Below are 144,179 nucleotides of genomic sequence, written 5' to 3'. Positions count from 1 at the left end.
AACCAGCCCTCAACAACTTAACCGGAGGACAAAGATATTTTTGAAAAAATCCCTATGCCCCGGGGTCACAATTTCATCAAAAATCTGACGTTCTCCAATTCACTCAAAAATGGTGCCAAATACTCCGCTGAGAGGTTTGGCGATCGTAACAGAAAACGTTTTTTTTAAAAAAAATAATCCCTAAGCCCCGGGGTCACAAATTCATCAAAAATCTGACTTTCAGCAATTCACTCACAAATGGTGCCAAACGGTTGCAAATGCTCCCCTGAAAGGTTTGGGGGTCGAAAAAGGAGGCTTTTTATCACAGGAAAAGAAATCAGCCCTCGACAACTTAACCGGCAGAAAAAGATTTTTTTGAAAAAATCCCTAAGCCCCAGGGTCACAACTTCATCAAAAATCTGACTTTTGGCAATTCACTCAAAAATGGTGACAAACAATTGCAAATGCTCCCCTGAAATGTTTGGCGGTCGAAACAGAAGGCTTTTTATCACAGGACAAGAAATCAGCCCTCGACAACTTAACTGGAAGAAAAAGATTTTTTTTAAAAAAATCCCTAACCCCCGGGGTCACAATTTCACAAAAAACCTGAGGTTCTCCAATTCACTCAAAAATGGTGCCAAACAGTTGCAAATGCTCCTCTGAGAGGTTTGGCGGTCAAAACAGAAGGCTTTTTATCACAGGAAAAGAAATCAGCCCTCAACAACTTAACCGGAGGACAAAGATATTTTTGAAAAAATCCCTAAGCCCCGGGGTCACAATTTCATCAAAAATCTGAGGTTCTCCAATTCACTCAAAAATGGTGCCAAACGGTTGCAAATGCTCCCCTGAAATGTTTGGCGGTCGTAACAGAAGCCATTTTATCACAGGACAGTAAATCAGCCCTCGACAACTTAACCAGAAGAAAAAGTTTTTTTAAAAAAATCCCTAAGCCCCGGGGTCACAATTTCATAAAAAATCTGACATTCTCCAATTCACTCAAAAATGGTGCCAAATGCTCCGCTGAGAGGTTTGGCGATCGTAACAGAAGCCATTTTATCACAGGATAGTAAATCAGCCCTCGACAATTTAACCAGCAGAAAACGTTTTTTTTTAAAAAAAATAATCCCTAAGCCCCGGGGTCACAATTTCATAAAAAATCTGACTTTCGGCGATTCACTCAAAAATGGTGCCAAACGGTTGCAAATGCTCCGCTGAAAGGTTTGGTGGAAAAAACAGATGTTTTTTTATCACAGGACAAGAAATCAGCCCTCGACAACTTAAACAGCAGGAAAAGTTTTTTTTGAAAAAATCCCTAAGCCCCGGGGGTCACAATTTCACAAAAAACCTGAGGTTCTCCAATTCACTCAAAAATGGTGCCAAACGGTTGCAAATGCTCCCCTGAGAGGTTTGGCGGTCAAAACAGAAGCCATTTTATCACAGGACAGTAAATCTGCCCTCGACAACTTAACCAGAAGAAAAAGGTTTTTTTGAAAAAATCCCTAAGCCCTGGGGTCACAATCTCAACAAAAATCTGACTTTCAGAAATTAACTCAAAAATGTTACCAAATGGTTGCAAATGCTCCCCGGAAAGGTTGGGGGGTCGAAACAGGAGGCTTTTTATCACAGGACAAGAAATCAGGCCTCGACAACTTAACCGGCAGAAAATGTTTTTTTAAAAAAATCCCTAAGCCCCGGGGTCACAATTTCATCAAAAATCTGACATTCTCCAATTCACTCAAAAATGGTGCCTAATGCTCCGCTGAGAGGTTTGGCGATCGTAACAGAAGCCATTTTATCACAGGACAGTAAATCAGCCCTCAACAATTTAACCAGCAGAAAACGTTTTTTTTTTGAAAAAATCCCTAAGCCCCGGGGTCACAAATTCATCAAAAATCTGACTTTCGGCGATTCACTCAAAAATGGTGCCAAACGGCAGCAAATGCTCCGCTGAAAGGTTTGGAGGAAAAAAAAGATTTTTTTTATCACAGGAAAAAATCTGACTTTTGGCAATTCACTCAAAAAATATGCCAAATGTTTGAAAATGCTCCCCTGAGAGGTTTGGCTGTCGAAACAGAAGGCTTTTTATCACAGGACAAGAAATCAGCCCTCGACAACTTAACCATCTGAAAAAAATATGTTTTGAAAAAAACCCTAAGCCCGGGGTCAAAATTTCATCAAAAATCTGACTTTTGGCAATTCACTCAAAAATGGTGCCAAACGCTCCCCTGAAAGGTTTGTGGGTCGAAACAGAAGCCATTTTATCACAGGACAAGAAACCAGCCCTCAACAACTTAACCGGAGGACAAAGATATTTTTGAAAAAATCCCTATGCCCCGGGGTCACAATTTCATCAAAAATCTGACGTTCTCCAATTCACTCAAAAATGGTGCCAAATACTCCGCTGAGAGGTTTGGCGATCGTAACAGAAAACGTTTTTTTTAAAAAAAATAATCCCTAAGCCCCGGGGTCACAAATTCATCAAAAATCTGACTTTCAGCAATTCACTCACAAATGGTGCCAAACGGTTGCAAATGCTCCCCTGAAAGGTTTGGGGGTCGAAAAAGGAGGCTTTTTATCACAGGAAAAGAAATCAGCCCTCGACAACTTAACCGGCAGAAAAAGATTTTTTTGAAAAAATCCCTAAGCCCCAGGGTCACAACTTCATCAAAAATCTGACTTTTGGCAATTCACTCAAAAATGGTGACAAACAATTGCAAATGCTCCCCTGAAATGTTTGGCGGTCGAAACAGAAGGCTTTTTATCACAGGACAAGAAATCAGCCCTCGACAACTTAACTGGAAGAAAAAGATTTTTTTTAAAAAAATCCCTAACCCCCGGGGTCACAATTTCACAAAAAACCTGAGGTTCTCCAATTCACTCAAAAATGGTGCCAAACAGTTGCAAATGCTCCTCTGAGAGGTTTGGCGGTCAAAACAGAAGGCTTTTTATCACAGGAAAAGAAATCAGCCCTCAACAACTTAACCGGAGGACAAAGATATTTTTGAAAAAATCCCTAAGCCCCGGGGTCACAATTTCATCAAAAATCTGAGGTTCTCCAATTCACTCAAAAATGGTGCCAAACGGTTGCAAATGCTCCCCTGAAATGTTTGGCGGTCGTAACAGAAGCCATTTTATCACAGGACAGTAAATCAGCCCTCGACAACTTAACCAGAAGAAAAAGTTTTTTTAAAAAAATCCCTAAGCCCCGTGGTCACAATTTCATAAAAAATCTGACATTCTCCAATTCACTCAAAAATGGTGCCAAATGCTCCGCTGAGAGGTTTGGCGATCGTAACAGAAGCCATTTTATCACAGGACAGTAAATCAGCCCTCGACAATTTAACCAGCAGAAAACGTTTTTTTTTATTTATTTATTTATTAAGGATTTTCTTGTTTTACAGAAGGGTAGTGCCTCGTATTTTTTTTCCTTCTTCTTCTTCCATGTAACGTTTTTACAAATCCGTTTCATTTGTTGAGGCATTAGGGGGAGAAGAAAACAGAAATAAAAAAGAAAGGGGGGGTGGGGAGAGGGGGGGATGGATGGGGGTGGGGTCGGGTGGCGGTGTTTCTATTATGTTTAATGTATGTAGAGTTTGGTGTCAGCGTTGCTTGTGTTGTTCACTTGTGTTCCTTTGGTGGTGAGAGAGGTTGGGGTTGGCTTAGGGTGTGATTGTTTGCTTGTGATTGGCTGTGGTGATCTTTGTTTTCGTGTGTGAGTGAGGTGGGTGGGTGTTTTGGATCAGGTTAGCCATATTGATTTGTATGCTGTTGGTGGATTATTGTCATTGTCCTGTTGGGCTGTGTATGTGATAAAGGGGAGCCATACCGGGGTGAAGGCGTCTTCTTCTGTTTGTCCCCGTGTCAGTTTCAGTTTATTAGTTAATTTTTCTAGTAGGGCTGTTTCCCATACTATTTGGTACCATTGGTCCATGCTTACTCCTGACAGGTCTCTCCAGTGTCTGGTTATGATGCTTCTGGCTGCTGAGAGCAGGTGGGTTATGAGTTCTTTGTGGTGTAAATGGGCATTGTTGTCTTGGAAGATGTTTAGTAGGGCCAATTCTGGGGTGATGTCTATTACTTGCTTAGTTATTTTACATATTTCTCGTATGGCTGTTGTCCAGAATAGTTGAATTTTGGGACACTCCCACCACATGTGGAGGTATGTGCCTGAGGAGGTGCACCCTCTCCAGCATTTTGGTGAGGTTCCTGGGTGTATTAGCGCTAGTTTCCTTGGTGTTAGGTACCACCTGTAGGTGAGTTTCAGTGTGAGTTCTTTTCTTTTTGTTGATATGGATTTAAAGGGGGGTTTAGACCACATTCTGGTCCATTGAGTGGGGTTAATCTCATAGCCTATGTCATTCTCCCATTGTTTTTTGATTGTGTCTAGGGGATTTGCGGGATTTTGGAGTAGTATTTTGTATATTGCGGATACCGTCCCTTTACCGTTTCCCTTTGTTGTTAGGAGGAGGTTTTCGAAGGCTGTCAGGGGCCTAGTTGCTGCTGATTTAACTGTTGGTTTGGTTAAGAAGGCATGTAGTTGGTGTTGTGTTAACCAGGTCATTTGGGTGTCTTCTAGTTTGTCTTGTATTTCTTGTGTTGACAAGGGTTTGTTATTTTTATAAAAGTCTATTAGGCGATATAAGCCTTTGGTTCGCCAGGTTTTTATCTGGAGGTTTTGTGCTGCATGGTGGAATAATGGGTGGTACGCCAGGGGGATTAGTGGGGATGGGGTTGGGGAGAGTTTGCCTATTTGTGTTTTCCATGCTTTGAGCATGGTCTGTGTGTACCTGTTAAGTGTTGTGGGAATTTTCTTTAGTTTGTTTGGGAGGAGTGGGTATGTTGTGGTGCAGGTGTTTTCAATTGTGTCCCTCTCTAGGTGTACCCATTGTTTTGTCTCATCTTCTAGTATATATGGGATTATATGGCGTATTTGGTTGGCATTGTAATATGCTTCTTTGTTGGGGATTCCCCATCCTCCTTCTGAGGTGGGGAGGTGCAGGTATTTGGGGCTTATTCTTGGTTTTTTATGTGAGAAGATGAAGGAGTGTAGTTTTCTCTGCCAACTGCGAAGTTGTGTTGAGGGGATCCAGATTGGGAGGGTTTGGAATAGGTAAGTTAGTTTTGGGAGTGTGATCATTTTGATCATGGCTATTTTGTCTGAGAGAGTGAAATTCGTGTTATTCCATCTCTTTAGGTCTTTGTTAATTTGTCGCCACAGGGGCTTGTAGTTGTGGAGGTACAGTTTATTGAGGTTTCTGGTTATTTGTACCCCTAGGTATCTGAACTTGGTGTGGCAAAGTTTTATTTTGGTGACCTTCGTGAGTTCTTTTTGGGTGTGAGGAGGGGTGTTGAAGCACATAGCTTCTGACTTTGTAAAATTTACCTGTAGGCCCGACACCATTGCAAATGTGTTGAGTTCTCTGATTAGGGAGGTTGCTGTGCTTATGGGGTCTGGTGTTGTGACCATTAGGTCATCTGCAAAGAGCCCTAATTTATAGGTTCTGCCTTTTATTTCCACTCCCTTGATGTCTGTGGCTGCTCGGATGCGGATTGCTAAGGGTTCCAGAGCCAGGATAAATAAGAAGGGAGACAGTGGGCATCCTTGTTTTGTGCCTCTTTGGATAGCTATAGTATTAGAATCCATATTGTTAGTTCTGCATTTTGCTGAGGCTTGGGAGTATATTTGTTTGAGGATTTGTAGGAAGTTGGGGCCAAATTTCATGTTAGTTAGTACTGCTAATATGTATTTCCACTCCAAGCAATCAAAGGCTTTGAGGATGTCTAGGGACATGATTGTCAATGGGAGTTTCGTTGCCTTGCTGTGTTCGATCAGGTTCAGTAGTTTCCTGATGGGGTCTGTTATATTGCGGCCAGGGACAAAGCCAGTCTGGTCTGGGGCTATTAACTTGTGTAGGAAGATTTTTAGGCGGTTGGCCAAGATTGATGTGAATATCTTGTAGTCTTGGTTTATTAATGAGATTGGGCGGTATGATTCTACTTTGAGGCTGTCTTTTAGTGGTTTTGGGATGGAGACTATTTTGGAGTGGGTCCAGGTTTTGGGGATGGGGGCCCCTTTTATGATGTCGTTGAATAGGCGGGTCATGTAGGGCATCAAGGGTTCTTTGAATTTCCTATAGAATTCTGCTGTGAAGCCATCTGGGCCTGGGGCTTTGTGTGGTTTCAGGTTTTTGAGGACCGCATCTATTTCCTCTGGGGTGATAGGGCTGTCCATGAATTCCTGTTCCTCATCAGTTAGGGTAGGCATGGTCAGTCCTGCTAGAAATGTTCTGATTTCCTTCTCTGGTGGGTTATGGGAGGTGTATAGGTTGGCGTAGAATTCTGCAAATTCTGAGGTTATTTCTTCGGGGGAGAATGTTATGTTGCCGTCTTTTTTGGTGATGCAGTGTATTCTTGTTTTGAGTGCTTTTTTCCTACATCTATTTGCTAGTAATCTGGAGTTTTTCCCTCCATATTCGTAGAAACGTTGTTTAGAGTATAGAATGTTGATCATTGTTTTGTTAATTTCTAGGGAGTCTAGTTCTCTCCTTTTTTGTTCTATAAGTTTGAGGAGTTTTTTAGATCCTGTTTGTTTGTAGCGTGATGAGAGGGCTGTGATGTCTTGTTCTATTTTGCTAATTTTTGAGGAGGTTTGTTTTTTAAGGAATGTTTTCTCTTTTATGCAAGCTCCTCTGGTGACCGCTTTCATTGCGTCCCATAGGAGGGGGGTTGTTATATTGTTTACATCATTTTCCTTGAAGTAGTTTTGGAGGGTTTTTGTGAGACTCTCTCTAATTTGTTTGTTTGTAGTTAGGATGGGACTGAAGGACCATGATGGGGTGGTTTGTGTTCCTTCTCCTATTTTAACGATGACTTCTACTGGGGCGTGATCTGTGATTTTAATGTTACCTATGTTTGTTGATTCCACTGAGGGGATCAGACCCTGTGTGAGTAAAATGCTGTCCAGTCTGGACACTGTATCATGGCGTCCTGATTGGAATGTATGGCTGATGTCTCCCGGGTTTTGCTCACCCCAAATGTCGTAGAGACCCCTGTTTTTTAGCATTTTTAGTAACTTGTAAGAGTTCCTAGTTGTTGGGGGTTTCCTTCGGAGGAAGGTTGCCCATGGGGTTGTGGGGTGGATATCTTTCAGGGATAAACCTTTCATATTTAGATTGAGGTCCCCTCCTAGGATTGCTTCCCCTTCAGAGAAGGAGAGGAATTTGTTTAGTGTCTTCTGGAAGAATTCTAATTGTTTGGTGTTTGGGGCATATATGGAGCCGATTGTCAGTTTGATTTTGCCATCTAGTGTCCCTTTAGCGAAAATGAATCTGCCTTTTTTGTCCTTGAGGACTGTTGTGGCAGTGAAGTTCAGGTCTCTACTGAGTATTATGGCTACACCACGAGCTTTCCCTGAGCCTTGTGCGACCCACTGTTGACTGAAGCGGGGGTCGCTCAGGAGTTTGCTGCCTTTGGGTGGGTTGTGTATTTCTTGTAGGAAGGTGATGTGTGGTTTCATGGTGTTTATGTATGAGGTGATGCGTTTTCTTTTGATGGGGTTTCCCAGCCCCCTCACATTTAATGTAATTGCTTTTAGGTTAGCCATCTTGCTTATCTTTTATGTGGGGCGATTCCCTGCCAACCCGTTCGGGTTGTCTTGTGTCTCTCTCTTCATGTTGTTTAAAGAACCAGTGGGGTTGCGCTGACCTAGGGTGTGGTGGGTGGGGGGCTAGTGGGAGTAGAGTGAGATTTGGGTTAAAGAGTAGGGGGTAAGTTGTAGGGAGTTTCCTATATATAGTCATATAGGTGTTTGTTTGGGGTATTTTGGGCCATCTGGCATTTAGCCGGTTGGTCCTAGGTCTCAGCTGGTGTGGAAGGCCATGTTCAAGGACAGGCCATCTCCCCTGTTGTCTGCGATAGGGGGTGATCAGCGAGACAGTGTGAAGTGACTTTGTAACGTCGCTGTCAGGTATAAGGTTCGTAAGCAATGTTGCCAATGTTATAAGCAACATTGTTGGTGTGTTGGGGTGGGGATGTGGGTGCTGGTACGCTCTGGTGCCACCATATTGCTGGTTGGGTATCAGATTTTAGCCTGATTGTGGGTTGTGTTATTAAGGTTGGAGTTGTTTTTCCTTAGTATGGAGTATGAGGATGTTGAAGGTGTGGGTGATGGGGAATGTGGTTGAGGTCGTCTGGACTGGTGTTGGGGTGGGGGTTTCTGTGGGGGTGTGGGGCTGGGGGGAATGTTGATGGTGTTAACTAAATCTATGTTTTGGGGGGGGGAGAGGGGGAAAAGGGGGGGGGAGAAATCACCAGTCCTTCGGTTTGTGGGGTTTTTTCCTGGTTGCTTCATTGAGCTGCAGTTGTTGTTGTTGTTGTTGTAGGGTTGTCCATCTGCGATGAATTGGTTTGGTTAGTCTTGGTCTGGTTTCTTGTGTCGTATGGCCGGCGGGACGGTTCTGAGCGTTGTGCTTGTCTGTATTGGTTTGCGTTGTTCTGCCGCTTCTGTTGTTTCTTTTTGCTCTGTACCGTCGTCCAGTTGCTTGCTGTTGTTTCCTCGTGGTTGGGGCTGTCACTTGGTGGATTTGTCGGTTGCCATTCCGGTGGGAGGTCGAGTTCAAGGTTCTTTAGTAGTTGCAGGGCCTCAGGTATGCTGGTAACCATGTGTTGTGTTGTATTGGTTGTTACAATGAGACGGAAGGGGAAGCCCCATCGGTATTTGATCCCTGCTTGTTGGAGACGCTGGGTGCATGGGCGCAGGCTTTTCCTCCGGTTTAGAGTATCCTGAGATAGGTCCTGTAGGGCCAGAATGGGGGTTTCTCCATATCGAAGGTTGGTTGAGTTTCTGAGGTTGTTCCATACCTCTTCCTTCTTTTTGTAGCGCGTGAAGCATACAATGATGTCTCTTGGGGGGGCGCTGGGTTTTGGCATAGGTTTTAGGGCTCTGTGAGCCCTCTCCAAGTCATCTGCCTCAAGTTTCAGGCCTGGGATTGTGTTTTTCAGCCAGCGTATAATTAGGTCTGTTGGGCTTTTCTCCTCTGCTTTTTCAGGAAAGTTGCGGAAGCGGATGTTACAGCGTCTATTGCGATCTTCAAGGTCGGCTTGCTTAATTTTCATCTCTCTGTGTTCTGTTTCCATTTGGTTTACCAGTTCGTCCAGTTTCTTGTTCACACGTGCGTTCTCCTCCCGGTATTGCTCTATTATTTTTTCTTGCATTTGGTTTTTGTTCTCTAGAGCTTCCACTTTGGAGGTTAGATTGTTGATTAGTACCTGCATGGGAGCCATTGTGGCCTTCAGTGTTTCTTCTAATCTTGCTTCCATTTCCCTCAGATCTCGTTTCGTTATTGGGTGGTCATCATCTTGAAGGGGAGTTACCATCTTAGCATTGTTTGCCATCTCCCTGGTTGGTGTAATCTCAGTCTCCCTGATAGTTTTGGTTTGAGGTTGGCTTGGCGTCCACTTGGGGTAGGGCGTGTGGTGGTTAGGAGTTGTGCTTGTGGTGATTCCTGGGTATTGTTGGGTTGTTGAGCTGATCAGGCTTTGTTGGCTGGTGGCTTTTCCAGAGCGTTTGGATTAGGCGGTCATTTGTGTCACTTCTAGCCTGTGTTTTAAGAACTTCTCTTGGGTTTTCTGTAGTTGCCTCAGCGGTGCCGCCGAGGCTGGGGGGGAGGGCAGGTAAGCAGAGGTGGGTAGACTAACGGACAGACAGTTCATATAAAGGGAGGGGGGTTAGCAGGTAGAGATGCAAGAGATTAGAGGGGTGGGGCCAGGGGAAATATGTCTTTAGGAGGGGGTTGTATATACCCAAAGGGGTACTGGGGTCCAGTTAAGGTGGAAATTGGGGTTGGGAGTGCGCTTAGAAACAGAGACAGACAAATAGGCTATATGTAAAGGGTGGAGGGAGAAAAGGGAAGAAGAAGAAGAAGAAAGAGAGAAGAAGGGGGAGGTGGGGGGGAGAAGGGAGACTGGAGTAAGAGAGAAGAGAGAGAGAGAGACAAAAAGAGTTGAGAGGAGAGATAGTACAGTAATATCAGAGGTATTAGATTGCAGCAGTAGTTTTAGCTATAGTATGAGGGGGCAAATTATGATAGGGTGATATGAATGTGTGTATGTGTTTCCTTTAGGGGAAGGGGGGGATGGAGAGGGAGGAGGGAGAGAGAATGAGGGGAGGAGGGGGAAGGGTGGGGGAGGGAAGGAGAAGAAAAGAGAGGGGGAGAGGGGAGGAGGGAGGGAGGGTGAGCTGCTGCAATGGTATGGGGGAAAGTCTTATTTCAAAAGAGGGGGTGGGGGGGAAAGGGCTCCCCTCTCAAAAACAAACTGACGGACAGGCTAAAAAAGGGGGGGTTGATTTTAAAAAATAAAAGGGATAGAAAAAAAAATTGGGGGTGGAAAATGAAAGGTGGGATAAGGGGAAAAAATGAGGAGGGGTGAAGAGAGAGAGGGGAGAGCAAAAAGGGAGAGAAAAATAAAAGGGGGGAGTTGAGGGAGAGAGTATCAGTAACAATAGCAGTGATATAGAGGAAATTTTTGTTTTAAAAGAGAGTGGTGGTCGTAGCTGGGGGCGAAAGATTCCCCCCTCAAGAACAAGCCAACAAATAGACAAGAACGGGCTTTAAAAAGAGAGAGGGGAAAAAATGTGTGGTGTTTTTTTTAAAAAAAATAAAATAAAATAATAATAATAATAATAATATTTTCCCCTAATTATTGTTGTTATTTTTTATTTGTAAAAAAGTAATTAAAAATGTACAGGTAAAAGATAAAAATGAGAATTAAAGGTAAAAAAAAAAAGGGGGGGTTGTCTTTAGATAGATAGATAGAGCTTTTTATTTAAAAATGAAAATAAAAATGAGTAAAGTATAGGTAAAAGAGGATAGGTAAAAGAGAGTGGAAAGTCTGGGGCGAAGTGGCAGTCCCAGGAAATGGCCTGTGATGGTTCAGGGCTGTTTTCTGGGTACTGCCATTTTAATTCTTAAGAGGGGGGTTTGAGGTGAAAATAAAATGAGGTTTAAATTGAGGGTGTGTGTGTGTGGAAAAGTGTGTCTTTAAATAGTGTGTAGAAAAGATAGAAATAAAAATAGAGATTCAAATAAAGGGTGGCTGCAGCAGCAGTGGCCCCTCTCTTAAAAAGAAAAATGATAAAAGTAGGTATATGGGGGGGGGAATAAAAAAGAATTTCTTTTTTAAGAAGGGGGGAGAGGGGTAGGAAGGAGTTAAAAAAAGGGATTTTGTTTGTTGGCTGTTGTTTTTTATAGAAAAAAGGAGAGAAGAAGGGGGTAGTTTCTTCCTTTCTGTGATCTCCTTTGTCATGCGGCTTTGCATGGAGGGGTAGGCTCCGGTCGGCTCAGCCACGTGTTGTTTTTTTTCCGCAGCGTCCTTTGCCTTCCCGTGTTCACCTACCTCCCCTCTTCCTTGTCGGCAAAGCTAGGGCTCCTCTTTCTTTCTTTCTTTCTTTCTTTCTTTCTTTCTTTCTTTCTTTTTCCCTTCTTCCTTCCTCCTTCTCTTTTTCTCCCTCTCTGCGTTAGCTCCACTGTCTTCCTGGATTTGGAGCTCCTCTCGGCTGTTGGGGGGGGGTCGGGTGCCTTTCCGGCTCAATCAAGGTCGTGGGGGGGTGTTTTGGCTCCCTTGAAAGACGCCCCGGGCACCCCCGATTCCTCTCCGTTGGCAGTGCTGGCAGCAGCAGATCTGGGAGCCCGGGAATCGGCCAGACAGAGCCTTTCACTCTGGCTGGCTTCAGGAGCTCTTTTCTGCTGCTGCAGCCGCCATGCTGCCTCCGGAAGTTCCCAAAACGTTTTTTTTTTTTTTTTTTTTTTTTTAAATAATCCCTAAGTCCCGGGGTCACAAATTCATCAAAAATCTGACTTTCAGCAATTCACTCACAAATGGTGCCAAACGGTTGCAAATGCTCCCCTGAAAGGTTTGGGGGTCGAAAAAGGAGGCTTTTTATCACAGGAAAAGAAATCAGCCCTCGACAACTTAACCGGCAGAAAAAGATTTTTTTGAAAAAATCCCTAAGCCCCAGGGTCACAACTTCATCAAAAATCTGACTTTTGGCAATTCACTCAAAAAATATGCCAAACGTTTGAAAATGCTCCCCTGAGAGGTTTGGCTGTCGAAACAGAAGGCTTTTTATCACAGGACAAGAAATCAGCCCTCGACAACTTAACCATCAGAAAAAAATAAGTTTTGAAAAAAACCCTAAGCCCGGGGTCAAAATTTCATCAAAAATCTGACTTTCGGCTATTCACTCAAACATGGTGCCGAACGGTTGCAAATGCTCTCCTGAAGGATTTGGCGGACGAAACGAAAGGCTTTTTATCACAGGACAAGAAATCAGCCCTCGACAACTTAACCAGAAGGAAAAGTTTTTTTTGAAAAAATCCCTAAGCCCCGGGGTCACAATCTCAACAAAAATCTGACTTTCAGTAATTCACTCAAAAATGGTGCCAAACGCTCCCCTGAAAGGTTTGTGGGTCAAAACAGAAGCCATTTTATCACAGGACAAGAAATCAGCCCTCGACAACTTAACCGGCAGAAAATGTTTTTTTAAAAAAATCCCTAAGCCCCGGGGTCACAATTTCATCAAAAATCTGACTTTCGGCTATTCACTCAAACATGGTGCCGAACGGTTGCAAATGCTCTCCTGAAGGATTTGGCGGACGAAACGAAAGGCTTTTTATCACAGGACAAGAAATCAGCCCTCGACAACTTAACCAGAAGGAAAAGTTTTTTTTGAAAAAATCCCTAAGCCCCGGGGTCACAATCTCAACAAAAATCTGACTTTCAGTAATTCACTCAAAAATGGTGCCAAACGCTCCCCTGAAAGGTTTGTGGGTCAAAACAGAAGCCATTTTATCACAGGACAAGAAATCAGCCCTCGACAACTTAACCGGCAGAAAATGTTTTTTTAAAAAAATCCCTAAGCCCCGGGGTCACAATTTCATAAAAAATCTGACGTTCTCCAATTCACTCAAAAATGGTGCCAAATACTCCGCTGAGAGGTTTGGCGATCGTAACAGAAGCCATTTTATCACAGGACAGTAAATCAGCCCTCGACAACTTAAACAGCAGAAAAAGTTTTTTTTGAAAAAATCCCTAAGCCCCAGGGTCACAATTTCATCAAAAATCTGACTTTCGGCTATTCACTCAAAAATGGTGCCAAAAGGTTGCAAATGCTCTCCTGAAGGATTTGGCGGACGAAACGAAAGGCTTTTTATCACAGGACAAGAAATCAGCCCTCGACAACTTAACCAGAAGGAAAAGTTTTTTTTGAAAAAATCCCTAAGCCCCGGGGTCACAATCTCAACAAAAATCTGACTTTCGGCAATTCACTCAAAAAATATGCCAAACGTTTGAAAATGCTCCCCTGAGAGGTTTGGCTGTCGAAACAGAAGGCTTTTTATCACAGGACAAGGAATCAGCCCTCGACAACTTAACCATCAGAAAAAAATATGTTTTGAAAAAATCCCTAAGCCCCGGGGTCACAATTTCATCAAAAATCTGACTTTTGGAAATTAACTCAAAAATGGTGACAAACAATTGCAAATGCTCCCCTGAAATGTTTGGCAGTCGAAACAGAAGGCTTTTTATCACAGGACAAGAAATCAGCCCTCGACAACTTAACCGGAAGAAAAAAAATATTTAAAAAAATCCCTAAGCCCCGGAGTCACAATTTCATAAAAAATCTGACGTTCTCCAATTCATTCAAAAATGGTGCCAAACGGTTGCAAATGCTCCGCTGAGAGGTTTGGTGATCGTAACAGAAGCCATTTTATCACAGGACAGTAAATCAGCCCTCGACAACTTAAACAGCAGAAAAATTTTTTTTAAAAAAAATCCCTAAGCCCCGGGGTCACAAATTCATCAAAAATCTGACTTTCAGAAATGAACTCAAAAATGGTGCCAAATGGTTGTAAATGCTCCCCTGAAAGGTTGGGGGTCGAAACAGGAGGCTTTTTATCACAGGACAAGAAATCAGCCCTCGACAACTTAACCGGCAGAAAAAGATTTTTTTGAAAAAATCCCTAAGTCCCGGGGTCACAATTTCATCAAAAATCTGACGTTCTCCAATTCACTCAAAAATGATGCCAAACGTTTGCAAATGCTCCGCTGAAAGGTTTGGCGGACGAAACAGAAGGCTTTTTATCACAGGAAAAGAAATCAGCCCTCGAAAACCTATCCGGCAGAAAAAGATTTTTTTGCCAAAATCCCTAAGCCCCGGGGGTCACAATTTCACCAAAAATCTGAGGTTCTCCAATTCACTCAAAAATGTTGCCAAACGGTTGCAAATGCTCCCCTGAGAGGTTTGGCTGTTGAAACAGAAGGCTTTTTATCACACGACAAGAAATCAGCCCTAGACTACTTAACTATCAGAAAAAAATATGTTTTGAAAAAAACCCTAAGCCCGGGGTCAAAATTTCATCAAAAATCTGACTTTCAGTAATTCACTCAAAAATGGTGCCAAACGCTCCCCTGAAAGGTTTGTGGGTTAAAACAGAAGCCATTTTATCACAGGACAAGAAATCAGCCCTCGACAACTTAACCGGCAGAAAATGTTTTTTTAAAAAAATCCCTAAGCCCCGGGGTCACAATTTCATAAAAAATCTGACGTTCTCCAATTCACTTAAAAATGGTGCCAAATACTCCGCTGAGAGGTTTGGCGATCGTAACAGAAGCCATTTTATCACAGGACAGTAAATCAGCCCTCGACAACTTAAACAGCAGAAAAAGTTTTTTTTAAAAAAATCCCTAAGCCCCGGGGTCACAATTTCATCAAAAATCTGACTTTCGGCTATTCACTCAAAAATGGTGCCAAACGGTTGCAAATGCTCTCCTGAAGGATTTGGCGGACGAAACGAAAGGCTTTTTATCACAGGACAAGAAATCAGCCCTCGACAACTTAACCAGAAGGAAAAGGTTTTTTTGAAAAAATCCCTAAGCCCCGGGGTCACAATCTCAACAAAAATCTGACTTTCAGAAATTAACTCAAAAATGGTGCCAAACGGTTGCAAATGCTCCCCTGAGAGGTTTGGCGATCGTAACAGAAGCCATTTTATCACAGGACAGTAAATCAGCCCTCAACAACTTAACCAGAAGAAAAAGTTTTTTTAAAAAATCCTTAAGCCCCGGGGTCACAATTTCATAAAAAATCTGACATTCTCCAATTCACTCAAAAATGGTGCCAAATGCTCCGCTGAGAGGTTTGGCGATCGTAACAGAAGCCATTTTATCACAGGACAGTAAATCAGCCCTCGACAATTTAACCAGCAGAAAAAAATTTTTTTGAAAAAATCCCTAAGCCCCGGGGTCACAAATTCATCAAAAATCTGACATTCTGAAATTCACTCAAAAATGGTGCCAAACGGTTGCAAATGCTCTCCTGAAGGATTTGGCGGACGAAACAGAAGCCTTTTTATCACAAGACAAGAAATCAGCCTTCAACAACTTAGCGGGCAGAAAAAGATTTTCTTCAAAAAATCCCTAAGCCCAGATTTTTAGAAAAAATCTGAGGTTCTCCAATTCACTTAAAAATGGTGCCAAATACTCCGCTGAGAGGTTTGGCGATCGTAACAGAAGCCATTTTATCACAGGACAGTAAATCAGCCCTCGACAACTTAAACAGCAGAAAAAGTTTTTTTTAAAAAAATCCCTAAGCCCCGGGGTCACAATTTCATCAAAAATCTGACTTTCGGCTATTCACTCAAAAATGGTGCCAAACGGTTGCAAATGCTCTCCTGAAGGATTTGGCGGACGAAACGAAAGGCTTTTTATCACAGGACAAGAAATCAGCCCTCGACAACTTAACCAGAAGGAAAAGGTTTTTTTGAAAAAATCCCTAAGCCCCGGGGTCACAATCTCAACAAAAATCTGACTTTCAGAAATTAACTCAAAAATGGTGCCAAACGGTTGCAAATGCTCCCCTGAGAGGTTTGGCGATCGTAACAGAAGCCATTTTATCACAGGACAGTAAATCAGCCCTCAACAACTTAACCAGAAGAAAAAGTTTTTTAAAAAAATCCTTAAGCCCCGGGGTCACAATTTCATAAAAAATCTGACATTCTCCAATTCACTCAAAAATGGTGCCAAATGCTCCGCTGAGAGGTTTGGCGATCGTAACAGAAGCCATTTTATCACAGGACAGTAAATCAGCCCTCGACAATTTAACCAGCAGAAAAAATTTTTTTTGAAAAAATCCCTAAGCCCCGGGGTCACAAATTCATCAAAAATCTGACATTCTGAAATTCACTCAAAAATGGTGCCAAACGGTTGCAAATGCTCTCCTGAAGGATTTGGCGGACGAAACAGAAGCCTTTTTATCACAAGACAAGAAATCAGCCTTCAACAACTTAGCGGGCAGAAAAAGATTTTCTTCAAAAAATCCCTAAGCCCAGATTTTTAGAAAAAATCTGAGGTTCTCCAATTTACTCAAATATGGCGCCAAACAGTTGCAAATGCTCCCCTGAAAGGTTTGTTGGTCGAAACAGAAGGCTTTTTATCACAGGACAAGAAATTAGCCCTCGACAACTTAACCAGCAGAAAAAGATTTTTTTGGAAGAATCCCTAAGCCGCTGGGTCAGAATCTCAGCAAAAATCTGATGTTCTGCAATTCACTCAAAAATGGTGCCAAACCGTTGCAAAATCTCCCTTGAAAGTTTTTTCTGCAAGTTCAGATGTTGAGGGTTAATTGTTTGTCCGATGATAAAAACCCTTCTGTTTCAGAGGAGCATTTGCAACAGTTTGGCACCATTTGACCAGTTTGACCAAAATTCCTGTAGCAGCAAGATCTATTTCGGGACAGTTAATAAGGGTTGGGGGAAGTTCATTCTCTCTGAGCGAAGAAGCCCCCCAGGGTGGCTCAGGCCACCGAGTCAGAGGGCCGGGGTATATCATTCAATGTATCCCAGTGTGCCATGGCACATCAGTTGAATACCACTGCTGTAAAGGTTCTGGCATGTCTTCACACTGGGTCAACCCAGTGGTGGAGCAAGCCGATCGGGCACCTGGCGCAGTGGATATACCCTGCACCCAGCAGCCAGGCCAGCCACCTGTGGGGGCAGGGCCACCCGGGGCAGGATGTTCCAAGGGGCCTCCAAGGAGTCTGCCTGCCTACTCCCCCTCAGCCGCCTTACAGCTGAGGGGAAGGCAGAGGGCGGACCATTTGGGCAGCGCGGAGCCTGTGGGCACCCAAGGCACTGTGTTTCTCCCAGGAGACATGTGGCTCTGATGTGTTGCAGGCCCCGCGGTGAATGCTGCCCAGCATTTTGTCCGTCCCCCCCCAGTGGTGAATCCCAGGGCGGACCTCTCCCACCACACCCCCCTTCCTCCACCCCTGGGTCAATCCACAGTAGGGAGATTTCAGACACTGACCTCCCTCACCCCTCAGCAAAGTATTTGGAAAGGACTGTAAGTCAGTGGTCAAACACGCAGGAGGTCTGAGATGCAATTCCCAGCATCTCCAGGTAGGGATCATAAAATCATAGACTTGTACAGTTGGAAGGGACCCCAAGGGTCATCTAATCCAACCCCCTGCAATGCAGGAATCTTTTGGCCCAACATGGTGCTCGAACCCACAACCCTGAGATGAAGTCTCATGCTCTACCAACTGAGGTATCACAGAAGGCAATGCCCCTTGCTTGAAACCCTGAGGAGCTGCTACTAAGACAGTACAGTGGTCCCGCGGTTCTCAAACTTAATCCGTTCCAGAAGTCCGTTCCAAAACCAAAGCGTTCCAAAACCAAGGTGTGCTTTCCCATAGAAAGTAATGCAAAAGGATTAATTCATTCCAGATTTTAAAAAACAACCCCTAAGAAAAGCAATTTAACATGAATTTTACTATCTCAAGAGACCATTGATCCATAAGATGAGAGCAATAAACAATGTACCGCAGTGACACAATCAATCAATCAGTAGCTGAACTGGGTTCCACACAGTCACAAAAACAAAACAAAAAAGAGCCGCAAAAACAAACACGCAAAATCAATAACAAAAATAGACACTCAAAATGGAAGTGTGGCACTCAAATTGGATGCATAACACTGGTCAACAACAAATTTGTTGTCTGCGTTTTTTCAGTTGATTTATGACGAATCTGATGCGCTGAATCCAAAAATCACATTGCTCAATCAGGTCAGGTTTTTGAGCTATGGCCACATGTCGGTTTTTTACTTTTCTGTTCACATGTACGCTTGTGTGGAGCATTTTAGAAGAAGTTGGTGGGGGTAAAATGCCATGTCAAATAATTGTTTTGATTGGAAATGATTATTTTAATGACAAGAAGTATTCAGGTCCGATAGTTCTGGGTGATTATGTTGAAAAGGGATCAGTTTGAAGTCATAAAACCTCGAAATCTTCCATAAATTGGTGCGGCAAAGCATAAAGTGGGGGGATCAAAACTAAGTTAATCCTGATCTTCAATCAGCACGTTGTCCTGTAGCTCATTGTGATGAAATTCCAGTGCCTATCTTCGGAGAACTTCCTGACATTAGTGACGAAGATGCCTCCAGTGTTGAAGGACATGAAGAAGAAGTGGTTCTTGAATATGATGCTCCACATCCATTTTCCCAAAAAGAGTTGAATGATCTAGTTAGCAACCTCAGCTTGTCAAAGGACTCTGCCGAACTGTTGGCATCCAGATTGAAGGAAAAAAACCTCCTCTCTGACAGTGCTCGCATCAGCTTCTTCTGCAACAGGCATCAAGAGTACCTCCGTTTTTTCTCGGAAGAGAAGGACTTGGTGTACTGTGCAGATATTGCGCAGCTTCTGCTCAAGCTTGGAGTGCCACAGTACGAACCCAAAGATTGGAGACTGTTCATTGACAGCAGCAAGAGATCACTGAAATGTGTTCTGCTACACAATGGCAACCAGTTTGCCTCTATACCCCTGGCTCACCCGAGTACACTAAAGGAGAACTATGAAGCGGTGAAGTATGTGCTGGAGAAAATTGGTTATGATCAGCATAAGTGGTTTATTTGTGTTGACCTGAAGATGGTGAACTTTTTGTTGGGACAACAGTCTGGCTTCACCAAGTACCCATGTTTTCTGTGCATGTGGGATAGTAGGGACCGTCCTCAGCATTACACGAAGAAGGACTGGCCTGTGCAGGAGGAATTGGTGCCTTGTAAAGAAAGGAACGTCATCAATGACCCTCTGGTGGACAGAGACAGAATACTCTTCCCACCGCTGCACATCAAGCTTGGCTTAATTAAGCAGTTCACCAAGGCTCTGGACAAGGATGGTGACTGCTTCACTTACTTGTGCCAGGCTTTTCCAGGATTGACCATAGAGAAGTTGAAAGCTGGCATCTTTGACGGTCCTCAGATCCGTCAGCTCATCAGAGATCCAGAGTTCGGAGACTCAATGAACAAAGTGGAACTGGAAGCATGGAAGGCATTTGTTCTGGTAGTGAAGAACTTTCTTGGCCACAATAAGGCCAGAAACTACGCAGAACTTGTCAACAACATGCTGACTGCTTTCAGAAACCTGGGCTGCAACATGAGCATCAAGATGCACTACCTATTTTCACATCTGGACAGGTTCCTGAGAACCTGGGTTCAATGAGTGACGAGCAGGGGGAGAGATTCCATCAGGACATGAAAGAGATGGAGACCAGGTATCAGGGTCGCTGGGACGCAGTCATGATGGCTGACTACTGTTGGACTCTGAAGAGAGACCTCCCTGCCGCTGAGCATTCCAGGAGTTCCAAGAAACAACTTGGAACCCGAGTTCAAGCCCTGAAGTTTGAAAAATGGTGAAGCAACATGCAATTTATGTGTACTTACCTTTATCAATGCCTACCATTCAGTTTACAGTAATCGATGTTTCTATCAGGTAATCAATATATGTTATTGGAAAAACATTTTTTTCTCTTAAAAACACATTTAGGATGATATGTGTTGACAAAAATCAGCTGATAATGCCACAAAAATGTAATCGATTTTGTCACAAGATCTGATTTTTTTTCAAATCAACATAGCACAAAAACCTGACCTGATGGAGAGAAACAGATGCCATTTTCTGATTCAGCAGTGCAAAAATACCCTAAATCAATTGTAGAAATCTAGACAACATTCAAAAAGTAAAAAATTGTTGCCCAGTGTAACACTCAAAACAGAGCATGTTTGGCTTCCGAAAAAAGTTCACAGACAGGAACATTTACTTCTGGGTTTGCAGTGTTTGGGTTCCAAGTTGTTTGAGTACCAAGGCATTTGAAAACCAAGGCACCACTGTATTGAGGAGGATGGACTCAGGATTGTTCTGACTCCCTATAAGGCAGCTTTCAAAATTCCTAATTCTATTGACTGAGAATATACCCTTTCTTGGTTAACTTTTCACTGTTATGCAACTGAACACGATGATATGTTCCCTGAAGTTTCCACATTACTTTATGAAGTGCAAGATAAGCAACCCAAATTCTTCTCTGTTAAATTAAATTAATATTCTGCTAGGCATTGAACTTTTCCACGAATATTTCCAGAAAGTTTCTGAAGCTTCAAAGAAAAAAAGTTCATGGCTTTGCAGAACATCTACATTCCTAATTCTTGACCACAGCTTCTGTTGGATGACTTAATGAGGAAAAATAGTTTCTTAAGGTTTTTTTAAAGCATTTTTACTAGTCAAAGATTGACATTTCAACCCAGATTATTACCCTCATGATTTATAACACAGCCAGTGTTATATGTTTGAGCAATGCTTTTTCCCAAGAGAAATAGGTGCCAGAACTCAACTCAAGGCAACCCTGAACAGATGGCAGTTTGACAACAGTTGCATTCAGCGACGACAGAGGTGCCAAAAACCATGGCAAGCTGTCTCCCTAGATGGTTTTGGGGTTGCCCCTGGTTCTGATGCAGATCAAATATACTGTATGTTCCCCCACCTCCCTCGTTCCTGTATCAAGTTGTCCACCCTTCTTGCCATGTAGCATCACACACGCCCATCATGTTGGGCACCCCCTCTCACCTCCACAGCATGGGTTGCCATTGACAGAGGCAGGAAAGCAGGGAAGGCATTGACCTCATAAAATGCAGTACAGTGGAACCTCGGTTCTCAAACCTCTCCATTCCCGAATGTTTCGGCTCCCGAACATCGAAAACCTGAAAGTAAGTGTTCTGGTTTCCTAACATTCCTCAGAACCTGAACATCCAATACGGCTTCCGATCTGCAAAAGCTGTCAGGCAATCAGAAGCCACGCCTCAGAATTCAAATGTTTCAGAAGTCGAATGTTCTTTCGGAATGGATTATATTCGACTTTTGAGGTTGCACTGGAGTATAAAAATGTAAAGGGACCCCTGACAGTTAAGTCCAGTCACAAGCAACTCTGGGGTTGCGGCGCTCATCTTGCTTTACAGGCCGAGGGAGCCGGTGTTTGTCCGCAGACAGCTTCCGGGTCATGTGGCCAGCATGACTAAACCGCTTCTGGCAAAACCAGAGCAGCGCACGGAAACGCCGTTTACCTTCCTGTTATGTACTGAGTTGAATAGGATCCAAAATGCAGCAGTCTGATTGGTCCTAGAACAATAGGATTCAGAAGGAAGCAGTCTGATTGGTCCTAGAACAATAGGATCCAGAATGCAGCAGTCTGATTGGTCCGCAGGAACCACCCAATCCAACTCTGGGTGGAAATGAATCCGCAGCTTGATGCGCCTACAGGAGAATCCCAGAATTAGCCAATCACGTGGGGCCCATTGTGTAAATAATGTATATAAAGCAGACATTTCAGGGGAACTGCCATTCCTCACTACTCTGAGCTGAATAAAGAGCATGAAATCCACACTCGACTCCGAGTATATTTCACTTCCCGTCAGAGCGGTGCCTATTTATCTGCTTGCACTTTTGGGGCGTGCTTTTGAACTGCTAGGTTGGCAGGAGCTGGGACCGAGCAAGGGATTAGAACTGCCAACCTTCCGCTCGGCAAGCCCAAGAGGCACAGTGGTTTAAACCACAGCGCCACCCACGTCCCTACACCCTATACTGGACTATACTCAAGTGAGATAGCCACAACAGCAACTACAGTTTAATCAATGAAATGTAGAAGCACGTAGATCATGAAAAAGCACAAAATATCATATAACAATTATGCAACTGCAAATGAACCTTACTTGCAACTACATTATATCAATAAGTGTGAACTTCCTTTACCTTCAAATGGCTGTCGTAATTCCTCACGTGCTTATTTCAAGCCAAAATAATTTTTTCTTCTGATGATACAATATCAGAAGCCTGTGGCTGCATACTTATTTAAAACACTTTGATGATCTTAGGAACTAGTTGACAGATATAACACAAGATCCATCTCCTTGCTATACATTTGCTGCTTCTATTTTCACAAGGACCATTTTACATTTAAACAACATCTCAGCCACCTCTCATTTAACCTCCCACCAACACAATCCAATTGACATGTAATTGTTCTTTGTAGTTCCTTTGTAGACATTTGACATTCTTGCTGAATGCTCTCAGGCTAGTCTATTAAAAATAATATATGTACTTCCAGAAGGCATTTTCTTGATTTCCATCAGATCTAGGCAGGTGGGCGCTCTGGCCCCATGCATCTCAGGACCATTAATTACTACTTATTTCTTTACACCACCACTGGGATAATGTTTCAGTGGAAGAATGATGCATCAGGCTAATCCCTGCGCACCATTCTGGTTGTTAATAAGTTTTGTTCTGCATTACAATACCCCTAGATGCCTTCTAATTTAGAATTCATTTATTTGTCCTGCAGAGAAGATTTTTATTATCCAAAATCAAACCGATTGAATGAATGGCCCGGGCTAAAAGGCTATGCTAATTTGACCTTTCCATCTCAAAGTTTCTACATTGTATATAAGGCACCCTGGACATGTATACTTTATGCTAAACATTAACAATAGGAGTGATTTAGCAATTGAAATGCTAAGTCAAAGAAGTAACATTGGCAGAAGAGACATGGAAAGACAATGGTTACTCAGAAGTGATTGGAAAGAGACCTTATTCGCACATGGCTTCTTATTTTGAAAATTGCTTAGTATTAAATACATATAATTAGTGGATAATAATTTAAACTGTAAAAATATGAAGGGTCTTCGGTAGATCCGTTTTACTCAGCCTTGAAATCTTTGGGTGTGTGTATGAAAAATCAGCAAATCTGCACACTACAACTTGTGCTGTGATCTGAAGGGTGAGGTCTTAAAACTCCATAATAGGGAAAAAAAAGTTCTGAAATGAAGCATATCAAAGTTGTAAATACTGATACTGGACAGAGGAATGTAGCCTTATTAATTTTTGGAGGAATATAACCTTGCATTAGCAGTGGCTAAATGTAAGTTGTGATTAATTAACTCAAGGGGACATTGCTCTCAATTAGAAATAGCCACAACTTTACTGATTACAGATATAGGTCTATTTTTTATAATTTTTTTGCTTGGGCATTGGGTGTATATCTGTTCCAGCACCCCCAAACAATTTTTTTTTTTTAAAAAAAGGTAAGGGAACTCAGTTCCTCCTAGTTCCTGCTAAAAATAACCCCACCCTGCCAATGAATATAATGGTTGTGAATAACTTTCAATTTCTCTCCTCATGGCGCAAACAGGTTCCAAACACACATATTTTTCACTTGATCATTATAGCATCAAAACAGGAACTTGCATGTGTGAAAAGACTAGAACTATGACAGAGCAAATATCACACAGGCTCCTTTCGATGCCCCTCCCTTCATTTTGTTGTTGTTTAGTTGTTTAGTCGTGTCCGACTCTATGGACCAGAGCACGCCAGGCACTCCTGTCTTCCACTGCCTCCCACAGTTTGGTCAAACTCATGCTGGTAGCTTCAAGAACACTGTCCAACCATCTCATCCTCTGTCATCCCCTTCTCCTTGTGCCCTCCATCTTTCCCAACATCAGGGTCTTTCCCAGGGAGTCTTCGCATTAGGTGGCCAAAGTATTGGAGCCTCAGCTTCAGGATCTGTCCTTCCAGTGAGCACCCAGGGCTGATTTCCTTCGGAATGGATAGGTTTGATCTTCTTGCAGTCCATGGGACTCTCAAGAGTCTCCTCCAGCACCATAATTCAAAAGCATCAATTCTTCGGCAATCAGCCTTCTTTATGGTCCAGCTCTCACTTCCATACATCACTACTGGGAAAACCATAGCTTTAACTATACAGACCCTTCATTTTAAACACCTCAAATAAGGAGAAATTAAGTAGATGTAAGTATATTGTCCAAAGAGTTTTCAGAGCTATATACGTTGCCTGATGCCATAAGGATGTCGATGCCATGGAACAAGAATCCTCTTTGTCTTGGAAATCAGGGATTCAGCCACATTAGTGTTTTAAATGCATTATAACACTGTGACACCAGATGGCATTGTAGAGTTTGATCCTTCAGCAATGTGATTTCCCATTATGAGCTTTACAACGCGTTTTCCTGAAACTTTTTTGTGTCTGTGTCTAGACCCAGCCCAGGTGTTCAAAGAGCCAGTCACATGCCCTTGCCTGGTATATAACTTCAAGGCCAGCGGCACTGCAACAATCTGGTCAGTTTGTTGCCATGCCACCTTCCATCCTATTCTGGAGCAGCCCCCAGTTCTCAGGCTGGTTTTCATTGGTTGCTGGTGGCTGCAGAGGGGACAGGAAATTGGCAGAAAGAAAAAAGGAAAAGCTCCCTCCTCTTCCATTAGCCAATGTTTCTGCTGGATCTAAAGCGCTTCCATGAGCACAAGGGCATGAGATGGATTTCATTCTTAGAATACAATTAACACAGTGAGATTGTCAGAAAATAGCTAATGTCAGCTTATTAAAACCAAATTTGTAAAGATTTCCCCTCCAAACCGAAAGTAACAAATACTGATTTTATTCAGGTAATTGTCTCTTCAGAAATACGTTTGAATCTCAGGGGATGGAAACTATTTGCCCCATTACTTAGCTAAAAGACAGCTATGGGAACTATATTACTATAAATTTATCTTGCTTTTCTATCCTCTCACAAGCCTCTTTTGCTGCGTCAACTTCTAAGGTAGGCACAACATGTGAAACGAAATGTGAAAAGGACTATGAATTGAAAGTGGAGAGGCTATACAGTACTTTTCTTTCTTTATTTATTTATTTGCTTGTTTGCTACACAAGAAAAGCTTTAATAATTTTTTTTTAATAAAAAAAAAACAACTTCTAAAGCTTCTGTTTGGCAAAGAGCACTGGTGGGAAAGTTGGAAGCTTGGTAGAGGATGAGAAAAGGAGGCTAAATTACTTCTTATATCCAATTCAAAATTTCCAGTGTTTAGTAACTTCAAGGCATGTTATGAATAGCATTTTTCAGGAGGTGACATCCATGTTTGTGAGTCATTGAAAATGGAAAAGGAGCTCTAACACAGCGTTTGGCTGTATTAACGGTAATTGCACCACATCAGAAATTTCACCCAAGACTCAGATTGAAAAAAAATCATCTAGAAACTGGCAACTCTTAGCTTACTTTAATCCTCTGACATATCAGTCTTCAACCTTATCCAACTCAGGAACCACCTTTAACCCAAACATGCATTTGGGGACCCATTTCTTCATATTTTGCCATTATTTCTTTCTTAGTAGTGCTGCTCTTGAGACTCTTCTTCTTCTTCTTCTTTGGTGATCACTCATAGCCAAGTAAGATTGTCTTCCATAAACATGGTTTTAACAGTGAGTCCGTAAGTGACTGTGGAGGCCAATTCTGGATCCACACGTCCTTCCACAGTGGGTACATAGGTTTCCGGGTGGGAGATGATCACAGTGAGGGTTTGCCAAGCGTACCTTCTTCTCAGCACGTTTCTCCCTTTCATCTTGCTTTCATGTGTCTTCACAGCCCATGACATCTTTGGACCAACTGGAGCACTCGCAGGCAAGCGTTTCCCAGTTGTCGGTGTTTATACTCACCTTAGATCACCTTAGTTCAGGCTGCAACTTGGTAGTGGGCTCCAACACCACCTCCAGTTCACAATTCACCACCCTTCCTATTGTCTCCTGGTGGCATACTATATAAGCACCTATATAATGCATCTCTCTCTAAATATCTTTGGCAAGAGGCTTTGGCTTCTTTCACCCGACATCATGTTTCTTTGTACTTTTGATGCCTCGTTCTGACCCTCCCAACAGTAGAAGCAAGAGTAGAAAGCAGCTTGTGTAAATGATACCATTTTTTAAATTAAAACAACAACAACAAGGGATCTGGGAAATTATGAACCGTTAAGCTTAGTGTTATGTACCGAAGTTCTCACCCTGGGCCAGCAGGAGGATACTGTAGACAGTTTTCACTCAGGTCCACATATGTAAATTGGGGATTGAAAGTGACGTTCAGTGATTGGATAGTTACCTGGGTCTGACAGAGTTTCCAAGCGCCCAACTTATTTAAAGGACTATGCTGTTGGACATGTAACACTGTCGGTCTAATAGAAGTGTGGGAAATGTAACCGATATGCTTTTGTGCCTAACTGAACCATTACGTGTAGTGCTGTATATAAGGAAACCATTATGATTGTAACTAACGCCTTATCTCGGTGGGGAGGGGTGTTATATACTGAAGTTCTCACCCTGGGCCAGGAGGGGGATACTGTAGATAGTTTTCACTCAGGTCCACATATGCAAATAAGGGATTGAAAGTGATGTTCAGTGATTGGATAGTTACAGAAAGTGTTACAATTGCGTTGTAGTGGAGCTCTATATAAGCAGGCTGGCTAAACCCTTCAGTTCAGTTCTGTTCTGGCCTGTAAATAAACAAGAGCTGTTTGAAGAATCGCTGTCTCGTCTGATATGTTCACCCACAACTTAACATGTAGTGTCTGTTCTGATAAAACCAATGCAAAACAAGTATGGCTGCATATACTTTGCCAATCATTCCTCCAAAGGAAGGGATGAGAAAGTGTTATCACTTTGTTTAGGGTCATTATGAAACTTGTTTCCCATGCACAGAAGAGCTGGCCATATTCATTTCAAGAGATATCAGGAAAGAGTTTAATTACATCTAACAGCAATATTTACACTTATGCGATTCTTCAGATCAGATTCTATGAAGGAATAACATTGGTTATGATTACTTTGGCCAAACGAAGGCGTGCCAGAGCAGTGACGTCCACATCTAATGTGCAAATGGACTTTAACTTAAGTTGTTTATCCTTGCTTTCCTAAGTTATCTCTAAACAAGGTAAGTTCATCTAAGTTCATGGTTCTGTTCATTGTATTTTTTGGCAAGGTCCGCTCTGTGCAATCTAATGCATGCGGTAATTTATATCCAGAGCACGTTGAACTCTTATTATTCAGCATTAAGCTAAAATAATTTCCTGAAATATCCAAGTACGCCAAGTGAGGCTGATTTCCTTATCTTGTGTTTAAATTGGCATCACTTAAGAAGACATAAAGGACTGTGCAAACCTGCTCCTTGCCTCTCCTTCCTCTACAGTTCCACTTTAATTTCCTTTATTCGGCATATGGTCTGAAAAGCAGTGGAATGAACTAATCTCATTCCGGTACTTACTGATCTCCCAGCCCTTGGGCAATGGGCAATGGGCAATTTCAATTTCTTTAGGAGCAATGCCAAGAGGAAATTTCCTAAGCTCTTCGTTCAGTGCTTGTGCAGTAAAGTGGACATGGAGGAAATGTGGGGAGGAGGGCACCTTTAAAAGAAGCCAAGCGTCTTCCTTCTGTAACCTGTCATGTGAAGCTCTCTTGCTATGGAATACCGGGAGTATAAAATATATGGGAGGAGCACAGAGAGAAGAAGACGCCTTCATCTGCCCCAGCTGCGACAAAACATGTCTCTCCCATATCGGTCTCTACAGCCACAATAAGCGCTGCAACCTTCTGACAGTTTGACTTCCCCCCTAAAGGCGCACTCCTCCATGGTTTCCCTTGATGGAAAGCAGTGTTATTATTATTATTAAAGATTTTCTTGTTTTACAGAAGTATGTGTAACGTTTCTCGTATTTTTTCCATGTAACATTTTTACAAATCAGTTTCATTTGTTGAGACATTAGGAAGAAAAGGGGTGGAGGGGGGGAAGATGGGTGAGGTCGGGTGGGGATGTTTCTATTTTGCATAATGTATGTAGGGTTTGGTGTTGGCGTTGCTTGTGCTGTTCACTTGTGTTCCTTTGGTGGTGAGAGAGGTTGGGGTTGGCCTAGGGTGTGGTTGTTTGTTTGTGATTGGCTGTGGTGATCAATATGGCTACCCTGATCCAAAACACCCACCCACCCACCCACCCCACTCACACACAAAACAAGGATGCCAGCAGTATTCTACCGTGTGTTGCAGACAGGCAGATAGCTGGCATGTAATTTTTATTATTATTCCATTTATACCTCACTTTTCCTCCAAGGAACTCAAGACAGCATGCTTGACCTCATTGTTTCATCCTCATAGCAACCCTGTGAGGTAGGTTAGGCTGAGAGACAGTGGCAGAAGCCAGGTCACCCACTGGGCTTCATGTCTGAGCGGATTTTTGAACCTACTTCTCGCAGATCCTCATCTAACGTTCTAATCCCTACAGAACACTGACTCTCCATGAGACAGAGTCCCTCAGTAAGGGATATTTGGATAATACAGTGTGTGTGTGTGTGTGTGTGTGTGTGTGTGTGTGTTTTAAAGGCATGCTCTTCCTCAAAAAACCAAGACCACCCCCAGATACATCATACCTACATCACAGAAAAAGCGGTCTACAACAGAAATCTGAGTGCGTTGTTTATCTCCTGTCTGGCAAGTTACCTGATTGCATTATCTGGGTTTTGGCCACTCTTTTGTTATTATAACTACTTAATTCCTGAATCTAGGTCACAGGTCACAGGCTCACACCCTGTTCATGTCTTGAATGTGCCCTTAAGACAGGATTTGTGAGGAAAGGATTTATGAGGAAAGAGACAATGGGGAGGTTCCCCACTTTGACCTTGTAGAGAAATATTTGAGGTCTATTTGTTCAGGACCTAATCTGTGGGGTTTCAGACATGTGGTTTATATATACAGTTATGAACATTTAATTTTTTTATATGTGACCTTAAAATTCTTATAACACAGAGGATATAGGCCACTGTACCTGCTCATCTCATTGCTAAATTGCCACAATCTTCAGCAATGACTGTGCAACCAAAGCAGATGCTTAAAAGGTCACTGAGATTATATTGCAAGATATAAATGACTGCTTGGTTTATTGGGCATCAGCCTTAGAAGGACTTCATGCACTAATGCATATCCAGCACAAGTGACTGTTTATTCCAGTTAGTAACAAACATCTATGTATTTTGCAACAGTCTGACATCATCCTATGAGCTGCTGGAAGCTGTTGCTGAACATCTGCGTGAGACACAGTTCCCATAACTTCGGCCGCCAATGCTATCTGAATAAATTAAAATAACTTTCCAGTTTTTAGTTTGAGAGTACAGTTTGCATTCATCTAAATAAAAATATATTGAAGAACAAAAGCATGGACCTGGAGACAACCTATTGATTTGAGGGGTACAAACTGAGTGGAATGGAGGTTTCAGAACAGGGTTTCCTCAACTTGGGTCTCCAGTTGCTTTTGGACTACGATTCCCATCATCCCTGGCCACTGGTCCTGCTCACTAGGGATGATGGGAATTGTAGTCCAAAAACAGCTGGAGACCCAAGTTGGGGAAAACCTTGCTTTAAAATAAGGCTAGGGAACCTGTGACCATCTAGATATCAATGGACTCCAATTTCCATCAGCCCCAGAAAGCATGGCAAGCAATCAGGGGTGAGGGGATGATATGAGTTGGAATACATCAACATCTGGCAGGTCATGGCTTCGTCATCCTTCCTTTACAATCACACAGTGTTGGTTTCTTCCATGTGAGACCAAGGAAACTGCAACTCTTGAACAATTGATAGACAGATCAATCTAGTAGTGGTTTTGGGTAGTGGCATGCTATTATTAATACTAGGAAATATTTAAAGCACTACTTTAAAAAAAAACAAAAACCATTACCCACATTTCACTGTGTAAGCCATACCTACACAACCAAGTATTTTGACAGATGTTGATAACCCTGTTTTCTTACAAGACTGATGCACCAAGCCACCAAGCTTTTATTTAGGATGCAGTTCTTGATCTGACACAGGATCTCTTTCTGTCCCTCAAAGCCACTTCAGGAGAGCAAATATTTTGACATGAAGAGTAGAAAAGATAAGCATGAGTATGTCCTGGGATTCTGAGGACAAAGAAACTTGCAATATCAGCATTTTAAGTGTAAGGTGTAGTTTGGCCATTAGGAAGCTGAATTCCCCAACCACATGATGGGTGTGTTTTCATGTGTTGAAGCTGCAAAAGATCACCACATATATACAGTCTAGTGAGAAGCATTCCACCAACTGATATCAAGAGAAAATCAGTCAAAATATTACTGCATGCCACTGCACATAGTAATGTGTGTTAGGTCCAAGTTTAGAAGAAATACTGTTCCACCACAAAAAACAAGTATGTTTGGAATACTGTCTCTGTTTTTATGTAGTAGGGAAAGAATCTGGTCACCTTATTCCTATAAAAGGAACCACACTGTTTATTACAAGTTCCTCATACACAGTTTATACACTAGTGATTTGAAGCAAAAGGGAAAAACATTTCATGATAACCTTCTGCCTTTGACATAGCGCTGTTTCCCCCAGTCGTGACAATGGAGCAGAGGCCTCTCCTATATCTTTGGGGGCATTTATTGGCTGGCCAGCTGTATTGTTTTCTAATAATAGCCAGAGAGATTTATCTGAGGAAGAAGGACTGAACCCACATTTACCCGTGGTTAGAGCCTGAGAACCATGACCTGAAGTTATATATAACTCTAACCATACGTCATAGATAACTACTTTGATTACAAGTTTAGAACACACAATGCATTGGTAAAGTTGGGGCCAAGAGCTTAGATTGCTGAAAATTAAGACTATCTCGTGGCTTTTCTTGATAAGGAACCCTAAAATAGTTATTTTCTTGAGATGCCTTTAATGTGTTTTCAGAACAAGGTAATTTTAAGTTAATCCTCCTAATATTGAGGACTTTGCAGTAGCCGGCTAAAATATATTGTTGCAGTTGGACAAAAGAGCAACTTGAAAGCCATTTTTTTGAAATAGTAGCTCATTAACTACCATATAAAATTAATGTTAACTTGTATATCTGTCTGTCTGTCTGTCTACCTTGGGCAGGCATAGGCAAACTCGGCCCTCCAGATGTTTTGGGACTACAACTCCCATCATCCCTGAACACTGGTCCTGTTAGCTAGGGATGATGGGAGTTGTAGTCCCAAAACATCTGGAGGGCCAAGTTTGCCTATACCTGACCTTAGGGGTCTTAAATTTCCTTAAAATGTATGGTGTCAGGGTGCTGTCAGAGGCTCCTGGCTGGTTGCCCAGGAAAGTATAAAGACAAGGAAAAGTTTATTACAGTCCTTTTTTATTTCAAACTGCATAGAGAGAGGCCATAGAACCCAGCCTCTTGGATAATGGCGTTGTCCCAAGTGAATCTCCACACACACCCCTTCTCTCCCACTTCCTCATTCATCATCATCTCCTCTACAGGTACTGCTAAGTACCCTCTGCCTTCAAGCTCTTTGCTCTCCTACTTTTAAGGCTCGCCGGGTTCTGGGAGATGGTGCTTCTGGAATGCTTTCTAGTGACAACGTGTCAGCCAGCTGCTGCTCCAGTTCTGCCTGCTCCTCCTCTCCCATTATTTCCCAACTTTCCCCCTCATCTGCCTCTGAGCTGTGACCTCCCGCAAACCACTATTGTAAATCTGTACGGTCTTCGTCTTCCTCCTCCCTGGAAGGTCATGGTGGGGAGGTGGTCTTCACCACTCCTCCTCCTCTGCCCAGCACCTGATAAAATGTAGCCTGCATCTCAACTCCCTGTTTCAGTAGACATTGGGTCTCATCAGTCACACGAGCATCACAAGGGCAGCCAAGGCCTTGTACCCATCAATGGGCGGATCAGATTCCTTCTTTCCCTGCCCAACTGCTAGCAACCATGAGTGGAAACTGGTCCCGGCTATGTAACCAGTTGTGAGCTTCCCCACAGTGTATTGCCATCAACTCTGGATTTTCGTAACAGTTCTGAATGTAAAAGGAATAAATAAAAGCATGCATAAACAGAAAAACATAAAGGAAATACAATGCCCAGGGTTTGCCATTACAAACCTTTATTGTTTTATTTTCACAAGGTGCATATGCCAATTTATATGTAGAGATGTAAATTTAGAAATATTTGTTGTTGTCATTTAGTTGTGTCCGACTCTTCGTGACCCCCATGGACCAGAGCACACCAGGTACTCCTGTCTTCCACTGCCTCCTGCAGTTTGGTCAAACTCATGCTCGTAGCTTCGAGAACACTATCCAACCATCTCATCCTCTGTCATCCCCTTCTCCTTGTGCCCTCCATCTTTCCCAACATCAGGGTCGTTTCCAGGGAGTCTTCTCTTCTCATGAGATGGCCAAAGTATTGGAGCATCAGCTTCAGGATCTGTCCTTCCAGTGAGCACCCAGGGCTGATTTCCTTCAGAAGGGATAGGTTTGATCTTCTTGCAGTCCATGGGACTCTCAAGAGTCTCCTCCAGCACCACAATTCAAAAGCATCAATTCTTCGGCGATCAGCCTTCTTTATGGTCCAGCTCTCACTTCCGTACATCACTACTGGGGAAACCATAGTTTTAACTATATGGACCTTTGTTGGCAAGGTGATGTCTCTGCTTTTTAAGATGCTGTCTAGGTTTGTCATTGCTTTTCTCCCAAGAAGCAGGCGTCTTTCAGAAATAATTACTATAAATTAAAAAGAGATACATCTCACTGTAGTGGGGGAAACTGTGATCAGTTGAACTGCATGCCTGCTCAGTCTGCTGGTCAGATGTTAAGGGTTGAGGGGCAATTTCAAGGCCCCTGCCTTCCCCTTATTATGGTTATTTATCTTGGAACAAGACTCGGACCAAGCACTCCTTCCAATAGAGGGCTCCTCCAAGGAGAGAACTGTAAAACAAGAGGCTAGATAAATAAGATTTTCCATGAGGCTTCACTGACCTGCAATAGTCACCATGTCCTTCCTTTCGGCTAGCAGAACAAAAACAAATTATGCAAATGAGGAAAAATGTAGAACAAATCATTCAAATTAAGAGGAACCGTGCCCATTAGCTGAAGTTTCATAACAAGATATAGATCATGTGATTTACAGATCACTGAATTTCCCTTCCTCTGGAAGTCAGCCTGCATTGCTTTAGTGAAGAATTTTACTCTCTCTCTCTCTTTCCATTGGAGAGTACATACAGCCTTGGCTATGAATCCCAGCACTTAACAGAAAAAAGCAATGATTTTAAAAGACAGAAATGGTAACAGGGAAGAATTCCTGGGCAGCATTCTAGGGCACTGGGGACCCTCTTACAACAGTTATATGCCAATACTGCTGCGAAAAATTGATTGTACTTCTCTCTTTAGAATGAGTCTGTGGCTGTTTCCATTGCCACTTTCAAGCTTTTCCTCATTCTGTAAATGGTTATTATAAGAACTCAGATTAATGCACCTGCCTTTTAAATTGTTCTCAATATAAACAAAGCGGACTGTAAAGGGTTCAATGTTTTCCAGCATAAAGACTCCATTTGCCATTTGCTGACATAACAGGAAAACTTTACGGGCTATATTCCTTTTTTATGTGTCTGATCTAATGGTTCGCTTGTTTATATTAGATGTAGGGGGGTTTCCCTTCAGAGAACCATACATATGAATTAAAAACATATAATAGCTTATCTCAAAGAGATTTCGAAATAAATGACACACCCTTAGCTGGCCACTGGAAGATACACAAATTATGCCAAGGTGGAAAAAAGGAAAAGGAAACCAAATTTTCAGAAACTTCTCTGCTTAGTACAGTGGTACCTCGGGTTAAGTACCTAATTTGTTCCGGAGGTCCGTTCTTAAGCTGAAATTGTTCTTAACCTGAAGCACCACTTTAGCTAATGGGGCCTCTTGCTGCTGCTGTGCTGCTGGAGCATGATTTCTGTTTTCATCCTGAAGCAAAGTTCTTAACCCGAGGTACTATTTCTGGGTTAGCGGAGTCTGTAACCTGAAGCGTATGTAACCCGAGGTACCACTGTAATCAGTTCTTGTCTGCAATACTTTTCTTTCCATTTCTTTTTACACAGCAGGCCTGATCCAGAGCTCATCTACATGACAGTTTACCATCTGCATGCAGCTCTAAAGCATATGCACCAAACACCTACAGTACGTTAGCAATTTACTGTATTTTTTGCTCTATAAGACTCAAGAGCGAAAAATACGGTATGCTCTATAAGAGCGAAAAATACGGTATGCCTTGGAATAATTTACAATTTGTGACCTCTGCACCACCAGCCCCTGACCATTTGCTGGATCCTTGTGGTTACTTAAAGGCATTTTTGACATACAAATTATAACTAAATCATAAAAATGCATCATGGGGAACATTCATGTGAAATGTACCATTGCTTCTCTTTCACAAATCCAACATGCAAGAGAAAGCGGTCCTTTAAAATATATTTCACCCCTTCTGTAGCCCCTGCCCAAATACTTTTTTTTTGCTGATACCAGCACTACACATGTATAATAAATTTATTTTTGCCTGTGTGTTTGTAAAGAGTACTTTGCCTTCAGATAAACGTCTCAGATGGTTTTTGGATTCTTGTATGGAAAATTGACATCACAGTGGGAAACACTTGTTTGGCCTGGGACACCTGCAGCCTGCCCATAATGACTGTTCAAAACATCACATTGTTTCTTCAAGGATGCAGAGTTGGTGGGACTCAAAACACAGCATGCTTCATTACAAGTAAACTCAAGCATGCCACAATCTTAGCAGATCCTTTTGGATCAGTGCCTGGCTTGGAATTCCAAATGAGCCAGGGAATCGGTGGTTTTCCTCAAACAAGTCAGCTCTCCAAAGAAAGCATAACAGACAGCCTCTTTTAAAGTTTTCTTGGCGGGGGGCGGGGGGGAATACACCAAGCAAATTGCTTCTGATTACCAACCTATCTGTGTATCTGAACCCAAATGGGGTACTAAACACCAGTGAATTTCGTCCCAGTTGCAGATGCCACATTAAAGAGAGCTGAACGCCTCAACAGAGCCTCTTTTATGCAGTGTTTTTCTGCGGAATAACTATGTTAACAGTTTCCTTCCTGGACATGTGACATGGTATGTTTGCCGTTTATGATGGAAGGCACCAATGATTTTGTTTGTTTGTTTGTTTGTTTGTTTGTTTGTTTGTTTGTTTATTATTAACGTTGCAATCCATATATGAAATTTTTACATAATGATGCATAAACATTATATTCGCAAATTCACATTTTCACATTTAATTATGTACCAACATTTATACATTTCTTATTTCCTGCCCTGTGTCTTCCCTCCACCCGCGCGTGACTTCCTTGTTATTATTTTATAACTTTATTATTGAGATTGCATTCTTGTATCTTAATTATTAAACATTCAGTCTTATATATCTGCTTAGCTTAACTTAACTTTGTGAAATCAGTCTATACATATCAATAAATTCTTGTCGGAGCTTGTTTTGGTCATGTGTTCTTCTACACATTTCCATTCCTGTTTGAGATTTTGATTAGATTGCATTCTAATTGTTGCCATCATTTTTGCTAATTCAGTCATTTCAAAAAAATTATATTGCCAATTTTTCCATGTTGGTACTTTTTTTGATTTCCAATTTTTTGCAATCAATAACCTTGCGGCTGTTGCATATAAAAAGATTCTCCTCATGTCTTTGGACACCAATGATTATGTGATTGACACCAGTGGGTGCTTTTCCCCATTGATAATGGCAGCTTGGGAGGGTAATTTAAGTTGAGTTCACCCTATCTTACCCCATGGAGGCAAGTTTTTAGAGCAGGTTTTTTTTTCCAGCTGGAGCACGTTCTGACACCTCTCAGGTGGGAGCCATTGCAGGCTCCTCCCACCTGCTTCTTGCTTTTACGTACTTCTGAGAAGTCAAAACTGGATGATGGCCAGTGTGTGCAAGTCTACACTTTTTTAAATATCTAGGACTCCACCTAGCTCCTAGCCTGTCCTAGCTGCAATTGGTCAAGCTACGGGGCAGGGCCAATTCGTATTTCCTTTACTTCAGTCCATCTCCTGTGTAGCAGATGTGGGCTTAAAGCTTTCTAGCCAAGCCTCTACCATTACACACACACACACACACACACACACACACATACCCAAGCTTGCATGAGGCCCCTTCTGAGCTGCCCTAGCCATCCGCCTGAATCTAAGAGAATGAGGGAGGTATATTTTATTGATCTGCACCAGCATCTGTTCAGGGCTGTCTTGAGTCACCCCACAACTTGCTGTGACAACTTCATGGTACGTTCCGACACCTATTATTCTTGAGGGGAAAAAACACTGTTTAAACCTGTCTTACCCCATGGAGGGGGACACGGGTGGCGCTGTGGGTTAAACCACAGAGCCTAGGACTTGCCGATCAGAAGGTCAGCGGTTAGAATCCCTGTGACAGGGTGAGCTCCTGTTGCTCGGTCCCTGCTCCTGCCAACCTAGCAGTTCGAAAGCACACCAGTGCAAGTAGATAAATAGGTACCACTCCGGCGGGAAGGTAAACGGCGTTTCTGTGCCCTGCTCTGGTTTGCCAGAAGCAGCTTAGTCATGCTGGCCACATGACCCAGAAGCTGTACGCCGGCTCCCTCGGCCAGTAAAGCAAGATGAGCGCCGCAACCCCAGAGTCAGTCACAACTGGACCTAATGGTCAGGGGTCCCTTTACCTTTACCCCATAGAGGCAAGTCTTCTGAGCAAGGGAGACACTGCCCCATCAAGTTCAGTCTGTCCTCAGCCAGCCCCCATCCGCTTACTTCGTTACAACCAGTCCATGGGGAGTGCCACTGACTGTCAGCCTCCTCCTTGTCATCTTAGTGTTGCCCTTATAGAGACCCCTGCCTGAAATCTTGAATGCTGCTGCCAGTCAATGTACACTGAGCTAGATGGATTGACATAAGGTTGCCTCCTATCGTCCTATGATGGATTGACAGCCAAAGATACCGGTAATAAGGCAGCATGCTCTGTCTTCCAGCACCTTGCCAGTGTGGTACACCTCATATTATGGAACAAAGCTAGCAAGTATTATAAGATAATGAACATTTTATTGTGATTTAATACAAGAGAGCTCTATCTTGGTTAACCTTAGTTCCAGTTACAGATAGGTAGCTGTGTTGGTCTGCCATAGTCAAAACAAAATAAAAAAATTCCTTCCAGTAGCACCTTAAAGACCAACTAAGTTAGTTCTTGGTATGAGCTTTCATGTGCATGTGTGTATCTGAAGAAGTGTGTATCTGAAGAAGTGTGCATGCACACGAAAGCTCATACCAAGAACTAACTTAGTTGGTCTTTAAGGTGCTACTGGAAGGATTTTTTTTATTTTGTTTTGGTTAACCTTGGTAGCTTGTTCTGCTTCACTTCCTCTCTGTAGCAGGCTACATCCTTTAATCCCTCACGTCTTTCATTCCATCTCATAAAATAACTTTCCCCTCACAGCTGCCACTCTCCATCCCCAAACACTTGCCACCTGAGGTGGTTGGCTGCCTCACTTTGCCTAGTGATAGGGCTGGCCCTGGAATCAGGTATACTTCCTGGTGAGAATTTGAGGTCAGCACTGCCTTTTCCTCTTTGAAAGTGTAAAAATTAGTCACTTAAAAAAAGAATAGAAATTTAAAATGATAGCTGAACATTCAGGAAGGTGGCCTGGAAGGACTGGTTAGGGCCACAACCAATGATGTCAATAAACATTTATCGACAACCTAGAGATTGATTCTGTCCCCACTCCTTTCCATAAGACTGGAAGGGGGGAAAGTAGGCAAGGGGCGGAAGGAAACAATTGCTTGATTTATCTTCACTGTTCAAATGACTAAGCTTCAAACTCTTTGAGCAGAAAACACTTCCTGGATTTTAGGAGACATGCTGTGTTGCAAAATTCAATGTCTTTCATGCTGTCATAGCAATTCGTTGCAAATTAATGGTCATCACAGGAGACTTCCCCTTCCGAAATTAAACAGTTACTCACTACAAATCATACAAATGTGTTACTTTGATCCCAAACACACAAGTCATTCTCATGCTCCCCACCCCCAGAGTTGGTCCTCTATGTTTTTCAACTTGAATATATATCTTGATTTTACCAGCAACCATGTTACCAACCATACCAACAGGATAATTAACTCAGTTTAGAGCCATAAACATGTTCCCTGAATTTCACATAGCTATGTCATATGGCCATGACACCACACAACTGTCTTTTTGCTAGGCCCCTGGACAACCATTTTTAAGTGGGGAGCAGACAATGAAATCATAGCCGAAGCTGGCTTTCAGATCTTGCACTAACCATGGTTTCTCATTACACCCAAACCCATTGTCTTACAAAAGTACCACGCAAAAGTGATTAGAAAACAAAACCAACATAAGGCAGGCAAAACAAGCCACAGTTCCTTTGCAAGGCTTACCCTGGTTTGTTTAGCAAGTTAAGGGTAAAGCAAACCATAGATAAACATTAAGGGCAAACACAGCCACAGTGAAGTTTATTTGGGTCTTAGCTTTCAAGAAGCATTTCACTACTGCCGTTTTTTTCTTAGGAATGCAGGTTTCAGGCTATTCATACCTCTTTCTCACCGGTTTTCTGAGGATGCTATTTGATAGCCCTTTGCTAGATTCTCAACACACCGGAGAGAAAAAGCCTGATGAAAGTTTGTTTACCTTTTCTCACCACAGGCTATGGGGAAGGTTTTAAAGGAAGCAGCTGTACAAGCTTAGATAATAACATAGCATGGCCCATCTCTCCCTACGAAGTGCTTTAATCCTCTGTATTTACTCAGCAAGGAAAACAGTACTTTCTACAATGGAGTTTCGTTCCTCACCTTTGACAGAGGAAATGAACTACCTCAACTGCAGAACGTTTCCCCTGCTATTGGCTTCATTTCAGTTGTGTCCCTTCTCTAAGTCCCTGGGAAAGTCAGCAACAGCTGACCAACCTAGTGACTTCAAGGAATTTTGTCCCACAGTCTTTTGTGTGTCTTCTGCTTAAGGGAAGCTACTAACAAGAACAACTTTTAGATGTTTCAAGAATAGCGGTTTGGGCAGGGGAGCATTAATAGATCTAGGAGTACTGCTGCAGGCTGCCTTCCTTGTCTTGATAAAGTTGCCATATATCTCCATTGTCATGGAAATTAAAGGTAATTGGCCCACAATGGTGAAGAACAGGGGCCCTTCTTCATTCTGCAGCCAGGGATGTCCTTTCTAGATACCTTTGAAGGACAGAAGGCAGTTTTGAGTTGAAGAGAGGCTAAATACATAGGGCTTGTCCACATTGGAGTTTATTGCGTATTGACAGCTGTTTGTATTAGGGCTGCCATTCGTCCGGAATTTCCCAGAAATAGCCAGGATTCATCCATTGGAAGCTGGTTAAAATGTCCAGGAAAACTGGGGTGTAGGGTAGCCCATATCAAAAGTGTTGGATTTTTTGCAGTTTTCTGGAACAAATAACTTTAACATTCATCTCACTTTCAGGCTGAGGGATCCAGCGTTTGTTCACAGACAGCTTTCCGGGTCATGTGGCCAGCATGACTGAAACGTTTCTGGTGCAACGGTACACCGTGACAGAAACCAGAGCGCAGAGAAATGCCGTTTACCTTCCCGCTGCAGCCGTACCTATTTATCTACTTGCACTGGTATGCTTTCGAACTGCTAGGTTGACAGAAGCTGGGACAGAGCAATGGGAGCTCGCCCTGTCACAGGGATTCTAACCGCCGACCTTCTGATTGGCAAGCCCAAGAGGCACAGTGGTTTAGACCATTTGCCAAGTGGTAAATTGCAATAATGTGTGTGCAACCACTTGGTAAGCTAGTCCTCTGTAATGTTCTGCCAACTGGTGAGAAGGTTACTAACACGCCACTGACACACTGGTTCAGGCATGAGCTAACAGGCCCCTCTCTGCTTAGCAGGATGTCAGCTGCGGACACATCACTTTGCCATTGGTCATCTGCATTTTTCCTGAAATGGTTGTTAAGATGCACATAACTGTGAGTCTGGCTCAAACCAACCTAACTGGAAGGACCACAAAATAGCAACTGAATAAACCCCACTCTTTATAGCTGAGATAAACTGAGTACAATGAACAGACTTTGACATCGTTGACCCTACATTGGCGAAAGTGGATTAGACAACTGTGTGTAGCTTACTGGACTCCTAACAAAGAGGCAGCTTCATTCCCTGTGAAATTATTAGATGGTTGCTTAAGGGTAAATTCTCCCATCACATGATATACAGTGTCCCCTGTCTATTGACAAAGATTTTGTCTCTCCCGAGTCCAGTAGTATAACATTGAGCCATGAATGATAGTTTTCTGATTCTCCTCACCACTACAGGCTGTGTACACACCAGGCATTTCGATCACATTTGAGGTATATGGCTTCCCCCAGAGCATCCTGGGAACTTGCATATCTTCCAACATTTCTCCGATGAAACTAATGCTATCCTATTCTTCTACTACTACTAATATTTTACCCCACCCATCGGACCGGGTTGCCCCAGCCGCTCTGGGCAGCTTCCAAAATATATAAAAACATAGTAAAACAGTCTTTTAAAAGAAAACTTCCCTATACAGGGCTGCCTTCAGATGTCTTCTAAAGGTTGTGTAGTTACAAATCTCCTTGGCTAGGGGGTTGCTCACTCCATACCCTCCAATAGTAATAGTAATAGTAATAGTAATAGTAATAGTAATAGTAATAGTAATAGTAATAGTAATAGTAATTTATTATTTGTACCCCGCCCATCTGGCTGGGTTTCCCCAGCCACTCTGGGCGGCTTCCAACAAAGATTAAAAATACATTAAAATGTCACACATTAAAAACTTCCCTGAACATTCCCTCCAACATTTCTCCAGTGAAAATGGGGATGTCCTAAGGAAGACCGAGACATTCCTGGTTCAAATGAGAAACCAGGATGGTTTCTGTTAATCCAGAACTGTCCCTGGGAAATAAGGACACTTGGAGGGTCTGAACTTAACTTTGTTAAGGGTGCTGCAAATTGCAGATCCCAGTAGGCAACAGTGACCCACCTGGTGGGATGCTAGATTAGCATCCCTTCCCCACTTTGTACCACATATACTGTGGTCCTACAGTAGTTCCAGAAGACAAATGTAAACACCAACTTTATGGAGCATCATATCTGACCAGAGCCAAATTTAGGGTTGTGCAGGCAGTTCCCCCTCACAGGATGTCAAGCTGAGGGAACGCAAAATTGTTGTTGTTGTTAGAATAAGAAGTATTTAGGGGGAAACACCAAATTTTGTCCTCGCTCAGGTGCCATATTACCAAAGTCCACCTCTGTATCTGACAGTTGAAACTGGCATAAATGCATAAGAACAGCCCTGCCCTGCTGAATCAAACCAAAGATTCATCTAACCAAAGTTCCCAAACTGTTTTCCCCACAGACCACTTGAATATTACTGAGAGTCTTGGCAGACCACTTAATGATTTCTCTGCCTGTTTCAGCGATGTGCTGTTGTGCTAGGTGGTGTGTGATTTTTAACTGTGTTTTTATCGATTCTCTGATGTCTCAGAGTCAATTTTATGGTATTACAATTTGAATTCCGCAGAATGCAATATGAAATTTAGGAATAATAAAATGCAACATAAGGAATCAAAGAAGCAATAGAACACATGTAAAAATCAGTGTAGCTATTCAATGCACGGCGACCGCCAATCACAGCTGTTTCTCCCAGACACACAGAGACACATTGCGGACCACGTGAATAAAGCTTGCAGAGCAATGATGGTCTGTGGACCACAATCTGGGATTCCTCATCTAGTCCATTATCCTGTTCTCACAGTAGCCAGTCAGATGCCTGCAGGAAATCCGCAAGCAGGGAGCATTGCAGTTGCAATTCCCAACAGCTTGTATTCAGATGCATATTGCCTCCGATACTGGAGAGAGCATATAACCATCATGACTAAGTAGCCTTTGATAGCCTTATTCTCCATGAACTTCTCCAATCCTCTTTTAAAGACATCCAAGTTGGTGTTTAACCAGACAACTTAGGAATAAGTACTTCGTTTTGCCTATTTTGAATCAACTTCAGTGGACTCTAGTATTATGAGAGAGGGAGCAAAGCTTCTCTGTGTCCACTTTCTCCACACCATGACAAGACAGTGTTCAGGAACCCATCTTAAAACTCCCATTCCATGTTGATTGGATGCGGGTGGCGCTGTGGGTTAAACCACTGAGCCTAGGACTTGCCGATCAGAAAGTCGGTGGTTCGAATCCCCACAATGGGGTGAGCTCCCGTTGCTCGGTCCCTGCTCCTGCCAACCTAGCAGTTCAAAAGCACATCAAAGTGCAAGTAGATAAATAGGTACCACTCTGGCGGGAAGGTAAACGGCGTTTCCGTGCGCTGCTCTGGTTTGCCAGAAGTGGCTTAGTCATGCTGGCCACATGACCCGGAAGCTGGACGCAGGCTCCTTCGGCCAATAAAGCGAGATGAGCGCCACAACCCCAGAGTCGGCCACGACTGGACCTAATGGTCAGGGGTCCCTTTACCTTTATTCCTAGGATCTCTTTCCTTTACAGGCACACCATTCTTCAACAACAGCCTTTATGTTTTCATTCTGACAGTCCAGTTTTTCACAGAGGTCGCCACAATGTCATCACAAAACTTCTGTGGTTTATCCCCAAGTGAGCAAAACCATTTTGCATTCTGTTTTATTTGACAGGATTTTCTTGGCACACTCTCTTGTAGTATTAAATATTCTCAACAGCAAGGAAGGAAGGAAGGAAGGAAGGAAGGAAGGAAGGAAGGAAGGAAGGAAGGAAGGAAGGAGTTTACAATATTGTTGCTTTGCTGGCATTGGTATTTTAACAGGCAAGATAGGACAAGAGAGTAACATGTGAAGCAGGCCAAATTCTAACTCTCAGTGTAGGAGAAAATGCCCAAGCTCTGATTTCAGCATGAGATCATTGTAATAATTTGAGTTATTTAGTAGGGTTGCAAGCTTTAATCTGCTCAAATTAGTAGATACAACTAAAGCTGTGCAGCCATCACCTTTACTCATGAGTCTAATCTTTGCATCAATTTCTATTTCATAGAATCACCTCCATTATCTAGCTCAGGGGTCCCCAAAATATGAGTCACCAGTGGTCCCTGATCTTTATTCAGATAGTCTGTGGTGTGTCTATGGATTTGAGGTTGAAGATGGTGCATCCATTGCATTAAATATTCATATATATTTATTTATTATAAATTTATCGCTTCTTTAATTTATTATATTGTGTTTGATTGTGCTACAATTTGAATTCCACGCAATTCAAACTGTGATACAACAAAATACAATATGTATGGAATTCAAACTGCAATATAGGGAGAGTGTGCCAGTGTGTTCCCACTATCAAACAGTATATACCATCAGAAAGTCTTTCCTGATGTTTATTCCTGATGTAACCCTGTTTATTATAATTTGAACCTATTGATTAAGATCCTACGCTTTGGTGCAACAGAAAACAAACTTGCTCCATCATCTATGTAACATCTCTTCAAATATTTTGAAATGGTCATCATATCACCTCTTAAATGTCTACACATTCTCTGCAACACTGCAAAGCAACTAGCGCTAAACCTACTTAGATCACAGAATACAGCTTTTTGTAGAACAAAAGGCGGCATCCAATGTTAGTCATATTCAGAGCAGACCCACTCAATTTAACAGACATTACTAACTCAGGTCCATTAATTCCAATGGGTCAACGGTGAGTATAACTTGGCTGGATGCCACCAAAACTGTCTCAGGTCAGTCTGTGATGGGCTCAGAAATATCCCTGGGAGAAAAGTAGATTCCTCTTCCCAGAATATTCTTGCAGTCAAGGTCTCAGCGTCTGAGAAGGAAGCTGGGAAGATGGTCTCTGATCATGTCCCCAAAATTATTACACTATAGTTTTGAGTGAGAACTGGAGTCAAGGAAACTGGAGTTGGCGAAATTTTCTCCAACATTCAAGATTGTGTTTGAATAGAGACTTCAGCAGCTGCATCCAGTCTGGGTTCTTGACAGACTTTTGACCTCATAAATCACGAAGTTGGGCCCTCCACGCTGTGGATCAATCGCTGAACTTTGTCTCACGACCCCCAATCTCCGAACAGCCAGGCCTCTTGTCCTCCTGCTGAACAAGGAGTAAAATTGGACTTTGTTCAGAGAACAGTAAGCAATTAAACATCTCAGTCATAGGATGTGATGCTGGGGGAGGATAGGATCAGAGTTGTCAAGCCTTCTTTTTTATTAATTTTGAAGGCAACTCTGTACCGAAACAGAACAAAGAAGAACTTTTATAAAGGAGTGTGCATTGTCCAAAATATTGAGAGCACTTTCAGCAGCACATCAGTGTAAAGCATATAAAGCATAAGGTTTTGGTTCAAAAGCACTATTGGTAGTTAGAACAAGGAAACATCACCTCCAAGTTCATATCATTGGAGGGTGTTCTGAATGTGGTGCTAAAGTTTTGACCTGTAATGACAGGAAAGGTATTTTTCAGCATGTGTGTACTAATGTCATCCAAAACACATTCAATTCCTTTTAGGACCATCTTGGTTGTGAGTCCTGGAAGTCCTGTTCCCTGCTTTGCAGGTTCCCCCCCCCCCCCTGGCCTGGGAAGAGGGACCTGGACTGACTCCAGCTACAAAAGACTGCTGAAAAGACTCTTGGGTAGTGGCGTTGTTTAGAGGGTTAATACAGAGTTTACCAACAAGCCAGTGAACAGCAAGTCTTGTAATACAACAATCGGTGGCCAACTGTGTTTATAATTCAGTGCCAGCTTACCCATTCCCCAAGAAATGGGGAAATCAGAGGCTGCCAATCCAGTCACCATCACACAATAAGCTTGTACACATAGGCAAGCACATGAAATGATTTATGGGACTCATCACATTTCTGGAAAGGTAACATGAGACTCACTCCTAAATCCCAGAGATTCAGACATTTAGGGGATTAGTCTGCTTTCCCTCTCAGCAAAATCTATTATACAATCATCTAATTACATGGGTTTAACATACTTAATTTATTGTAGCAGTTTGGCACTCTAAACTGCAGGAGTTCAGTCTGGCAGAAGACAGAATGTGGGTTTCCAACCCCCACCTTCACCCATCCCTGGGTATTCCTTCTAAATAACAAAATTAGTTTTTTGTGTTGCAGCCAAATCGGCCGTCGGTGGCTCAGATGGGGTAGATAATGCTGGTTCTTTGTGTGTTTATGCAGCAGTGTGCATAAGATGGGTTCTGTGGCGTTGTGGCATTGTTGGAGAGACATTCATCTACGTGAAAAGTCCTGATCAATGGGTGGCAGCAGGGTTGTTGGCCATGCTGAGAGCATGCCTGTCAGTGTCACGACACTATTTCTTGTTTCTACTGGTTGTTGGCATCCATGTGTGTCTTGACAGCCTTCTCCCCACTTGTGATCCTTGGCAAGGGGTATTCAGAGGCAAACTGTCGTCGACACAGGCAGGGTAATGGCCATCATGACAAGCAGACACTGGTGGTCTCATCTTCCATGAAAGGTGATGCAAAACTTTGGTATGGGGCAATTGATCCTTCACATACCCCCCATCATTCCTCAGATGAAAATAGTGAAATTTCTCACTCTCCCACAACTGAGAAACACCATGTCAGGAGTGCTCTGATGGTGTTTCCTGCTTGGCAGGGGGTTGGACTCGATGGCCCTTGTGGTCTCTTCCAACTCTATGATTCTATGACCCTCCTCAATGCCCTCCTTTTTTTGTCCTCCCACAGCCTGCAGAGCATTTTCTATCAGAAGAAGGGTGAGTGCCACACACCAGTAAATTTTAGAAATATTTTAGAAATATTTTAGAAATATTTTAGAAATATTTTAGAAATATTTTAGAAATATTTTAGAAATGGGCAAGATTAGACACACAAAGCATTTAAAATATATATCAAGACTCCTGGCGCTTCGCTCCCCCTTTCTTCCTGCCCAGGGCAGTCCTGCCCTCTGCCTGACCTTCATAAGCCAACACATTACATGTGGCTGGGCCTCCTTGTCGCCTGCCCACCCACCCTCCAGCAGCTGCCCAAGGGAGGAGGACGGTAGCAGCGGTCATGGAGAAGCAACAGAATGCTCCCTCGCCACCATCATTACTCAGGGCAAGCGCTAGCTCATCCTTTTTTTAAAAAAAAATAATAATATTTATTATTTTTAAAACTTACAAAAAAGGAAAAGAAGAAAGAAGACAAAAGAAAAAAAGAACAAAAAAGAGAGAAAACAATACAATACAATATATAAACTATACAAAACACAACCTTAACACATTAAACTAAACACAATGAACTAAACAAAACAATACAAAAACAATTTAAAAGCATACATCATACCTTTTCCATATTCTATCTTTCATTCCCTTGTTTCATCCACCTCCTCTCACCTCCCTTTTTGTATTCTACTTCTATTAGTTGTCTCAGCAATTCCTTTCCCTCTTTCTCTATTTTCTGTCATATAAATGTCTTAACATATTTTAAATCTTATTTTCCATTAAAACTAGTTGTCAGGGAACTGCCATCGGAGAGACAGGTGGTGGACAGGCTACAGGAGAATAGGAGAGAATCTGCAGTAGAAGAGGGAACCAGCAGGGGGAGTACAGGAGTCACAGCGGAGGGGAGGCTCTGGGATGCTTCCAGTGAGAGTAGTGGAGAGGTAACGGGACCCCCGTTGGGAACGCCCACCCTTCGCCGGAAACTGTCACGCAGAGAGTCTCGAAAGCGCATGTCTGTCAAAGAGCTTTTATGTTGGCGTAAATTCCGTAGACGCCCACTGTCAGATTCTACCAGCGACTGATGGAGTCATGCTTTGGGGGCTCCGTTAGTGCATCGGTTTGGATGACCAGCCAAACCCCAGAGGGATCAAGCTTTTACGCACAAGCAGCTCACTATCCCATCACACTAGTATACTTATTTAAGCTTAACTCCTTAAACATTTCCACTAAGGCCATAAAATTTCATTCCAACATTTTTCTATCAGTCATTAATTTTACAATATTTCTATATATAAACTTTAAATTTTCCAATCTTCTTCCACCATCTCCTCTCCCCCGTCTCGGACTCTGCCAGTCACTTCCGTCAACTCCATACAGTCCATCAACCTGGAGATCTTATGTCCAAGGCTCTTAACTCTTTTCCACGTCCCTTCTGCAGGTCTTCTTCATATTCTTTGATGCTAAAGAGCAGATCTCGGGGAAACTCCGACCTAACAATGCTTTTATTATATATTACATATTATATAAGCGCTAGCTCATCCTTGTCCCTGAGCTCGGTGGCGGGATCAAATCAGAAGCTGGGATGGCTACCATCATTCCAGGACTGTCCCTGGAAAATTGGTAGACTTGGAGGGTATGCCTTCATGACTGATGGGTTGATGGGTTCCCTCACTACGAGACTTGAAGCTACAGGGAACCTGGCAGAGGGTCTTCTCGGTAGTGGCACCCACCCTGTGGAACACCCTCCTATCAGTTGTCCAACAGATAAACAACTATTTGACTTTTAGAAGACATCTGAAGGCAGCCTTGTTCAGGTTTTTATTGTTTGATGTTTCGCTGTGTTTTTAATATTTTGTTGGGAGCCGGCCAGAGTGGCTGGGGCAACCCATTCAGATAGGAGACATATAAATAATAAAATTATGGTGATGATGACGTTAAGGATGATGATGATGATGGGTTCTGTTAGTGTGCCTATACAACCCCAGCTTCACTGATACCCAGACCCAGCCAGGACCAGTGCTGCAGCAACTCGGGTGTCAAGAGGACAGCCTCTATTCCATGCATGTGTGAAATAGCCAAAATTGTCCTCCACAGGCAGTTTCCACAGTGTGCTATCTTTTCAGGAAGCTCTCTTCCAGAGGCCACAGCTTCGCTATAGCAAGCGTATTTATCTTTGGTTTCCACATAAACGGCTCTGCAAAGCACGGGATTAAGCTAAAGCACACATCTGCCTTAAACTTTTCCATACCAATGAAGTAATATAAACAGAGTAATGTAAAGCAAAAAACCCAGACAATGGCCTTTGCCTCGCAGACTGAAAAGCAGCCACAGAACTACCCCTATTTGGTTATGGAATTGGTTCTCTCTCAGTGCACGAACCCAAACTACTGCAATGCTAATCTTCTGCTTGGCAAGACTCTGCTAAAAATGGAGAATTTCAGTCTGACATTCAAAGGTACATAAAGGGTCAGCTTCTAGCAATTCGGGAGGGGGGGAACTACCTTGTATAGTAGTTTGCCCAGTGTGATTACCATAAGCAATGGGGGAAATCACATTCCTGTGCATCACAGGCCATAGCGGCTGTGTCTGTACTTTGCAGGTTTGTGTATTGTCGTGTAGTATGAATAGGAAGAATAAGAGGCAGACATCTGTGCCATCTTGTCTGCTTGGATTTCATGGTCTGTCAGACTCAAAGAACTTAATTGTATATCATTTGTTCCCCGTGCCTGCCAGCCCCAGGGTTTGAGATCAGAGTGTACGATTTATTTCATATACTTTCAAAATAAGTAAACGTTAATGTTGTCCCAGGTGCTTTAGAGATTTTGCTTTATTCTTTTCTGGCAAATTAGGATCAGGTCCCTTTTACCCATCACTGCAGTCCTTCAAAAGCAAACAGAGTTTGCTGCATATAACATACAACATTTCCAATATTTGTTATGGTCTTCGATTCCTGAATAGATGTCTTGTGTGTATGTTTTTCAATAGGCAAAGCAGATATTTGCTTTCTAACTGCATAGAAAGTCAAGTGTGACTGATGGAGGGTGAAATAAAGGACTTGATTGTGACTTGTCGTATCATGGCTGAACCAATTTGGGGAATACCAACCAGGGCATGTTGGACGATCATTGGACATGTCACAACCTTTCATAGAACAAACTAGATGTGCCAGAGTGAAATGAAAGTGAACTCTTGTTGAAAGCATCATGTTATGCTGGTGTAAATCACCTCTCAGTGTTTGCTGGCAGAAGCCTCAGGTTTCAAGGTTTGAGGTCTTTTCAGGAGTTACCTAGAGTAGACATTTTCTAACAGGGATTGTAACGGCACTGCAAGCTCACAGGTCTGCCACCTTTAGTCATGAAAGTCATAGCCTTGTGAATGTTATATGCTTATAATCTTTTGCAAAACAACTATACTGTAGAATGGAAACATTAACAGATAATCAATATATTCAGGTGAAACACTTCAGAATAAGTGGTTTGTTTGGATGATTATCCACATCAAAAATCCTTGTGCTTGTACCCTCCAATTCTAACATTTATCAATGAGGGTCCTTTGCTGTGCAGTAGTCAACTCACCTTTTGGACTGCGACCTTTAATAGTTCTTGCCTTTTTGGAAAAAAATACTTAATCTGCTTCAGGATCTTCTTTTGCTCTATAACCTGGAATTGTTCATAACCTGAGGTACCACTTTAGCCAATGGGGCCTCCCACTGCTGCTGCCATGCGATTTCTGTTCTCATCCTGAAGCAAAATTCTTAACCTAAGGTACTATTTCTGGGTTAGCAGAGTTTGTAACCTGAAGCATCTGTAACCCGAGGTACCACTGTACTGCACTCTGCTAAATGTTACATTATTTCTAATTGCATTTAATCAGTTCTTTGAGCTCTTAGGTTGTATCTTATTGTGTTACAATTTGCATTCCATTGTATTCTAATCAAAAATGATAAAATACAAGAAACGAAAGCAATAAAATACAGTATAAAGGCATTATGTATATAAATTATAATAATGATTTGTAATAATAATAATTTATTATTTGTGTGCATTCCATTGTATTCAAATCATAAAATCATAGAAAACAATGTAAGAAATAAAAGAAATAAAATGAAGTTTAAAATTCATTAGGTATATAATTTATTTTAAAAATGTTATTATTTATCTGGCTGACATGTGGAGCATCTGAATAAAGCATGTGGACTACTGGTGGTCCACAGACCACAATTTGAGAACACCTGCTTTATAGAACTGCTTTATATAGCTCCCAACAAAGTATTAACTGTTGTTAATACTCCGTTGGAAGCCGCCCAGAGTGGCTGGGGCAACCCAGTCAGATGGGCAACATACAAATACAATAATAATGATGCTGATGTTGTTGCAGTTGTCTCTCTCTCTCTCTCTCTCTCTCTCACACACACACACACACACACTTGAGAACTTGGATGAGTTCAGATTCTCAAATAAGCTGAGGAATGTTTCTCAGAATGTTTTTGATTAATAATTGGGAGAGGTTTCCTAAGAAGTTCAAACACATCATATATTTGTTCTGAAGAAACCCAAAAGATTTTACCCTGGCGCTCTCAACAGAAGACGTCATTGCTCCTGCACTGGGGGGGAAAGTCATAGAGCTGTGTTGCCCTGCAGTTCACCTCCACTAAAGTGTGGGTGCCACAAAATACTCTGGTACTCATCAGTTCCATTGCGAAAGGGAGATTGAAGCATTCTGGTCAATGCCAACTAGTAACTGCTACAACTGTGGTCCTCGGGACCAGGGAGGAGGCCAAGCACATGATAGCTGAGCGTTGAGAAGGAGGGCAGTTGCCACCTAGGTGACTTCTTTTCTACCCTAAGAAGTCCAAAAGTCCCTGCTGCAGCGTCTTGAATTCCAGCTGCAGGACTATCAAGAAACAACGGGCAATTGTTGGCTTCTTTTCTTAGAGTCGCCCCAGAATTCAGAGCTACCACGCAGAACAAGTAACCTTCAGTTCCAGAGGGTCAGGAGGAGGTAACTAACTAATTGATGGAACCATTCATTTGACAAGTGCTGACTGCACCGTATTGGTCCTGGGGTGAAATAAAGCTTTCCTGTGTTGTCTCTCTCTATGGCCCCAATTGTGTTCAGAAGGCATTGCCCTGCTTTGGGGTTGGATGATATAGAGCTTTACTATCATATCAGTTCTGCCTGAGGGCTGCTTCGTGCCTCTTTCTTGCTCCCCCAACCACATCTTCTTGGGTCATAAGGGGGAAGCTTCTGTCTTTCCTGCTACGCACCAAGGGTTTTGAGTGTATCAGAATGACAGTTTCAGCAATCAACTTACAGCATCCTTGAAGACCTCTCTGGTAGGCCTTGGTAGGCCAAGCAGCAGACTTGGGGAATCACACAGATCCAGTGTCGATGAAGGAACCCATGTGATAAAAGCATAAATATGCCTAACATAAAGGAGCATCTCTTTTCCAACCTGTGCCCAGGGCTAGCCAATGTGGCACCCTCCAGATATTATGGACTACAATTCCTATTAGCCTTGACCATTGCTGGCTCAGGATGATAGGAACTGTAGTCCTAAACGTCACCATGTTGCTTAGGTCAAAATTTGTTGGATTCAGCAGCCTTAAACACACAAGACAAGAATGCCCCAAATATCTCAAACCTGATACACTCTTTACAAGATGTGCTTGGTTATCCCTGTGGATACACTCTGGAAGTATCCAGATCGGTGATTTGCAGGTGTTTGTTTTCTGTCTCTCCACAGACCACCTGAAAATTGCTGGGGGTATTTGTGGACCACTTTTTTTAAAAAAAAAAAAAGTTATACAAATCAAAGAAAATGAGGGCAAAAAGACATTTTGCTTTCAGTGAAAATAAACCGCTGACTCTGGAGATTTGCCTAGCACAAGGGATGGTTTTACATCATCATCTGTGCCACCTGCATACAACTCCTGTTTTGGCATGTGTGCCGCAGGGGCTCACTCTGGTTAGTATGGAGAAGAGAGGCTCTAAACTGATTAGAGTTAAACTTTTGTAAACACCAGGTTTCGCTGGGATTACTTCCTCAAAGAGTTGCAGGCTCAGACTCATTCACAGATCTTGAATGCGGTTCAGAACTCCAATTTCATGCTCACATCTGCCATCCATCATTTCCTATCGCTGATTCATTGAGGGGCTGTCAAGGCCCCCCAAACCCACTCCGATCATTCATCTATAATGTGTTCCTTGCGGCAACCCAGCACAGGAGCACCAAAATAAATGCAGGTACTAGGTAAAAGGTAAAGGACCCCTGACAGTTAAGTCTAGTCACGAAAGACTCTGGGGTTGTGGCACTCATCTCGCTTTACGGGTCGAGGGCACTGAAGTTTGTCCACAGACAGTTTTTCCGGGTCATGTGGCCAGCATGACTAAGCCGTTTCTGGCGAAACCAGAGCAGCACACAGAAACGCTGTTTACCTTCCCACCGGAGTGGTACCTATTTATCTACTTGCACTTTGATGTGCCTTTGAACTGCTAGGTTAGCAGGAGCAAGTACTAAGAGGGCCTTCAGATTAGCTGATCTTAGCCATAGTCACATACCCTTCAACATTTCTCCGATGCAAATAGGGGCGTGTTTAATTGTTGTTGTTGTTGTTGTTGTTGTTGTTGTTGTTAATATTATTGTTGTTATTATATTTATACCCCACCCATCTGACTGGGTTGTCTCAGCCTCTTGGGGGGGCTTCCAACATTTATTAAAATATAATAAAACATTTAACATTTTTAAACTTCCCTATGCAGGGCAGTCTTCAGGTTTCTTAAAAAGGTCGTATAGTTACTTATCTCCTTGGCTTGGTGGTCGCATAACTCCATACTCTCCAATATTGCTCCGATGAAAATAGGGACATCCTATCATATTTTTCAACAGTTCTCCAGTGTTTTCTCCAATAGGTGTGTCCTAAGGAAAAGTGGGACATTCCCAGATCAAATTAGAAACCAAGGCGGCTTCTGTAAATCCAGGACTGTCCCTGGAAAATAGAGACACCTGGAGGGTCAGTAGTCAAAATAATCCAGCCTGCACCATACATACAAAGTCTCTTAGACTTACACATAGCTTGAGGAGTATTTTATTTGAATAATCTTCTTGCTATTAACTCAGTAAAATGCACTGGATTTCCATGTTCCCCAGTGCCATATGTGGGGCACAGGGGCGTCCCATTCCGTTTCACCGCCTGAGGTGAGATCTCACTGGAAGAAACTGCTGCTGTGCAACCCAGGGCTGTGCAGAGTGTTCACAGAGGCACTGCCCCACAAAACTCTGCCACCTGAGGCAGCTGCTTCAGCCTGCCTCATGGGTGGGCCGACCCTGGGGGGGATATACAGGAACCAAGTGCCTGAACTATTCCGCATCGAGAAAAGCTGCATTCTGCAACCTGGATGTGAGATACAAATTATTCACATGCACATTGTTCCTCTTATTAGATGAATGTGTTCAGTTTTTGCTACTGATGACGCTCTGCAGGCAGTTGTGTAGAGAGAAAGACTCCTCCCTTTATTGTCAATGTGTTTTGAGAGTAACTCTTTCTTCAAGGGATGAAACTTTCTCAATAAATCAAAGCCGCTGGAAACTCATCTCCAAGATCACACTCATGAATCCATCAGTTGCCCTGGTTTGCAAAAACATATTTATGCATGAAAGTCTCTGCCTATTTGACTCACACAGCTTTTAGCCGTAATCTCTGAATTGATGTTACACAGAGCAGTCGCCAACTGCCTTAAATTATTTGTATTAAGTTTTATCCCTAGAGCATTAACCTCAAACATGATTGAAATAAAGGGCATAAACTCTTTTCTGCTGCAAAGCCGACTTCCAGAGTGGGGGTTGGGCACTTGCTGAGGTTGTTTGATCCTTCTTGAGCCGTAATCTTACAAGGAAAGCTTGGTGGGATCCCTAAAAATCTTATTCAACACAAACGTTGAGCTTTTGGCACAATCCTAAGCGCACTCAGTAAAGAGCAAGCCTCACTGAGCTCTCGGGGGGCTTACTAACTACACAAACATGCTTAGGGGTTCACTGTTGTGTATCACTCTAACCTGTGCAATTTTTACTTGGAAGTAAGCTGCACTTTGTTCATTGGAGCTTGCTCCCTAATACAGTGGTACCTCGGGTTACAGATGTTTCAGGTTACATACGCTTCAGGTTACAGACTCCACTAACCCCGAAATAGTACCTCAGGTTAAGAACTTTGCTTCAGGATGAGAACAGAAATCGTGCTCCAGCGGTGCGGCAGCAGCAGGAGGCCCAATGAGCTAAAGTGGTGCTTCAGGTTAAGAACAGTTTCAGGTTAAGAACAGACCTCCGGAAGGAATTAAGTTCGGTACCACTGTAAGTGAATTTAGGATTGAAATGTGTATTTGCAGATATGAGAACTAGAAATGTGCTTAGGGAAAAAACAGAAATGGGGATTTGCATCTGTATCCTCTGTGATTCCCCCCCCCCCAACACACACACACACACACACACACACACACACACACACTGTGAATGTTCAGAATCTCAGTAATCCAGATATGGGGAACCTTTGAACAGTCAGGTGCTGCTGAACTAAAACTCCCATTTCTTCTTCTTTCTTCTTTAGTATAATAATAATAATAATAATAATAATAATAATAATAATAATAATATAATAATAATAATAATAATAATAATAATAATAATAATAATAATTTATTATTTATACCCCGCCCATCTGACTGGGTTTCCCAAGCCACTCCAGCTAGCTCCCAACAGAATATTAAAAACACGATAAAACATCAAATATTAAAAAACTTCCCTAAACAGGGCTGCCTTCAGATGTCTTATAAAAGATAGGTAGTTATTTCTTTTCTGGGAGGGCATTCTACAGCATGGGCCCCACTACCGAGAAGGTCCTCTGCCCGGTTCCCTGCAACCTCACTTCTCACAATGAGGGAACCGCCAGAAGGCCCTCGGTGCTGGATCTCAGTGTCCGGGCTGAACGATGGAGGTGGAGATGCTCATTCAGGTATACTGGACCGAGGCCGTTTAGGGCTTTAAAGGTCAGTTATATGGTCTCGGCGGCCACTCCCAGTCAGCAGTCTAGCTGCCGCATTCTGGATTAGTTGTAGTTTCCAGGTCATCTTCAAAGGTAGCCCCACGTAGAGCGTGTTGCTGTAGTCCAAGCGGGAGATAACTAGAGCACACACCACTCTGGCGAGACAGTCTGTGGGCAGGTAGGGTCTCAGCTGGCGTACCAGATGGAGCTGGTAGACAGCTGCCCTGGACACAATTGTTGGTTAAGAAAGCAAAGCGAAATTTCCTTTGCACATAGCTAACGGACAGCAATCCACAGCAATCCAAATCTTTGCTTTCTTTTTAACAAACGAATTTTAAGCAGGCTCCTGTGGGAAGAGGGCATCCTCTACCAAACAGGAAGATAAAGGATATACTGATGCCTACCAGCTCACAGATTTCCCTCCCAGATAAAAGTACTCCCAACTCAAGCGGGTCGTGTAAAATGGCTAATCTCTGTTCCCCAGATACTCTGGGTGGAGTAGACCAGAGGTTTGCATAAACAGTACAAAAGTGCCGGTGTGAACTTGCTTTGCAGCCATCAGGACATTAGTAAATTAAGCACTCTGCCCTTTGACTTTCTTTTCCTATCGGAAACGGAATATACAGGATATAAGTCCTTTGTTCTTAATCCTGCCATGCCAACGATATCTCCTGCATCTCCCCGCACCCCAGCGTGACGAAGGAGGAAAGAAATTGCATTCAAAAATTATCAAAGGGAAATTGTGAAATTGCCGTGAGTGGGGTGGAGCGTTTTTCGTTGGGTTTATCTCAATTTGGTGAAGGGTGTGTGTCCTCTCTTTCATACTACCTTGGAAGTCAAACGGAATCTGTTCCGGAAGTCCGTTCGACTTCCAAGACATTCGAAAACCAAATTGTGGCTTCTGATTGGCTGCAGGAAGCTTCTGTAGCCAATTGGAAACTGCGGAGCCTCCGTCGGATGTTTGAGTTCCTCAGGCGGTAGGCTGGGGGGGAGGGGCAGCTGGGGATTGGCAGATCAGAGCTTCAAGAAGCATGCCTCTCTTCTCCTTCTGTCTTTGTAGCCCTCCCCACTTCACATTTTTGTACAGTTCATTTTTAAATATAAAATATAAATTTTATTTTTCAAAGAAATTGCAGACATGCAGATCACAAACACACAAATCACATTTCCAATACACATATATGTTTTTGACTCCCCTCCTCTTTTTGTGGTTTCTTTTTCATTTTAATTTTTTTAAGCTGCATTTTCCACATAAATCCATTTTAAAGTTATTCTTTAGTTTCTCTTGATAATACGTTTAACTGCTTGTTTGATGTTAACCCTGCTAAGGAACATATTTGCATACAATAATTTTTCAAATATTCCACAAATTTTCCCCAATCTTTAATAATTTCTTCTTCTTCTTCTTCTTGGTTTCTTATTGCACCTGTTATCCTTGCCATTTCGGCATAATCCATTAATTTTATTGGCCACTCTTCCTTGGTTGGTACTACATCTTCATTCCGTCTCTGGGCAAAAATCATTCTAGCTGCAATTGTAGCATACATTTTTTTTAATCTTTTGGTCTCTCTGTATCTAGTATCCCTAAAAGAAAAGCTTCTGGTGTTTTTTTACTAAAAGTTATCTTAAACATTTTCTTCAATTCATTATAAATCATTTACCAGTGTAATTTAAGTGCGCTACATCCACTCTTACAACCAATGCTTTTTTTCAGCCGGAACTCGCCGGAACTCGCTTGCCATTATAAGAAAATAAGGAAGGTATTTATTGTGAATTCCAGCACCTCTTTTTATAGAAAAATAGCACTGCTTACAATGGACCTGTATGGTAGGCCACAGTTATTTTCGCCATCCTCATATTGTAGAGAATAGACTGATGTTGATAGAAGAGTGTCTTATTTATTCATTTAGTTGCTTTGAGCATTTATTATTGTCATCACCAGCATTACTGAAGGAGGAAGATGTGGAAGGGGGACAGCAATATGTGGATGAAAGCAAATTCATTTTGTGCAGAAAAGGGAATCAGGAAAGAGGGAAGCAGCATTTCTCAGCCTTGCATAACCCCCATCGTTCAGCCCGGACACTGACGTCCAGCTTCAACGGCCTTCTGGCAGTTCCCGCACTGCAGGAAGTGAAGCTACAGGGAACCAGGCAGAGGGCCTTCTTGGCAGTGGCACCCTCCTGTGGAACGCCCTCCGATCAGATGTCAAGGAGATAAAGAACCACACAACTTTTAGAAAACATCTGAAGGCAGCCCTGTATCAGGAAGTTTTTAATGTTAGACGTTTTATTACATTTTTATATGTGCTGGAAGCAGCTCAGAGTGGCTGCAGCAACCCAGCCAGATGGGTGGAGTATAAATAATAAAGTAGTACAGTGGTACCTCGGGTTAAGTACTTAATTTGTTCTGGGGGTCCGTTCTTAACCTGAAACTGTTCTTAACCTGAGCTACCAATTTAGCTAATGGGGCCTCCTGCTGTTGCTGCGCCGCCGCCGCACAATTTCTGTTCTCATCCTGAGGCAAAGTTCTTAACCCGAGGTACTATTTCTGGGTTAGCGGAGTCTGTAACCTGAACTGTCTGTAACCTGAAGCGTATGTAACCCGAGGTACCACTGTAGTTGTTGTTGTTGTTGTTGTTGTTGTTGTTGTTGTTGTTGTTGTTGTTGTTATGTGCAGCAATGTGTAATCAAGTAATTGGTTTGATCAACTGATTAACACTCTGCATATTGATTAAAAAGTCACAGGTGATTAACTGTTTTTAATACAAGTGCTTACAAAAATTAACCTCCGCTAACCCAGCTGTTAAATGTAGACGAGCTCCCTGCCTCTACAGTGGTACCTCAGGTTAAGTACTTAATTCGTTCCAGATGTCCGTTCTTAACCTGAAACTGTTCTTAACCTGAAGCACCTCTTTACCTAATGGGGCCTCCTGCTGCTGCCGTGCCGCCGGAGCACGATTTCTGTTCTCATCCTGAAGCAAAGTTCTTAACCTGAAGCACTATTTCTGGGTTAGCGGAGTCTGTAACCTGAAGCGTATGTAACCTGAAGCATATGTAACCCAAGGTACCACTGTATTAATTTGGTCACTCTAGAGAGCAGAAAGATGGATTAGACATATAAAGTCAACATTAAAAAGGGATTTCATGTTGCAGGCTGGAGATAAAGGTGATTGTCTTCCACCTGAAAAGGCTGTTGTTTAAACCCACCTCTTCTTGCTCTCAAAGGATGCAGTCATGCAAATGCCATTTTGAACCCTGTCTGCTGTGAATTGGCTGGGAACCCTGAGAGAGAACCCTTTAAAAGTCCATCCATGAGAAGCTACGCTTTGACGTGAGAGCCAAAATTTAATAGGCTCCTGCATGCTCATTAATGGCATCTGATAAAGATTGTTGCTATAGGCTTGATTCCCTTAATGTCTTTCCCAAAGAAACAACATGATACGGCAGTGCACTTCTGGTTCACAATATTTAACAACTCCTGGTTCATAAACAATCCTTGAAAAAGATCATAATTTTCTTGTGTTCAAGCAGCATCTCCCTCTTGCACTAAAGCGTACAAGGACAAACACTCCACTCCTAAGTAACAGTTTAAATTCCGCTCCTCAAGGCAACATTTCATTTCACTTTTAATTTGTATACCATCTTTCTATATTACTATACAGAAGGTGGTTTGCAGCAACAAAATATATAACAAAGAACACACACCTTTTAATGATCTGATCCAATACAGAAAGTATTGGATTTCAAAGACTTATATCAAATAAAGTAATGTTTAATAATCTATTAGAATATATTACACAATAAAATTAACTCTCAAAACACCAGTAAATAAGTAAACAGAAATTCACTCTTAACAATTACAATATAGGGAAGTTTTAAATGTTTGACGTTTTATTAAGTTTTTATATGTGCTGGGGCAACCCAGCCAGATGTGTGGGATATAAATAAAATTAATAATAATAATAATAATAATAATAATAATAATAATAATAATAATAATACAATAAATAATTACTGAACTATGATCAATAAACATAACTGCAAGTCACAATGCATAAAATACCATGATACATACAGAACCATGTGAAAGGATCAAACTGAGAAACAAAGACACACAACTTTTTTAAAAAGTCTTCCACAAGTGAACAACATTCAGCTTTCTGCTGAATTTTGTAAGTCAGTTGCATTTAGATACAGTCATACCTCGGGTTGAAGTCGCTTCAGATTGAGCATTTTTGGGTTGTGCTCCACAGTGACCCGGAAGTAACGGAACATGTTACTTCCAGGTTTTGCCACTTGCGCATGCACGGAAGTGGAGAATTGCGACCTGCGCATGCGCAGACGCACAAACGCAGGTTGCGTTCATTTCAGGATGCAAACGGGGCTCCGGAATGGATCCCGTTTGTATTCAGAGGTAGCACTGTACAGTGTAGCGCTCAAAGATTGCATAGTACAGTGGTACCTTGGTTTAAGAACAGTCCTATTTAAGAATGATTTGGTTTACAGACTCCGCAAAACTGGAAATAGTGTCCTGGTTTGAGAACTTTACCTTGGTCTAAGAACGGAATCCGAATGGTAGAAGGGCACTGGCAGCAGGAGGCCTCATTAGGGAAAGCATGCCTCAGTTTAAGAATAGATTCGGTTTAAGAACGGACTTCCAGAACGGATTAAGTTCATAAACCGAGGTACCACTGTACAGTAACTAAGATTGTCACACTAAGGCAAGGTAGCTAATGTGGTTGCTGGACTACAACTTCCATCATCCCTAACAATTAGCCATGCTGGCTCAGGCTGATGGGAGTGGTGGTCCAAGAACATCTGGTGGGCCCCATGTTGGCCGCTAGGGAAGCTGGGATTCAAATTCCTGTTAAGCCAAGTGCATCAAGGCTCCAGATATTTTGCTGAACTACAACTCCCATCATCCCTGGCAATTGGCCAGCTTTGTTAAAGCTGATGGGAGCTGTAGTTCAGCAGCATATGGAGGCGCCAAACGTTCCTCACCACCACCTGTGTTGAGCCAATGAAGACAAAGGAGTAAGTCACTATCTCGGACCCTAACCTCTCTCACAAAGCTATTTTAGAAACAGGAACGTAGGAAGGCACCTTATCCTTGGTCAGATCCTTGGTCCAACTAGCTTGGTATTGTCCACCCTGACTGGCAGTGCCATTCCAGGGTTTCAGGCAAAGGTTTCTCCCAGCCCTACCTGGCAGGAATTGAACCTGGAACCTTCTACAACCAAAGCAGATGTTCTTGCATTGAGCTATGGTCCTTCAGCACCACAAAGGGGTGCTTATAAATGCTAAGTAAATGATGGGACCCCTTAACATGATTACAGTGGTATCTCATCGCTTTCCATTTCCAAACCGAAGCTCCTTTATTTATCCATTTGTTGCATTTTTAGACTTCCCTTCATTTGCAGCTCTCAGAGTGGCTTAGAAAGAAGGAGGTAAAATACAATAGAATCACCAACAAATTCCAGCAGGCAGATAATAATAATAATAATAATAATAATAATAATAATAATAATAATAATAATTTATTATTTGTACCCCACCCATCTTGCTGGGTTTCCCCAGCCACTCTGGGCGGCTTCCACAAAGACCAAAAATACACTAAGATGTCACACATTAAAAACTTCCCTGATCAGGGCTGCCTTAAGATGTCTTCTGAATGTCAGGTAGTTGTTTAATTCTTTGACATCTGATGGGAGGGCGTTCCACAGGGCGGGCGCCACTGCCGAGAAGGCCCTCTGCCTGGTTCCCTGTAACATGGCTTCTCACAGTGAGGGAACCGCCAGAAGGCCCTCGGCGCTGGACCTCAGCGTCCGGGCAGAACGATGGGGATGGAGGCACTCCTTCAGATATACTGGACTGAGGCCATTTAGGGCTTTAAAGGCCAGCACCAACACTTTGAATTGTGCTCGGAAACGTACTGTGAGCCAATGTAGGTCTTTCAAGACCGGTGTTATATGGTCTCGGCGGCCACTCCCAGTCACCAGTCTAGCTGCTGCATTCTGGATTAGTTGTAGTTTCCGGGTCACCTTCAAGGATAGCCCCACGTAGAGCACATTGCAGTAGTCCAAGCAAGAGATAACTGGAGCATGCACCACTCTGGCAAGACAATGTGCAGGCAGGTAGGGTCTCAGCCTGTGTACCAGATGGAGCTGGTAGACAGCTGCCCTGGACACAGAATTGACCTGCACCTCCATGGACAGCTGTGAGTCCAAAATGACTCCCAGGCTGTGCACCTGGTCATTCAGGGGCACAGTTACCCCATTCAGGACCAGGGAGTCCTCCACACCAGCCCGCTCCCTGTCCCCCAAAAACAGTACTTCTGTCTTGTCAGGATTCAACCTCAATCTGTTAGCCGCCATCCGTCCTCCAACCGCCTCCAGGCACTCACACAGGACCTTCACCGCCTTCACTGGTTCTGACATTTTTTTAAAAGGGCATGGAAAGGTTAAAACAAAAAGTTTGCAGGTGAAATTCTATTTGAAGGTTTGTTAGCTGTGCTGGCAGGACATTCAGCTATGTTGCCGGTGACAGATGGGAGTGATAACCGGAAGATAACTTCAGACCTCAGATAACAATGCAGTTTGGACCGAGGGCTCCTCAGATAGCCTCCATTCAGGGATGAGAGAGAAATTCATTTCAGTTCACATTTAAGGCAAATCTACCTAAATCGCATTCTCTGAAACAATGTGTGAACTGAGACGCAGACATCCTTCGAAACGGGGACTTCCCTGAATTTGGCAAGGCCAACGCAACCAAGTAATGAATGCAAAAAAAAAAAAATGCATATAAGAAGAGTTTGGATTTGATATCCTGCTTTATCACTACCCGAAGGAGTCTCAAAGTGGCTAACATTCTCCTTTTCCTTCCTCCCCCACAACAAACACTCTGTGAGGTGAGTAGGGCTGAGAGACTTCAGAGAAGTGCGACTTGCCCAAGGTCACCCAGCAGCTGCATGTGGAGGAGCGGAGACGCGAACCCGGTTCACCCGATTACGAGTCTAGCGCTCTTAACCACTACACCACACTGGCAAAGGGTGCACAACATAAGCAAAGGGTCCACAACAATGTATTGATTAGTGAAAACAATATATAAGAATGCATTAGAGAAAATACCAATATTGTGGGAAATCTGCTTTGCAAAAATGCTGGTGAATGTTCATGAGACCTTTACAAAATGTTTTGTTGGAGAACTGAAAAATGGAGGGGGGGAGGACTTTTCACTGCTGAGTGGAGATGCACATCACCTTCTGCTTGTGGCTGGGACTGCACAGCTCCATCCTCTGCCTCAGGGATTCAGTTGTGAACTGTCTGGGTGACTTTAAGCAAGTCATTTCTCCTCACTCCAGATAAACACATGAAGAAGAAGAAGAAGAAGAAGAAGAAGAAGAAGAAGAAGAAGAAGAAGAAGAAGAAGAAGAAGAACTAATATCTTTACCTTTTCACAAATGCAAGTCTTGGAGAGGATGTGAAGGGATCCCCAACAAAGCTCTCAGCATCATCATATAGAAGCAATGAATGCCAAGCAACCATAGGGGTTTGGGTTTGGGGGGTGACATATACTCAGAGTCGAGAGTGGATTTCATGGTCTTCATTCAGGTCATAGTGGTGAGGAGAGATAGAAGTTCCCCCACAATATCTGCTTTATATACATTATTTACACAATGGGCCACACGTGATTGGCTAATTCCGGGATTCTCCTGTAGGCCAATCAGGTTGTGGATTCACTTCCACCTGGAGCTGGATTGGGTGACTGCTGCGGACCAATCAGACTGCTGCATTTTGAATCCTATTGTTCTAGGGCCAATCAGACTGCTGCATTTTGGATCCTATTCAACTCAGTACATAACAGGGGGGTTGCAGAAGATGAGGTACAGTGTCTCAGATTCTCCTGCATCCTGCTGCTTAGTCCAAACAGATGCAACCTAAAGGACTGTGCTACAAATGAGTGCTGTTTGTTTGGCTCACATTCAGAGAACGCAAACTGGGGGTGGGGTGGGGAATTTCTCTGTTTGGCTCATTATTTCACTTCTGGAAGACACACACGTTTTGACTGCTTGGTAGCCGCAACGGTATTTAGCACAGAAGAAGAGCCATAATCCAGTCCACCTATTGGCCAAAGAAACAAAAACAATCCAGTTTAGCTCGCTCAATGTATAAAGTGAGATATCTGGCAACACAGCTTGCCAAATTCAACACACCAAGTTAGTCAATCTTGTGAGGTCTGTGATTGTTGGCACAGGAGATGGCTCAGGGCTCGGGGCTTGGCCATGAAGGTACTAATTGGCTCAAGCTCGTTAAAATCAACAAGAGGTGTGAGTTCAGATGCTGTGAAGCCAAGGGGTTATTCATGCTGTGAAGATATATTCAGAAAAGCCATCTTTTGGCACCTTAGAGAATAACGCATTTTATTATAGCATATGCTTTCGTAGACAACTGTTCGTGTCATCCAATGCAGTAAGTGTCTATTATTATTATTATTATTATTATTATTATTATTATTATTATTATTACTTCATTTATTAATTGCTTACTGCAAGAAATCTCTTTAAGTGACATACAAAAAAGAGCCAAAAAGACTAAGCATAAAGCAAAGCAACGTGTTTTATTTATTTATTATATATATATATTTTATTAAATTTTCTGTTTTACAAGTTAAAATACTCATTTTACATCCTTAAGATATCAATGACTTTCCTTCTTCTCTTTCCATGGTCCAATTTACATATCATAAATCCCTGCATATTTCACAGAAACTATACCATTCAGTATTCCATTATTGTATCCATCAAAACTTGTTTACACTGTTGAATTTATCTTAATGCTGCCAACGTTTTCAGCTGTACACAATTATTTCCCATATATACAATAAACGTTTTCCAATCTTCTTTAAATGTATGTTCTTCTTGTTCTCTTATTCTGCAAGCTGTGCCTATTCTGTCAACTTAAGCTGCCATTCTTCGTTTAGTTGTGACCTCGCTCGTTTTCCATTTTGGGGCTAACAAAACACGGGCCGCAGTAGTATTGTATTTTAATAAAAACCATTTCAATAATCGATAAAGAGACCCTGTAGAAAGGAGCTAATAATAATAATAATAATAATAATAATAATAATAATAATAATGGGACGCGGGTGGCACTGTGGGTTAAACCACAGAGCCTAGGACTTGCCGATCAGAAGGTTTCTGGTTTGAATCCCCACGATGGGGTGAGCTCCCATTGTTCGGTCCCTGCTCCTGCCAACCTAGCAGTTCGAAAGCATGTCAAAGTGCAAGTAGATAAATAGGTACCGCTCTGGCGGGATGGGAAACAGCGTTTCCGGGCGCTGCTCTGGTTCACCAGAAGCAGCTTAGTCATGCTGGCCACATGACCCGGAAGCTGTACGCTGGCTCCCTTGGCCAATAAAGCGAGATGAGTGCCGCAACCCCAGAGTTGGCCACAATTGGACCTAATGGTCAGGGGTCCCTCTACCTTTACCTTTAATAGTAATAATAATCCTGCAGAAATGGCTTTTAATCAAACAGACCATCAGCCAACTAGCCATTAAGGGTCATAGCTGACTGACTCTTACTCAGAGATGATGAGGAATAGACTGGCTAAGGGCAACAGAAGAAGAAGAAAGTCATGGGTTCTGGAAGAAGCCAGGCCATTCAGAGAGGCACTGCTCTAATCTGCCGTCCCTCCTTTTCCTTTTGAGAGAGGGACGGGGAAGCAGGACATAATTCAGAGAAGGGATAAATGAGCACGCCTGACCCAGCAAATTAAAGCCATGCCAATGGACCTAGCATGCATGTCATATGACCCACTGCAGGGCGGCTGCAGCAGGCCCCAGCTCCCCCAAAGTCTGCTGCTTTTCCCAATGCCTGCATTGTTCCAGGACCTTTGAAGGAGGACGCTGACATGGGGAAGAGCCATTGTGAGTTCCTCTCGCACAGCTGGGGTTTCTTACCCTCTCAGCATCTTCACCCACACGCAACATTTTGGACTCTCTTGTGTGTCAGGCTAGACTCTGATCCAGGCAGTTCATAACTTCAAAACGTCTGACTGTGATTTTCAGCTGATCTGCTGTGTCTGGTGACATTTGTTAATATATTGTCAATGGACACTGCTTTTAAATACAGTGGTACCTTGGGTTACGCTACCTTCGGGTAATGTGATTTCAAGTTACAAATGCAGCAAGCTCAGAAGTTTATAGTTCCGGGTTCCGCCATACGCACATGCGCAAAAGCGCTCTATCGCACCATGCGCATACCAGAAGCGGCACGTCGGGACTTGGACTTTTCAGGGTAAGTATGGACCCCCAGGACAAATTAAGTTTGTATCCAGAGGACCCACTGTAACTATGATGATGATGATGATGCCGCCCATCTGAATGGTTTCCCCAGCCACTCTGGGTGGCTCCCAACAGAACATTTAAAACATGATAAAACATCAAACATTAAAAACTTCCCTAAGCAGGGCTGCCTTCAGATGTCTTCTAAAAGTCAGATAGTTGTTTCTTTCCTTGACATCTGGTGGGAGGGCATTCCACAGGGTGGGTGCCACTACCGAGAAGGCCCTCTTTCTGGTTCCCTGTAACCTCACTTCTTGCAAGGAGGGAACCGCCAAAAGGCCCTCAGAGCTGGATCTCAGTGGATGGGGGTTATGCAAGGCTGAGAAATGCCTCCTGCTTCTTTTACAGTGTTGAAGCCATTTCGGATTTTAAAGGTTAGTACCAACTTTTGAATTACGCTCGGAAACATAGTGGGATCGCTCCCAGACCCTCCCAGTGTCCCTATTTTCCTCAATTTACAGAAGCCGTCCAAGTTTCTGATTTGAACCCAGAATGTCCTGCTTTTCCTTAGGATGTCCCTGTTGGAGAAAACATTGGAGAACTGTCGAAAAGTATGGTAGGATATCCCTATTTTCATTGGCGAAATGTTGGCGGGTATGGAGTTACCCAACCCCCTGAGCCGTCTGAAGGCAGCTATGTACAGGGAAGTTTTTTTTAAAAAATCTAATGCTTTATTATGTTTTATGTACGTTGGGACGCGGGTGGCACTGTGGGTTAAACCACAGAGCCTAGGACTTGCCGATCAGAGGGTTGGTGGTTTGAATCCCCACGACCGGGTGAGCTCCCGTTGCTCAGTCCCTGCTCCTGCCAACCTAGCAGTTCGAAGGCACGTCAAAGTGCAAGTAGATAAATAGGTACCGCTCTGGCGGGAAGGTAAACAGCATTTTCATGCGCTGCTCTGGTTCGCCAGAAGCGGCTTAGTCATGCTGGCCACATGACCCGGAAGCTGTACACCGGCTCCCTCGGCCAATAAAGCGAGATGAGCACCGCAACCCCAGAGTCGGCCACGACTGGATCTAATGGTCAGGGGTCCCTTTACCTTCACCTTTATGTATGTTGAAAGCCATCCAGAGTAGCAACTCAGTCAGATGGGTGGGGTATAAATAGTAATAGCAATAGCTGAGTTGCCAGACTGATGACTGGGAGCACCCACCCACCAAAATTTCTCTAATGAAAATAGGGACGTCCCTTGTAGTTTACAAGTCACCTTCAAAGGTAGCCTCATGCAGCAGCGGAGTGTCATGTGCGCCCTCCGCCCAGGGGCGGAACAAGCCACCCATTGGGCGGAGTGAGCTGGGGCTGCATCAAGCCTCGCCACCACCACCCCATCAGCTGTAGAGTGGTTGAGGGAGAGGCAGCGGGCGGATGCAAGCCCCACACTACCATTTTGGGCATCGTGGAGCCTGCAGGTGCCCGAGCCACCACATCACATAGCCCATAGCCATTTTGTCACCCCCTTCGGGGATGACACCCGGGGCGGCCCACACCCACCGCACCCCCCCCTTCGTACGCCACTGGCCCCACGTTGAGTACATTGCAGTAGTCCAAGCGGGAGATAACCAGAGCATGCACCACCTTGGCAAGACAATGCGCAGGCAGGTAGGGTCTCAGCCTGCATACCAGATGGAGCTGGTAGACACATGAGTAGAATGTGTCCTTTTATTTAAAATGCATCTCTGGGTTATTTGTGGGGCATAGGAATTCATTCATCCCCCCCCCAAAAAAAAATACAGTGGTACCTCGGGTTACATATGCTTCAGGTTACATACGCTTCAGGTTACAGACTCTGCTAACCCAGAAATATTACCTCGAGTTAAGAACTTTGCTTCAGGATGAGAACAGAAATCACACGGTGGTGGTGCGACAGCAGCAGGAGGCCCCATTAGCTAAAGTGGTGCTTCAGGTTAAGAACAGTTTCAGGTTAAGAACAGACCTCCAGAACGAATTAAGTTCTTAACCCGAGGTACCACTGTATAGTCCGGGGCCCCCACAAGGTCTGTGGGACAGTGGACCAGCCCCCTGCTGGAAAAGTTTGCTGACCCCCTGACTTAAATACTATTTTGACGGCTTGTTTCCCCTCTGCCAAACGAATGGAGGTTGGATCCGGCTTCCTTTACGCCAGGCTTGCTTTACTCCACCTTCTTTTGTACAGGATTGATCCCGAATACTTCGCATATCACATATGCCCAGTCCTCTAAAAATCTAAACCCATTAGCCCAAAGAAACTTGCACAAATGAGGGTGGGACTTTATTTTCATAGATCCCCAAACTGGTCATTCACACCCACTGACCGATTTTAGGATGTACTTAAGGTGGGTTTTTTAATCGTAAAAGAGTAACAGCACTTCAAACAATGCAGATGAGGGTGGGACTCCCAGCAGTTATAAATACATCACGGAGAACGTCACTGTGCTTCCCATGATATTCCCATGTGTATCTCTGGGGAAATAAAAGGCTCTGTTCTTTACTAGCTTAATTCCTGTCATTGTACTTTGGGGCTGTATCGCTGCAGCTTGCAATCTATGAGAGAAGCCCGAGGTTATCATCTTTGGGGTCATTCACAAGCCCTGAAATTACAGGCATTTATTTTTACAGGGCGAAACCGCTCATAAATCAGGGCGGACAAGCTCAGCGGCTGGCAGGAACACGGTGAGAACGCGAGCGCTTTTTCACCGGAAGATGGATTGGATATGAAGCCCTTACTGTACTTTGATAAATGCCATTGTTTCCCGACAGTTCTCGTCTCACTCAACGTGATGACAGGCCAGGATTTGCCAGGAGGCAAACTTCATTCCCGTCCCCCAGCCTGTCATGACACACCAACTCTTTGTTTTCGAAATACCGGCCTGTCTTTCTTTTTTTTTAAATAATAAAAATATTTTTATTCAATTTCCAATGCAAGATTTAAACATACATTTTCAATATTATCACAGATACGTAATTTTGACTTCCTTCAGCTCATCCGCAAATCTTCTGTTTTCTAATCTTCTATCCGCAATTCTAAATTTAACATTGCCTTTTATTTTAAATAAACCTATTCCCTTATTCCCTTTTTTACAGTGTTTCTAATATTATTTCTTCACAAAGCTTCCTGTAAACCCACAAACGTTATTTGCGTACCACAAATGCTTTTCATATAGTCCACAAATTTGCTCCAGTCCTTGGTAAACTTGTGATCTCGTCGGTTTCGGATCCTTCCTGTTAATTTATCTAATTCTGCGTAGTCCATTAATTTCATTCTCCGTTCTTCTATCGACGGTAATTCTTCCTGCTTCCATTTTTGGGCCAGTAGTATTCTTGCTGCTGATACTGCATATAAAAATAATTTATGGTCCTTTCTATTTATTTCATTTCCAACCATTCCTAACAAAAAAGCTTCTGGTTTTTTAACAAATGTATATTTCAACATTTTTTAAAATTCATTATATATCAGTTCCCAGAAGACTCTCACCTTTTTACACTCCCACCACACCGGCCTCCTGTCTTTCTTGGGACTCAGGGAGCAGAGCCACAACAGGGTCTGTGCCAGACCCTCCCTATTTTGGGAGAGGGATTCAGTCACATAGTCAAAAATCCTCCCAGTTTACTGCCCTTAGTGACACAAGACCCCCATAAAAGTGCATTGTCCAAAACTGTGCACCAAAAATTCCTCTCCTGCGGACTCCACCCATATCAGCTTCTCACGATGGGCTTTATTAAAGCAAAAAGGCTAATTGAACAGCGTCTGAAGGTCTTAGAGCAACAGAACAATCTGACCATTATAAAGAAACTCTGTCCTTGGTATGCCTCCCCCCCCCCTCAGTTTGATTCCCTGGCACCATATTTGTATAAATTAACTATCCCAAAATACAGACGTGCCTTCACACTCGCCAGATTGGATGTGATGCCCTCTGCCGTACTTGAAGAAGAGTTTGGATTTGATATCCTACCTTTCACTCCCCTTCAGGAGTCTCAAAGCGGCTAACATTCTCCTTTCCCTTCCTCCCCCACAACAGACACTCTGTGAGGTGAATGGGGCTGAGAGACTTCAAAGAAGTGTGACTAGCCCAAGGTCACCCAGCAGCTGCATGTGGAGGAGCGGAGACGCGAACCCGGTTCCCCAGATTATGAGACTACCGCTCCTAACCACTACACCACACTTGAGGGCAGATACCAAAAGATTCCAACTGAGAAACGACTCTGCCCCTGTGGAGATGGCAATCTGGAAACAGTAGCTCATGTTCTCCTGTCCTGTCCCCTTTATAAAGACCTGAGGAATGAGATCATCACCCCACTCCTACTCACCATCCCAGGCCGCCCATCTACGGCCACATTGTTCTTTCTCTTATCAGATCAAAATGATCAGACAACAGCAAAGGTTGCTAGGTTTATCGAGGGTGCAATGAGATTAAGGGCCACTATCTGATCATTTGATTGTCCTTTTTATCCATTGTTGTCTTTTTAATCGTACATATTGCTTGTTTTATGTTGCTATGGCCATTGGCTAATGCAAATAAAGTTTATCTATCTACTGTAGTCGAAAATTAGGGTTGTGCAATGTAAAGTGCATGAAAGCGCTCTGACACAACAAACCCACTTTAAAAAAATAAATACAGTGGTGCCTCGCAAGAGGAAATTAATTCGTTCCGCGAGTTGTTTCGTCATGTGATTTTTTCGTCTTGCGGAGTGCAGATTCCCTGGGTATTAACGGTTGTAAGAAAAAGGAAACAAACTCGCAAGACGTTTCCATATTGCGAAGCAAGCCCATAGGGAAAATCGTCTTGCGAAGCAACTCAAAAAATGGAAAACCCTTTCATCTTGCGCGTTTTTCATCTTACGAGGCATTCGTCTTGTGAGGTACCACTGTAAATTTAAAAGACTTTCTGCAATACCATACTCTCCCAAGTGCCCCAAATTTTCAGGGACAGTCCTGGAATTATGAAGGCCATCCCAGTTTGTGATCTGACCCTGGAATGTCCCTATTTCCCTTATCAGTGCTGTTACCTCTGAGCTCAGGGAAGGAAGAGCCTGAGATTGTCCCAAGCAATGGTGATGGAGGCAGCGGCCGCCGTGAGGGAGCATCTCATTACCTTTCCATGGCCACTGCTGCTGGACTCTTCCTTTGGGCAACTCATAGCTGCTGCTATGAGTGAGGATGAGGAGAGGCTACCCTTGCCGCTGAGACCCAGCCCCATGCGGCACTGCGTCTGGGGGGCAGGCAGAGGGGAGGGCTGCCATGGGCAGGAAGAAAGGGAGAGCAGAGTGGAGCTCAAGGGGAACTTAATTTGTTCTGGAGGTCTGTTCTTAACCTGAAACTATTCTTAACCTGAAGTACCACGTCAATACTTAATAGCCTTAGTTTGATTGGTTGACCAGGAATGTGCTGGCTGGCTGGCAGCCGTATGCACCAATCTTCCTGTCTGCCTTACTCAATATATAGGATTTACCTTTTGTTCTTGAGAAGTTCCTTCCTATGCAAACAAACATGTGGTTGATCTCATCCTGATCCTTTCTGATCCAGCTACGACCTGCCCTTTGTTTTAAAATTGCCTGTTTTTGTTTAGGCAAAGCTACGTCAATCTAATTGTCGGACTACGTGAAACAAATATTTGTGACTTTATGGATGTGAAGAGGCCTTTGTCGCTTGGGAAAATCCACGTCTAAGAGCACTGCTGGGAGATGAGAGTGCCAAAGGCAAACAAGGGATGGGCAGTTCTGTTCAGACAAAATAAGGGCACAGAAAACAGCCAGTCTATATTTAGGAGTTCTCTTAGGACAGACAGACTATCTTTAGGAGTAACGTCGAGCAAAGTTGTTTCCGTTAAAATTGTCACCGAAATCAATTTTGGGGGCAATGTAAACAAGTGAGCAAACGTGTTCAAGGACAAGTACACAAGCACAAAGGGACAAGGTTATTTATTTCCCATTGCTTTCTTATTTCCCATTGCTTTTCCTGAGAAAATCTTGAGGTGCTCTGTTAATAGCTGGTTTGATGGCAAATGTCCAACTCCTTGAAGGACATTAACTTCTCGTATTGTCTCACTAACCATTCTAGAAGTAGTGCCACAGAGGAGGGTCAGGAGGGAGTTACCACCACCAGTCTCCTTTTTACCTCTTCTTCTTCTATCATTTTGTGGAAGTGTGTTCCCAACAAACTTTTTAATATTCAGATCCTTTAGGTCAGGTGCCACCATGGACTTCAGCTCCTTTATCAATCATTCCTTCTCCCTAGGATAGGTCTGCCATATTTCAAAAAGTAAAAACCAGGACATCCCAAGATTTTTTTTTAGGAAGACCCCAGAAAGTTATTGGGCTTTTTTTTTTTATGCAAAGAGCAAAAAAACCATGATTTTTGGGTTTACTTGCCAAACGTCCAGGACAAATGTCACTTCCGCCTTGGAAATCCCAGTAATGTCTAGGAAAACCCAAACGTATGGCAGCCCTACCCTAGGGAACCGTGGGAAATGTAATTCTGTGAGAGGATTCCCAGCACCCACCCCAAACAACAATTCCCAGGATTCTTTGGGGGAAGTCATGACAGTTAAGATATTAGAAAACCAATATAGATTTGCAGTGTTGATGTAAATTTGATGTGTTTTAGCGGAGTAAAAGCTGACCAGCCTGTTCATCTTGAATTATTATTATTATTATTATTATTATTATTATTATTATTATTAATACCCCACCCATCGGGCTGGGTTTCCCCAGCCACTCTGGGCATCTCCCAACAGAATATTAAAAGCACGATAAAACATCGAACATTAAAAACTTCCCTAAACAGGACTGCCTTCATATCTCATACCAGAGATTTTGTTTGTAAGTGTGCTATGGTCAATTACAAATAGAATATTTACAGTCTCTACATTAAAGCTGGGTTGAGAAGGGTAATAACAGTCAGAAATGTTGGGATCTAATACAGGCCCCTCTAGGTTCCTATATATGATGATTCGTGATCATAATGCTATCAGGGTGGTCATACACAATCCAGCTTTCAATACGATTTGTGCCTGCGAAATATTTAGGGCAAACATTCTGTTTCACCTCCAATCAGAGCATTTCCTGGTAGCTCCTGATGAAATCCTATAATGTTCATTTTCGCCTTTGAGTGCCCAGGTCGAGCCCTGGAGGTTCCCTTTCTAATTAGGCAGAGGCTCTTGTAACTGAAACTTAAGAAATGGATTCACACCTGCAGTAGCGTAGCATGGGTTGCCAGTGCCCGGGGCTACACAGAGAGGTGGGATGGAGGGTAATGGATGGAGTATGCATGCACATTCAACTGCCTACGGGCATCTGCATCACCCAAGAGATCACAGCCGCAGAGAAAAGAAAAGAAGAGTTGTTCCGTTGTCTGCAAAAGTCCCCTCCTGGTTTGCATGGAGAAGCCATTTTCAATGGAGCCCAGAGACGGAAGTGTGCAGTTGTATTGAAATTTTGCACCCCTAACAATTTTGCATCTGGGGCTACAAACTACACCACAGTGTGCCTGAAGACTTCTTTCCCCCACCTCCCAAACATCCATGCTCTGCACATGTGTGTCTCAATAGCACTTGGCCAGTCCACACTGGAAAGATTTTGCATGGCCATCACATTTATATTAAAAACAAAAATTAAGAGTTGTCATATGTGGATGCTCCACACATAGAGAAAGTAAGTGTACAAAAGATGGCAATTGAAGACCAAAAGGGGTGAGGGGAAACCACTGGACTGGAAGCAACCACCGTTATGTTGAACCAATGTTTCTTTCTGAAATCATTTGGCTACATCAATTTCATGCCTGTATATCTCTCCCAGTAACTACTAGCCACAATGGCTACGTTCCAGATCCGCTCTTAAAGGCAGCATCGCTTTGAATACCAGTTGCTGACCATTGCAGGTGGGAAGAGTGCTTTAGGTTCTGCTTGTGACCTTCCCAGAGCCATCTGGTTGGCCACTGTGAAAAGAAGATGGTGGATTGGATGAGGCTTTGGCCTGATTCAGCAGAACTGCTCTTATGTCCTTATTTTCATATATCAGATGCCGCTATATATCTCCATAGGACTCTAAAGGTGTTAGAAGCTGACTTCAGATTGGAATCTAACACTTTGAAAAGTCTGCCATACATGGGCTTTGTCCAGGGACAAATTTTGTCCTGGAGAAAGGAGAAAACTATTAGACTATGAACCAAACATAGGTTTCAGCACCAGCCCTGGAAAGTGTCATTCATGAGCCAGATGCCTTAAGCTCCTTCAACACAGCTGTGGTGCTGTTGTTTACGTTCCCAGTTTTCTAAATCTCGCACAACTCCCCAGTTTGAGTTAAAATGTGCATACTTTGATCCACAAACCAGTAGACATTCCAGACAGCTTGAAATGCCATGGATGTTGCCAGTTCTCAGGCAAGATGCGTGTACTGGGATGGGATTAATCCTTTTGGCAGTTTGAAAGACAGCAGCCAATAAACCTGGATACGCTCAACACATTTTCACTTGTTAGGAATTCTTTCATCAGATTGGTTAAAAAAAAGTGAAGGGACTTAAAACAGAGCCGATTCTATTTAGAATCCGCTCTGCATAAAATAGTAAGTAAAAAAGTAAGTAAAGGACCCCTGGGCAGTTAAGTCCGGTCAAACTTGACTAAGGGGTGTGGTACTCATCTCCGCTTTCAGGCCGAGTGAGCCAGCGTTTGTCCACAGACAGCTTTCTGGCCAGCATGACTAAACCGCTTCTGGTGCAATAGGACACCATGATGGAAGCCAGAGCACACTGAAATGCTGTTTCCCGCCACTGCAGTACCTATTTATCTACTTGCGCTGGTGTGTTTTCAAACTGCTAGGTTGGGAGAAGCTGGGACAGAGCAAAAGGAGCTCACCCCCATCACGGAGCCTTGAACCACCAACCTTCTGATCAGCAAGCCCAAGAGGCTCAGTGGTTTAGAGCACAGCACCACCCGCATCCCTGTAAAATAGTAAAGATGGTCTTGTTGGCTTGATTAGTTCCACCACTACCTGTTTTGCAGCCTTCTCTCACTTGGCTTCAACAAGTCTCTGCCAAAAGCACCAGGGTGCAAAAATTGAGTCCTAGACTCACCTGGACTGAAGCCTATACAGTGGTACCTCGGGTTACATATGCTTCAGGTTACAGACTCAGCTAACCCAGAAATAGTACCTTGGGTTAAGAATTTTGCTTCAGAATAAGAACAGAAATTGTGCTCCGGCACCGCGGGAGGCCCCATTAGCTAAAGTGGTGCTTCAGGTTAAGAACAGTTTCAGGTTAAGAATGGACCTCTGGAACGAATTAAGTACTTAACCCGAGGTACCACTGTACATGCATCTATCTGTAGCACCCTAAAGACTCACACAGTTATTATGGCATACACTGTCAGAAGAAGGTTCCAGCAGGAAACCGCTGAATTGGAACTTAATCAAAAAAGTTCTGTTCTACTCTATCAGGTGTGAATAGAGACTCTTCTTTCCTGTCCTGTTACAGGCATTAATTTACTCTTTGCTGCTGTTTGCATTATCATCTATCACTGATGTTGTGGAGCTTCAGTGTGCTTGTTTTGCAAACAATCAAGTTCTAATTGAAGACTGGGTTTTTTGTTCTTTTTTTTTTTGCATTCTGTTGTCATTTAACTCCAACTTCTACATTTTTTTCCTTCACACCCAGAATTCACACCCAGAGTCGAGAATTGCATCTAGTCTGAAGGGGAAAGACAGTTTTAGGACCTCTGGTAAGAGGGAGATCTCACAGGGTTAAAGGCTGTGAGAAGAGAGGGGGGAGCCCAGGTGAGAGATGGGAAGCCCCACCTTCATCTAAGGATGAGACAGGATTTTGTAGTTTCTTTTCCTGTTTCTTCTTTCTTCAGTTTCTTTGTTTCCTATTTATTTCTTGCAGATCAGTTTGTTCTTTTAATTGTGTTGTGCAAACTTCACAAGGCAGTGTGAGGGCTGGTGGGGGGCATCAAACGTTGCCGACAGCCGCCAAAAAAGGTCTTGGGGGTAGCATGTGACCCTCTGACCGCGTATTGGACCACCCTGGCAGACATGTTATTTCCCAAAAAAACAAGGTCTGTATCACTGAACCTCAGAAATATTCCAGACATTTGATCCTTCATCATTCTGGTGTCCAAGCTTATCTTCTTCAGCTCATTTCTCGTGCCTTTAGCCGCCTCTGTTTTTTGTATTTTTAAATTCCATCATGGGAAGCATGAGAGATGCTTATTTGGGGCCATGTAACCCTGACAGGGGGCACACAAAAGTGAAAGCTGCAAAGATCATAGTCTGCATATTCCTTTCTTGGATAACTCAATTAGCTGGGACATTCCCCTCGAAATGAACCATCTGGATGGAGAGGAACGAGGAAGCAAAGCATGATGCACACTCAAATCCCACATGAGCATCTCTGAGTCTGTGTATTAGCAGAGGTGAGGAACATATGTCCCTCCAGATGTTGTTGGATTCCAACTCACATCAGCCCTGGCTATGATCAGGGATGATGGGAATTGCAGTCTGGTAACATCTGGAGCAGGGAAGCGGATGGCGCTGTGGGTTAAACCACAGGGTGGGTTAAACCTAGGACTTACCGATCAGAAGGTCGGTGGTTGTCCCAGGTGAATATCCACCCCTTCCCCGTGTCTCCCACTTCCCCATTCATCACTTCCTCATCCGCCAAGACCATATAACACCAGCCCTGAAAGACCTACATTGGTTCCCAGTACGTTTCCGAACACAATTCAAAGTGTTGATGCTGACCTTTAAAGCCCTAAACAGCCTCAGCCCAGTATACTTGAAGGAGCATCTCCACCCCCATCATTCACTGAGGTCCAGCTCTGAGGGCCTTCTGGCAGTTCCCTCACTGCAAGAAGTGAGGTTCTATAGCCTCTCTCTGTAAAGATTGAAATTAAAAAGGACAGTAAGAATCTTTTCCTTGTCTTTATGTTTTCCTGGGCAACCAGCCGGGAGCCGCTGACAACAGGGTTCTGCAGTAATGGCATTTTAGCCATTAATCCCACTACAACAGGCGTTTTTGCTGTCTCCTACTGATGCATACCTAATGATATTTCCCATGGTTTTTTCCTCATTGACTTGTAAGCTGCCTTTGAAGTCTAACAACGTAAGCCTTATCTAGTCCAGAATCCTGTCTCTGGCTGTGGTCTTGTCCGATGGGAAACTCGTATATAGGACATGGGAGCTGCTGCCTTCTCCAAATCTTGTACCATAGCCTCTGGTACCATTGATACCAGAGTAGCCGTTGATAACTTTATTGTCCATGAATCTGTCTGATCGCCTTATAAGCTATCTAAGTTGTTGGTCATTTCTGCCTCTTGTGGAAGCCTAATAAAACTGTGATTGAAAGATAGGGTAGAAATACCTTTAAGCATATAAATAAACAGCATCACTTAAAAAAAAACAAAATCCAGAAAAGTCCAAAGTTCCAGAAATTCAAATCTGAAATTTTGCTAAGTTTTGAAATTATGCAAAATTAGTTTTTCCAGTGAATAATTTCACAAGGAAAAAAATAACTTTATTATTTATATGTCACCCATCTTGACTGGGTTGCCCCAGCCCCTCTGGGCGGCTCCCAACAAAATATTTAAAACACAGTAAAACATCATCCATTAAACACTTCCTTGAACAGGGCTGCCTTCAGATGTCTTCTAAAAGTCAGATAGTTGTTTATCTGCTTGACACCTGATGGGAGGACCTTCCACGGGGTGGGTGCCACTACCGAGAAGGCCCTTCTAGTTTCTCGATAAATTCAGGTTTCTCAATAAATTTGTTTTCTAGATTCCCCCAACCCCTCTTTTTTAAACAACAAAGTCAGCACTTACATGAAAAGTACTTTGCATGTTTATCTTGTGTGTGTGTGTGTTTTAAAGGAAACTATATAAAGGGACGCGGGTGGCACTGTGGGTAAAACCTCAGCGCCTAGGGCTTGCCGATTGAAAGGTTGGCGGTTCGAATCCCCGCGGCGGGGTGCACTCCCGTCGTTCGGTCCCAGTGCCTGCCAACCTAGCAGTTCGAAAGCACCCTTGGGTGCAAGTAGATAAATAGGGACCGCTTACCAGCGGGAAGGTAAACGGCGTTTCCGTGTGTGCTGCGCTGGCTCGCCAGATGCAGCTTGTCACGCTGGCCACGTGACCCGGAGGTGTCTGCGGACAGCGCTGGCTCCCGGCCTCTAGAGTGAGATGAGCGCACAACCCTAGAGTCTGGCAAGACTGGCCCGTACGGGCAGGGGTACCTTTACCTTGTATATGATGTAAAGAGACTCTTTAAATGAGATTTTCTGCATATTTATTATTTCCCACAGCAGAGAGATTGAAGGCATGGCTATGTATGGCTGTTGGCATCAAAGGAGTTTCTAACACAATCTAGCTTCCACCGAGAAAGCAAACATGATAATGGTGTTACACCTCCTTGTCCCCTTGTATGGTAAAGGCTCAAGCTGCAAGTGTGTGCATTGCACACACACACACATCTATATTTAGTACAAAAGGGATAACACTTCTGAGCCAAACTGGAACAGGAATTCTGTCTCCGGGTGATGTTTTTGCATAGAATGATCCCCGAAGACAAGCTCTAAACCTGCAAGGGAAACGTTTTGTTTTCCATACTGCTCTTTTGCGCAAATGGATCTCTGTGCAAAAGAGATGTTTTAACGGTAAAAATGGAAACACCATAAATGTGCCCTCAGCAGCCGGCTGTGGGAAAAGGCAGACTGCAGCCTTTCCTTTGGGCTGATGGAAACAAAATGGAAGTAGGGGACATGGAGGAAGGGAAAGCACCCAGCAAAACATCACCACCTCAGGGGCTCCTGCTGCCTGAGGCTGCCTGAGGCAGCCACTTCATGCCAGTTCATGGGCAGGCTGGCCTTGCTTGAGGTCATTATGGACATGCCCACTGGTACTTGTTTACCTGTAAGCACACACCCAGGGGCGGAGGAAGGGGGGTGCGGTGGGGGCGGACCACCCCGGGTGTTGCCACTGAGGGGTGCGTGTGACAAAATGCCAGGCGGCACTCACTACGGGCCTGCAGCGCGCCTGAGCCACAAGTCTCTCTGGGAATGACGCGGTGGCAGGCTCTGCGCTGCCCCAAATGGTCTGCCTGCCACCTCCCCCTCAGCTGTAGGGCGGCTGAGTGGGAAGAGGCAGGCAGACTCCTCGGAGGCCCCACGGAGCGTCCTGCCCTGGCTGGCCCCGCCCCGCGGGTGACTGGCCCCACCCCTGGGCGCAGGGTATGCGCGCCACCCCAGGCGCCCGATCGACTTGCTCCGCCGCTGCTCACACCTTTATTTATTTTTAAATACAAGTTTCTCAATCTACCAGATTTGCACAAAACAGCAGCCGTCTCTGTGTGTGTGTTTGTGTGTGTGTGTGTGTGTGTGTGTGTATTGCTCCAAGCCAGGAAACCTGAGATTCATGGGTATTTGTTCACCTGAGAGACATGATACTTAAATCATATATAGGTGATCCTATGTGGCGCTGTGGGTTAAACCACAGAGCCTAGGACTTGCTGATCAGAAGGTCAGCGGTTCGAATCCCCGCAACGGGGTGAGCTCCCATTGCTCGGTCCCAGCTCCTGCCAACCTAGCAGTTCGAAAGCACGTCAAAGTGCAAGTAGATAAATAGGTACCGCTCCGGCGGGAAGGTAAACGGCTTTTCCATGTGCTGCTCTGGTTTGCCAGAAGCGGCTTAGTCATGCTGGCCACATGACCCGGAAGCTGTACGCTGGCTCCCTCGGCCAATAAAGCGAGATGAGCGCTGCAACCCCAGAGTCGGCCACGACTAGACCTAATGGTCAGGGGTCCCTTTACCTTTATATGTTGCACTGAGCATAGAAGCATTACATTCAGCCAGACCACTAGTCCATCCAGCTTATTATTGTCTACTCTGACAGGCAGTGGCTTTCCAGGGTTTCGGACAACATCCTGGAAACGCTGGGGACTGAACTATGGATCTTTTGCATGCAAAACACAAAAAGCACTAGCACTGAGCTAGCCTTCCCCTAAATGCTTTCTTCCCAGTGCTTACAGAAGGGCAGATCTTCTGCTTTGCTGTTCACATCTGATGCTTTGCTACACAGATATCATTTCCACCGGCATCTCGTTTCACATGTAAGAGAAGCACATACCTCTCTCAGCTTCCGCTTGTGTCTGTTATACATATTGCTGCACAGGCAGTGTGCTGATTGTTTTCCTACATGGATGGGATAAATTCCTGCATGCAAAGCAGTGCTATCGAGAAAAAGGGAAGCAGATGAGGCACCCTACGTTATCCTGCCAGACCGGCACAAATTGTGACCCACAAAGCCGTCCGTAGCCTGCCAGCCGAATGAGGTAGCCCACCAGGGGATTAAAAAGCATCCGGAGGTGGATACATCCCTGAAGCTATGAAAAGAAAAGCATTGTGATGCATTTGGCAAGCATCATCAAAGCTGACAGGCTTCATGTAGCTTTGTTGCACAGACTGTGGTCCTATTCAGGCTCTGGGAAGGTCACATACAGAACCTAAAGCACTCTTCCCACCTGCAATGGTCAGCAACTGGTATTCAAAGCCATAATGCCTTTGAGAGCAGAGCTGGAATGTAGCCATTCTGGCTGGTAGTTATTGAGAGAGATTTCCCCACATTTATACGCCACCCATTCAACCAAGTCCTGTGTGGATGAATCGAGAGCATAGGTACAGATGTTCTCTGAGTACAATAGCATACCCTCCAAGTGTCCCTATTTTCCAGGGACAGTCCCAGAATTACAAAAGCCACCCCGGCTTCTGATTTGATCCCGGAATGCCCCTATTTCCCCAGCCAGTGCTGGCGCCGCCAAGCTCAGGGAGGAGATTGAGCCGGCGCTTGTCCTGAGTGAGGTTACAGAGAACCAGGCAGAGGGCCTTCTCGGTAGTGGCGCCCGCCCTATGGAACGCCCTCCCATCAGATGTCAAGGAAATCAACAACTATCTGACTTTTAGAAGACATCTGAAGGCAGCCCTGTTTAGGGAAGTTTTTAATGCTTGATGTTTTATCGTGTTTTTAATATTCTGTTGGGAGCCGTCCAGAGGGGCTAGGGAGGTCCGGCCAGATGGGTGGGGTATAAATAAACTATTATTATTATTATTATTATTATTATTATTATTATTATTATGACTTCTACAGGTGGTACTAGGTGCCCTCTGTCTTTGAGCTCTTTGCTCTCCTACTTTTAAGGCTCGCCGGGTTCTGGGAGATGGAGGGTCTGGGATGCTTTCTAATGACAATGTGTCAGCTGGCTCTCTCAGCATTTCCCAGCTTTTCCCCTCATCTGCCTCTGAGCTGCGACCTCCCTCAAACCGCTGTTCTAAATCTATAATGTCTCCGCCCTGGAAGGGTCAGGATGGGGAGGCAATCTACAGCATTCCTCCTCTGCCCAGTCCCTGACCCCTGTTACTAGAACCTGCCTTAGACAAAAGCATTCTGGTGCATTTAGTTCAGTACTGTCTGCAGACAGAATGGCAGCGACTCTCTGGGGTTCCCTTGCCATACCTGGAAGGATTGAACCTGGAACCTCTTGCATATGCTCTACCATTGAACTATGGATAGAGATAGGGCGGAAATTGGATTCCGTTTGCATTTAAAGGTGGATCTAGCAAATCTGCACTTTCTGGAGCCATATGGGAACAGATACACAGCTAGCCTTGAAAATTCACATAGGATTGTGCCGCAGCTCTTCTCACTTTCTTAATAAAATCTGGTGAATTGTTATTGAAACAATTTGTCGAAACAAATGGTTGTTTCACCAGAAAACTGTTCATCCTTTTTTCCCTCCTGCTCTTTCACATCATAGGCTGTTTTTGATGCTTTAAATCAGGGTTTCCAACAGCTGGATCTCCAGCTGTTTTTGGACTACAATTCCCATCATCCCTGACCATTGGTCTTGCTAGCTAGGGATGATGGGAGTTGTAGTCCAACAATGGTGGGAGACCCAAGTTTGGGAAACCTTGCTTTAGATGGTTTCAGACTGCAAACTTAAAATGTACAACACCAAGCTTATTTGGGTTGCTTTTCTAGCCTAATCCTCTACATCTTTTTACCTGACCTTACTTCCAAGTAAGACTGCATCCTCAAGAATTCATACATGAGGATAATTACACCAAAATACCTAGGAATGTTTAGGGCTCCCACCAATTATGGCCAACCCTCCCAATTAGTCAGCAGCAAATCGTTAAGAAAAGCAGCCCTATCTTCCCCTTTGACACATGAAGAAGTTCAAGTATTTGTAATGGTTTTTGTAGACATCTTTGTATATGCAATTAGTGGTGAAGTGGAATAACAAAAGGCTTCCCGCCGCCCCAGTTAAGTTTCTATGCCTGTGCCAGAACAGCTTTGAATCACATTATACATAGCACATAGGTCTCTTCTGCAGCCTTTATAAATCACATATGCTTGGCTCTCGGTCACCGCTCTGCCCAAGTTTTCAAACCAGAGCTTATAATATTTCTTTGAGACGAGAAGTGGCTAAAACAAAATAGTAGCATGCTCAATATCAAATGAAGAGTGACACTTTAAGCACAGAATGCCGCCAAAGCCCTCAAAGAACAAAGCCCACACAGGTTGAGGTGGTAATTCACAGATTTCCCACTACCTCACAATACACAGGTTCAATATAACCAGGAAAAAATGAATCATTTATTCAAATTACTTTGTCCACACATCTTTTGTGTACTACGGGAACTCTCAAAATGATATGCCCCTAATGATGTTCAGAACGGGAATTTTTCAGCTGAGTTCCTGTATGCCTAAACAGGAAATTCTTTGCTGCTCTGACTTTTGAAAAGACACCCGCAGCAGTCTGAACACTTCTGAATTTTTTTAGGAAGTCTTTTTGTGACTGGAATCAGTAAGGAAGGGCACATTCGCTATGCTGTTAGGTGCGACATTAGCGCAGAATCTCACCAACCTAGTGCCCTCTGGGAGAGTGGGACTACAGTTTCCATCAGTCCCAGACAACAGAGTCATGTTCACTGGGGGCAGATGAGAACTGCAATCCAAAACAGCTGGAGCACACCAGGTTGGCAATTGCTGCTTTAGCACAACAGCCTCTTCCTCCTCTTCTGCAAAGCAAGAAGTGCTCTCTAGAGGAGGGTATTTCCAGCAAGGAAGTGAGTTGTTAACCAGCTGATTTTCTCCTGAAATTCACCTCCACCCTCCCTGCAAAAGTGATCTTTCTCTCTGTGGGGTTTGGAACTGCCAGAACTAGAGAAGAGAGATCAGTGGAAATTCAACCACTTAGCAGACAAGTGTTTCAGTACAGTGCTGCTACTCTCCTGAACGGCTATATTTGTAAGGACGTTGTATTATGATAATGGTCCCAATATGCCTATGGATGATAAACCATGAGATTCCTCTAATTCTGATCTTCTTAATGACAATGTGGCATATGAGCAAGCCCAAAGATTTAAGAGCATGGAAGACTTTTACGGATCTCTAGAAAGACAACACACAAACTTAAAACTGTGGACATTTCTGTGGTGGGAATGTAGAGAAGTTAAAAAATTCTGGGAAATGATATATAATGAATTGAAAAAAATGTTCAGAATGACATTTGTAAAAAAAAAACCAGAAGCATTTTTGTTAGGGATTTTAGGACAAGACCTGCCAAAAAACCCAAAGGATTTATTTATGTATGCTGCAGCAGCAGCAAGAGTCTTGTTAGCACAAGGATGGAAGAATGAGGAAATCCCAACAAAAGAACAGTGGCAAGAAAAATTGACGAGCTATGCGGAATTGGCTAAATTGGCATACAAACTGCGTGATAAGAACAATTGTGACTTCAAGGAAGAATGGGAACTTTTTACAAATTACCTAAAAAGACAACAAAATGATTTGGACTTCTTGGCAGGTTTTGAATAAACATCCACAAATTTATTGGTTGAACATATGATAGATATGGCAAAGATATGTACAGTTTTATAACAAGCAGAGAATAATATGTGCAAAGAAATCAGAGGGGGGAGCTGACGGAAGTCTGGGGGGGAGTGGGAGGGATGGGGGAAAGGGGGGAAATAATGTAATTGATTATTTGGATTGATAACTTGTTATATTGAAATTGTTTAATAAAAATATTTTCTTTTAAAAAAACTGTGGACATTTCTTATCATCAGCTGTACAGGTGAAACACAGAGATAGGAAAACAGATCTTGAAAATATATGCAAATATATAAGTGATCATTAAATCTGATATCATGGGATATCCATTTTCCACATTCTGCTGGGAAACTTGACTACAGCGCTACCTCAGGTTAAGTACTTGCCGTATTTTTCGCTCTATAAGACGCACCAGACCACAAGACGCACCTAGTTTTTGGAGGAGGAAAACAAGAAAAAAAATATTCTGAAGCTCAGAAGCCAGAACAGCAAGAGGGATCGCTGCGCAGTGAAAGCAGCAATCCCTCTTGCTGTTCTGGCTTCTGGGATAGCTGCACAGCCTGCATTTGCTCCATAAGATGCACACACATTTCCCCTTACATTTTAGGAGGAAAAAAGTGAGTCTTATAGAGCAAAAAATACGGTAATTCATTCCGGAGGTCTGTACTTAACCTGAAGCTGTTCTTAACCTGAAGCACCACTTTAGCTAATGGGGCCTCCTGCTGCCGTTGCGCCGCTGGGGCACGATTTCTGTTCTCATCCTGAAGCAAAGTTCTTAACCTGAAGCACTATTTCTGGGTTAACGGAGTCTGTAACCTGAAGCATCTGTAACCCCAGGTACCACTGTACGCTAATATGATTTATAGCAGGGATCGACAACTAGAGACCTCAGGACCAAATGGTTGCCAATTGAGAGGAAGCGGGGTGTACAGCCTAACCCACTCACCACCTATGAGAGGCAGTGTGGTGTACTGATCCAAGGAGGCCACTTAGCTACCAAACTCACTGGATGACCTTGAGCCAGGCATTCATAGAATCATAGAATCATAGAATCACAGAGTTGGAAGAGACCACAAGGGCCATCGAGTCCAACCCCCTGCCAAGCAGGAAACACCATCAGAGCACTCCTGACATATGGTTGTCAAGCCTCTGCTTAAAGACCTCCAAAGAAGGAGACTCCACCACACTCCTTGGCAGCAAATTCCACTGTTGAACAGCTCTTACTGTCAGGAAGTTCTTCCTAATGTTTAGGTGGAATCTTCTTTCTTGTAGTTTGGATCCATTGCTCCATGTCCGCTTCTCTGGAGCAGCAGAAAACAACCTTTCTCCCTCCTCTATGTGACATCCTTTTATATATTTGAACATGGCTATCATATCACCCCTTAACCTCCTCTTCTCCAGGCTAAACATGCCCAGCTCCCTTAGCCGTTCCTCATAAGGCATCGTTTCCAGGCCTTTGACCATTTTGGTTGCCCTCCTCTGGTTGCCCTCCTCTGTTTCTGGGAGTTGCAGTCCAAAAGCATCAGGAGGGCAACACCTTGGCTGCCCCCGTTTTAACCTCACAAGAAGTCTATGAAGTAAGAGGAAATGGATGCTTTAGCTGAGATTCCTGCATTGCAGGGGGTTGGACTAGATGACCCTTGGGTTCCTTCCAACTAGATCACTCAGTGAGCTTCATGGCTAAATTGGGATTTGAAACTTCGTCTCCCTCATCCTAGTCAGAGGACCTTCTAATCACAACACCATCCTGGCTCTCAATTTTTTAATTCTTTTCATAAGGATGTTAAATCTTACAGCCAGAAGATTCTCTCTGTCTCTCGCTTTCCCCTTCCCCATGTTTCAGATTTCCATGGAAGGGCATTGTGACATGTCTCAGCTAACAGGAAACTTTGGGCTGATGTTCTCCAGGCCTTTAGAGCTGACAAGCGGGAAAGGCTGCTGGTCTGGTGGAAGGAATGGGTGGAGTTTAGCAGTGACTGATGGGAAAGACACAAGTGGGTTTAAAAAAATAAATAAACCAGGGAGACTGCCTTCAGAATGCTCCATTATCAAAACCCTGTACACTGTAGACACCAGACAAGCAGTGGGCAGACAAACTATCTCAAGCAAGAAAGGGTTTTCTACCAGCAGTTGGAACTAAATCAAGGACTCTTCTGCTTGGACAATTTACAAGGTAAAGATCTATTTCAAGTCGGTTTAGAATGAACACAAGCTTTTACTAGAAAACCAGAGGATGTCTCTTTTTAATTGATTCTTATTAAAAATGTGTGTTTTTTAAGAAGTCCCTTTGATTTCAATGAAATCTTACTTGGAATTTATTTCGCCGAATGAAATAGGACTTGATTTGATTCTGCATAATGTTTTTCAAGTCAAAGTGAAGTAATTCAGGAACATTCCCGTAAACATGTTTTAAATAGTGCACTCAAGGTCTTGCCCCATAGTAAAAACAGTTCTGATTTATTTTTACTTGGGGTTTTCATACTTTTGCTGATTTGTTTATGAGATCCTTTTTGTGAGCCATCTTGAGTGTCTCATAAATTTGCCCAAGAAAGAGCAGTAGTTAGATACACCCACATGCAATCAATATGCCTTAACAGGTATGGGGATGTGACTATGTGATGGGAAAGGAGGAATTTAAATGCAAGTCACTCCTGAGCGGACATATGTTAACAAATAACCCATCACACACTGTTTTCCCTGAGTGGGCCACAATCCTATCTACACATTTGCCAAGGAATGAGTCCTGTTGAGCTCAGTGGGACTTACTTCGGAATAGGCATGTTAATAGGATCACGTGCTGTGAATCAACCCACTACCTATACCTTAACCAAAATATTATATTCCCAATGTTTGAGTGTCTTGTGATATTTCCCTTTAACAAATATTGTTGGCAGAGATTCCCCAGAAACTGCGCCCACTGTGCATGGGTATAGCCGGCGGTCATTCAATTAAATAAATAAAAATACTTAACTAAAAGTAGAAATTGTAGAAATATTTTGATAGATGTTTCTGAGCATTGGGGGGGCGGGGAGAGAAAGTAATTTTAAACAACTCTTGTTGAGACATTTCATTCTGAATCTGCTAGCCAGAGCCAGGCAGAGGATGATGGCAGGTGGGTGTCCTGCCCGCCACCAACATAAATCCTGGCTATGCCCATGACGTCGTGGTTCACTCTTGAGTTTAGACTCCCCCCCCCCTTTGATATTAAAATTGGAGCGATTAGTTCAGTGGGAGCAGCAAAGACCCTCGCTTTTCCGCAGCTCGCTGTTTTCTTTTGCACCTAACCTGGCTGTGCGCCCGGGAAAAGATCAAAGTGGAGCGTAAAGATAGTGTAAAGAGGCTTGGCAGGGTTTTTACCCCGCAAAGAACGCTGGCTTGGCTCGGGGGCGTGTGTGTGTGTGTGTGTGTGTTTTCCTCTTCTCCTTTTCCCCTCCCACTTCTCCCTGGGTTTCCCGACGGCGCACAGCCCTGCGCTCAGCAGACGGCCGGGTTGCTTCGCCGCTTGGTGCGCTCAGGGTGGGCGCACGTGTTTGGGGCTGCCTGGGATTGGCCGCGACGGGGATCCGGCGGGCGCTGCCACCTGGCGGGCTTGCTGATCCCGTATCCGGAGGCTTTCTCTCTCTCCCCCGTCCTTTTAGACCCAAGGCGGCGGCGTGCGCACCAGTCTCCTCCGGCAGCCGTCATGGGTAGGCGCAGCGCCTGGGAGCTGTGGGTCCTGGCGCTCTTCTTGCTCCGCTACGACGCAGCGCTGGAGCCCAGCAGCGCCTCTCCGGCGCGCCTCGAGGGGGAGGCCGGGCGCAGCAGCCCCGCCGCTGGCGCTGGGAAGAGCAGCGTCGCCCCGATCGCCGCCGGAGAGCAGCTGGAGGAAGAGGACACCGGCTTCTCCAACCTCTCCAAGGCGGTGGCGCCCGGGAAGGGTGACCGTGGGTCGTACCCGCCGTGCGCCAGGAAGACGGACATCGCCGAGGCGTTCAAGTATGTCAACACGGTGGTGGCTTGCGCCGTCTTCGTGCTGGGCATCATCGGCAACTCCACGCTGCTGCGGATCATCTACAAGAACAAATGCATGAGGAACGGCCCCAACATCCTCATCGCCAGCCTGGCGCTGGGAGACCTGCTACTCATCATCATCGACATCCCCATCAATTTGTACAAGGTAAGCGGCGGCAGACAGCAAGGCGCGCGGTTGGTGGCGTGGGAGCAGTGAAGCCGCAGACCTAAGCAGGGGGACTCGGGCGACGTCTTCTTGTTTCCTTTCTCTCTCCCCTCGCCCCCCGAAATTTTTATTAAAGTTTTAAGGAGACAATAGAATTATATCTAGAACCAGTGCTTTCCCCCCCTAAAAATGTTTAGGGGTACTCTCATTTTGACTCAAGAAAACCACCATTTTATAATTCAAATTGGGAAAAATAAATACAGTGGTACCTCGGGTTATATACGCTTCTGGTTACATACGCTTCAGGTTACATACTCCGCTAACCCAGAAATAGTGCTTCAGGTTCAGAACTTTGCTTCAGGTTGAGAACAGAAATCATGCTTCGGCAGCGCGGCGGCAGCAGGAGGCCCCATTAGCTAAAGTGGTGCTTCAGGTTAAGAACAGTTTCAGGTTAGGAACGGACCTCCGGAAAGAATTAAGTACTTAACCCAAGGTACCACTGTACAGTAAATGGACAAAAGTACAAAGTTTCACAAAATGTTTAGGGGTATGCGTACACCTGCATGCCCCCAGAAAAAAGCACTGTCTAGAACAAATGAAGTCAGAAAAAGAAAGAAATAGAAAGAAGAGGGAAGCAAAGAAAAAAAGGGGGGAAATCGTTCCAGTAGCACCTTAGAGACCAACTATGTTTGTTATTGGTATGAGCTTTCGTGTGCATGCACACTTCTCTAAGGTGGTACAGGAAAGAAAAAAAAAGAAAAGAGAGGAAAAAGTGGATAGATAGATCTATCTCCCTCTCCCTGTATTCTATTTATACTCCACTCTTCAATCCACATACAAAGATGTGAGTCTGCCTTGCCCAACCAGCGACATTTTCCTCTTAGCCTCACATCCTCAGAAAAGCCCACTCTTGCCTGTCTCCCACACAGGCTTCTCTCTTCTAACCATCCCCCCTCTCTCTGTATGTAGCTTCATTTATGCAAAGGACATTAATAAGAGCACTACCAGAAATTAGCAATCATAAAAAAGTTGTTGATTCCTTTTGAGGATGCTGGGCTTTAGTTTGAAATCGCTCTGTAATCTAAGTTTGAGGGACTCGGGTGGTAATAAAGGGGTGGCCTCTGAGGATGTGCAGAGTACATCACAGGCCTTGCTCATTAATGGTGGTCGACCCATGCATGCTTGCCGTTGAAAGGGCAAAGCTTCTTGGAAGGAGAATTGTGGAGTTTACGCACAGGATCCTTGCATCCATTAAAATAGAGGAGCGGTTTAAGTAGAATTAACAGTGCAGTCCTCTACATGCTTATTCTGAAGAAAGTTCCACCGTATTCACTGAGGCTTACATCCCAGAATTGCAGCCTAAGTCTTCTAAACAGTCTCGGTCATAAAATGTTTAAGCTCTAAAAAGAAACTACATGGCTACTAAGGGTTGCAAGTTGCTCAAGATTAAAATGAGTAAACAGCCATTTGTGGGGGTTTTCAAACAACTGATTTGTCAAAATTTGTCGTCTATGCCATGAAAATAAATAAAAACAGTATTAATTTTTTAAAAAAACAAAAATGAGTAGAAAAGGGTGTTTTTTTCAGTGAGAGGTGCTACTCAAGAGCACTCAAAAGGTTATACACTCTGCCCTGGAAACTCTTTCGTCTAATAACAGATATGTTGGGGTTGACAGCACTTAGTAGTGAAAGAAAGGAACTCTGCACATGGTCAGAGGCATTATCTACTTTATCATCTCTTCAGCGGTTCTAGGTCTGAACCCTTCTGTTGAAACCTGGTTTCTGAGTCTTGGTAATAACTGCTTGTCTTGGGCTGCAATCCTGTGCACACTTTCTTTGGTGTAAGTCCCATGAAACTCAGTAGAGTTTACCTTTGAGTAAATGGGCGCTGGCATGAATTGTCATGAGAACCGGGGTGCGCTTCATGAGGTGTGCAGAAACATTCACTTTTCACGCCCTCTTTGACTTTTCTATGAGAAACTCAGCCGGGAAATAGGTGAGTGTATAATTCTTTGTAATCACTGGGTCTTAAAGCGTGCCTTAACTCTGGTTGGATTTCATTCACATTGTACTGTATTTCACACTATGCAAAACAGAACTGAGGAATTTTCTGCTGTGATATTGAACAACACAAATATTCATATTGAGGATTTATTACAGGGCAGAGGATAATGTTAAGAGCCTTAAATTTTAAAAAGTAGACAAATTCATGAAAGATGGCAATATCACTGGATATTGTCTCAAAAACTCAATTTCCCCTGGAGTTTAGACGGCAGTCTTAATCCCATTTATTCTAGAGTAAGCCCCATTGTGGGACGCGGGTGGCGCTGTGGGTTAAACCACAGAGCCTAGGGATTGCCAATCAGAAGGTTGGTGGTTCGAATCCCCGCAACGGGGAGAGCTCCCGTTGCTCGGTCCCTGCTCCTGCTAACCTAGCAGTTTGAAAGCACGTCAAAGTGCAAGTAGATCAATAGGTACCGCTCCGGCGGGAAGGTAAACGGTGTTATCGTGCACTGCTCTGTTTCGCCAGAAGCGGCTTAGTCATGCTGGCCACATGACCCGGAAGCTGTACGCCGGCTCCCTCGACCAATAAAGCGAGATGAGTGCCGCAACCCCAGAGTCGGCCACGACTGGACCTAATGGTCAGGGGTCCCTTTACTATTTCCTTTAAGCCCCATTGCATTCTGTTAAACTTACTTCTGAGTAGGTATGGTTAGGATTACACTGTTAGAGATATACACAGCCTTATCTGATACCCCAGGCAATGAAGGTGATCTGTTGAGACTGGACTGCCCTTGTTAATACCAAGTATTGGAAGATATTTGAATATGAATAATTGGGCAGGGGTCAGCTTCGTGCTAGGGCCCTGGCTGGGGTCTTGGGGAGAGGCAGCAAGCCTTGAGGCATGTGGCTTAGCTCACTTGCTTGAGTCACTTATGGCCTCCGCAATTTTGACAAGTTTGACAAGGGAGAGAGCTACATTTGGGCAATCCTGGTTTGTGGAAGTTGCGTTTTATCAATCTTTTTATGATGTCCCATTGAGGTTCTGTTTGGCTGATGGTAGGATATATGACGCTGATGCACTGACCATTGGCCTGGCCCATCATTGCCCCATAGCATTGGGAATCAACTGAGCCACCATGATACTAATCACATTCCTTGACCAACAACTCTTTGGCCATTTCCTTCCGAAGTCCATCCCATTCTCAGCTGGTGGCATTGGACAGTTTAGTTGACTCATGTCTAGCTGGGATAGAACAGATCCTCAGTATGTGTGCAAAGGATGTGTCAGGGACCACAGTGACCATCCCAGCCACAATTCAAAACTTGCCAGTTTTGTTCCTGCTCCCAGCCCTTCCCACATTTGACAGAGGTTTAATGCACACCCAAAAAAGCCTTAATGGGGGCTTCCTGTACAACAGCATCCTCTTTCCTAAACCAATCCTGAAACTATTTCAGTAGTTGCCCTTGTAGTTTCTTTTGCAGTTGTTGAATTCCCAGAAATCAAGTTCATTTCGCTTGCTAGCTGATGCTTAGTGTTGTTTGTCAAATAAAAACGAACGCTCCCATTGTCACAGATATATGCAGATCTGTTTGACCCCGCATGTTGAATTTCCTGTACAAAAGCAGCAAGAGCTCAGAATTGCTTTGCTCATGAATTCCACACCCCCCTTGGCTTCCATCGCTGCAAAGCTCATTCAGAGCTCTCAGAAAAGCAGCGTCATCATCCGTTCATGCACATTTCTAGGGCAGTGACTAAGGAGAGGGGACCTGCCACATTGAGAGAGCAAGAAAGAACTTCTCATAGAACAGAGTCGTGGGGTTGAAAGGGACCTCGAGGATCATCTAGTCCAACCCCCTGCTGGTGCAGGCCATCTGCTGCCACAGCATCCGTCTCAAGTAACCTAGCATCCTTTGACTTCTGGGGTGTCAGCAACACTTTACACCAACTAGGGTGCTCCACATTCCATTCATTGCAACATTTTTACAGTCGTACCCATTCTGGAAGTCTTACAACTTCCAGAACGTTCGGAAGCCAAAGCATGGCTTCTGATTGGCTGTAGGAAGCTCCTGCAGCCAATCAGAAGCCGTGGAAGCGCCATTGGACGTTCGGTCAGAACACTCACTTCCAGGTTTCCATCATTCAAGAGCCGAAATGTAGGAGTACCAAAGTGTTCGACAACCAAGGTACAACTGTATTTTTTTAGTACAGTAAGTAAATGTATAGTCAGTCGTTGGCGGAATTGGAGGAAAGTGCCACAAAATGCTTTTGTGTTTCTCCTGGATGATGTTTTAGAGGAGCAGAGATCAAATACAGATTACCATTTCTACCACGCTGTAACTTACCGGTAAACCCATTTCCTGCATTATTGCAAAGTGGTGATAATTTTTAACATATTTCTACACAGGAGATGGGAATTCTTTTTATTATTATTATTATTATTATTATTAGCCCAGGGGTTCCCTTATAGACAATTTCCCAAGGGCCACATATTAGTGTTGGGCAGGGAGAGGCAGAGGCAGAAGTGGACAGACGGAACAAACATTACAAGAAAGGAGATTCCGACTGAACACCAGGAAGAACTTTCTGATGGTGTAAGCTGCTAGACATTGGAGTGGACTTCCTTGGAAGGTGGTGGACTCTCCTTCATTGGAGGGTTTTAAGCAGAGATTGGATGGCCATCACTTAACTCAGGCAGCGCAGAGCCAATGAGAGACATGGCCTTGGAGAAGGAGCAGAGACTGGGAATAATCCCAGGCTGGATAGAGGGGGGGGGCTGAGGTTTACATCCCCTCTTCTGCAGCATACAATAGGAATGGGGAACCAGTGACCCTTCAGGGGCTGTTAGACTACAACTCCCATCATCCCTTCTATTGGCGAAAGCTAATTGAATTTCCGTGAGTTTTTATGAGTCTGCTTCTTTTTGATGTTGCCCTCCAGTCTTCATTCACAGACCAATCCGCATCTGAGATTATCATGAGTGCTTTCAGCTGAGACTTCTGTATTAATTGAAACAGTTATCTTGGGGAGACTCGGAATAGATTCACACACACCCCTTTCTTTTTACAGGGGTACCTCAGGTTACATACACTTCAGGTTACATACGCTTCAGGTTACAGACTCTGCTACCCCAGAAATAGTACCTCGGGTTAAGAACTTTGCTTCAGGATAAGAACAGAAATTGTGCTACGGCGGCACGGCAGCAGCGGGAGGCCCCATTAGCTAAATTGGTGCTTCAGGTTAAGAACAGTTTCAGGTTAAGAACGGACCTCTGGAATGAATTAAGTACTTAACCCGAGGTACCACTGTACTCATTATAATAACTTCTGGGCTTCCCTATTTCAGAATATGGTAGAGTATTGCTGTGTGTGTAGACCATTCCTGTTACTCTCTCTGACCAGTTCTGAACCGATTTGCTAAATTCAACCTTTTATTCATGATATACATCAAACCTCAGCAATATCTCTTTAAATGACCACTTCACAGCTTTGAAAGGTATACACACAAAATTGATTCAAACAGGATAGTTAGCATGTGTGAAGCCTATGTTTTTCAAAGCACATCTATCAGGAATGGAAGTTTATTCCCGGCTGGATTTCTTATGGCTCCCTGTTAGGTTGGAAATCATGTCTTTGCAGCTACATAAAGTGTGAAGCTATGCTTGTTTGCAGTGGCTTCATGGTTATTATCCAGTGCTCTTAAATCTTTCTGTATCCCTTATCTGCATATCACTCCACACAAGCTTATCTTTTATCATCCCCTTCTGTCTCCTTCTCCCACTCCTGTCTCCATGCTTTTTGCCCTTTGCCTTTTAGCAGCTTCCCACTTCTCTGTGTTCATCAAAACCCTTCCTTCGTCTTCCCAAGTTCTGTATCTTCAGCACAGTATTTCTAACACTGCCTTAGCCTCGTCCTTTCTTCTGTTTCACTGCTTCTTCTCTATCCTATCCTCTCTAAGATTTGCCAAGTTTCAGTGCCTGGCTCCTTTTCCAGCTTGAAATAATTTTCTTTTTTAAAAAAATAAAAAATTATTAGATTTTCCACAATAATAACATAAACCACAAAGCAGAATAACACACAAAAACAGAAAAAAGAAAAGAAAAATACATGAGTGAACGAGAGAAAAAAGGAACACTAAACAGATAAACAATAACAACTAACTTAATTCTTTACAAATCCAACCTTTTAAACATCTTGGTTGACTTCCTCTAGTCCCTCCCTTCTGAGTTTCCTTGTAGTTGAAAGTAACAGCATTCCAATATATTTATGGAACTAAAACAATTTCCAATTATAGTCCATCTTATTCACATTTCTTAATATTCTAAATCCCATTTATTTAATTATAACTTCGTTTAATCCTAGGCCTATTTGTTTCTTTCAAGTAATTTCAATTTTTTTATATTACAGTATTGATTCAAATAGTCCTTAAATTTCCTCCAGTCCTCTTGAAACTCCTTTCTGGTCGCGGATTCTTCCAGTCAGATCAGCTAGCTCCAAAAAGTCCATCATCTTCATCTGCCAATCTTCCACTGTTGGTAATTCTTGTGTTTTTCATTTTTTAGCAAGTAATATTCGGGCGGCCGTTGTGGCATACAAAAATAATTTAACATCTTTCTTGGGCTTCAAATAATTTTCATCATGCCTCTCTTAACATTGATTTTAACATGACCGTGCATTTCAGATTATAGTGTAAGGCAGTTTTTCCTAGGAAGGTGCAGTTGTTCCCAGCCAATGTGACTGTGAATAATCAGATTTTTTTTTTTCTCCAGGACAAGTTCTATGAAACAATTCTAGGCTAACTGGTTTGATTGTTGCAGTAACCGAGAATCTTAGTAAAGCGGTTGCGTTATGTAATTAGTTATGTAATTTCTTCTTCTTCTCTGGATTTGATTTGCATAAATCATAGTATTCCGAGTTTTGCAGCGACAGCTCCCATGCTGCAAGAGCTAGATCTAAGAACCTGTTATCAACCATCTGTCTTCATGAGATGACGGACTTGTAAGCTCCTTGGATGGCTTGGAGTCATGTGGTTACATTTCTTCGGGCGGATGAAGGGTGCCAAACAGGATGAGCCAGACCCACTGCAAGGTGTCACATTTGTAGATTAAATGAGAAGGTTTTGGCTGGCATCCAAATTACATTTGGAAATGTGTCTGGATGCCTTTACATATACTTGGGCAACGTGGCTGCAGCCTTCTGTACGATTGTTCCCAAGTCACTCCCAGACATGCACAAAACATTACAGTGGTACCTTAATTTGTTCTGGAGGTCCGTACTTAACCTAAAACTGTTCTTAACCTGAAGCACCACTTTAGCTAATGAGGCCTCCTGCTGCCACCGCACTGCCAGAGCACGATTTCTGTTCTCATCCTGAAGCAAAGTTCTTAACCCGAGGTACTATTTCTGGGTTAGCGGAGTCTGTAACCTGAAGCGTCTGTAACCTGAAGCGTCTGTAACCTGAAGTGTCTGTAACCCGAGGTACCACTATATAGCCATGCGCTCGAACTCCCTTGCATCTTTGTAATGAGTGCACAAAATAGGCTTTCCGAAGGCTATCATGTAAGCGTGCCACAAAGCTCTACCACATGGCTATAAGGTTTTTAGACATTACTGAAAGTCTGGCTATGTAACCAGAATATTTTTTTACATTCCTGGGAGCAATATAAGAGAAGCTGCAGGTCTGTTGAAAAGCAAGCCTTCTATCAAAATACTGAGTGACCTCTAGGATTATTGGCATTGACGATATCACCATATCGAGAGTAAATCCCTCTTGCAGTTTGTATACATACCCAAATCACTGAAGCCATCTCTCTCTGGGGAAAAACCAAGGCACTTGGTAGGTCTGCACATTCCATACTGCTGATATTATCTTGCCAGGAAATGCCAAGATGATAAGCTGTGAAGATCCATCCATTTTGCTCTTCCAGCCTGTACAGTGGTACCTCGGGTTAAGTACTTAATTCGTTCCAGAGGTCCGTACTTAACCTGAAACTGTTCTTAACCTGAAGCACCACTTTAGCTAATGGGGCTTCCTGCTGCCGCCGCACCGCCGGAACACAATTTCTGTTCTCATCCTGAAACAAAGTTCTTAACCTGAAGCACTATTTCTGGGGTAGCGGAGTCTGTAACCTGAAGCGTATGTAACCTGAAGCGTATGTAACCTGAAGCGTATATAACCCAAGGTACCACTGTAATGGTCAACTGGTTCTAGTTGCTGTTGCTGCCCACACCCTACTCTCTCTCCCCAACAATTTGACTCGGATTTGAGAAATCCAGGTTGTTAGTACGCTTTGGGGAGTATCTGTGACAGCATCCACAAGCCGAGTCCTAAAAGTTGTGATTTCTGTTTTAAAGTCATGGCAACGAAATAAATATGGACCAATCTCTAACTTGTTTAACTTGCTTGGCTCACTCAAACCATGAAATTTGAGTCTGGAGGATCTGCAAACCCCTCTGAGCTCCAGAGCATTCATGAATCATGTCTCTATCTTATCACCCAGGCAGATAAAGCCATAGTCCTCTTACTGGGGACTGATTCAATTCCTAGTTATGCTGTGTGGGTGGGAGGCTCAAATCTTGCCTTCAAATCAGAGATACAGTATTTGTCTTACGACTTCAGTTTTCCATGCGCCCCACTGCATGAAACAAATTATTGCTTTTGAATACCTCCATCGCCTCTTCTCATCAGATTAAATATGCATTCATCTACATTTTTTCCCTTTTAAATCCAGGCTGCAAGCTTTATTTGACTTAATCAGTGCATTAATCAACTAAAGTTTCAATGAAGTCATTAAGCAGTGAGGGCCAGTTTTAATAAGGGAGCTGAGCTTTAAAGCACTCGTTGGATTTTTGAAATTTTGGTCCTGGCATGAGCCTGACATGAATTACGACGTGGAAATCAAAATATCAAAGGCAGCCTTTCCACCCAACAATGAGTGGTAGTCTTTGTTTAATAACTTTTAAGGTGTCTCACGTTTGCATCAACATCTCAAAAAGGCATTTATATTGGCATTTTGGTTTCATGATTTTTTTTTTAACCTAATGGGTAGGTTATTAATCAATTTAATAATGCCAGTTGGTTGGCAGCCCTTACCTGTCTATCTAGCCATTCATTCATTCATCCAACACTTTTGTATCCTGGGTGTTCAGAGCAACATGAATACATACATTTTATTTTCCTATTGATGAGGTTCAGTGTCTGAAGCACAGAGCATCGTCCTAATGCTTGTTGATAGCTATTACTTCTAGTTAATAAAATAGTCCTTTTTAATATTGCTTCCCTTGCTTAGGCCAGGCATACATGATTGGAATGAACCAAACATAGGATTGGTTAATCATTGTTAAGTTACATTAAAAATCAGTGGAATAGGGCAGTACAGTGGTACCTCGGGTTAAGTACTTAATTTGTTCCGGAGGTCCGTTCTTAACCTGAAACTGTTCTTAACCTGAAGCACCACTTTAGCTAATGGGGCCTCCTGCTGCCGCCGCACCGCCAGAACACAATTTCTGTTCTCATCCTGAAGCTAAGTTCTTAACCCAAGGTACTATTTCTGGGTTAGCGGAGTCTGTAACCTGAAGCGTCTGTAACCTGAAGTACCACTCTACATGTTTACTCAGTCAGATAAGGACCTCGTATGTATGGTGGAAAAAATAATGCATTAGGATTGCATTGACAACTTAACTTACTTCAAAAGTGAAACTTTTAGATTTGATACATGTCTTTCAAAAAGGATCAGTTCCCACTTTTTCACCACACATATATCTCTGGCCAATTGAAGTTATACAAGCCAGACTTTATTCATTACTAGCTTAAGTTCTGTTGATTTCCATGTGATTAATTTTTCCTGGATTAGGCCCGATCCGTGCGTTCGATGTTTCATTTCAATTTTCCTGAGCATGTTCTAGCAGCTTTATTATTTGGTCTGATTTCTAGGTGCCAGAGTTTAGCTTAGGCTGCAGCCTTATACCTGCTACCTGACTATAGTAATAGTTCAGTATTCGCTGTAAGGACATATTTCCATTTGATTCTCTTAACATATGTTCTACTCTTAAGGTTCTAAATCGCTGGTGGGGGGTTGCGGATATAGCTGCATAGAGGCACAAATTGTGATTGATATAGAATTGTTAACCCTTAGCTGATTGTTCACTCTTCGCAGCTCCATGCGGAAAACTGGCCTTTTGGGGCTGCCGTGTGTAAACTGGTCCCCTTCATTCAAAAGACATCGTTGGGCATCACCGTGTTAAGTTTATGTGCTCTCAGTATTGATAGGTAAGAAATAAGATCTTCATTCTATTTTTACCCAGTGTGCACATTTGGTATAAATTTAAATAGTAAGGTAAAGGTAAAGGGACCCCTGACCATTAGGTCCAGTCGTGACTGACTCTGGGCTCATCTCGCTTTATTGGCCGAGGGAGCCAGCATACAGCTTCTGAGTCATGTGGCCAGCATGACTAAGCCACTTCTGGCGAACCAGAGCAGCACACGGAAACGCCGTTTACCTTCCCGCCGGAGCGGTACCTATTTATCTACTTGCACTTTGACGTGCTTTAGAACTGGTAGGTTGGCAGGAGCAGGGACCAAGCCACGGGAGCTCACCCCATCACGGGGATTCAAACCGCCGACCTTCTGATCGGCAAGTCCTAGGCTCTGTGGTTTAACCCTCAGCGCCACCCGCGTCCCTTTTTAAATAGTAGATCCAGGAAAAAAATAATTCTGTTGCATGTTAGAGAAGAGATACTTAAAGGAACAGATGGGTATGGGCAATATATTTTTTTCTAAAGAAAAGTGTGCTGGAACGTACCTCCCCCAGAAGACCCACCACAGAGCCCAAAGAGGACCTCTTCAGGCTTGTGGGGTGGGGAGTGACTCCTCGCCAGCCAGAGGCCTATTGAGGTTGCTCTGCTGAGGTGCAGAGAAGCTACCTCGCTGCAGCTGAGCAGCTTAACAAAACTACACACACACACCCCACCACCGCCTCTCTGGCTCCTATGAGCTGAAGTAGTGTAGGCGCTTGCTCAGCTGAGGCATGGCTTTCCTGCATGCCAGCTGTTAGCTGGGAGGCTGAAAAGCCTCACCAAAGCCCCACTTGCCCCTCTGGCTTGCAAGGAGAACCTCTGTGGAGCCCGTAGAGCAGTGGTTCCCAACCTTTTTTGGGCCATGCACCACCTAAGCATCTCTAAAATCCTGATGCCCGTGACATATAATTCTTCTTATTCCAAAAGTGAACTCCTATTCACGTGGAGGAATCCTAAAAGGCCATTCACTGTTAATAACTCATTGTCGAATTGCCCCCCTTAAAAATCCAATTGCCCGCTGTTATGTACTGAGTTGAATAGGATCCAAAAGGCAGCAGTCTGATTGGTCATGGAACAATAGGGTCCAGAATGCAGCAGTATGATTGGTCCTAGAGCAATGCAGCAGTATGATTGGTCCGCAGGAGCCACCCAGTCCAGCTCCAGGTGGAAGTGAATCCACAACCTGATTGGCCTACAGGAGAATCCCAGAATTAGCCAATCACGTGCGGCCCATTGTGTAAATAATGTATATAAAGCAGATATTTTGGGAGAACTTTCATTCCTCACTACTATGAGCTGAATAAAGAGCATGAAATCCACACTTGACTCCGAGTATATTTCAACGGCCATGGAAGATATCCTCTTCCGACTCTGGAGAAGGTCTCCTCGTGAGCTATCTGCTGACCAGATTCAGATGGAGGCAGGAGCTGCTGTTATTGCTCACTTCCGAACATGTCATGCTTTCAGCTTCTGTTCTACAGGCGATTCTGGGACAGAAATAGGGCCTAAATAGTCACCACTTACGCTTAGGTTCACATCAGCAGGAGTGAGGAGGGAATGGGCTTTTAGTCCCAGCATAGTGTATGATCTGATCTAATCATCACCTCTTTCTTCCATTTAGGTATCGGGCAGTCGCTTCATGGAGCCGTATCAAGGGAATTGGAGTCCCAATGTGGACAGCGGTCGAAATCGTCCTGATCTGGGCCATGTCTCTTGTTTTAGCTGTCCCCGAGGCTTTAGGCTTTGATTTGATTACCCTCCCATACCACGGCCAGAAACTCAAAGTGTGTCTACTTAATCCCCGCCAGGAAACTTCTTTCATGCAGGTACGGTGTTCTCTCGTGAGCCAGCTGCTTCCGCGTTAAGAGATGTGTTTATTTAATAAAGTCATACCCTGCCTGTCTCAGAAATACACATCTGAGGAGGGTACAAATGATGTGCCTGTCTGTGTACTTGCAGACAAAGAGCAATGGTAAACACAAGACTCACAAAAAACCTGTGTCTTGACTTAACAGGGTTGCATTCAACTAACCTTCGTTCAGACTAGGCCCATGGAAGTGAATGGGTCTTAGTCATGGACATTAATTTCAGCAGGCCTACTCTTGAGTAAAAGTTTGTTGATTACAATCCACTGTGTGTTTTACAAGTTATTTTCCCTCTCAGTGGTCAGGAAGAGCTACATAACACTTAGGACTCAGCTAGATTGGTAAAGAAAAAGCATTGTATATGCATTGTATATGCGATATAACACTGTGACACCAGGTGGCGCTGTGGAGTCTCATCTTTCCCAACCGAATTTCCCTGTATGAGTTTACAATGCGTTTAACCGAAACGCTTCTTTGATGCGTCTAGATCCAGCCTTAGTCTTGATACGTGGACCCAGCTTGATACTTGATACGTGGACCCAGCTGGTATGAGTGTCAAGTGCTCGCTAACTAACCTTGACCTTTTTATTTTATTAAATTTACATACCCCCCCTTCATCAAAAGATCTCAGAGCAGTTCACAGAATAAAATACAAGATAAAACACAGTAAATAATTAAAAACAAACAGGAACCAAACCTTCCTACACACATTTTAAAGGCTGTAGGATGTTAATCAGCCAAAGGCCTGGCTGATGAGCAACATTTTTGCCTAAAAGTGAAGGCACCAGGCGAACCTCCCTGGAGAGAGTATTCCACAAGCGAGAAACCACTACAGAAAAGGCCCTATTGTTGTATTGCCACCCTCTGGATCTCACATGGAGGAGGCACACGAAGAAGGGCTCAGAGGATGAACACAGAGTCCAGGGTGGTTTATATGGGGAGAGGCAGTCCTTGAGGTATTGCAGTCCTGAGCCGTTAAAGGCTTTATAGGTCAAAACCAGCAGGCCAGGAAGCTGATTTGGCAGCCAGTGCAGTCTCCTTTCCCATCATATTCGTCCCTTCTAGAGAAGAGCTCCTCCCCCCCCATTGTTTATCTCTCACACAGCTAATCTCCCCTAGCAGTTGGCAAGAAAAGCAGGCGAGATTAGCCAAGGAAGGAAGGTTACTGGCTCCTCCTTCCTTGCGAGTATAGTTCAGCTGGGGCTCCCACGTCTCTCAGAGCAGAGAGGAAGGCATGGGGCAAGTGAGTACATTGAGTCCCTTCATTTTTCCTCACCTGTGCGGCAAGGATGGAGAACTTGTGGTCCTCCGAGTGGTGATGGAGTGGGACTCCCATGTCAGGTGGGGTGCTGCTTTTCTCCTGGGCACCAGTTCTTCCGGCCAACCTGCCTGCTGTGGGACTCGGAGGCAGCATCCCCCACAAGGGCATATTCTTATGAGACTCCAGTGGGCCAATTTCTTAATGAAGGTACTCTGAACATGCCAGTCTATTAGGTTTGGCGTGTGATACTCTGTACATCGTGGACATGCATGTGTCCTTGACTGCCATTATAAAGCAAAGTTATTGTAAGTAATGGCAACTTAAATTGATGGAATATGTACAGCTTGCAGATTTAACATATAGAATAAGAAAACAAGAAGAGCAGGCGTTTAAGGAAGATTGGAAAATGTTTATTGAATATATGGGGGGGAATTGTGTACACTTGAAAACGATGGCAGCATTAAGATAAATTCAACAGTGTAAATAAGTTTTAATGGGGTGTAATAATGGAATACCGGATGGTTTGGTTTATGTAAAATATGCAGGGATTTATGGTATGCAAAATCAACTATGGAAAGAGAAGAAGGGAAGTCACTGATATTTTAAGGTTGTTTAAATGAATATTCTAAAATGTAAAGCAGAAAAAAATAATTAAAAAATATAAAACAAAATTATTTTTTTCATTCCCTCCTCCTCCTAGCTTTACAAGGACGCTAAAGACTGGTGGCTCTTCAGCTTTTATTTCTGCTTGCCCTTGGCAACCACGGGCCTTTTCTACACTTTGATGACCTGCGAGATGCTCAGGAAGAAGAGTGGGATGCAGATCGCTTTAAACGACCACTTAAAACAGGTAAAGATCATACAGAATCATATAATTGTAGAGTTGGAAGGGGCACCAAGGGGCATCTAGTCCAACCCCCCTGCGATGCAAGAATCCTGCCTACAGCCATCGCTGGGTGGCCTCAAACCAGCAACCTTCTGGTTAACAGCCAGACACACTGGCCTATCTCCCTGACATTGTATACATCCTATTTTGACGAAAATTTCTTCCCCAGGAAATTTTTCTCTAGATGCTGTCGCTGGGTGGCCTCGAACCAGCAACCTTCTGGTTAACAGCCAGACACACTGGCCTATCTCCCTGACATTGTATACATCCTATTTTGACGAAAATTTCTTCCCCAGGAAATTTTTCTCTAGATGCTGTCGCTGGGTGGCCTCGAACCAGCAACCTTCTGGTTAACAGCCAGACACACTGGCCTATCTCCCTGACATTGTATACATCCTATTTTGACGAAAATTTCTTCCCCAGGAAATTTTTCTCTAGATGCTGTCGCTGGGTGGCCTCGAACCAGCAACCTTCTGGTTAACAGCCAGACACACTGGCCTATCTCCCTGACATTGTATACATCCTATTTTGACGAAAATTTCTTCCCCAGGAAATTTTTCTCTAGATGCTGTCGCTGGGTGGCCTCGAACCAGCAACCTTCTGGTTAACAGCCAGACACACTGGCCTATCTCCCTGACATTGTATACATCCTATTTTGACGAAAATTTCTTCCCCAGGAAATTTTTCTCTAGATGCTGTCGCTGGGTGGCCTCGAACCAGCAACCTTCTGGTTAACAGCCAGACACACTGGCCTATCTCCCTGACATTGTATACATCCTATTTTGACGAAAATTTCTTCCCCAGGAAATTTTTCTCTAGATGCTGTCGCTGGGTGGCCTCGAACCAGCAACCTTCTGGTTAACAGCCAGACACACTGGCCTATCTCCCTGACATTGTGTACATCCTATTTTGATGAAAATAACTTTCCCAGGAAAGTTTTCTCTCAATGCTTTTTGTAGCACTCAAGCAGGCTAAAGTGCGGTCTTCATCTGCCTCGGTGAATGATAACAAGCAGGTTGATAGGAGCAAACAGGCTTTGTTTCCAGGGTTTCGGTAAAGATGCAGATGGTGGACAGTGTGGGGAAATGGGACAGGAGAAGCTATGGCTTTGGCATCTTCACTGGGACATTTTAAAAGTATAGCATCAATCGCCAGGTTGTACCCAGGGTATCCATAACCTTTGCTACATACAGTGATAGCTTTTGCATCCTCTGCCTAGTCTTTCCGGTGGTTGCTCCTTAAAAGTGGAGGGTGGTATTCAACGAAATAATTCCATGTGTGGAATGGCTTTCAGTTGTGCAATAGGATTTCCCCGTCCCCCTGCACACACCCTGCACTATCCGCATATCTTCTCTTGGGGGGCTGGAGAATCCCACAGGATAGATTTAAGGGGTGTGTGGCAGGAGGAGAGGGGTGTGGGGAGTCCGGTTGCACAAGCAGTTGTTGTTCTGCTCCTGCCATTATTTAGATGAACGCCACCTGGAATACACAGGAAACAAGGGAAAAAGACACACAATTTCTAAGCTAACCACAGTTTGAAGATGAAATACCACACCCTCTTGGGGTCAAGGAAGGCATAGAGAGGTCTCCCCCCAAACCAGAATACCAATAACCATAGTTAACACCTCTCACTTGATCCTGCATAGTCCATGCTACCAATCTCACAGTGGCAAGGTTTTATCATTGTATATTTTGTAAAGTGGGGACGCAGGTGGCACTGTGGGTTAAACCACGGAGCCTAGGACTTGCTGATCAGAAGGTTGGCAGTTCGAATCCCCGCGACGGGGTGAGCACCCATTGCTCGGTCCCTGCTCCTGCCAACCTAGCAGTTCGAAAGCGCGTCAAAGTGCAAGTAGATAAATAGGTACCGCTCCAGCGGGAAGGTAAACGGCGTTTCCGTGTGCTGCTCTGGTTTGCCAGAAGCGGCTTAGTCATGCTGGCCACATGACCCAGAAGCTGTACGCCGGCTCCCTCGGCCAGTAATGCGAGATGAGCGCTGCCACCCCAGAGTCGGCCACGACTGGACCTAATGGTCAGGGGTCCCTTTACCTTTTATATTGTAAAGTCATGTTCCTAGTCAATAGAAAAATTGTTTTCTTCTGTTCAGGAACACATGTTTGAGGTGTGGAGTTCACAGTTGTGGCACACCACCGAGCAAATTATACTTAATACCAGACAAGAAGTAGTAAAAAACAGGCAGCATGTTAAAACTTGGCCTAAAAGAATATACCAATTTATTACAAACCAGAGAGATGGATTACTTATATCAGGGGGAGCCACAAGGGCAGAAAAAGGATCTGCAAGTGGGTTTCCCACCAAGGTTGATGAATACAAACATATGTGGTGTGTACAAGAAGGTTGGTTATGCATGCATAGGTCTGGTGGAGGGTTCGAATCCTTGTCATCCTTGTTATTTATTTATTAAATTTTTATACCGCCCTGTACCCACAGGTCTCAGGGCAGTTCACAATCATGTTAATGGGTGCTCATGTGACTATGTGGTAGCCTCAGGCATAGAGGCTCTGACTAGGCCAGGCATGTCCAAAGTCTGTTTCGGTGGCCTAATTTGGCCCACCAGTTGGTTTAATTCTGCCCCCTGTGGCAGTTCATTTCCTGGGATAAAATCCTAAAAAAAACCTTTAAAAAACCTCAACAACTTCAACCCTTAAAAAGCTCAAAAACAACTTTGGGGTAACATTATACAAAAAGCCTCAACAACTTCAATCCTAAAAAAAGGTTAACAACTTTGGTCGGCCCTCACGGCCCTTCACTTCATCAAATCTGGCCCTCTTTGAAAAAAGTTTGGACACCAGTGGACTAGGCCAAATCAATATGGGCCTTGGGTGGCTGAATTAGAGGTTTGGCATTTGTGTTTCCTGGGGCTCTCACACTACCACACATAGAGTCGTGCCTTCTGCTTGATATACTCCATAGGCAAAATGGTGATTTCAAGGGCTGGCGAGGCTGAGCTCCTGAGATAATAGCATGCAACCAAGTAATGCCAGGCATGCGTCAGGGACTGGCAGGGCGCTGAGAAGCTGGCAGCAGAGGAAGGGAGGCTGGAGTCTTTGACTCAGGAGAGGGGTCCAGTGATGTGTGGGGACCTGTATGAGCCAGGAGGCAAGAGTCAGAGGCAGGGAAGCTTCAGAGCTGAAGCACGGAGCACAGTAGGGGTCGGAGGAAGACGCAGGTCAGGTCAAGGCCAAAAGCCACCACTGTCTCCTAGAACCAGGAGAGGATTGAAGAGGGAAGAGCAGAGGTGGCTTCCACACAGGTGCAGCCTCTGGCTGTGTGTTCGCAGCCAATCGGAAAGTACAGTCATACCTTGGATCCCGAACGCCTTGGTATTTGGACATTTTGGCTCCCGAATGCCACAAACCTGGAAGTGAGTGTTCTGGTTTGCGAACATTCTTTGGAACCCAAACGTCCAATGGGGCTTCTGATTGGCTGCAGGAGCTTCCTGCAGCCAATCAGAAGCCGCGCCTTGGTTTCTGAACATTTTGGAAGTTGAACGGACTTCTGGAATGGATTCCGTTCGACTTCCAAGATACAACTGTATATAAAGTGGAGGAAGGGAGGGCCATTGCTGCAACTACTCCATAGAGCGCACATCGCACTATTTATTTATTTTTATTTATTGAATAGACTGGTGTGGGGCTATTTGGAGCCATAGAAACTATTTTAAGTGTCCACTTTTGACAATAAATCATCATCATCATCATCATTATTATTATTATTATTATTAATACCCCACCCTCCCCAGCCAAGGCCAGGCTCAGGGCGGCTAACAACCAATAATAAAAACGAGTTGAATACAACTTAAAAACTTAAAATACAACATTAAAACAATTAAAATGCAGCCTCATCACAGGAGAAGGAAGGGAAAAGAAAGGGGGGGGTCAAATTGACTCCAAGTGTTAACACTCTGCCATGTGCATTTTTTTGGCTGGGGAGCATCCACAACAGCATGTCTTGTTTCATTGGTGCTATTTTGGTTATGTAGGTGAGCCCTTGAACTATAGAAAGTCTGTCTGAATCACACGTTAGTGTGTCGGCTGCAGTGCGTAGGCGTGACCTGCGACCATTCCCCACGCTCCTCCTGGGGCTGGAAAGGGGTTGGTTTAACCTCCGGTTTTCTAGTAAAGCTGAATTACTGTGCCGCAAAATGATGCTTGTCTAAAAAGCGTGTCACCATCGTGAAAAGTTTCGGAAGTAGCAGTTGCTGTTCTTTTGCTAGTTTGTTTGTTGGAAGAATTCAAAGTAGATCAAAGAGCAATGGTCAAAAAACCCCAAAAGCAAAATGCGCAGACTTTTCTTTTGAAGTATCATGCAATATTTTGCCCAGTGCCCTTGTTTTTTTCATAGCTAGAAGCCAGAAGTGTGCCAGTGTGTGTAGGAGAAACATAATGCAGAGACTGGTCAGGGATCATGTTCCAATTGAAATGTTCAGCTTCATTAAGTATGACCCGTTTCCCCATTTTCAATGGGTGTTTCTTTGCTTTCAGAGACGCGAAGTGGCCAGAACCGTGTTCTTCTTAGTGCTCGTCTTCGCTGTGTGTTGGCTTCCTCTCCACCTTGGTAGGATACTGAAGTTTGCTCTTTACGATGCGAGTGACCCAAACAGATGCGAACTTCTGAGGTAGGGCTCCTCTGATGAAACGCTTCCCAAGATAGCGCTGCCATTTTGATTTACTCCCCCAAAGGTGGCATTTATGCAGAGCCAATTTATACAGCAAGTGGCCCTCTGAGATCATTGTGAGGAGCGTATATGGCAGCCAGTGGACATGCTGTGGACATGCTGTGGACATGCTGGAGTGCAAGTCTGTCTGGTCCAGTGCCCAGTCTAATTGTGGCTTTTTGTAAAACCCCTATGTGGTTCCTATATATGTGTTAAAGGTAAAGGTAAAGGGACCCCTGACCATTAGGTCCAGTCTTGATCGACTCTGGGGTTGCGGCGCTCATCTCGCTTTATTGGCCGAGGGAGCTGGCGTACAGCTTCCGGGACATGTGGCCAGCATGACTAAGCCGCTTCTGGTGAACCAGAGCAGCAAACGGAAACGCCGTTTACCTTCCCGCTGGAGTGGTACCTATTTATCTACTTGCACTTTGACGTGCTTTCGAACTGCTAGGTTGGCATTAGCAGGGACCGAACAACGGGAGCTCACCCCGTCATGGGAATTCAAACCACCGACCTTCTGATCGGCAAGTCCTAGGCTCTGTGGTTTAACCCACAGCGCTACCCGCGTCCCTTTATATATGTGTTGCATCTGCACTATTCAGATTCGGCCATAATACAGGTGGCTCAGAAGTAGGTATACAGCTGAATCAATGAAATACTATTACTAATAATAATAATTAGTAATAATAATTTATTATTTATACCCCGCCCATCTGGCTGGGTTTCCCCAGCCACTCTGGGCAGCTTCCAACAAAAGATTAAAAGTACATTAAAACATCAGTCATTAAAAACTTCCCTAAACAGGGCTGCCTTCAGATGTCTTCTAAATGTCAGGTAGTTGTTGATTTCCTTGACATCTGATGGGAGGATGTTCCACAGGGCGGGCGCCACTACCGAGAAGGCCCTCTGCCTAGTTCCCTGCAACCTTGCTTCTCACAGGGAGGGAACTGCCAGAAGGCCCTCGGTGCTGGACCTCAGTGTCCGGGTTGAACGATGGGGGTGGAAATTTATCACAACACATTATATGGGTACACATAACTGACACGCAACAAAGTGGCAGTTAAACTTCAGCTGGAGAGAATAGTGCGGCAGTTGGGGGGGAATAATCAGATAAAAGGATTATTTTTCTTTACTGATATTGTGAACGAGAACAGCGAACCTGAATGAAGAACAAAGAAAGTGGATTCGTGTGCATGCACACGAAAGCTCATACCAAGAACTAACTTAGTTGGTCTTTAAGGTGCTACTGGAAGGAATTTTTTAATTTTGTTTTGACTATGGCAGACCAACACGGCTACCTACCTGTAATTTTAGGCTGCCCTGTATGCTTGATCTTTAGCCTCTGAGAGCTTCCATGATGCTTTTCACAATAAAATACGCAGAAAATTTCGCTGATGAAGTGAGACTGAGGTGTGCAGCACAGTCTAGGGTGGAGCCAGAGTGAAATTCCACAGGCCAAAAAGTGATGGCAAGGAAAGCAGTGTAGTCCTGATTGAAAGCATGGGAAGACAATATCCTCCTTTGCACTGTGTTTATTCACCACCACCAAATGAATTCATCCTTTTTTTCTTGTCTTTCATCCTTCCTACCAGACTTCCTTCTTTGTGACCTACCTCCTATTTATGATCTTGATTTCCCCACCAAAACAACCCCAAGAAGTCCAGCAGTGCTACCTGAAATCTTTTCCTAATCTGACTACCTTAAATCAGTCGTGGGGAGGAACCAACGGTCCTCCAACTGTTGTCTCCTGCATGAAAGCCCTAGATTCCCAACGAGACACACCCAGCCTGTAGAACTATTTGCTCACTCTTTAAGGGAAGCTCCCATTGTACACTGGACCAAAATAGCTAGTTTCTTCTGGAAAGACTAGAGCAGTTTCCCCCCTGCTTTCAGAAGATAGTGTGATTAGCAGCCTGCTTCCACAAATGAGAAATTCCTTATTTTGAAGTCTTTCAAAATAACTACAGGGGAAAATGTTCTAGGATCACCCACCTAGCTTCATGGGTGAGTGAGGAATTGAACCTATTTCTCCCTGTTCCTAGTCCAGCACTATTTACCTCTATATCACACGTGCTCCCTAGTTGCAGTAGACTTCCTAACACGTCCTGGTGCTTAACTATCTTTAAATAAAGAATTTCAACTATTTTTCATCTTTTTCCCCCATGCAGCTTTTTGCTCATATGGAACTACATTGCTATGAACATGGCATCCCTGAATTCCTGCATTAATCCAATTGCTCTCTATTGGGTGAGCAAAAGATTCAAAAACTGCTTTAAGGTAAGAAGTCTTTGTTGAAATGTGCTTTTATAGAAACCCTCAGGTTAAGGGAAAAATCCAAACCCAAGACCCGCTGGGATGAGACCTTGAGGTGTGCCTGGGATAATGAACTGGACAGGTTTTGTTTCTGCTTAAAGGCGCTGGCAAACAAAATTATCAAGGTGTCTAGTGCAAATTTACTATATAAAAGTGTTCCTTCTTTGCACAGTTTCCACATGAATCAGCTGCTCTCTAGGGGCATCCCTAAGGACTACAACTGTGGTTGTCCCATTGATTCCTTAGCACTGTCAACTTACAGACTAGGAGGAGGGGACTCCTAATTCAATAGGGAGCACACATTTTCAAAACCTGGGATAAGAAAATTCGGGGAGAAAGAAGAGCCACAGAAGCAATTGGCTCTAGTTCTCCAGCAAGTCCACCTCCTACTTGGAGGAGCAGTGAGGTAGACCATGGACTGGAGAGACTGAAGTGGTGTAGTGGTTAAGGGTGTTGGATGAGAACCTGCGAGATCTGAGTTCAGGTCCTTACAACTTGGCCTCAGTCCAGTATATCTGAAGGAGCGTCTCCACCCCCATCGTTCTGCCCGGACACTGAGGTCCAGCGCCGAGGGCCTTCTGACGGTTCCCTCACTGCGAGAAGTCAAGTTACAGGGAACCAGGCAGAGGGCCTTCTCGCCCTGTGGAACGCCCTCCCACCAGATGTCAAAACGAACAACAACTACCAGACTTTTAGAAGACATCTGAAGGCAGCCCTGTTTTGGGAAGCTTTTAATGTTTGATGCATTACAGTATTTTAATATTTTGTTGGAAGCCGCCCAGAGTGGCTGGGGAAGCCCAGCCAGATGGGCGGGGTATAAATAATAAATAATTATTATTATTGGTGACCTTGGGCCCTGAGCCTAACTCTCCCTCACTGGGTGGATGCAATAAAATGGAGGAGGGGGGAACCATGCAACTTGGAGAAAAGTTAGGATAGAAATGTAAACATACCGTATTTTTTGCTCTATAAGACTCACTTTTTCCCTCCTAAAAAGTAAGGGGAAATGTGTGTGCATCTTATGGAGTGAATGCATGCTGCGCAGCTATCCCAGAAGCCAGAACAGCAAGGGGGATTTCTGCTTTCACTGCACAGTGATCCCTCTTGCTGTTCTGGCTTCTGAGATTCAGAATATTTTTTTTCTTGTTTTCCTCCTCGAAAAACTAGGTGCGTCTTGTGGTCTGGTGCGTCTTATAGAGCGAAAAATACGGTAAATAAATTGCAACCCCAAAAAAGAGTTCTGAGTTTTTGGTCAGAAATAGGTAGTAGGCATTCTCTATATTGAAGTGTTGCACCAAGCCTTCTAATAAGGGATTCTGCTCTCTTTCAAGTCATGTCTGTGTTGCTGGTGCCATTCGAAAGATATGCTGTCCCTGGAAGAGAAGCACTCCTGCTTAAAGTTCAGAGCCAATGATCACGGGTATGACAATTTCCGCTCCAGTAACAAGTACAGCTCGTCTTAAGAAAGGGAAGTGTACCCTCAGCTCCTGCGACAAAAGACTGTTAACGTTAAAAACAGCAGATTTCCGGGGAGAAACGAGTTTGGAGTTTGCTCGGGAAACCAAATTGCAAAACTTTGCTTACAGTCTGTACCAGTTGTGATTACGCACGGCGCCCGTAGCTATTTGAACACATGAAAATCACCAGGAGACGCAAAAAAAGAAAACCCCTTGTTGAAAGCACTTAAACTCTTCGGAATGAGCACTTCCAGATCACTCTCCAATCCTGTGAACGAAACAACTCTGTATTCATTGAACTAGCCCTGGGAGCCTGAGTAATAATTCTTTGTATATAGTATACCATGGGTATTGTTTAGGACAAAGCCAGCTTTGTCTATAAATTACTGTAATCTTTCTTTCTTTCTTTCTTTCTTTCTTTCTTTCTTTCTTTCTTTGGTGGGAGAGATTAAAAGATACAGGCGTGTCCAAAACATAATCCCTTATCAAATGTGCAAATTGCATCTTGATGCATTAAGCATGTCGCATCGTGTCGTGGAGTAAAAACCAAACCAAACACCACCACAGCTTTAAAAATATATCAATATTTTACCCACATAGCCAGAAACAAAATTAAAAGAGCATAATCCGGCTCAAAACAATCTGCTGTTAAGTAAGAAAAATGCAAGCGTGTCCATGTAGGGAGGATTGGCAGCAGGGAAAAGCAACGCAACTGAATTTTTTAAAACGCCAGCAGAGTCCTGAAGCCATAAGCATGTCAGCAGGAACTCAGCTGCATTCCACTGGTGGAAATGGCAAGTAAAACCAATTTCTCATCAGAGGATCCGATCAGGCCTGCACAGCCTCATGATCTACAAAGCTGCATTCACCCCACCAGGCAGGCAGCAAACCCAAGAAGGCTGATCAGGCTCCTGGCAAGTCCGTTTACATAAGCAGGGATCTGTGTTTGGCCTAGCGAGCCACAAGCTGTAGAGTGATTGAGGTAAGGACGATAGAGGAATTTGCAGGAGCAGAGTGGAATGCGTCTTTGGAGACTGGTCTTCTTTCCGTGGGGAAAATGTATATTCTTCAACAGCTCTGCCTGAGAACAAACAGTAGGAGTGGCTAACTTCTGGTCAGCATCTGGTACTCCATTTTCTGAAGCCTAAGCAATTCAGGGATCAGGGCGGCACTCCGTGGGCCCATATCAAAGATGCAATTTCTTCTCTTTGCCATAACAACCCCTGTCTGATGCTGGGTTAACCAGTCATCACTGGTTACGACTCTGGAGCTCTTAAAAAGACACTACCATTATTTCTCCCTCACCAAGTACAGTCATACCTTGGATCTCAAACACCTTGCGACTCGAACGTTTTGACTCCCGAACGCCACAAACCCGGAAGCAAGTGTTCTGGTTTGCGGACGTTCTTTGGAAGCTGAACGTCCAACACGGCTTCCAATTGAGTGCAGGGAACTCCTGCAGCCAATCAGAAGTTGCGCCTTGGTTGTCAAACGTTTTTGGAAGTCGAACGGACTCCCGGGATGGATTCCGTTCAACAACCAAGATACGACTGTATCAATGTTTCTCAAACTTGGGTCTCCAGCTGTTGTTGGACTACAACTCTCATCACTCCTAGCTAGCAGGAACAATGGTCATGGATGATGGGCGTTGTAGTCCAACAAACAGCTGGAGACCCAAGTTTGAGAAATACCGGTATATGAATAAACTGCCCCAAGCATGCGGACGTTAAGTATGTTCTGTGTTCTGCAATTGCACATGGAAAAGGTACAGAATATGGTAGCAGTCACAGAATTCATTGTCTTCAGAATGTCAACTTTCTTCTGAAGATTTGGAGGGTTGGCATGAGGTTTCAGTGCCTTGCTTACCACTTTGCTCCCTCGCCCAGGACTGGCCAGCCTAAATGGTGCAAAGTAGTAAACATTACAGAATAAATTTAAAAAAATAAGGCTATGCAAATTAGCAAATCTGGTTCGCCAGAAGTGGCTTAGTCATGCTGGCCACATGACCTGGAAGCTGTCTGCGGACAAACGCCAGCTCCCTCGGCCTATAGAGCGAGATGAGCACGCAAACCCAAAGTCGTCCGCGACTGGACCTAACGGTCAGTGGTACCTTTACCTTTACTCCCAGCCCTGACTCTATACCATCTCAGTTTTAGGTGTTTCTCATCTCTGTTATAGAGAAGAGTATAACTTAACTTGCAAATGATTTCCTGCATTTGAGAGCTCGCTCTTACTATTTCCATGGCAAAAGAAACTACCCACATATTCTCAGAGGTCTAGCACCTATCAGTGTCGAAAATGTTGGATCCCTATCTTTACCTATGTTTATCTAAAGAGCACACAGTTAGCATTTTATAAATCTCAGACATAACCAAACCTAGAGTAGTAAATAATAAAACATGGGCAGGTCCCATTAATGCCTGTACGAATGGGGCGCGTGCGAGAGAAAATGTGTTTGTAATAAACATGTTGTGCATTGCCAGGAGCAGATTTTTTTTGTGCATTGAAAGATATTACTGCTAGTTAAAATAGGTTTAAAGCTTACAACAAGGATGAACCTCTACTTACGACCGCCTCTACTTGGGCCCGATCCAAGTTGCGACCGTGGCGCACACGCAAAAGCAGCTTCTGCCGTCTGCGCATGCGCACAACGGCAATTCTACCAGTGACCCGTTTCACCTAAAGGACGGGCCACCGGAACGGATTATGGTGGTAAGTAGAGGTTCCACTGTGTTGTTGTTGTTTAGTCGTTTAGTCGTGTCCGACTCTTCGTGACCCCATGGACCAGAGCACGCCAGGCACTCCTGTCTTCCATTGCCTCCCACAGTTTGGTCAGACTCATGCTGGTAGCTTCGAGAACACTGTCCAACCATCTTGTCCTCTGTCGTCCCCTTCTCCTTGTGCCCTCGATCTTTCCCAACATCAGGGTCTTTTCCAGGGAGTCTTCTCTTCTCATGAGGTGACCAAAGTATTGGGGCCTCAGCTTCAGGATCTGTCCTTCCAGTGAACACTCAGGGCTGATTTCCTTAAGAATGGATACGTTTGATCTTCTTGCAGTCCATGGGACTCTCAAGAGTCTCCTCCAGCACCATAATTCAAAAGCATCAATTCTTCGGCAATCAGCCTTCTTTGTGGTCCAGCTCTCACTTCCATACATCACTACTGGGAGAACCATAATAGAAATTAATAAAATTGTTCTGGGTTATATATAATCTGAGCTAAAAAAGCAGGCACCGCCAACATGATGCCTGTGAGTACCCTTCATGGTGTTTGCAAAGGATCTCAGTAAATATCCCCTCAAAAACCCACATCCTCAATGCCGTTCTTGCTTCCACTGACTTAGCCTGCCCTACACCAGCCCCCATAAACATGTAAAGATTGAACACCCACCCATTCAAAACAGAGGAGAGGGGCAATGATCTTTCTATGAGCAAGAGCAGGCACTGACTGGGGGCATGTTTACACCTTTTCCGCATTTCTGTCTCTTTTCTGCTTCTCTAGATGTGGCAACCATTTTTTTATTTTTATTTTTTTGTTATGCCCTTCACCCTGTGGCAGCTATTTTGTGACTGGTGCCCACCCATGGCACTTTTCCCAAATTCCAAACATGACCACAGGCCCATAAAAGTTGGCAGCTTCAAGGCTAGTCAGATCCTTGGCCCTGTGGCGAGATCCACTGTTGTTAAAGCATCCCTGGCTGGCCCTACTAGGAGGTAGAGAGAGACATTCACCCCAGATAGCAGATTTGAGGCAAGGTTAAAAAGGATGGCAAATTCCTAGAATATATAATCTTTCCCCCCACAGGTGAGTTCAGAACATGGGATGTTGTTTCTCAGGCACTAAATGTGCCCCTCTCTGTTGGGGAACATCATTTAGGCAGCAGTTCCTAAACTGTTGGGGGGAAAAGTAGTAGAGAATAAGCCTCATTGATGGTGGTAGGCAGTAAATATGCATATGAATGGATGACTAAAGGACATTCCACCAGGAAATTTCTCTGCACAAGCACCTACTAAAATGAATGAAAGCTGCAAAAAGAATTGTGCACGATGTTGCCAATGTGTTATGGTGTGTCACCATAGATAGGGTTTTTATAAAACTGCCCTCATCACTTTGAGCTCATGACAAACTATATTGGAACGTTAAACAGAACTATAATGAAACAATTGTGGGTTGTTTTCTATCATCCTCTGAGGCTGTGTACATTTAAAGTTCATGGCTTCCGCCAAAGAGTCCCAAGAACTGGTTTACCCTTCGCAAAGCTACAACTCCCAGCACCCTTAACAAACACTACAGTTCCCATGATTCTTTGGCAATTAGGATGAAAGCAGATGTGTAAGAAATCAAAGGTCTTGTGTCCTAGGTCTTAAGAGATTGAATAATTCAACCGTAGTGAATATGCTGTACACACTCTTTATTTCTGGTGAAAAATACCACAGAAAAAGAAAAATGCATGGGTGAAGGTCCTAGATATGAAATGTATTCATGTGCTTTAGTATTAGCCATAAACTCTGTGCGCATACACACACACTCACTGCTTTCACCTTAATCTTGCCATGCTCTTTAGCAGTTAGTTTGAGAGAGGCAAAAGTATTAATGTTGGCATGGTCAATCCAACAATGGTTCTGATCAGTGGTTTACCACTGACAGTCGACTAGCACTTTTAACCTCTGAAGTCAATGGGAAACCGAATAAATTTTCTATTTGAATCTGCTCAGTATTATTGCTACTGTTTCTAGTATTTCAGTACTGTACATATATGATATTTGTAATTCTATTTAAAATGTAGTCTTCATTGTATGATGTATGGGGGTATTTTCCCCTTGATGAGTTTATTTTAATGTGTCTTAGAGCTGTTACACTCGATCCTAAATTCCTCTGTGGAAAGCACCTTGGGCACATCCTGACATGCAACAAAATCCATGTGTGGGTTTTTAACAAATTGCCTTCCGTGCAGGAATTTGGTCACCTGTGGAACATGCGTTGGTCATATATTATGGATGCAGAGCATAAATGCTCTCTAATCTTTAGACAATTGTGTATTCTAAATATATTATCCTCACATTTCATTTTATGCAGTATTTTTGAGAATAGTAACCTTTCCAGAAATGTTGGTTTTCCGTACACTGATTGGGGTTGCCAACCATGTGTGTGTGTGTGTGTGTGTGTGTGCGCGCGCACGCACACACGCACACACACACACATACAGTGGTACCTCTAGTTGTGGACATGATCTGTGCCGTTCGCACCCCAAAAAGTCTACAACTAGAGCAGCACTTCTGCGCGTTCGGTGAAACCTGGAAGTATACAATTCTGGGTTTGCCGCGTTCGCAAGCTGAAAAGACACAACATGAACCTAACGCAACACGATGTATGACTGTACTGATTCCTGATGCTGTGCCTTTAAAAGCAGATTATGCTGCAGACAGTAGCAAGTGATAATGGTTACTTCCATGCTGCCAAAAACGTCACATGTGAATTTCTGCATATCAAACTGCTGATTTCTGCAGATCAAACTGCTAACATCTGACCAGGATGTTGTTGTCCTTCTGATCAGCAGGCAGCCTTAAGGCTGATGTTGAAGAGAGGAGCAAGGCAAGCCTAACAGATCTATCTATAAGCTCTTTTTAAAAATGTAGCCAAATAAGGAACTACCTCTACTATACAAATATTTTCTGAAGCAATACAAATATAAGATAATTAAACAGACAGGAAAAGGTCCGACTGTTTTTAAATTTCCACTATTTAGACATCCCAACTGGATACAGAGTTCTTCCCCAACCACTTGGTCTCTTCCTCTCTCTTTGCATCCTTTAACTGAATTGTTTCATGCATTCCATTGCCGCTTGATCCCATGTACAGTATAAACCTGCCAGCTTATGGAAACAACCCTTCATTTATCTGACGAAGTGGACTCTAGCCCACAAAATCTTGATGCCTTAATAAATCGGTTAAGTCTTTAAGGTGACACAGAACCATTTGCTGGCTTTGTTGCAACGGATTAACACAAGTAGACCTCTGGAAACTGTGAAGATCCTGTGAATTTCTCTGTGCTGGATCATGGCCTACATGTGTAACACAATAAACGCTGGTCATATAAATAGTGTGGTGTACATTGGGTTGTGGCTCTTAATTAAAAGTACAAGGAAACAATATTTCGGCTCTCCAATGAATGATGGACGCAAAAGAGGTTTACGTATGCAGTATGCCATGTGGTTCTTGGTTCAGGATTGCCCTTCACTGCCATTGAAATGTTTTCCCCTTTTTATCAGCAAAACGGGATACATTCACGGAGAGATCTGTACCGCTTTTCCATAGAGTTTTATCTTCCCTTCGCTGCTCATACCAGAGCAGGTGGATTAGGGGAGGTAAATTAGGCTGCTTGTTGCAGCTAATATTATTTGTTTTAATATAGTGTTATGAACATGTAAAATATTTGTGTATTTTGCTTTTTATGGATACTTAAAAATCAACTGTTACGGTTACTACAATGTAAGCAAACTGAATTATCAATAAAGATATTTGTACATTGTTTCGTTAGATAAAGTGTTCTTTCTGCCCTCACCTTTCATTGATTTAGCTGAACTTACCCTTACTTCAGTATCTCAAAAGATGAACTATAGATCTGTTTACAGTCACTGTTTACAGCTGTTATTTTTTTATTAAATAACTAAAGAATGGGCTTCACGATCCCTGACAAATGTATATGATTGGAGGAGAGTTTTTCATTAAAATGATCACTTGCCATCTCTGGCTACACTTCAAGAGACTCGTTTAACAACCTTATATTTTTCATAAAAGCACCAATTCATACCATTTGTGGACTAATACACAGTGATAAGTTTTCAGATACAGACGCATGTGGCAACATCACATGCCCAATGTAGGAAAAGATTTACCATATATTAGTCTGCAAATCGGATACATCAGGGTTGTGGATTCTTGTCCCATGTTGGGTTTAAGATACCTTCTTTGAAAGGGTTGTACTAGATGATCCTTGCCTTGTGGTCCCTTCCAACTCTACAGTTCTATGATTTGTTTTACTGTGATATTATTGTTATAAGGGGGGAAACTGCTCCTTTTCCTTTATGGGGTATTCCAGAGCAGTACAGCGTCCTTAATTGGATTCCCCGTCAGTAGGAGAAAATAACAGAGGCCAACCAGAGTATATTGAGAAGCAAAGTGGCTAGTAAGCCTGATTTTTATTAAAGGAACAGTTGCAACAGGGTCCCCATTCACCACACGCAGGAGAGGAGAACCCTGAACAATGGTGCGCAAGCCCTTATATAGACTTTTGAAATTGCCCACCCCGTAGCCCAAGACCACCACCCCTAAAACATATATACATCACAGAAAGAGGTGGTCTACAGCAGAAATCCTGTCTGTCAGGATACCTGATAATGGTCACTGGTTGCATTACCTGGGCAGCCTGGCCATTCTTTTGTGATGGTAAATACTTTAGTTCCTGAATCCAGGTCACAGGTTCACCCTATTCATACACAAATACGCCGGTAAGACAGGATTTGCAAGGGAAAAATACAATGGGAAGGCTTTCCCCATTTGCCTCCCTTACTGCAGAGGAATATTTGAATATATCCTGTACACCTGAAGTAGTGTCTCCACCCCCATCGTTCAGCCCAGACACTGAGATCCAACGCCGAGGGCCTTCTGGCGGTTCCCTCACTGCGAGGTTACAGGGAACCAGACAAGAGGGCCTTCTCGGTAGTGGCGCCCACCCTTCAGATGTGAAGAAAATAAGCAGCTATCCTATCTTTAAAAGACATCTGAAGGCAGCTCTGTTTAAGGAAGTTTTTAATATTTAATGCTGTACTGTTTTTAACACTTGATTGGGAGCCACCCAGAGTGGCTTGGGAGACTCAGCCAGATGGGCGGGGTATAAATATTATTATTATTATTATTATTATTATTATTATTATTATTATTATTATAGATCATTGGGAGAGTCAAAATGGCTTCAGGATTGCTCTCCCATACTATTTCAGACACGTAGTTCATATATTTAGATATGTATGCATTTATGAACATATATTCTGTATCTAAGACCTTAAAATTCTCATAACATTATAAATAAACGAACCCACCCCGCTTCTTCTATCATTTCATAATTACTGCAGCACACCCCCCGGTGTTCTTCCTATTACCTAAGGGAAACAGCCTTTGCTTTTTGCTCTGTGCCCAAACATCCTCTCTGCCTTTAGATGAGCAGGACATTGAAAGAGCCACACCTAGCGGCTGGGTCCAAACATTTAGAAGTTATCAGGACATCCTCAGTGATGCTTTTCCTTCCGCCCAACTATCGGTACAGTTGCTACTGCCACATATACACTGGAGTTTCCTTTGATGGCAGATGGTGCCTTGGAATTACCAGGTTGATGAAAGACCAGTGTATAGTTTACTTAAAAGGGGGGGGTGGAGAGAATAAAGCTGTAGCGGCAACAACATTCAAGCGATACCTTTCCTTTTCGGCACTTTTGGTCTAGTTCTGAATGAACACGTTGGTCTCAGGCTTGGTCCATGTTGGCAACAGGCATTGGGGATGGAAATCAATTCAGCTCAAACCTGTCGGAGTGACAGTCTCTGAAACGAGAACTCGAAACACAGCTCTCCTTAGAAATTTGTACTTTTGCGAATTTTGCAATACAGTCCTCCAACCAAACAATGTATATACAAATGCATCTGCTAGGTGGAAGTTTGCATAAAAGTGCACACATGCACACACACACACACACACATATATGAACATATGCAAATATATCCTAATCCAGAGAAACTGGATGCAAAAATATGTAGTGGAAACTGCGTCGAAAAATGTTTATTAGGAGAAATTTGCACTAAAATGCTGAAGTGTTTTCATTATGGGTTTGTGGGTTTTTCGGGGGGGGGGGAATCACAAATTACTGCAGAATGTAGAAAACAGAATTTTAAGACTGGAAAAAATGGAAATTGAAAGAACCAACATTTATAGATCCTAGCATTAGTTTGGCCAGTTCAAGGAAGAACATACCTTATACTTTATAGTATGATCTCCTTGTGTGGAAAAATCAAGAAATTTAAGAGGAAATGCTTAATTCCTGACAGAACAGATTTGAGGTGCAATTATTCTGAAGAGTTTGTCCCTGATGCTTTTATTTGCTGTTTTTATTCTTCTTCTAAATTGCTGCACATTTTATTGCAGTCTTTAAAAAAACAAACTTTGGTGCATCACTTACCACTAGAACCTGTTTTCAGTCGAAGGATTATGTCTTAACACAATAATCAGTGCCTCTGAGCACACACAGAATAATCACAAAGAAAGTACGATCAGCATCTGTGCATCTGGCGCTAAGGACAGGCCTACATGGCCTCAGGATATGGTTTCCAGACAGCCTTGAGCTCAGACTCTTCTTCTAGAAATGTAAACATTTACACTGAATGTCATAAACCTAATCTACGTTTAAGAGCCTGTTATTGGGCACTTAAAGTTATTCCAAGTCGGGAAATAATGTTTGAAGAGATGTTGAAAGGGGGCAATTAGGATTACAGCATCGTGTTTCTGCTTTTCTAATATTTCTAGGACAGACGTGACCATTAGAGAGGACGCTGCTTATTTTATGCCCTTCAAGAATACCCTAAACACTTCTTAAAATATGTGCCATACTGCTGGTTTAATCCTTGTTCCCATTTCCTCAGGAGCTGTAGTTCTGTGGATGAGGATGAGAATTCCTTACCAGGATTCTCAGATACCTTGCAAGTGGTCCGAAATGCAAATATACAGTGGTAGCTCAGGTTACATACGCTTCAGGTTACATACGCTTCAGGTTACAGATGCTTCAGGTTACAGACTCCGCTAACCCAGAAACAGTACCTCGGGTTAAGAACTTTGCTTCAGGATGAGAACAGAAATCGTGCTCCGGCGGCGCGGCAGCAGCGGGAGGCCCCATTAGCTAAAGTGGTGCTTCAGGTTAAGAACAGTTTCAGGTTAAGAATGGACCTCCGGAACGAATTAAGTACTTAACCCGAGGTACCACTGACTATGTAGCTGAGCTGTGAATCAAAAGTCCTTGCTTTTAATCTTACCTTTGCTGTGAACTCACTAGCTGGCCTTAGACAAGGAGCTAGTCCTCCTCCTCAATCTCAACCTTCTCCCCACCAGCAATCTGGGATTTACTAATACTGCTGATTTCAACTGCTTAAGCAATCAACATATTCTAAAGCAGGTGTAATGCTGGTATTACTGCAGAGGCAATAGTAATAACAACTTCTTCTCTTTGTTCTGAATATCGCAGAATATACAGAGAGCATCTGATTAAAATTAAGCAAGGCAACTCCCATCTCCTAGATAACTTGTCCCTAAAATTATCCAATCTCATTTTTCCTGCTGAAGTTGCACAGTATTCTCTGGTATGGTGAGACATTTACTGTATTTACAGTAATTACTTCTAAATTTGCATCTATAAGTCTAAAGCAGCGTTTTCCAAACTTGGATCTCCAGCTGTTTTTGGACTACAACTCCCATTATCCCTAGGTAGCAGTACCAATGGACAGGGATGATGGGAATTGCAGTCCAAAAACAGCAGGCGACGCAAGTTTGGGAAACACTGGTCTAAAGTAACTTATGCAAAACTTATGTAAATCAGTGTTCTTTTTTTGTCCTCTAATTCCGGTGATACTTTCCCCCTTTTTTTGAAATCTGTAAGTGACCATCCAAATTCAATGTCATAACCACACTTCAGCTGACTTGACTATTCATATAAACAAGTGCCAAACGACTGATTCTTTGCTTTTCCTGTAATGTGGATTAGCCCAGCAGACGATGTGGAGAATGCTAAATCCCCTTTCCAATGAAACCCCACTAATTTAATTATTCAAGGATCATAACACAGCATTATTGAGATGCGCTTGGAAAGAGACACGGGTTACCTCCAAAAGTCATCTATGAGGAATTTCTCGCGCTGCTTCCAGCAATAGAACAATCCAGTGAAATAATGTAATAAATTGATTGCGTGTCACATAAAACCCAAAACTCATTCAGGTTTAAATAATTTCATTAGCTTTGCTTTGAGGGAATAATGCAAATTTACTGCTGAAGGAAAATTAGAAGTGGGGGCTGGGGAGATACTGGAGCAATTAACACAAGAACTTGGAGCAGATCTCTTCTAGTAGTGTGTTCACATTACTGCCTCAGAGTACAGTGAATTTGTTCCCCTACCATCCAGATTTTACAGCGCTTTCCCCCACCCCACCCCAGTTGCTCACATCAACTGTCACAAAACCAGCCAGTCCAGCAAATCACAGTTTGAAGTTGGAGTTACCGTATTTTTCGCTCTATAGGACGCACTGTTTCCCCTCCAAAAATTAAGGGAAAATGTGTGTGCATCCTATGGAGCAAATGCAGGCTCCTTGGCTTCAGTGACAGCAACGCGAAGCCTCCAAAGCGCAGAGGGAGCACGCTCTGGAGGCTTTGCGTTGCTTTCGCTGAAGCCTGGAGAGCGAGAGGGGTCGGTGCACACCGACCCCTCTCGCTCTCCAGGCTTCAGGGATGGCCCCTGAAGACTTCAGAGCGCAGCACAAGTTCCTGCTGCACTCCACAGGCTTCAGGTTCCTTTTGCTGAAGCCAGGAGAGCAAGATTCTCCTGGCTTCAGCAGAGAGGGAGAGCTGCGCAGCGCCCCTTCAGCCAAGCGGGAGGAGAAATGGAAGGGGCTCCGTTTCTCCTGCCACTTCGCTGAAGGGGTGCTGAGCAGAGAGGGGGAGAATTTTGTTTACTTGCTCTCCCCCTCTAAAACAAGGTGCATCCTATGGTCGGGTGCGTCCTATAGAGCGAAAAATAGGGTAACTCTTTATTAGCAAACCCACTATCTCCACAGACTTGGTGGAGTGTCAGGACTAATGAGCTCAGCAGCTCATTCCCCATAGGTCTTACTCCATGAAATCAGTTGCCACACTGAAGGTTCCTGCCTCCCCACAGCAGTCTCTGTCTCCTCCTCTCCAGAGCTTTTTCTAAGCAATCGGAGACTACGCCTGTGTATCTGTCTTTGCTCCTCTCGTTTCACGCTGTCAGGAGCCAGAGTCAGGTGAAGGTCCGCAACGGAAAAACCTGGTGTCAGTAAAGTTAACTCTTTATTCAAAGAAACCAAAACAGTGCAGACCTAGTGATTCCAGCAACTCTTCCCAGTAGGCCTTGACCCCAATGAGGCAGCTGTGAGGGCAGAAGTTCCTCTCCTCTTCAGGGTTCTTTCCAGGCAGGCACAGACTGCGCCTGCACACAACAAATCTCTCCTCTGCTCTTTTCATTTCACTGTGTGTTCTGGGAGACCACAGGGAAAGGAGCTGGCCGCAACAGGAGGGGGAGACTCCCTGGACTCTTCAGCAGCCAGCCTCATCTCTGTCTCCTGGCCCTCCTCATCTCCAGCCTCTGAATCAGGACTGTTCTCTGCCCCAGCATATTCCTCCTCACTAAACTCTGTTGTCTCTTCAGCTTCTGACACAGCATCTTCCCCATCTTCTCTCTCTGACCACTCATCATTGTCCCACCACCACTCCCTGGGGTCTGAGCCTACTTCCTTTGTGGTTCCCCAGATGGTTCTTCCCACTGTTCCATTGTGTCCAACTAGTCCATGACAACACGGCTTAATCAATGTCAAGATTTCTTTCTGTTTGTGCACACACCAGGGGCTGCTGACAGGTGGTGATGTCTTTACCCCATGTGAAAGTGTTCATACCTTGGCTAGAGGTGAATTAGGAATGGCTTAAGGGTGTGAAGCTGCTTAGAGAAGCAACACATCAACCAGCAGGGCTTTGCAACATCCCGTTGCTCGGTCCCTGCTCCTGCCAACCTAGCAGTTCGAAAGTATGTCAAAGTGCAAGTAGATAAACAGGTGCCGCTCCAGCGGGAAGGTAAACGGCGTTTCTGTGCACTGCTCTGGTTCGTCATGCAGGCCACATGACCCGGAAGCTGTACACCGGCTCCCTCAGCCAATAAAGAGAGATGAGTGCCGCAACCCCAGAGTCGGTTACAACTGGACCTTTACCTTTTTACAGGACACATATGCATTTTGGATAATGTTTTGTGAACACTGATTAAAAACCCAGCACTGGAAATGCAGTGAGTGCACAGTAAACGTGAGGATATTATTATTAATAATAATAATACCCCATCCATCTGGCTGGGTTCCCCCAGCCACTCTGGGTGGCTCCCAAATAATAATAATAATAATAATAATAATAATAATAATAATAATAATAATAATAATAATTAAAAAAAAGTGGTACCTCGGGTTACAAACACTTTGGGTTACAGTCTCCGCTAACCCGGAAGTACCGGTAGTACCTTGGGTTAGGAACTTTACCTCAGGATGAGAACAGAAATCACGCGGCGGTCGCAGGAGGCCTCATTAGCTAAAGTGGTACCTCAGGTTAAGAATGGTTTCAGGTTAAGAACGGACCTCTGGAACAAATTAAGTTTGTAACCAGAGGTACCACTGTAATAATAATAAACTGATAAAACATCAAATATTAAAAACTTCCTTAAGCAGGGCTGCCTACAGATGTCTTCAGATAGTTGTTTATTTTCTTTGACATCTGATGGGAGGGCATTCCATAGGGCGGGCGCCACTACCGAGAAGGCCCTCTGCCTGGTTCCCTGTAGCTTCACTTCTCACAGTGAGGGAACCACCAGAAGGCCCTTGGAGCTGGACCTCAGTGTCCGGGATGAACGATGGGAGTGGAGACGCTCCTTCAGGTATACTGGGCCGAGGCTGTTTAGGTTAGGTTGCCCACAGGCCTCATACAAGGAGGTTTTTCATAGGACACAACAGAGCCCTGTTTCCCACCTTCACAGCATGTGTGCACGAGGAGATAGTAGAGATTAGCACATCTGCGCACCCTTTCCACATCCCTATATAGCCCTTTCTTTGGGATCAGGTGAGAGGGAAAGCTGGATGGAGATTTATTTATTTATTCAAAATATTCATAGCCAGCCCTTCATCTGCACACAGCAAACCGCACAGGGTATGGGAAGTGTGCACAGACTTCCTGGTTTCTGAAAAGGCCCATCACACTGCATGTGTGTACGCCAAGCGGTGGGAGAGGGGAAATCAGGCTCCAATGAGCCCTACTGTAATCACTCCATGCTGAGGTGCTACTCGTATGCTTGCACAGGTCACATGCCAAGTTAACGCTGGTCCCAGTAAAAAATATTCACTCAGGTTCTTCCAACCTGACCGTGAATCTAACTTTCAAGAACAAAAGGGGTCCTGGCACCACACAGGAGAAGTCTCACGGTGTCATACTTGTAATGCTACACAGATGCACATTCATCATTCAGCAAGTGCTGACAAACACTATGTATTGCTATGTTTCCTGTTTGGACATGGCATGGCAAGTTTTCCCGCCAAGCACAAAATATTAATTAATTTTAACACTTGGTCGTCTTCTTAAAAAAATGGTTTTTTGACACATTATGAAAAGGCACAGCAGCGGCACCGTTGAAAAGCTTCTCTTGCTCACAAAGCAAGGTACCGCGCATTGAGATTTTTGGAGAAACGCTTCGTATGTTGTCATTACAATGCTTCCTTTTGTGAGATGCCCATAAATCTCTGAAAGTCACTGGAAAGTCATCCAAGAAAAGACTTCCTCTCCGCCTCGTGGTCGCTTAGCACGGGGCTCCCTCACTAATTGAGTATGTATTAAGGAAAGAATGGCTCCTTTCAAGAAGCGTCCCTCCAAGCTCTTTGACAAAAGAACACTGGAGCCTTTTTCGTTGTTAGCTCTTCACACATTATTAACCAAGGGTTAATAAAGGGAAAGCGTCCCCATAAGCTCTTGCCATTTCTCTCCTCCTCACCCACTCCACGCACACATTCAATTCATTCAGAGATTTGTCAAGATCAGATGACAGGGCAGATGAATCAAAATGCTGGAGCCAGAAACAAGAGTTTGGAGAGCAGTTAATTCCAGGAAGGATAAATGCAAACTGTTCCTCACAATAAACCAACTCATTCTATCTTATCAAGATGGATCCTCAGGATTTTTTGCAGCGAACCTCCCTGTGACTGGCAAAGATATAACTGGAGAAAGTGTCCCCAGAATTATGTTTTGTTGGAGCAACAACAAAACTCTCTTAGGTAAAGTTTTCCTCAAGCAAGATCAAAGTGGAATGGAAGGAGACGGGATGAAGAGTGCATGAAACCATCTCAATTAAAGGCTTCAAGAAAATGCCTGGGAAACAGAACTGGGTTGTCCAAAAGGCAAAACGAAGCACATGTTTAGGGCAAACTAGGGACACGAAAAAGAGATATTCTGACTTTGATCTTTAAAAAAAAAAAAAAGCACTGAAGGACTCATCATGGGGGAAATCAAAACTTAGTAAGACTTTCCTACAGTCCACAACACACTCTTCCCACATTTTTTGTTCTTTTTTATTATTTATCCCCACGTCAACCAGAGGACATCCTACTAAAGTGGATTAAAATGAGGAAAGCAAATCATACCCTGTCATTCGACATAAAAAATCTTTGCTTTGTTTTATTGTTGTATTTTAATTTTAAATTTTACATTTTGCTATTGTTTTTATTTTGAACTACGTATAGGGGGCACCGTAGTCTTTTCAGTGCTTAGGAGCTCTAAAGGTCTTATTGCATCCCTTTCAACTGCCCCAATTAATTGGGGACATCCCGAAAGATCCCAAAAATGCGAGAGATCGAGGAGCCCCAAAACACACATTTGGGGGCAAAATACATAAGATCGTGACCTCGCACGAGATCACAGAGCTCTGTGATCTTGCACAGATCACGGGACTCACGCAAGAGTGTGGTTAGGGAGCCATGCATCGTGGTTTTTGGTTTCAACACGTTGGAGGGTGTGTTGTTGGGAAACATACACAGCTGATGCCAAACCTCTCTACCACTGCATGGTGGCTGGTGAGATGTGGAGGCCTTGTTCACATTTACCACCCTCTTTTGGATTGTGAATTAATCACCTCATGCGGAATACAGTCTTCAACCTCCTCCATCTCTGTCTCTTCCTTTGGACTGGGGTCGGGGGAGATGCTACTGCAGGCCAACATAAAAACTCTGCCAGAGAACTGCATAGAACCCTTTTAATAAACCAGTTAAGTCTGCTAGAGCAGAGGAGCCTGAATTCATCATCATCATCATCATCATCATCATCATCATCATCATTTATTTATACCCCACCCATCTGGCTCTGGGCGGCTCCCAACAGAACAAAAAACACGATAAAACATCAAACATTAAAACTTCCCTAAACAGGGCTGCCTTCAGATGTCTTCTAAAAGTCAGATAGTTGTTTATTTCCTTGACATCTGATGGAGGGCGTTCCACAGGGCGGGTGCCACTACCGAGAAGGCCCTCTGCTCAATGAGGATTCAACAGTCAACTCCAATTTTCCAATGCAGCAGCCATACGGGCAAGGCGAATTGCATAACTCCCTCTCTTTCCTTCCAGGTGAAAAAAAAAAGCAAGAAATGCGTACAGTGCCTTTTCTGATGCTGTAAATAAATACTATGAGTGACTTTTATTGGTTGAAGGAGGACCACAGGCATAGGGGAAGGAGCATGTGGCTTGCATCCCCTGCTGTGCAAATGTGCAGCGGTAAATGATGACAAATTTAACAATTGCAAACGAAAATTCTAATTGTGCAGGGAGTTAATACCGGAAACATGCTGAATTTGGCAAACCAAGGACAAACGTCTTGTTAGTGTTTAATTAGTGTGATCGGTGGATCCCTAGTTTCCCCCACAGGCCTCATCCATGAGTTCTGAATTTCAGAGGTGATCTGAATATCTACATTGCTGCTACCTTTACTTCTGTTTCCCCCATTTAACTTAATTACAATATCTCAGGGTGAAAACTTTGACTCTGCTAGAAGTTTAAGTACCCACAAGGGAATTAATTGTGTGGCTAAAACAGAAAGCTCACGGACAAGCTGCATCTGAGCAGCCGGACACTGCACGCAAAGATTCATCTTCTTACCGTATTTTTCCGTGTATAACACGACCCCGTGTATAAGACGACCCCTCTTTTTGGGAGCCCTCAACAGTTGCTGAGCTTCTTTTGTAAGGTCGCTGAGCTGTTGAGCAGCTTTTCGGCAATCCCCCGCTCTGGCTGACGGAACTGGTGCCGTAATACACCGCATACTGGCACTCACCAAATACTCTTCCTAAGCCGGGAAGGGCAGGTAAGCAGCCTCCTCTCCGATATTTCCCTGCTACCGCTGCAGCACCAGCCCTTCCTTACTTAGCATATTAACCCGTGTATAAGACGACCCTCAATTTATCACAAAAAAAAAAATCCGGAAAAAAAGGTCGTCTTATACATGGGAAAATATGGTATATGTTTTTAAGGCATTAAAATTATTTTTTCGTGCAGATACTGCAAGCATATCTTCCAGGCACTTCTTCAGTACTAACCTTGTCGAAGTGAAGGGGATCATTTCGGTCGATGGGAAAACCTGAACTATACAGGAAGGGATGTAGCTCAGTGATCGATGCAGAAGATCCCAGATTCAATCCCTGGGGTTTTCATATAGGACTGGTATCAGATGGGTATATCGGATTCCTCCTGTCGCCCTTGGGAATGCGCCTTGTAGTCTCCCAGGCCCAACCTCTAAAGTGGTACCTCAGGTTACATATGCTTCAGGTTACATACGCTTCAGGTTACAGACTCCGCTAACCCAGAAATAGTACCTCGAGTTAAGAACTTTGCTTCAGGATGAGAACAGAAATCATGCTCCGGCAGCATGGCAGCAGCAGGAGGCCCCATTGGCTAAAGTAGTGCTTCAGGTTAAGAACAGTTTCAGGTTAAGAACGGACCTCCATAACGAATTAAGTATTTAACCCGAGGTACCACTGTATAAATTACTCATAGACAAGGTGGAAGAACATTTAAAGGGCAAGGTAAAAGGGTAAAGGGACCCCTGACCAGTCGTGGCCGACTCTGGGGTTGCGGCGCTCATCTCGCTTTATTGGCCGAGGGAGCCGGCGTACAGCTTCCGGTCATGTGGCCAGCATGACTAAGCCGCTTCTGGCGAACAAGAGCAGCTCACAAAAATGCTGTTTACCTTCCCGCCGGAACGGTACCTATTTATCTACTTGCACTTTGACGTATTTTCGAACTGCTAGGTTGGCAGGAGTTAAAGGACAAAGGAAGCTGCTTATCATGGCACTGACTGGCAAGGTATGTCCTGAGTAAGGAATCAACTCTTTGTTGTCAGATTTTTCTGTGCTGTGTTCGAAAAACAGGACAATATTAAGAACCAACAAACACATGCGCATCCGAACAAGAATACAATCTAACCAGCAGCAATACGGTGTCAACAGCAGTGAGAACAACACAAACTCAACTAAGCGTCATCATACTCAGAGGCTAAAACCCTGCTTAACCAGTAATATCTTAATAACTCATACAGCCAAAAAAAGTTCTTAGACCCTGCAGATCTCAATAAGTAATGAACTGCATAATATGGAGCTGAAACACGGAACGTTATTATCAAGGACAATCTAGTCCTACAGAGGCAACACACTCTCTGACATTGAATGACTAGCAAGTCACAGATACCACTACCACCCACATGTCAAATGTTTTATGACATTCAATTAGCATTTAATATCCCTGTGTACGTTTTGCTTGAGGCAGCAGCCCCCTTTTAAAATTTATTCAACCAAATCTGTACAGCGTTCAGCTGTAAATAAAACCTCTCAGTGTGATTTACACTTTACCCTGCTTACAGTACAGAATCAATCTGCTTGCAGATTCCCCACAGGCATTAAACTGGCCAGTATGAGAACAGGATACCTAGCTAGATGACCGGCTGGGATGATCCAATCGGCTGCTATGTTCTTACATCCTTCTAGGCATTGACTCTGGGCTGACTTGTTCAATTCAGGCAAGGATGTGTTATAGCCATGCATTCCTTCACACACCCCAGTAAAGTAAATGGACAACAAACATCACTTGCAATGGGTGACTGTACCGCTAAACATAAATCTGAAAACACTCTATTCAGGTTTTAGGGCCGTGCATTATTTTGCAATAAAACAGCAAAATGTTATAACCCTTTGAAAAGCACTAAGATTTCCTTTGCAGAAATTGGAACATTTCGGGATTCGCATACAGTTCTTTAGGCATTCAGAATTGTTTTTGCCAGTTTCTCTTTGCGGTTCTTATTTTTGTGGCACGAGAGCTACATTTCAGAACGATCAGAGAAGTTCCGATTAGGGCAGAACAGCTCCATCTCCACCGGTGACTCAAAGTAAAAGCCGAAACGGCACTCAGAATACATCTTGAATAAATGTTCAAAAACCATATCCTCGGGGTAATTTCCTGTTTGACTAGCAAAGGTATTTTGTTAGCATCTGATAAAGCTGTTTGAACTCTGGAAGCATAATACTGGGAAAGCGTATCTGATGAACTCTTTGGACATACTGTTTGAAGCACTGGAAGAAATCCACTTTACTAGCTGAGCAGTTCCTGCGCTCTGAAAAATTCCCTTTCCCGCTGTGTTCTTCCAACCTGTTAGTGCCACATACAAGGTGCAAGGAGAAGACAGACTCAATAGCACAAACATATGCATGTCCACTCTGAAGGGTGTTCAGCTGAATTTATTCCCATGTAACTGTTCATAGGATTACAGCCTTAAACTGGTTTCAGCATCAAGGGAAGCGTAGGAATTGCATTTTGGTTAAGAGGGACTACCAGGAACCCCTAATTCTTCCCAGTATCCCCATCAGACTGAAGTTCTCAGAGTTTGTGGTGGAAGCCATGTTGGCAGTTATACAAAACTAGTCGGATGGATCCAGTGCTAGCCTACGCATGCCAACTCAGAAGTAAGTCCTGTTGAGGTCAGTGGAACTTATTCCCAGGTTGTTGTGTACACACAGGATTGCAGCCTCGGCCAGCGGAACTTTTTCTGTTGAACGGTTGAAAAGTTAGTCATGCCAAAGAAAATGCACCAAACAAATCAATGTGAGCTGAGTTCAGCTGACTAAATCCAAACCCATGAATTGCAGCAGCAGAGCTCGACGGAGCTGCCAAGCTGGTACAACCCCCACACTGCATGGCAGCCACGGCAGGAGGTGGGGAGAAAAACATGAGACTCTAAATCTCAGGGTTGTGTGGTTCGAGCCCCACGTTGAGCAAAAGATTCCAGCAGCTATTAAGAGGTCAAACAAATCAAAATTTAATAAAAGAATGGGGTTGTGTGAATGAATATACGATAAAACACTACTCCGGTACAGAAATATTGATATGTAAAGAACTAAGTTTGTAAGGGGGAAAGGTTACAAATGCAAGTAAACAATATTTGTCAAATACAATATAACAACACAACTGTAAAGATAAGTTGTAGAATTAAGTCAAGCAACGATGGAAGGAAGTCAGATTTTAACTCACATTTCGAGTTATGTCGAACCAATGGAGGGAGGGGTGAGATGGGGGGATGTTTTGTGTTACCAACATGTACATACAGTATCTGTAAACCTTTTCTTCTTTGTTATTTTGTAGAGATAAAAACTTTAATAAAAATTAAATTAAAAAAAAGATTTCTGCATTGTAGGGGGCACAGGAGCCAACTCCTAGTGGACGTGGCGGGCTTCAGCCCCCACAATAAAACATTTGAGGGGGTGGGGCCCCCAAAATTGATGGGCATTTCTATTCAAATGGTTTGTGTGCCCTGTGTCATGTGATTGGTTATGCAGGGCAGGGTTTACCTGGGCCCCCACAATATTTTATTTAAGTTGGCACCCCTGGTAAGCAGTTGGGCCAACTCTACAGTTAATGTCAGTAGCAGGGTCCACACAGAATCTAGTAGACCCTGTGCCCGCTAATCTCTCCCCCTCCCCACAAATGGGGAGATGCAGCCTCACATATATTTTACTCTGAAATCATATTCCACGTGAACAGGGTGTGTGCGCTCTAAACACTCCTCAGAATCTTCTAGTCCCATGGCAAACATGTTGGTGTGGAAAAGCTTCTCTAAAGATTGGAAAATGGACAGCCGTGGCTCTAGAATACTCCCCCATATACTTTGCAATGTGCAAAGATTCAGTAAAGGATTCACAAAGGTTTCTCAGCAGGGCAAAAAATTGATAAAGAGAGAAAGGGTTCTCTGAAGGCAGGAAATTTTGAAAATGACTGATGCAAAGATCAGAAACTGCTTGTCTCTGCAAATGTTAAATTTAGGCACCATAGGATATTTTGTTATTTCTTTGGCATGTTTGGTACAAATAGATACACTTTTCACTTAACAAAAAACCCCTTAAGGTTGCTCTCCATAGAATTTGGGTGAAGTGTTAGCTTAAGCACACAAAGAGTGCCATCTAGTGTTCTAAAACCGCATCAAACTTTTTTTTTTTTTTAAGTGTGTCTTTTCCCCCCTAGTAACGTGGAAGTTGTTGCCAGGAGGGGAGTAGTCATACTGAAACTGCTTTATGTTCATTTATACAATTCAATTGTCTCACTGTGAAGCTGCGATAAAGTGCAATCAAGATCCACAGAGACGTGTCATGAATGGTTTGATATACGTTCAAAAAAGAAGAAGAGGCAAAGGCAAAGCCTTCAACTGGAGCTTTTAGTTGTAATGATAAATTACTATTTTGGAGCATCACCTTGAAACCTCAAGTTATTGTTGCTGTTATTTTCTCCTGCCTTGATGTGTGCTCTGACATCAGGCTTCGTCTTCAAAGAAATAGTATAGGAGAGCAATCCTGAAGCCATTTTGACTCTCCCAATGACCTCAAATATTCCTCTGCAGTAAGGGAGGCAAATGGGGAAAGCATTCCCATTGCCTTTTCCATTGACAAATCCTGTCTTACCGGCGTATTTGTGTATGAATAGGGTGAACCTGTGACCTGGATTCAGGAACTAAAGTATTTACCATCACAAAAGCATGGCCAGACTGCCCAGGTAATGCAGTCAGTGAGCATTAGCAGGTATCCTGGCAGACAGGATTTCTGCTGTAGACCACCTCTTTCTGTGATGTATGTATGACTATTGGGGGGGGGGTGTTGGCCTACAGGGTGGGCAATTTCAAAAGTCTACATAAGGGCTTGCACACCATTGTTCAGGGTTCTCCTCCCTCCTGCATGTGGTGAGTGGGGACCCTGTTGCAATTGTTCCCTTAATAAAAATCAGGCTTACTAGCCACTTTGCTTCTCAATATACTCTGGTTGGCCTCTGTTATTTTCTCCTACCGATAGGAAACCTACTTAAGGACTCTAACAGGGTCTGGAAAGGGAAAGGGAGCAGTTTTTCTTACAACGTATTCTATGAGATGTCACAGCAGCACATCCAACATGATGCTCCATTTGGGCAGAAGACACTATCAAGTGTGATGCCTTCATGCCAGTATGTCCAATGTATGTAGAAACAGGCTTCCTCAACCTCGGCCCCCCAGATGTTTTGAGACTACAATTCCCATCATCCCTGACCACTGGTCCAGCTAGCTAGGGATCATGGGAGTTGTAGGTGAAAAACATCTGGAGGGCCGAGGTTGAGGAAGCCTGGTCTACAATGACTGGCTGCAGTTCTCCAGGGGTCCAAACCTGAACCAGAGACACCCAAGCTTTGTCCTGCAGCCGGCTGCAGTTAGTGATGCGCTCTCTGTTGCAGCCCCACAGATTTCCTTCTTGCACACCAAGACAGCACACGGATGCTGGACTCAAAGCAGGATGTCACCCCTCAATCAATCCAGCACAGCCACTTTCTCTTAAATCATGGGAACCACTCTTTGCTTCTTTGGGTTTTCAGCAGTTGATGTGTATGTTCCAGCATTTCCCAAGAGGAATTCGGGGCATCCCACAACACCCCGGTACCTTACTTTGGGCATCTCTCTCCCTCTCTCCACCACCCTCTGTGGCCTGTGGTCTGCAGCTGCAGGCAGAGGCTGTGGCACAGCAGAGGAGGCAAAGACTTCAGCGCACTGGAGGTGCATCATCGGAAAAGCCAGCAGCCTCGGTCCTAGGCTGCACCACCCCCTGCAGGGAGGCCATAGCGCAGCAGTGACGGTGTTGGCCACAACAGGGCATCTAGGATTACTTTCAGAAGCTTCTGTAAACCCAGGATGTCCTGGTAAAATCAGGACCGTTAGGCAGCATGGTTGTTGATGACACTTTGGGGCAATTTTGCAGTCTGCAACTCTTTCCAGCATCGTCCAATCACTCTCCAACCTCTTCTGATGACTCTCCAAAACTCCTCCACGACTCTCTCCATCTCCTCCGCAAATCCCTCCAGTCTCCTCCAATGACTCTTCAACCTTGTAGTGGTTCTAGGGGTTGCTCGTGCGTAAATCGACACCACACCTAGCTAGGTTACCTGGGTGAACCCTTTCTGTCTGGACAGCCTCTCACCCATGGCTGTCTCAATCACTGGCAGAATCCGTCAGTGGGCGTTTCTTGAACTTCTTCCAGCAAAGAAGCTCTTTGATGCCTAGTCTCCGCCTAATCTCCCTGCGCGGAAGTCTTCTGCGCAGGGAGGGTGTGGGCAGCGGAGGACCCGTGCTCTCCCCGCTGGTCTCCCGTGAGGAGTCATGGAGCCACCTCGCCGATTCCCCCATCTGCCCCCCTTCTCCACTGGTGCTACACTGAATTCCTTCCCCAGCAGATGGGCTGCTTCTCTCCCTCCCGGGACGCTCTCCTGAACCCCTCTGGAGCCCTCCCTGTCCCTCTAGCTCCGATGGCAGTTCCCTGACAAACCTCCTCCACAACTCTCCCTGGGCTCCCCTGCATTTCTCCAAACTCTCTCTGAACATCTCTGATCTCTCTGGAATCTCCTCTGCGCTCTCTCCACATTCCATTGACTCTCCAACCGCACCTAAACACTCGGCCAATGGCTGATGGGAATGCAGGATGCTTTTTCTTGTTCTCCCACTCTCGACATTTATTTTATGGCAATCTGCAAAGCTGCAACCACATAAGTGAAACCCGCATAAGATTAGAAATACACAATCCTTTAGGGAGAAAAATTTCCCCTTGAAGGAAACAATTTTGTTGTTGTTGTTGTTTGATTATGGCTTGTTTCTTATTAAATTTATATTATTGTATAAAATGTTTACTATAAAGGTTATACTGTGCTTAGCTGCCTTGTTGTAAATCCTTGATGGAAAGAAAAGCCATATATAAATATTTTAAATAATATTTTTAAAATAATCTCTCCTGGCTTTTTAAAAATAATTTTACAAATGCAATTTTCTTCATATGTAAACTATTTGAAGCTAACTACATTAAAGAAGGCTATCGTAATCTTGTGTGTGTGTCCCCCACTGTGATTAGATAGCAACAGACCTTTGCAGGCATTAACACTGTACAAATTGCTCTACAGTAACCATAAAATAGAGCTAGTGGATCCAGTTCTAGCTCTTTGTTTCATACAATAAGTAAGTATCAAAAGTAAACAAGGTGTGGCTCCTCAATTATAGTATCAAACAAAGATGATACATATATAAATAGTAATCTTACCTAGGTCTTGCCCAGAATAAACAGAGGGAATTGGCTTAGATGATTCATTAATTACGTCAGTGACAAAGTACAGGGAATTTTTTGCCTTCTCATGATTGGGCATTACATATAGATGTGAGCCTCATAAAGCAGTGAAAAATTATTGAGACAAAGGTGACACAGTGCTAGTTCCATCCACGTCAAAACTAGTTCCATCTTGTTCTGACATTGAGCAAACATTGGACAGCGTCATCGTAACCAGGTATTCCTCTCCACAAGTCTCCAGCCCGCTCCACCTGAGAAGACATAAGATTGTATCTGCAGTTTCTCCAACTCAAATTGAGGTAATTTTAAATTATTGTTTAATTTCTGGAGTTGTAAATGATGATTTCCCCCGCCCCTCCAACCTTTTTTCAGTTGGATTCCAGGGTTGTCGGTATAGTTCTGCCAGGATCGCTCACTGTTGATATTGCCATGAAAACCTATTTGGAGAACTGAAAAATTAATCTGAATAACCCATTTGCTTATCATCAGTGAGTCCTGAATCAATTCATGACTGTGGGGGTGGGAAGGAGAAAGGGAAAGTGTCATAAATGTTCACAGCTGTCTTCTTCTTCGGCGATCGTAACCGAGTAAGATTGTCTTCCAGGAACACGGTTTTAACAGTGAGTCCGTAAGTGACTGTGGAGGCCGATTCTGGATCCACATGTCCTTTCACAGTGGAGACACTGGTTTCCAGGCGGGGTTGATCATGGTGAGGGTTTGCCAAATGTGCCTTCCTCTTAGCTCGTTTCTCCCTTTCGTCCCGAGTTTGAGCATCTTCAAAGCTCATGACACTTTTGGTAAAGGCTGTTCTCCAACTGGAGCGCTCACAGGCCAGTGTTTCCCAGTTGTTGGTAGTTATGCTACTTTTAGATTTGTCTTGAGAGAGCCTTTAAACCTCTTTCCATTTTTAAGTTCAGAATAGAGCAGTTGCTTTGGAAGACGCTAATCAGGCATCCGCACAACATGACCAGTCCAACAAAGTTGATGTTGAAGAATCATTGCTTTGACGCTGGTGATCTTTGCTTCTTCCAGTACACTGGCATTAGTTTGCATGTCTTCCCAAGTGATGTGTAAAAATTTCCAGAAATATCCTTGACAGAATATTTTGAGTTGGAGGTGGTTTTTATAAGTGGTATCCACAGTGCACACACTGAACTGAATATACATTTATAGCAAGCAATTACTCTACTCCTCTCTTCATTTATTCGCTCTTCCCAAACACTATATATAGTGAGAATACATGTATATTCATGACATGTCCCTAGCAGATGCTTAAGATCCTCCCTCTGTGAGAAGGTATCCAGATAGGGAGAGACCAACAGCCTTCATGAGAGAAGCGGCAAGATCTTGACTTGAAATCTCTAGAAGGGGAAAGAGTTAGTTGATTAACATTACCAGGGCACATGAAGCCCAAGGCTTAGCTAAGTCTGCCCTTATAGCAAATAAGCTACCAGGGCAGTGAAAAAAAATATTTAACAATTTTTTAAAATGCCACCAGGTGGCATTGTGGATAAAGTTTTACTTCTTTATCTCCTGGAAAACCCAAACTGAAAAACATGGCTGTATCTCAAGAGCTGCTTCTAAAAATGTCATAAAAACCTGGCTTAAATAATAACGTAAGTGCACATATTTTGGTAAGTTTACATGCGGTGGAATATGTAATGTGTAAATAGGATGACTGGGGATTCAAGTCTGGAATGTGATTTGACTGTCTTCTCAACTTGTTCGCTTGTTTTCTTTTTAGAAGAGCCGACAGAACTTTTATTGTATCTGCTGTCCTCACTCCCAACCAAGCTATTTATAACGTATTTGTGCATTATTGTTCTGGAAACACAGCTGATGTATTCTAAAATCCATATGACGGCAATTATTTTATTAAGTCAACAAAAATGTCACAGAATAGATGGCAAGCTTTAGAGTTCTCCAGAACTCTTAATCAGGCTAGACAGTAATAAACTTGAGTCAAAAAATGGAACATGGGAAAGAGGAGAGGCAGCCATCATTCAAAACAGATTTCAGTATGGGGTGCGTGCAGGTTTCAGATTGCACATAAGACTGCTGGACTGAAGAAATACAATAGTAGTAGTAGTAGTTCATTTATACCTTGCCCACTCTGGGCAGCTTCCAACAAAGGATCAGTCATTAAAAACTTCCCTATACAGGGCTGCCTTCAGATGTCTTCTAAACGTCAGATAGAAATACACAATGGTCCATCTCTCCTTTTAAAAAAAGGTAAAATCCAAATTTGTCTCCAACCTTAGGCAAAACAAGTGGGTTCCAAAATAGCACAAATAGCATGGAAGCATTTTGGAAGTGATTGTGTGGCTCTGGTGGGAGTGAGCGCTCAATTAACAAGAACAACAAGAACAACAAAACAACAACAACATGGTCTGCACAGACTAAGCTAGCCCTGCAGATGGCCATAAAAGAGGGTTGTCCTCTCTGCCAGCCAATTCAATCACATTGCTGCCATTTATATCCCCCCAACTCCCACTTTCTAATGAGCAAGACACAATTTATATGAATATATTGAAGTTAACACATCTAGCATGTTGCGTGGCAGCGTTTCTTCTGGTACTCTATAAATTCATTTTGGCTTAATTAAACATTAAGAATTGTGGTTCGAGCAGTACCATTTGAGTCACAAAGAGATACTTTTTAGGGTGGGGCTGCCTCTGTGCTGCTCTCACTTCCCCAAAAGTCTTCTTCTGTTTGGAAAGATACCCAACAGAGAAGGTAGAAGCAATAGCCAGGACAGCTGGATAACTAAAGCCAGCTAGAAAAGGATGTGGCTAGTTGAGATCAATTTTACATATACATTTTAATTTTATTTATTATTTAACAAGATGCATATGCAGCTTAATCAACAAAACCTCCAAGCTGTTTACAGAAAACAATATAGAATCTTCATTTTAAAATGCCCATCAAATCAAACGTTAAAAGCATGTACAGTGGTACCTTGGTTCTCAAACGCCTTGGTACTCAAATGACTTGGAACCCATACACTGCAAACCTGGAAGTGTGTGTTCCGGTTTGTGAACCTTTTTTAGAAGCTGAACATGCTCTGTTTTGAGTGTTATGCTTTCGATTTGAGTTTTACGCTGAGGTCTGTCTGTTTCTGCTATTTATTTTGCGTTTTTGTTTTTGCAGCTCTTTTTGTTTTGTTTTTGTGACTGTGTGGAACCCAGTTCAGCTACTGATTGTTTGTGTGAATGCAGTACATTGTTTATTGCTATCATTTTGTGGATCAATGGTCTCGTTAGTAAAATTCATGTTAAATTGTTGTTTAAGGGGTTGTTTTTAAAAGTTTGGAATGGATTAATCCGTTTTGCATTTCTTTCTATTGGAAAGCGTGCCTTGGTTTTGGAAGGCTTTGGTTTTGGAATGGACTTCTGGAACGGACTAAGTTTGAGAACCAAGGTACTACTGTAGACATAAAGGTCAGGTAAAGTTAAAGGGACCCCTGACCATCAGGTCCAGTTGCGGACAACTCTGGGGTTTCGGCGCTCATCTCGCTTTATTGGCCGAGGGAGCCGGCATACAGCTTCCGGGTCATGTGGCCAGCATGACTATGCCACTTCTGGCGAACCAGAGCAGTGCATGGAAACACCGTTTACCTTCCCGCCAGAGCGGTACCTATTTATCTACTAGCACTTTGACATGCTTTTGAACTGCTAGGTTGGCAGGAGCAGGGACTGAGGAACAGGAGCTCACCCTGTCACGGGGATTCAAACCATGACCTTCTGATTGGCAAGCCCTAGGCTCTGTGGTTTAACCCACAGCGCCACCCACCCACGTTCCAGACATAAAGGTTATCAAGATATAAATAAAATTGATTTTTAAAACAAATACACAAAACAAAATTACATGTCTGAGCAGGCTTGCCTAACAAAACATTTTTAGCTGGCATCCAAAACAATACAGTACAGCACTTTATTAGAAAGGACCTCTTACAATGTAGCCTTAATCATGTTTACTCAGTAGTAAGTCACTCTTAGTTCAATGGGACTCTCAGGTTAGAATGGGCACTTTGAGTGCAGTCCCAACTCCTGCTACCTACGGGGGGGATTTGTGGAGCAACAGAGCCACAGTTGCATCGACAACTCTGCCACTCATTGCAGTTATGGTGGAAGGTGGTTGGGTGGGACAAGTGGACCTGAATTGGGGTCCAATGCAGTCATGCCACAGATGTGAGACTGGCTCAGCCCTGCCCCTTCCTTGACTTTTGGGGGCTCTCCGCTGGCCCCTGTAAATGGGGGTACTGTCAGTTGGCCTCTCAACTACCCACACATTTTGAAGGTCAGTAAGGGACGCGGGTGGTGCTCTGGGTTAAACCACAGAGCATAGGACTTGCCGATCAGAAGGTTGGAGGTTCAAATCCCCGTGACGGGGTAAGCTCATGTTGTTTCGTCCCTGCTCCTGCCAACCTAAGCAGTTTGAAAGCACGTCAAAGTTCAAGTAGATAAATAGGTACCACTCCAGCGGGAAGGTAAACGGCGTTTCCGTGTGCTGCTCTGGTTCGCCAGAAGCGGCTTAGTCATGCTGGCCACATGACTCGGAAGCTGTACGCTGGCTCCCTCGGCCAATAAAGCGAGATGAGCTCCGCAACCCCAGAGTCAGTCACGACTGGACCTAATGGTCAGGGGTCCCTTTACCAATGAAGAACTAATCCCCCCCTACCCAGCCATGTGTTGAGGGTGGTGCTTGTAGTTCTGATGGACAAAAGCATTTTTCTATTTCTACTTTAAATGCCCTTTTATCTTTACAGCCTTTTGAAAGTTTCTGGTTTAGAAGTGTCAGAGGAAATGCCAGTCTTCCTCAAAAAACTATGTCCGAAAGAAGACTTCCAAGAAGATTTTGACAACACAAAAATACGCAAAACAACATTACTATTGTTTAGTTTCAAAAAGGAAGAAAACCTGATTTGGGAAAGTTGGGGCTATGTGTACAATGATCCTGGTGGCAAGCATGCTGAAGTTTTAGTTTTAGATTATATTGAAGACCAAATCGCAGAAAACATCACCAAAGAAAATTATGAACTGAACCTTTTTGTGTCATACACCCCTTGCCATGAATGCAGTGTCAGGATAAAGTCTTTTATGGAAAAAAACAGTGGAATATGCATGGAAATAAAAGCTTCGAGGCCATATTATTTTAACAGAGAAGGAGAACAAAAAGGTCTACACCTTCTGAAGAGCTCTGGGGTTTCGATTAAAATGATGAACAAATCTGATTATGAAGAATGCTTTGCTCTATTTGTAGACCCATCAGAAAACTTTACGCCATGGTCAAATCTGGATGAAGAAAGCAAGGAGAATGCAGATGATCTGGACACACTTTTGAAACAGGTAAAAGGGAGGTGGAGGCATTGCAAAACTTTGACCCAGATCATAAATGATAAAATGATACACAAATTTTGTTGGGTTGTAGGACAGGGGGCCTTCCAAATGCTTGTTCTAAGGGAAATCCACCAAGTGGACTTCCACTCAGTTCTAAGAATGATTAAAAACCCTTCTCAACCTTTTGGTTCTGCATTGTCCCCGATACAGTACAGTCGTACCTTGGTTTTCGAACAGCTTAATTCTTGAACATTTTGGCTCCCAAATGCCACAAACCTGGAAGTGACTGTTCTAGTTTGCCAACTATTTTTGGAAGCCGAACGTCCGACAGGGCTTCCGCGGCTTCTGATTGGCTGCAGGAGCTTCCTGCAGCCAATCAGAAGCAGCGCTTTGGTTTCCAAACATTCTGGAAGTCAAACAGACTTCCGGAACAGATTCTGTTCGACTTCCAAGGTATGACTGTACAATATTTCCTGTAGGTGCAGATCTATCATTTGCTTTGCAACACAATTGGAAGCTTGCTAAATTTATTATTAGTTTGCCTTAAATTTCAACCAGGTTTATATGAAACACACACAAACAGAAAATCTATTTCACTTTGAATGTAAATTATTATGTTATCAGTGTTAAACACTGATAAAGTACCTAAAGTTTTCTAAGAACTGGAGAGTGGCATCTATTTATAAATTAAATGCAAGCAGTTCATATAAAGTACAGGAAACATTTTGAGAGTGGCACGTTTCCTTGTATACAGTGTTGCTAAAATGATGCCGAATAAGGTTCCTGGGATTAGAGCTGGAACGGGAGAGTTCAAATCTGCTAGTTTTACTTTCTCATTTTTCTAAATCTTATCTCAGTTCACCCCATATGTGCATCAGCTTGCTTTTAAAGAATTAAAGTCCACACAATATCCATACATTTCCATGTGCGTTTGTTCTATTTTGCCTAATATAAGCATTTTTGCAAGCCATTTCCCCTAATATAATGCATTTTTGTACTTTATTTCTACTAATATACTCATTTGTGTGTATTCCCCCCCACCCCATGTATGCATTTTTTGTTGGAGAATTGCACTGCAGATTTCAATATGTGGGAATGTTGAAGGAAATCTACATTTAGGTTTGTGTATCAGTTTGGGATGAGCAAAGTGAACCAGATTAATTTCTCCCCCACAATCTGTTTTTCTTATGCATGAACAAAACCGGCCAACCCTAAACTGCATGCATGTTCAGAATTGCATGGACAAATGTTAATATGAACCAGGTCCTACAACATGGATTTTGCCACAGCAAATTTAATGACAGCTGGAAAAAGAGCTACCACAATTACAGTAATATTACGTTTCACGAAGTGAGAATTTGATAGATTGGCCTTTAAATGCAAACTGAATAGAATTTCTCTCCCATCCCTAGTCAAGGATGATGGGATTTGTAGTTCAAAACATCTGGAGGGTTTCACGTCAGCTAGCCCTGTGCTACAGTCTTGGCTTATTTATGCTTTTATGTGTGTACTATATCACTCTGTTTAATGTTCAGCAACAAGTCAATTTTATACTGTAAAATTCAGTTGTATGGTAACATACAGAGGAGATTATGGACTCAAAATACAGCATTATAAATGTGTTATAACACAGTGACACCAGATGAAATTGCAACTCAATGATATTTTGAATTGTGAGCTTTACAATGGTTTTTTTGCAGAGCATGTAAATAGTGTTTTTTAATAGCTGTGTAGATCTAGCCTATGCTAGCCATATATCTTCACGAATGCTTCAACTTAACCAGTGGTCTCTTTATAGTCCTCTTCCCCAACTTGTGTTATTGTTTTTTTACCCCAGGAGGAAGAAAATGACAAAATGATTGATTCAGACAGCATTTCAGGTAATGTCAACAGTATATTAAATTTAATAGAAACTCTGTGTGCTGTATCCAGTGGTGTCCAGTGGAGTCGACAACAGTTCTTAGACCCAGTGATGGCTTTCCTCAGAACAATGGGGACGGTGAGAATTTTTACCAGTTTCCCCTCTCTCCCAGACAGCTCCCCCTGACCCTCTTGAGCTCATGTTAGGGGAACATTGGGTGTTGCAGGGAGTTACACTGAGAGAACACTCTACTACAGGCATGGCCAAACTTGGCCCTCCAGTTGTTTTGGGACTACAACTCCCATCATTCCTAGCTCACAGGACCAATGGTCAGGGATGATGGGAATTGTAGTCCCAAAACATCTGGAGGGCCAAGTTTGGCCATGCCTGCTCTACTAGATCAAAGAGCTGTTGGTATGGAGGACACCACTGGATACTGGGGTCTGATGAAACTTAAAGAAGCAAGCCTACAGAACATTATATTTCCCAAAGTTCAAAATGTGATTGTAACATGTTGTTTTAAAAATAATTTTAGCTCGTACAATACAACTTGGTGCCCAAGAAAATTCCAAACCAGATCTTCCTTTGGATGGTCACTGTCAATCACCAGCAATGAAAAGAAATCAGCTATCAGAACCAGAGACTCCTCAGAAATTGAACCATTCTCCTGGAACAAGAGAAGCGGTCTCAGGAATTAAAAGAAAACTTGATTTCCCAGAAGACTAGAGATGTGGATGTAAGATTTCCCTTTCGATATTAGAACCTGTGCGCCTTGTTCTAAGAAAAAAAAGTTATAGGAATCTATGTTGGGCATTGCCATCATTTTCCCGAATGTACCTATAATGGATACATGACAGACAAAGGGGTTTAGATTTTCTACTATTACTGGGCTAAGTGCTGTTTGAATGTTGCCACTGGTAATTGCTACCAATATTTTTTGTTGTTATTTACCATAGTTTTCCGTCTATAGGATGCCCCCATGTATAAGATGCCCCCTATTTGGGGGGACTCCGATTTAAGAAAATGGCGGGAGATAGCACAGAGTAGTTGTTGAGCTTTTTTTGCGGACGATTGCCCAGAGTTATTGAGCTTTTGGGGGGTGGAATTGCCAAAAATCACTCACCCACCGCGGACAATCAAACCCGCTATTGACACAGAGGCAGCCAATCGCTAGCAGCCCTTCACACTGCCACCAATCACCTGCCCTGTCACTGCAGAAAATCTCCTGCTCGCGGCTGCTACCAATTGCCCAACCGCCCTCTGTACTACCCATGTCTAAGACGAGGGCAAATTTTAAAGCTTTTTCTAAAAAGAAAAAAAAACAACACTATTCTTATAGACGGGAAAATACGGTATGTTGTCCGGTTTTAAATTATTATTCTTTATGCACTTATAAGAACAGAAGAGATCGGCTGGATCAGATCAAAGGCCCATCCAAGCCCAGCCTTCTGTTCTCACAGTAGCCAACCAAATGCCTATGGGAAGACCACAAGCAAGACTTAAACGTAACAGCACTTGTGATTCCCAGCAACCGGTATGGTATTTAGAGGTACATGGCATCTATCACTGCAGACAATACATAGCCATTCTTGTGTACTGTGTGGGGAAGAACCTCCTTTTGTCTGCTGAATCTTCCAGAGTACTAGTGTTACTGCAGGGGGGACTTCTATCATCTTTCTGCACACTGTGCACAATTCTATATGCCTCTAACACGCCCGTCCTCTCCAAATATTATAACCTATTCTCATAGGGGAGGTGCTTCAGCCCTTTAATAATAACTTTGGTTAGCCTCTTCGGAACCTTTTCCAGCTCTACAATTCATATATCAAATTTTAAATACATGAATAGAAAGTGATGGTTATACTTTATATTTGGCTTTGATGTAGAAAAAATAGGGGTGGTTGGCTTTTGCTGCCCAACTCCCCAAGTCCCCTAAGGTGCCCAAACTTTTTTCAAAGTGGGCCAGATTTGATGAAGTGAGGGCCAACCAAAGTTGTTGAGCTTTTTTTAGGATTTTAGGTAAAGGGACCCATGACCGACTCTGGGGTTGCAGCGCTCATCTCGCTTTATTGGCCAGCGTACAGCTTCCGGGTCATGTGGCCAGCATGACAAAGCCGCTTCTGGCAAACCAGAGCAGCGCACGGAAACGCCATTTACCTTCCCGCCGGAGCGGTACCTATTTATCTACTTGCACTTTGATGTGCTTTCGAACTGCTAGGTGGGCGGAAGCAGGGACCAAGCAACGGAAGCTCACCCCATCACGGGGATTCGAACCGCCGACCTTCTGATCAGCAAGCCCTAGGCTCTGTGGTTTAACCCACCCCAGGACATATACTGCATACTGCCACAGGGGCTGGATTAAATCGACTGGCGGGTTGAATTAGTCCCCCAAAACGGACTTTGGACATGCCTGCCCTAAGTCCATGATCGGTCAGAAATGAATGGATGGAGGCAGGATGCAGTGTTGCAGCAGAGTTCCCTCCCCTCCTTGCAAGGACGCAGGAGAGACCCCGAACCAAGAAGAAACATCTCTTTTTAAGGATTTGCATTTTGGCTTGCAGAAGGACACCCACCCCACCCCCACAAACAGCCAGAAATTACATCACACATAAGGTGGG

The 144,179-nt window shown here is 43.6% G+C and overlaps 2 protein-coding genes across 2 annotated transcripts; both read left to right on the top strand.

Annotated features, from left to right (window-relative positions):
• Window positions 1–84,990: 84,990 nt before the first annotated feature.
• EDNRB (endothelin receptor type B) lies at window positions 84,991–110,268 on the top strand. The gene is made up of 8 exons (XM_081858202.1): window positions 84,991–85,131; window positions 86,597–87,114; window positions 97,272–97,384; window positions 99,032–99,236; window positions 101,237–101,386; window positions 105,928–106,061; window positions 108,269–108,377; window positions 109,745–110,268. The coding sequence occupies exons 1-8, from the start codon at window positions 84,996–84,998 to the stop codon at window positions 109,874–109,876; spliced, it is 1,497 nt and encodes a 498-aa protein (XP_081714328.1). The 5' UTR covers window positions 84,991–84,995; the 3' UTR covers window positions 109,877–110,268.
• A 25,293-nt stretch (window positions 110,269–135,561) lies between these two features.
• On the top strand, window positions 135,562–143,196 carry LOC309339835 (single-stranded DNA cytosine deaminase-like). The gene is made up of 4 exons (XM_081858338.1): window positions 135,562–135,977; window positions 139,130–139,709; window positions 141,538–141,580; window positions 142,097–143,196. Exons 2-4 carry the CDS (start codon window positions 139,167–139,169, stop codon window positions 142,285–142,287), a joined length of 777 nt encoding a protein of 258 aa, XP_081714464.1. The 5' UTR covers window positions 135,562–135,977; window positions 139,130–139,166; the 3' UTR covers window positions 142,288–143,196.
• The last annotated feature ends 983 nt before the right edge of the window (window positions 143,197–144,179 follow it).

Source organism: Podarcis erhardii (assembly GCF_964252035.2).
Source record: "Podarcis erhardii genome assembly, chromosome: 4".
Lineage (NCBI taxonomy): Eukaryota > Metazoa > Chordata > Lepidosauria > Squamata > Lacertidae > Podarcis > Podarcis erhardii.
The sequence above is the reverse complement of the archived record's forward strand: the minus strand, read 5'-3'. Positions and strand labels throughout refer to the sequence as shown.

Bases quoted from the DNA above. Each gene is read 5' to 3' on its own strand.
- LOC309339835 (XM_081858338.1), top strand. From the start codon at position 139,167: ATGCCAGTCTTCCTCAAAAAACTATGTCCGAAAGAAGACTTCCAAGAA. The intron at 139,710-141,537 runs GTAAAAGGGAGG...TTTTTACCCCAG, and splicing joins TGGACACACTTTTGAAACAG to GAGGAAGAAAATGACAAAAT. The intron at 141,581-142,096 runs GTAATGTCAACA...AAATAATTTTAG, and splicing joins TGATTCAGACAGCATTTCAG to CTCGTACAATACAACTTGGT.
- EDNRB (XM_081858202.1), top strand. From the start codon at position 84,996: ATGCTCCATTATCAAAACCCTGTACACTGTAGACACCAGACAAGCAGT. The intron at 97,385-99,031 runs GTAAGAAATAAG...TCTTCCATTTAG, and splicing joins TGTGCTCTCAGTATTGATAG to GTATCGGGCAGTCGCTTCAT. The intron at 99,237-101,236 runs GTACGGTGTTCT...TCCTCCTCCTAG, and splicing joins AGGAAACTTCTTTCATGCAG to CTTTACAAGGACGCTAAAGA.